Genomic DNA, 115,231 nt, shown 5'->3' with positions numbered 1-115,231 from the left:
ATTCTTTATATGTAGTTGTAGCATGAGTCACAATAGCTATACTTTATGAAGTAATCAGCACCTATGTATTTCTACAGTGCACAAATGAGGGAGTAAAGAAATCTGTTCACAGTAGTTTTATGGTGTTACAACTGTGCATCCACTGGGTGGCCCATTTTCAATAGAATATAGAAAGCTCATCTATTCCTGTATGCAAGCAAGAGGGGTGGATTGTATGGTACCATTGGCCAAAATAGCTTAACTACTTCATAAATCACACGATGATAAGATTATTGAGGAAATACCAGGTGCTTTCAACAACACTTTCACTGGATTTATTCATTAGACTCGTTATTCACATCATTTTCACTGTGGTCCATATTCAGTTATGGGCAGGGGAATTGGAGCGGAGAGGGAAACTGAAAAGAAGGGCATGAAGGGCAACACATGGGAAGAGATTTTGGATGTCTTTCAGAGCAGCCAATAGAGTAATGCCTGGTGGATGTCATCATACATAGTTCTGAAAAAAATATTTTTATTCTATGCAAGTTAGTTTTAGGGACAATACACTAATGACTCACTTAGATACCACAGTGGTGAGTACAGTAAAAAAGCCTAGAACAGCTAGATAGAGCCTATTCATTTCATATTGAAAGTTAGCCAGCCTTTGATGATACATTAAGCACTTCGAACACAGGAGATTATAACAGCTTTGTTACATACCTCAGGTCAGAAGTGAGTTTCTAGTGCCGTGACCGCTTATGGTGCTCAAGGATGGACTAAAGTTATCTGGGGTTAGGATCTGACAAAGCTGTGGGGCCCCGAGAACACATTCGCTCACCTTTTCATATTTACAGTGGGAGCTGGGAGTGAATATGACTGAGTCATGCAGCCAGGACATCAACGGATTAGTAAAATGCTGGGAGAGTGGAAATCCTCCTCTCTCCATGTTCCGATGTCCTTCTCCCAGCCCAGAAACACACCAAGAGGCAGATTCACAGCTAGCATAAATCAGTGTTACTTCATTGAGACTATTAGCTCTATTTACATTAGTTGAGAATCCAACCGCTTTTTCTTTCCACTCACATAGGCAGTCTTCATCTTTAGGTTTGTTTTGCATATGAATTTTTGTGTATGACAGAAACCACAAAACCCAAGTTATATTTAGACAAAAAGGAAACAAAGAGCTTTGTTCTTCAAACTGTTTCCCATTAGTCCATCAACAGGAAAGTCTTGATTAAATTGTAATTTAATTGCCCCACATTTTATTAGACAGTCAATTCATTTTCCTTTTGTAGTTTATGTATTTTCAGAAGGGATCAAGTGAATCAGATGTCTATGGCATACTGTTGATGATTCCCTAGTCAATGGATATGGTTTAATAATTTAACTTCTATTTAAGAAACAAACACTTGATCAAACCTTAGATGAACTTAATCAATTATTAAATATAATTCTTGACTGAGAAGTAATTGAATATTGAATGGCATTGCACAGTTAACGGTTATTGGATTTTCAGGAATTTAGTTTCATTTGGCTGGGCTACCTCTTCCAGTAGTTTTAGGAGAAACAATTAGTATTCCTATCAATATTTTAATAGACTCAATATTCTGGGAATTACAAAGTAATCGTTTTTATGATAGAGCAGCCACAGGGAGATGTGATTATATTCAAAATATTAACAATGAAGAAATTCAGATCTCCCTCGCTGCAGAGTAAGCCCTTTCCTTCTTGAATTACCTTCAGTGGACATGGAGAACAACTGATCACTGACCTCTTTAAAACAGCCCTTAACATATTCAAAGACTTATCAGGGCCCCCCCTCCGTCATCTTTCAACAAGATTAAATATGCCCAGTTTTTTTAACCTTTCCTCTTAGGTCAGATTTTCTAAACTTTTTATCATTTGTGTTGCTTCCCTCTGGACTCTCGCCAATTGATCCACATCTTTTGTAAAGTGTGGCACCCAAAACTGGACACAATAATCCAGCTGATGTCTCACCAGTGCCAAGCAGAGCAGAATAATTACCTCCCATGTCTTACATACAGCACTCCTTTTAATACATTCCAGAATGATATTAGCCCTTTTTTGCAACTGCATCACATTATTGGCTCATATTCAATTTGTGATCCGATAGATCCCCCAGGTCCTTTTCAGCAGTACTATTGATTAGCCAGCTATTTCACATTTCGTAGTTGTGCATATGATTTTTCCTTCCTAAGTGCTGTACTTTGCACTTGCCTTTATTGCATTTCATCTTACTGATTTCAGAGCAACTCTCCAATTTATCAAGATCATGTTTAATTTGAATCCTGTCCTCCAAAATGCCAACACTTCCCAGCTTGGTGTCACCAGCAAATTTTAGAAGCATATTCTCCACTCCATTATCCAAGTCATTAATGAAAATATTGAATAGAACTGGACCCAGGACAGACCCCTGCAGAACCTCAATAAATACTTCCCCCCAGTTTAACAGCAAACCATTGGTAACTCTGAGTGCACATCCAGTTTTGCATCCACTTTATACTAATTTCATCTAGACCACACTTCCCTACTTTGCTTTGAGAATGTCATGTGGAACTGTGTCAACAGCCTTACTAAAATCAAGAAATGCCACATCTACAGCTTAAACATAAGAACATAAGAAAGGCCGTACTGGGTCAGACCAAAGGTCCATCTAGCCCAGTATCTGTCTACCGACAGTGGCCAATGCCAGGTGCCCCAGAGGGAGTGAACCTAACAGGCAATGATCAAGTGATCTCTCTCCTGCCATCCATCTCCATCTTCTGACGAACAGAGGCTAGGGACACCATTCTTACCCATCCTGGCTAATAGCCATTTATGGACTTAGCCACCATGAATTTATCCAGTCCCCTTTTAAACATTGTTATAGTCCTAGCCTTCACAACCTCCTCAGGTAAGGAGTTCCACAAGTTGACTGTGCGCTGCGTGAAGAAGAACTTCCTTTTATTTGTTTTAAACCTGCTGCCTATTAATTTCTTTTGGTGACCCCTAGTTCTTGTATTATGGGAATAAGTAAATAACTTTTCCTTATCCACTTTCTCAACATCACTCATGATTTTATATACCTCTATCATGTCCCCCCTTAGTCTTCTCTTTTCCAAACTGAAGAGTCCTAGCCTCTTTAATCTTTCCTCATATGGGACCCTCTCTAAACCCTTAATCATTTTAGTTGCTCTTTTCTGAACCTTTTCTAGTGCTAGAATATCTTTTTTGAGGTGAGGAGACCACATCTGTACACAGTATTCGAGATGTGGGCGAACCATGGATTTATATAAGGGCAATAATACATTCTCAGTCTTATTCTCTATCCCCTTTTTAATGATTCCTAACATCCTGTTTGCTTTTTTGACCGCCTCTGCACACTGCGTGGACATCTTTAGAGAACTATCCACGATGACGCCAAGATCTTTTTCCTGACTCGTTGTAGCTAAATTAGCCCCCATCATGTTGTATGTATAGTTGGGGTTATTTTTTCCAATGTGCATTACTTTACATTTATCCACATTAAATTTCATTTGCCATTTTGTTGCCCAATCACTTAGTTTTGTGAGATCTTTTTGAAGTTCTTCACAATCTGCTTTGGTCTTAACTATCTTGAGTAGTTTAGTATCATCTGCAAACTTTGCCACCTCACTGTTTACCCCTTTCTCCAGATCATTTATGAATAAATTGAATAGGATAGGTCCTAGGACTGACCCTTGGGGAACACCACTAGTTACCCCTCTCCATTCTGAGAATTTACCATTAATTCCTACCCTTTGTTCCCTGTCCTTTAACCAGTTCTCAATCCATGAAAGGACCTTCCCTTTTATCCCATGACAGCTTAATTTACGTAAGAGCCTTTGGTGAGGGACCTTGTCAAAGGCTTTCTGGAAATCTAAGTACACTATGTCCACCGGATCCCCCTTGTCCACATGTTTGTTGACCCCTTCAAAGAACTCTAATACATTAGTAAGACACAATTTCCCTTTACAGAAACCATGTTGACTATTGCTCAAGAGTTTATGTTTTTCTATGTGTCTGACAATTTTGTTCTTTACTATTGTTTCAGCTTCAGAGTCCCATGATGTACTGCCTTCCCACAAGCGTTGTGCATTCTGATTTTACAGATTCCAAGTCCCTTACACCTTGACGTGCTCAGAATACAAATGCTGAGCCATGGCACTGCATTGCAATCAGATGAGTCCATTTATTTATTTCTTAACTGCTTTTGGTTTCTAAGAGTGTATTTATATATATGTTCAAAGTTGCAATTATGTAATTAGAAAATAGCCTGTAATAGCTCCAAAGGAAACAACTAGTTAAATGCATAACTAGACAATACTCCCACATCTATTTCCAGTGGCAGATTTTTAACTGATGCCCAGGCGGACTCTGTTTCAGTGGTTCGAATGGCGTCATTTTAATATAATTTTGTTTTTCATTTTTGCACTACACCTACTCATAACATTAATCTGAAATGACAGACCTGTGTAGTGCCATTAGTTTTGCCCTTCTAACTATATTTTTGTTACCCCACTCCAACCACCATTTGGTTTTAACTTGTTTAGACCACAGGCCTCATCATCCTTTTCACTAAACATCATAAACGAGAATGGGGGAATATTTAGATTTGCTCACTAAAGTTCTATTTGTGCAACAGTTCTAGTTCCAACTCCTCAATGTTTGTCAATTCATGCTGTTTTTGGATTTTGGTGAATTTTGTTGTCAGACTATATGTTAACATAATTTCAAGTCCTTTAGTGGTATTTACTGCATTCAATACAATGATGATGAGAATGGAATAAATAATTAGACAAACAAAAACATCTTTTACAGTGTTTTCAGTTTAGATTTAAAATCATATATATTTAAACCAGATTCTTTTAAATGGAAATTGCAGAGATCTCTGTGCATATCCCAAGATAAGAGTGTTATAATGAAACTATTAATCACATTCTTTTGTTTTTTATTCAGATACACATAAAAGAAGGTGATGGTGAGATTTTTTTGTGAAATCTACTTGTTAGTAAGGCTTATTGTTACTGATGCCTCCAAAGTATCCTGGGGAGTGAGGTAGACTATCATAATGATCTATCTTATGCTGTCTAGGATCTAATGTCTTCTATTTTCTTTCATTATTGCCATTTTAGGCTAATTGTTCATTGGGATTCAAGTTAAGCTTTGAATATTACAACAAATCATTTTGGGTCACTTCAAAAATAATACACAAAAATAAATACATGAAAACTATTCCAAGTATGGGCTCTGATACCAAGGGGAGGTGATCATGTGTAGCTCCCATTGTATTCAAGCTGCAAGCTCTGACATTTAAAAGATCTGGGTTACTAGGAGAATGCCTTTCTGATTCCATACCTTTGCAGTTATGTTCAGCAAAGGCTCTCAGATTGGAGACAATAGGCATTGCAAGTGATCAGAACCTCAGGAAGAGGCCCGTAAATCCAAGAACTGAATCGGGTTAATGTTTCACTGGCCTTTCATGGGAAAAAAGAAAGACTCTCCTCTGCATACACCATGATCAGTGTAGCTACTTTTGCATCATTTCCCCTGTGAGTACTAGGCCAGTAGCCCACTGACACAGAGAACAAAAGCTGGTCTGTGTCTGCTGAAGTCTCCTCTGAATCTTGACAAGAGATCAGGTCACTCCTCAGTTTAGCTGGGATGGCCTCTCAGATGTTCAATACGTACCTCTAGAAGAAAACTGTTTTTACTACTGTCACTTACTTTGGAAAAATGGGCACTGCCGTATATTCAAATTTAAAGTCAGTTGTTACTTTAGATTACACTTGCATCCTTTTTTTTTTTACATTTAATTTGCTGTATGTCAGCAACATCTAGCACAAGATCCCTGCAAAAGTAAACACCTACACACACAGTGACCTACTTAGAAATTACATGCTGGCTTGCACGTAGGCATAACGAAAGATTTTTTTTAAAAGTCACATTGAAAGGCTGTAATTTACAACTTTAGGGCTTTGTGTGGCATACTGCAAGGAGGTGATGCACGACAGCCACACACCCAAATTTTATTCCATTTGAATTTACGGAGTTTTCTTTTAAACTACAAAGGCTCAGTTGTGCCAACAGATTGAAGCAGAATGTCCTATTGATTTAAATGGGGAATCTTGCTTTAAAACTGATGGCATTGATAAGGTCCCAAATTCTCAATTCCACAGCTTAGCAACTAAAAATGCATCCCCACTAACATTTAAAACTCAGGAAATTACGACTTTGTCCAGGACTTCAGTCAACATCCCCCACATACAAAGAACCCAAAGACTTATTACATTGAATGGATTCTGTTTATTTGAGAAGGAAGATCTCAAGTGAGTGCCCATTACAGGAGGCATCTCTCATAATGTACAATAAAATCAACCATTGCTTCCAGCAGAATACAAAAATACACATCTCAGTGACTTCCATACAATAATAAATATGTAATCATGCATCCGACAATAAAAAGGCACAGAAAACTGGTCACTTAGTAGTCATAAAAATTACTAACTATATTAACAAAGCCACCCGAATTATCTGTACAAGGAAATGTAACAATATATTCCAAAGGTGAAAACACATAAACCATCTTTAAAATAGTATATGCAATAAATACCTCAATTGTTTTATATATTAAAAATAAAACTGTGCCATTGTAAACAGTATGTAAACAAACAAAACTCACTGTTCCTTACCATTATTAAAAGTAAATAAAGCCAAAAGTTACAACCCTGCTCTGTTAGATATATTTCATTGGCAAGTTTTTCAGGCAGTTTAAAGTTGTACTCTTTTCTGCAGCAAACGGAGCCCACTGTGTGTCTTACTCTTAGAAATAAGTACTACAGCATTACTATGCTTCAAAACTGACCACCTGAAATGTAGTAGGTCCTTAAATATCAATAAGATTGTCAGAACTGAAACTTAAGAAAAGCAATTTTTGCAGTGTTATGGACAAAAGTTATATGAATTATATGAAATATTATAGTGTCAGTAAAACTTAGCAACCTATATAACACCGTTCATCCACAGATCTCAGAGTGCTTTACAAAGGTGGGTAAGCATTATTATCCCCATTTTACAGAAGGAGAAACTGAGGCACAGCTTGGTTAAGTGACTTGCCCAAGGTTATACAGGAAGTCAATGGCAGAGAGCTAGAAATATAATCCAGGGCTCCCAACTCCCAGTCTGGTGCTCTATCCACTGGACTATACTTCCTCATTCCCCATATATTCTTAGTTTGAGATTTAATTTGTTATGTCCTTTAGGACAATGAGTATGGAGTCCTGCACTCACGATTCCCAAGTATAATTACAGAAAGATAAGGAAGATGTGTAGGAGAGTTATCTGCTAACTTAGACCAGAATCTGCTCCCACTGAAGGCAGTGGGAGTTTTTCTATTGACAACAGTGGGGGCACGATCAAAACTAGGCAGACTGGTGTGCCCATGCAAAGCCTTAGTAAGTCTCTGCACTAGCCCAGAGGTCAGTCCTTGCAGGCCTGATTGCAGAATCAGGGCCTTTATGTTTAGTCTTTTGGTGTCTGATCCTTCAAGCAACAAGCAGACAAAACTTCCAGGCATTCAACCAGGGCAGCAGATCAGGCTGTTTTCCAACATCATTTTTATCATGGGGGTGGAAGGGTACAAACAAAAAACCTAAAAAACTATGAACCTAAGTAATTTTCCCTTCGAAAAGAAACATTAGGGAATAGGTGACATTCAGTATAGATGCCTTTAGAACATCCCTGCCAAAGGAAAATGTTTAGCTTCTCAGTTCTTCAGCTTTTGATAACATTGGTACAGAGTCATACTTTTAAGAACCCTATTGTATCCCTGGGAGGTTCTTCACCAGTGATTATCTGTGACAAACACTGATCTGTTTCAGATGTGCATATGCCAAAGTGCATAGTGGTTCTTACTGAAATTAATATATTTAGGTCTAGATTAAGGTATTAAAAGTATAAAGGTATGTTTATTTTGATGTTTCACAATACAACATCTTTTCATGGCAAGTAGTGAGAGGCATCCACCTAAAGTATACACAGGTTCATATATCCCTTTAGAAGGAATTCAGGAAGCACTACATTATTGTATTTCTCTTCTACTAGTGCATATCAAGGGCCTGATCCTTCAGTCGTTATGTTAGTAGTTCCATTCACTTTAATTGGTTGCCGCATTTGGCCCTACCACTGCATACTTACGTAATACAGTTTTATTTATCTGAAGAGAAAAGAAAAAATTACACTCTAGGACTGAGGTCAGCACACCCCATGTCTTGATTATAATTTTAAATTAGCGTATTTTTGATCCCCAAAAGAAGTTTTTAAAGTGTCTAATTGAAAATCTACAAAAGCCAAGAAACAAAGTGAACTATATGATATCTGTCAGTGTGAAAACTAAATGAGACAAAATAATTTTTCTGTGTCCCTCACGATACAGTAGGTCATCTATATAGGGGGAAGAAGAAGAAATGTGATCTTTTAAAATGAAGATCCTACATTAATTTTTACACATTTTAGAAAAAATATATTAAAATTCGTTATTAATTTTCTTAGGTGTATCAAAGGAACAGAACAATAAAAAAATGTGAATGCTCTAAAATGCATACATTCCTACCTGTGCTGTATTTTGCAAGTTCTATAGAAAAATCCAAAAAATAACTGTAGATTTCACATTGGGAAAAATAAATATATTTCACTTATTAAAAAATCACATTAGGACAATAGCTCATAAACAATATTTTCAGAGAGGGGGTCAAATCCTGGCCTCATTCAAATCAATGGCAAAACTCCCATTAGCTTTAATAGGGCCAGGATTTCACCAAGAATCTTTAAGAATTCTTTAGATGGCAACAATCAAAAACCCTGCTATTGCATCACATACATTATAAATATTTAAAATATTAATTAGCATCTGTAAAAGTCGTGAACAAACATTAACTAGTTTCTGCAATTCATCTGATATAAAAATACTATTATGAAAAATCCATCTTTAGTATCGTATATATTTTAAGTTTTCCTGCACATGGGTTAGAATCATTACACACACACACACACAGTATGTATATAAACATACACCCTTGCTTACACACTACATATTATCCACATGTATACACATACCATGGACAATATAAATATGTATACTCGTATGTAATTTAAGTTTGCAGATTCTAATGTTCACCAATGTGATACCCATTTTTATGTGAGGAATGATTTCTATCTGCATTGAGCTGGTACACCCTGATCCTGTGAAGACCTGTGCAAATGCTTAGCTTTAAACACATGGACAGTCTCAGTTTAAAGCTAAGGACATGCATAGGTATTTGTAGAATCAAGTCTCATTTTGCATGATGTTTTCAAAGATACTTAATTTTCCTGTATATAACAAATTGTAGAGCAGTTTGGCATGTTCGCACCAATAAGATCTCTGAAAGAGCTTTGATTCAACATATATAAAAGTGTCCAGGACATGCACAATATATCTGTGGAAAAAATAGCATAAAGCAAGTTGGATTGTTCTACTTGCCAAGTCATATACTCAACTCCCTCCACCTCATTTGTAAGTCAGGTCAGACTTTCAATCTCTAATTCAACTACAAGCATTTGAACTATATGATGATTTCATAAAATTTTTTAGCAGATTTTATTAACTATGGGATTTATCCTGCAACTCTTACATATGGACTAGTAGTCTTTATTCATGCAAGTAGTTAAACACTACTACACAATAAAAACAGAATAACTGCATGATTAAAGGCTGAAGCCAACAGGAGCAGACTTCATTTGGACTGCCAGTTTTAAGGACGGTTGCAGGATTGGGCGCTACTTTCACATTTGTTTGGTGGGTGGTGGTGGTGGTTGTTTTTATTATTGTGTTTGCAGTATGGATAATAAAAGAATCTATGCTAACTGTGCAAACAACTTAAGTGAATAGATACTAAATAGCAGCTGTGGAGGGAAAGGAATACAGCAATGGTGTTAAAATGCAGTCAATCTGATTTAAATTAACATGATTACTACAATTTTAATGATTTATTCCTCAATTTTTGTCTGGCAATCACTTTTTTTGATAGCCACTGTACATATAGCTGGGAACAAGAGAAAGAAATCTGATTAAAAAACAAACATGAAATGCAGAAACTAAATTATTCCTACTACATTAGATGTCTTTAATGGGACTATAATTGTGATAAACATTTACAGCCTAGCATTAAAAAAAAGGTATCTTCTCCTCATGGCGTATTATGAAAGTTAGTTGAAGCGTTTGTGCTCTCGGTGATTTGAGAGATCATCTGGTCCTGAGTGAACTTTACTATACTGCATGGTTGTATGTGAATACAGCCAGGGCCATCCTTAGGCATACAAGGCTGCGTAGGGTACTCGAAAATTTGGGCACCCCTGGGTCTTAATGTCCACCCTCCAACCACTTCCTATCCCTGTTCTAATCTGACCCCTCCTGCAGGCTCCCACCACAGCTGGCTGCTGCAGCCTGGTGAGTCTTCCTCCAAAGGGGATCTAGTACTTGAAACTGAAAAAGCCTTCCAGACTGCCAGACCTATTAGCACAACATTGAAACTGTTAAAGAGCCATTCAAGTGGTAATGAAGCCATTTAACAGTCATTTGCCAACTCCCAGGTATATACTGTCAGTTTTTGAATTTACTGACAAAAAAAAGTGCATTACTGTAATATTTACTCAGAACATGTTAGTCTACAGGACCTTAGTTTAAAATTTGCTTTAAAAATATTCCATTAGTGTGTTGCTGAAGATTATAAAATCAATCTCTAAAAAATCCTTGCATAGGTTTTTAGATGCACAATCTGAGTATCCATCTTTAGCCTTAAATACTTGGATCTTCAGACATATAGTTTTTTTAAATAAATCCTTCAAAAGGCCACCCTTATCTAAAATACACATGTGAGCCTGGGCTGCCGTCGGGGATAGGGGAACCAGTTTTATAATACTGCATAGGGACCCATAAATCCTAGGACGGCCCTGAATATAGCAGTTAAGAATGTTAACAAGCTGTATTCTCAACTCTTCAGGAGAAGGACAATATTTTATGAACAAGTTATTTTCCTGAGGCTGACGCACATTAAGATGCCTGGGATTTTAACAGTGAGTGCTATAGGAAATAATTTAGCTAAACCTCCCTCTGCTGTTTTGGGGCCTAGTCCTACACATCCTGTACTAGCAGAACTAACTTTGGTTTCAACAGGAGGTTTGCCTGTGCTAGGACTGTGCCATCTAGTTCTATTAGTTTTAAATAAATGTCAGCAAAATGTTACGTAAAAGCACACCTTATTTAACTGATTCGTGGGCTGCCATTATGGATTAAGACATGAGTCTTCTGGTTCTAGATCAGACAGAGGCATTAAGCTGAGGTTTCTGGTGTTTCAAGGTCCAATCCTAAGATTTGCCAAGAGCGGGCATTCCTCACCTCTCAAAAGTTACTCAGTGCCTCCTAGGCTCAAATGAAGCTAAGGTTTTCATAACAGCAAATCCCATTTATTGTGACTATAATCCTCTGCCGTGAACATTATTTCTGCTGTGTGCCAGTACAAAACCCTAAGATAGCTGGATAACCAGAAGGTAAAGCCCATTGCACACACAAATGTAGAGACACGAAATTCTGTGAGTCTAGGGTAACTGGAAATAAGTGTTTTGTGTGTGCACCTGCATACCTGAACACTTCCTCACACATGCTAAATATCACTTTTTTCAAGATGTCCAAAGAAAAGTATATATTCTCACCATCACCTACTGATCACCCCCAGACCCCTGATCACCAACATGCACATCCTCTTTAATTTATGCCTTCATCTGAACCATGGCACAGTAAACAGCTTCCAAGAGTTTTCCCGAACCCCTCATTCACAGTTGCCTCTGTAACCAAAACGAAAATTAGTCCCAAGCAAACCCTACTTCCACAGATGTTGAGAGGAAAACATTAATTACCTTAAAATGTTAATAATTTGTTCCTTCTGAATTGCTATTAAAAGAATGCTGTAGAATAATTATACTAAAAAGAATTTTCCCTTAGATTATGATAACAAGGATTTTAACATTCTAATTTATTCCTTATTAGTCAGATTCATTATTTATTTTTGCATTTCTCTCAGCTTCCACAATGAAAACAGACTCATCAGTTTCACTTTTGCTTTTAGTCTATTTCATGTCAGGTTCATTTTCCTGTTCTCATGCTCTAGCCCAATGCTGCAATGTTTGGGTTGCAAACACTACTTTTGAATAAGGATTTGTTTCCACCAGAATTGAAAAAAAAAATCATGGAAACATTTCTACTGATCTTAGGTTTTGTAAAATATTGTTTTAATTTTATTTTAAAGAATATTTTTGACCCTGAGTGTGCCCATTCCAATTTCTTACAGATATTAGTTTGTTTTTAACTTCTGAAATATTTGTTCCACAAAAAGAACTAATAGACTAACCCTTACATACTTCAGCTATTAGAAATGTAAAAACGTGCCTCATTGTTTTTAGTACTTTAAAAACCACTGTAAGTGATCATAGGGGTTTCTTTCTAAAAAATATGCTGCTATCTGGATAAATGTTAGTTGCTGGTGGAACAGACATGTCTAAAGAGCAGCAGGTCAAATACTATCCCCAGTTGGGTCCGTGCAAGTATAACTAAGGGCAGAATTTGGTCCCCTATATTATTATAAGTATGAACCAACTCCTGCAGCCCTTACTCAGATGTGTAATACTTACGTGAACAGTCTCATAGAAACCCACAGGACTACTTGTGTAAGGATTGCTCACATCAATTAGGGTTACAAGATCAGGTCCAATTTTGGATCAGATTTACATTATTCCACTGTATATTGTTTTATACAGATTTTTATTATTTTAAAAAAAATTATATTTGTCACTTTGGGTTATGTGTTATTTTTAGATTTATAAAAAGTTAATGGTAAACTAATTTCAAATCAAAAATATACTCTGGGAATATGATTTGTGTACAACCATATAATACACAGCACGTTTCATTAACTCCGCTGCTGTCACATACAGGTAACACTGGTTTTAATGCACTTGTGCGATTACTTAGCTTCCCAGGCCCCTGCTCTCATTTGGACATGCAGTAGTTTTGGGGCCAGATTTTCACTAAACAGTTCCTTTTTAGGCACCTAAATAAGTGGCCAGATTTTTTAAAGTGCTCAACTTCTACTTAGACACTTAGGATGGAATCCTGGTCACAATCCCACCGGCTTCAGTGGGGCCAGGATTTCATCTCTAAGATAGCTGGATAGCTCAATGGAAGCTGACAGGCAAAAACCATCTGCTTCATTTAGGTTACTAAGCCGGGATCTACACTACAGCTGGGATCAACGTTCTGGGATCGACGCTCTGATCCACTGGTGGTCAATTTAGTGGGTCTAGTCAAGACCCGCCAAATCAACAGCAGATCACTCTCCAGTCGACCCCTGTACTCTACCCCCAACAAGAAGAGTAAGGTAAGTCAACGGGAGAGTTTCTCCCATCGACCCCCCTCGGTGTAGACCCTGTGGTAACTCGACCTAAGGTACATCCATGTAGCTGGAGTTGAGTAGCGTAAGTCGACTTACTGTGCTAGTGTAGACATAGCCTAAGTGGGAGCTCAGGTCTTTTGAAAATCTGGCCTGTTGTGTTTAACTGCCACCTGCTGGAAATGTTAAAGCACAACTGCATGCTCACTCAAGTGCACAAAACAGCATTTTTGCCAATTTAGCCAGGGACGTTAAGTATTTGAATAAAGCAACAGAGGGTCCTGTGGCACCTTTAAGACTAACAGAAGTATTGGGAGCATAAGCTTTCGTGGGTAAGAACCTCACTTCTTCAGATGCAAGTATTTGAATGTCATTGATGAGGGTGATAATGTTTTATTTTTCTGGGCTGTGAATGGATGAAATGTGTCTTTTGTTATAAAATTTAGCATAGCAATACACGTGAAAGTTTAAGACTTGGTGAAACCTGCCTGTAAGTGCTGGAAATATTAAAATCCTACATTTCTGATTGTTTTACTTCTCATTTTTTGGCTGTTTTGTCCTTTATCACATTCATTTTTGAAACAAATGAATTTGTACTTAAGTGCCTATTGTTACAGCCTTTCATTCAATAATTCAGAAGAAAAACAGGGGCCTCTTCTTATTCCTACTGAAGTTAATGAGAGTTTTACCACTGACTTCAGTGGGTTGCCGGGATGGACCTTGGGAATTCTAGAAAATCTTTTGTGAGAGTAAAGATGGGAAGCTTTCCAAATTCAATATAATTTCTGAGAAATAAACTGGGCTTCTGTATGGCAGAAATGAGCATTTCAAGTACATAAGCAAACCATTAACAGAGCTATTAAACATAACACAACAGCAGTAGAAAAGAACTAGAAAATGCATTTTTGTATAAAATATCAAATTCCACACTATATCCCATATATAGATAAATACACAGATTTATACAACTAGTGAAGACCTTCTATTGATGATTATTAAGTGATACTTTATAATATTATCAACACTGCTGATAGCAGTATCAGATTTTTGTCTATAAAAGTATACTAGCCAAATTTTAATTCCTATCCAAACTCCTCAATTATCTCAAGTCACCAAAAAAATCCAGCTAATTATTTTACTCAAGCCAACAATATAGTCATTTACAATTCCTGAAAACATTAAAATCTTTGCAGCTTGAACGAGCAGCATTTTGATATAAAAATCATACCTCAAAATTTATAACCTGTTACTAGAGAATCAGCAAAAGGAGGATCTTGTTGTATAAATGTAACACAGTATAATGCAATAGTGAGATATTTATCCTACTTGGGAGAAAGGAGAAAAACTCCATATAACTCTCTGTGGCTTTGAATTACTCACCCATGAATTATCAGCTAATTCCCTGGTTGTAAGATAAATATATTACTCCAACTCATTTATCCTCAACAATATATATATATCTCACATAACTGAAACTTTTACAAATATCAACAATTTTTACACCACTAATTACTAATTACCAGAACTGTCAAACAAATGAAGGAGCCTAATACTTAGAGGTACAGATATAGCTATGAATAAACAGTGGTAAACGTTAATAGTGCAATCATAAACATTAGGAATCAAGCAAAATAGATTCTCTGTCCTTTTTGTCTTTCATGTCCAATTGGCATTATCTATGTACAATATATTTTCTTAAATACATTTTTAAAGTAACACTACTGTACTTTCTGTTATGTCTTGGTTTATATATTAATTTACCATTCAGTGTGAAACAGGTTTTCTGTCAACCTGCCAGCAGGCAGGGCTATGATACAATAACAGAACACCGACAATCTTTACCAGGATACCTTGTGAAAAAAAGTACGTCTCATGTGGGTATTGTGCAGTTTTCATAAGGTGAATTGGCATTATTTAATCCAGTTAAAAATAATAAACTGGCAGATTACATATTTGTATAGACAAAATATCAGAGAACGCAGAGAAATCCACAAAAATGGATTACGGCATTATATTGGAAAATAGTAATTCTTGCTTGCATTAAAATGATATGTTTTAGTGCACATTAGCTATAATGTTACTCCTTCCCCAGAGCAGAAGAGGCTGAGACAGAACTATTATGTTGAAACAGACACTGTTCAGCTGGGGGTTTTTTATTATTGATTTTTTCTTCCCCTTTAAGTGTAAAATCTTTTCCTTTTAAACAGAAGTGTACTGGGGGTGGATTGGGGGGGAGGGGTAATAGGAAAAAAGTAGAAAGGGAAAAATGCACAAAAAATATAGTGAAAAGAAAAAATATAACACTTTCACATTTTTGTACATATTTCCCCCCTTACAATACCGTAAAAACTAATACCATTTGCATTTGTGGTTTGTACAGACTTTTTTAAAGAAGGCATTTTATATTATAAAGGCAGCACAAGTACCATCTGAAAAAGTGGTTGCTACAATAGTTGAATGCAAGAAAGTAGAAAACATTATACAAAAAACAAACCCTGATTTTAAGATAATATATCTGCCCGTGACAATCTACTACCATTTTAACATGCATGTCTCCCTTTCCTCCTTCTAAGAAGTATAGCCAGGTCATCTGAACAAATACCGTCACTCCCTTTTTAATAATAACTGCCCCTCTGTTTTGCCTTGCACATATTTGCAATGGGGCAGAGGTGAGTTGTCTACATACAGGAGCAGAAGAGTTATATTAAGTGTATTAAATCATGTTTTTTTCCCTCCAGTGAGGTGGTTTTTTTGTTTGGTTTTTTTTGGTTATAGTATATTACCTGCCACAAGGTTTCAACTGTCATGAGTCAGACCCCCCCACACACACCAAATCATATTGGTAAAAAAAAAAAAGAGAGATTTTAAAAAATAATAGTTTGGGGAATCTCTTCATTTGCCTTCTGCTTTCTGAGCCCTTCGAGTGCATGTTTTCAACCTTTTCTCCATAGCCATGAGGACTTGAAACTCACTTTAAAAAAAAAGGACTCCAGGAGCTGGGGCTTTAACAAAAAACACTAAATATTTCAAAAGTTGCTATCAAATCATAAGTTAGTAACACTGTGTTTAAAAAGTACTTTCTGCAGAAAATCCACATAGGTAAACAACATTATAGACTTTATGCCTTCAGTAAAAGGATTCCTTAGTTATTTTTGTTCTACTCATCAGTGCATTTGGAACTGATATGCAATACATTTTTGAGTCATAGTTTCCTATAAAATTTGCTCTCCTGGGCCTCTGTCAAATACAGTATAAATAAAGTCTGAAATACTTAGTCTACTTGTACATTAAAAAACCTCCACTTACATAACTGAAGTTAAATTCTTTGGCAGTCATTTAAAAAATCTGGACTATTGATAGAAAGACAACAGCTGAAAAGTTGTCCGATCCTGAGGTAATTTTAGGAGTGTTATAACAAAGAGGAATTATTAATAATACATTTTCCTGTCCAAAAGGAGTTCACCCTTTTCAGAGGCAGTCTCTTTAGTCCTCTTTCTCAATTTCTGTATAGTCTTAAGAAATCCTGCTGCATATGCCCAATTCTATGCATTGTTTAGTGAGACAGTGAGCATGTTAGAGAGAATTCATCCTATGACTAGGAAAGCAAAGAAAACACTTTAATGAATTAGAATCTTGAGTTTACCAGCAAGATTAATTATATATTCTATCAGAACATCCACAAATTAGAATGCTGCTGCACATTAAAATGTACACACTGTAGCTTATAGAGAAGCTGGGAGAGAAAGGAAAGATGGTTTATGGAGTCAGAACAGATGTCATCTGAACATAATTAAAGGGGTCAGTGTCAAGTACATTTTTAAAACTCTCTATTGTTTGCATACCCTTTTAGTACAACAGCTTGAAAATAATGCACTTGGCAAACAGTTTTTGTTTTGGTTTGGTTTTTGCTGAAAACCTAATGGAACACAGCTTCTTTCTTTTGTTTGTTTACCCGCATAATCAGTTATGTCAGCATAGTTCTCGGAACTGTGTCCTTCTATTTACTCTACAGCAGAAGAGCACATAGCGCTTGAGACAGGCAGACTTGAGCTATTTATTTTTTATTAAAATTTCCTGGCAACAGAGTGATGAAGGATGTTAGAAAAAAATTTAAATAAGACATTTACCTTCCAGGGGATAACCCCTACCAAATGAGAGAAGATAGGTCAAAGTTAAACCTAATACTGGACACTGTTCCCTTTAAAAATGTGGGAAACAAACTTTTTTAAACCAAATGAAAGTCTGCTCAAATATATATATTAGTAAAAGCCATGCCTCTTTTGCTGGCATGCTGCATTCTTGCAAACGGCAAGGAGGTATCCATTTTATACAAGCTCAGTTAGGGTATGTCTACACTTAAAAGGCTACAGGTGCTCTTGTAGCACTTCAGAGTAGACACTCCGTACAGTGACAGGAGTGGTTCTCCTGTTGCTATAGTTAATCCACCTCCCTGAGAGGCGATAGCTAGGTTGACAGAAGAATTCTTCCGTCAGCCTAGCACTGCCTACACTAGGGGTTAAGTCGGCATAGCTAAGTCTCTCAGGGTTGTGGATTTTTTACATCCCTGAGAGATGTAGTTATGCTGATGTAAGTTTTCAGTATAAAGAAGACCTTACTGTGTAACTATACCCAAGTTGTGAATCATCAAGATATCCTAATTATTTAAGTAGTGTTACTGTAGTTTTTACCTCCAGAGATATTTAAATTCTTTTCCCATTAGATAAATACTTGGTGAAAAATGATCTGGGAACTCAATTAATTATAAAACAATGTCTTTTTTAGATGCACCCCAACTGAATTGCATAAACCCCGTTCTAATGAAATGTTTAGTATCAGAGTAATTCTAAGTGAACCTGTTTACACTCTGTATTGTTGTTTTGCATGTGATTTACCTAAGCATCTATAGTGTACAATACTTGGGAAAGGATTACCATTGTTACTAAATATGTATGATTTACCAGTGCAGTAGTACTGATAAGAAACAGATTGAATATAGATATGTGGAGTAGATGTGTACATTGTTTTGGTATTTAATGAACCTTTAAAAAACAATATTAAAATGGTGCACATGGCTACGTTCTTGTATCAGACTGGGGAAGTTTACCTCACAAAATCAAATCAGCTATAACATTAAAACATTTTATACACATAGTAAATAACATTAAATTACTTCTGGCTTTTTAAAAATGTTTCACTAACCTTTTTAATCCTCTTTTTGCATAATAAATAAAATATAGTACAGATATTCAAGGTAACTGACTAGCTACATTAAAATGCGCCATAAGAAAACTCTCTCATAATTTTCCATTTAGGAAGCTGATTGATAATTTTGTGAAGTACCTGTCTCTCCAAAACACTCAGGAATTAATTACCTGATATACCTACTCTACATGGGTAATTTTAAAACCTAACTATAGAATGTGTCAATTATATATAATGCACATCATTTGCTAAATATGGCACAGATGCTAAGTGTTCACATCCACAAGTCCTTTGCCACATAACATGTTCAGGTAAAATACAACACTGAAGAATAGAAAAGTGCCTGTAACCAAATAAAAGACACACAAGTAGTAATAAATTAAATCTTATTAAAACTGATATAAAAATTGTTCAAGTGTTTAAAGTATCAGATATGTCATGCAACAGAAAGACAGACGATTCAGACACGTACACCATACATTATAGTTTGCATTCGTGGTGTCTGTAACCATACTCCTTGGCCAGTGAGTGCTAAGTACCTGAGGCAATGTCAGTCTTGCAAGCAAAACCAGGAACGTTCCATCTCTCAGTCTTCTGTACAAAATGTTTTAGGGAAGCTGTGCCTCAGAAAGTTAACCAGGCAAACTCAGGCTCTACAGTGATATGTTGCTTCATTGTAAGAGAGCTGTACTGGGCCATATGTAAGGAAAGCAATCATTACTTAATTACATTTTCCAGGCAGTGCAGTTCACTATATACCAACCTCGTTACCAAAATGTGCTTACTTGAACTTGCCAAGTTTGCACACTAAGAAAAGGTCTTCACAGAACATATAACCTTTTTTTTTTTTTTTTTTTTTTTTTGGCACAAAACCGTTCAGATTCTCAAGTCAAGCTCTTCACCATACAAGAATGCAGATATATTAACCTGCATAGTACACCAGTGCTTATTCAACCATATAGTAAACTACAAAGACAGCAAAGTGCCTCTACTTTGCTAACTAGCAATTCTCCCTCCTTACAAGGATAGCACCAGTATTGTTACACTTCAGACAAGGGAGCGTTCTTGCCAAGCTCTTTAATTCCCTGGAGAATTCGCTTCATATGACCCACTTTCGTTATCCCCAGGTCCTACAAAAGAAAAGGAGAGGAGGGTTTTATTTACAAAAGAGAAAAAGCCCAGTACAATTCAGCCATGCAGCAGTTACAGAATCCTTTACAGTTCATTTTAAGTGATCTACAACAGCAAACACATTTCTAAATGTGGAAATAGCAAAGTGTTATCTAACGTAGCAAAAAATATAAATTACAGACAACTTATCAGGAACCTCTTTCTATTCAGCACAGAGAAAATTACTTACCTGCAATAACTGCTGTATCTCACACAAACCCTTACTTTTGTGTTCTCCTGACTTCTTTGCACAGCCATTAGGTTTTTTTAAATTTCCAGAAATTGCTCAATCTCCCTCTCCTCTCTAACATAGCAGTTGTTGGCTTCAAGGGATGTGATAGATCATAGCTTCCATCCATCAATTTTTATTTTATCTGTGGCCCTAACATGCCTATCTTAATCAGCAAATACGCACATCCCCATGGGAAAGTAGATGTAGGTCTACAGGTATGTAGGACAACTTTCCTTCAGAGAACAATAGCTAAGGTTAGAGTGAATTTCTCAGTCCAGAAAGATAAGTATCTTAACATGGATATGCTTGGTAATTAGAGGAAAGTTTCTGACAAACATGACAATGACATCCAGAAGGAAAATGGGAAAGTAGACAAGAAACAAATCTGAATGTATTGTATAACTTTCTCTATGTACATCAATGTGGCAGTTAAGATCAGCTGAAATGTTCTCGATAGTGTTTTCTGGGACCCAACTCTTCAGGACTGGCAGTAGCAAGGACATCTTACGAAGAGGCTGCCTCCCCCCAACCACCCACACCTTTGGAACTCATTCCCTTTGGCAGTGAATTTGCAGAATTTTAAGGGCATTGTGCAAGAATTATTTATTTGTTTCAGCTTATTCATTTTCATTCACTTTATTTCAACAATTTGTCTACATTTTTTGCAATAGCCATCATACTTTTATTTAACCCAACCTCTCTGGGTTGTTTATGGAATTAGTTTTTTATTTTTTTGTAAACAGTGTGTAGTTGAAATAAAAAAGGAATCGAACCTTGTTTAATTTGTATTGGTCTAGTGGTCAGAGCAGCAGAATGGGATTCCTGACTTTGCTACTGACTATGTAACTTCAAGCAGTTTACCTAAACTTTCTGAGTCTCAGTTTCCCCATATACAAAACCCACCTTTGTTAAACACTTTGGAATTCTTGGATTAATGATGCCAGCTAAGTGCAAGGTTTAAATATTATTAAAGTAATTTGAAAAATTATGAACATATGAAATATTTCTGAAATATAAAATCTTCCACTTTAGGAGGATATATTTTCCACATCAAGGATAATAAAGAGGGAAAGGGCAGCATAAAATAATAATTCTTATTTTAATGTACTGTAAAAACTGTGGTAACAATATATATATCATGGTATGCACACTTTCCACAAAGAGTTCATATATATGTGTTCTGAAGACATCAAAAACTCTGGAAATAAGCATTGATATTTAAGTTATTATGCAATTTAATTTCCATTTACCACCAGCCTGAAACAAGGAGAGTGTGGTATAAAATTGAAAGAAATCCCTTTTGCTATATAAAATTTAAGTGGGTACAAACTGAACACATTGGCCTCTCTTCACCTTTGAAGATTTGAGTTCAAATTCAGGTTAGGTCGGAAATGGAAAGGAATTGGTCCTGTTTCCTAATGGACAATTATCTACACTACAGCTCAAGACCATCATATATGATGATTCAGCATAATTAGAAGGTCCTGCTCAGAATGGACCCCAGACTAAAACTGCAAGGGTTTTGCATATTTAGTTGGATTGACAGACTAATGTGAAGAAACTTGTAGCACATCTCTCTGTACTGCACTTTGTTCTATCCTCTGCTGTCAATCTCACTCTTTCTTGAGTATTCAACAAAAACATCTAAGAAAGAAAAATAGTTAATGTATGCAACAATTATTAAACACACATAACAATGACTGCAACTTTTTTCCTGAGAACAAACGGGCATAAGGTTATAGATTCAAAGTTGTAGAAAATTTTCTTATTTGCCTTTAAGTTAATTTTCTAATGAAGAAAATAAAAGTTCAAAGCAACTACTCAGAAACCTCCTTGCAACAATTTGTCAGAGGATCTACTGTTTCCATCTAAATTACAGTCACTTCAAAATCGAATGAAAATAGAAGATACATCTTTCACCATCACCACCAAACTTGGGCATGAATTTGATGAGGCTTTGCCAGGGTTTTCATTTGTAGGATTTTTTGGTAGTTGAGAATTGTAGCAGGATTTTGTTAGACTTCAGGGATTGAAAAGGGGACAGGATCATATTATGACACTTCCAGCATATCAACAGCTCTTCCCCAACCCTAGGCCTCAGACTCTCATTACAAATTCTCCTGGCCCCTCAGTTAAAGTTTGCCATCCTCAAGAAAAAATCCAAACAAAGGTAAAAAAAAAGCTCTGAATTTTCACTTGTGGAGATCTCCCCAAATCATTCTGTTGAGAAGACAACACATATAGCGACTTTAGATGCCATCTAGATGCCAAAAAGTTTGCAGGGATTCTTTTATTCTGACTTTTGCCCTACACAAAGGGAGGGATTTGGAACAGCAACACACTGCAAATCATTCACAAAGTGCACCTCTCCCCCCATTTCCATGTCACACTGCTAGGCTACATTGCCAGCCTACCTCACAGTTTCTAGCACCCAGTGGCGTAAGTACTCAAGAGGTCCTTGAAAAATAACTGGAGAAGAACCTGATGAAAGTTCTTACAGCAATTTTCTTCTTAAATTGTTGTCAGCTGTCAGGGAATCTTCATCTGTACTATACTCTGGAGATAAGGCTAGAGAGGGTAGGCTGCCTTTCACCCCCTACTCCCCGCCCAAAAACGGTTTGCCACTCAATCTTTGGCAAAAAGGGTTCCATTCTAATATTTCCAAACAAATAATACATATAGAATTCTGTGTTAACATCTTTAAGATCAGAGATTTCTTCTAGCTTTATTACTAATTTAACAGACATCCAGGGAGTCCAAAATCTAACAAAACTCAAAGGATTTTTTAAAAATGCTCTAAAAGAGCTTTTTTTGAAAATTGTAATTCCTATTAGAGACACAAGGTGGGTGAAGTAACAGCTTTTATTAAACCAACTTCTGTTCAGTGTAGACACTACCTATGCCGACAGGAAGGGTTCTCCTTTCAGCGCAGGTAATCCGGCTGCCCAGGAAGCAGTAGCTACGTTGATTGGGGGTCAGGCTGGCTTAACTACCCCGGGGTCTGGATTTAATTTTCTAGTGTAGAGCAGGCTGCGGAGCTCTTCTTCAGGTCTAGGAAATGTACTTAGGCCTGGTCTACTGTAGGAAATTAGGTTTGTATAATGACATTGCTCATGGGTGTGAAAAATTCGCACCATAACTCTAGCAAAGTTATGAATTGGGAGCTTAAATTCATAACTTTGCTAGACACTACAAATCACGGACTGAATAGAGATACCAGCTTTATAGCTTATTACAACAAATCTATAACCCACTAACACCTCCCCTCAAGCTGCCTTTCCCCCACCCCCTTTTTCCTTCCCCCATTAATGGAGTGTGTTAAAGGGCCACTTCATCTTGAATGGTCCATTGAAATATGTGTTAACTAATTAGGCTAAAAAATCTGTTCCATCTTGTATTTAGCTGTGACATTGAGTACGTTTCTCAGACCTGAAGAATGGCTCTGTGTAAGGTCGAAAGCTCGTCTCTCTCACCAATGGAAGTTGGTCTGATTAATTATATTATCTCACCCACTGTCTCTCTAATATCCTGGGACCAACACAGCTACAACAACACTTAATTCCTATTACTCAGTTAACAAAAACTAAAGATGAAAACAATACACAACCCTCACCATAAATTTCAGTTTGACTCTCACTATACAACCATCCAGATCCTGCATCTTCAAATATAGGACACACTTCTGTGCTGAAATCTTTCTATGGAGACATTAGAACTACAGTACCACTGTAGCCCAGTAGACACTCTTGCAGCTAGGAATATTAGCAACCAGCTCTCATGCACAGGAGCAGTTTTAAAATGCTAATAACTGTTAATATTTCTTTCTGTAAATTAGTAGAGAGGTTAATTCTCAGGGAGAAGAACTCAGCTACAATTTTCCTATTTTTGAGTAATGCATGTGCAAATAAGCATCTTAAATGCATCAACAATATAAAATTAAAGGGTCAGAATCACTGCTATCCTCTGGCTGCTTTGAGCTTGTCTGACCAGCAAAAAACAGGTTTATGGTTCCTGAGTGACACACAGAAGCTGGAGAGTACAGATGAAACCAGCATATATTACTTTCTATCCTCATAAATAAAATCCTCATAAAATGGGTGACTGGATTTTGCACAAGCATTGAAAGAAAAACAAACAAACCAACAAAAACCTCTACAATCAAAACTTCAACTGACAAGGAGATATTTCTAAAAGTTATGAGAAAGGTGAAGTGGAGGAGTTATAATAAAAGCCAGATGTAATCTTATAACAATTCAATAATCCAACCCAGCCCTCCTCCCTGCCCCCTCCACCTTCAAATTACAGGTCAAGGCAATGACAGGCCAGACTGTTTGGGCTTCCCTGGGATGCCAGGAGTTTATTGTTCCTCTCAGTGTACATGTAGCTGCACAGATTATTTGGGACTCACTTGGGGACATGCTGAGGGAGTCTGCTTGTAGAGCAGACAAAGGGAACTGAATTCATGCTCCACTCAACTATTCAGATATGCTGCTATAACACAAAAAACACAAACATTTGGCCAAAGGGTCTGCTGGGATTTAATGAGCACTTTTGCTGGAAGTTCCACAGCTATTCTGGCAAAAATATGAAACACTCCCGACATGACACTGTGGTTACTGCACACGACCTAGCCTCTATGTAGTTCATGGACAGTGGCTTCCCTGCACCACTGGCAATTAAAAATCAGTTTGATTCATCATTTGCCCTAGCTTAAAGGAGAGTCAGTTAATGGTCACATTGCAGAAAGCTACTTGGTTAAGTTTCAGTTTGAACACACAATCAAAATGATCCTTGCACAAGGCCAGAGGGACTTTCCTTGCCTGCTGTAACGCTGTTTACTACCGGTCCACTCCAACAATTTTGATCTCTTGGGTTTTTCCTTTCAAGGGTTTTTATCATTTTGAGAAAGCCACAGCCCTGGGGTGCCGAGTTTCCTGTCTAGCTTTTGAATCATCTAGTCCCTGTTCAGAATGACTGCACTGCACCTGAAAGGCAGGGTGGGGAGAAGACATTGTCCAGGCTTGCCAGAGGAAGGTAGCAGTGCTTTACAGGTAGGGGGAAAGGAAGGAGGTCAGAAGCCGATGTAAAAAGGGTGGATGGGGGTCAGCATGGCCATGCTGATTCATCCCCTGGAATGAATCAAGAATGAATGAAAAGAACAGAAGGCTTTAAAAGGGGCAGATTCAGACATTAGAAGCCCTTTCTCCATGCAGCAGGCAAGGCAGCACCCACCCTTCTTCCCTCCCCTCGAGGTGCAAACATCAGGTTGGGTTAGGACTTGCTGTGGGCATTGCACTAGTTACTCCTTTTTAGGGGGGCTGGGAAGGAATGTTTTCTCTCACACCAAATTGGCTTCGGTGGAGTGGGGTTTTTTTTGCCTTCCCCACAGCGGGTGTCAGGGAGGACCTATTACGGTGAGGAGGAAAGGGTGTTAGGCTATATGTCACAACTTATTCTGTAAGTGTGGGGCGGATGTCCAGTGCAGGTACTCCATAGAGAAGGCATCCAGTGACCAGATAAATGGGCTGGTAAAGGACTTAAAAAGGAGGTTCTAGTTAAAGGAACAGAACGGGGGGTGGCGCGGGGTTCAGGGCTCCTATGATTGGTATGGCAGAGAGCCAACACCCCCCTTTCTTATAGTCTACATTAACCCTCCCCTACAAGGTGGGGGGTGGATGCTAAGGTCTAAGCCAGGGGTTGGCTGGGGGACCTGGATAAAAAATGAAGGGGGGTTGATAGAAGCCCCAGGTAGTTATTTGAATGACATGGAGTTGCCTGCACTATACACTTTTATCTGCCAGATAGTCCCAGACATCTAATAATAAAGCTGCGGCTTCATTAAATCCATATCAAGTTTCCTTCTTTCAGTATAGCTGGACAATGGGCAATTACACCAGAGACTGGAATGTTGTCTGAGACGTATTATTTGGATAATTTTCTGTTTCTTGGTTCTTGCAGGTTTGGGCTCTGTGAGGCCTCAATGGAAGCGTTTAATGCAGTGACAAAGAGGCTCAGGGGTCTCACCGATGCAGGATAAAACAGAAGGACCAGTGACATGTATCATACAAGACTAAGTACATTACAAGAACACAACTACCTTTGCCAACAGCATTCCTCCCACGGCAGACATACAATGTCAGCACTCCCTTATCAGGAAGTATTGCAGGCTATGGGAGCAATTTTTTAAACAACTTAATGGAGCATCCTTACAGATGTCCACATGGAAACAGCCTAGACATGCAGCAGTATTCAGATGTGGCTGGGCACAATGACTTGTGTTTTAGAGGTAAATGTTAGGATACTGTATAAATTGAAACCTCTTGTTTTATGCAGTATGGGAAGTTGCACATTTTTGCATGCAGATTTCTCAAACACATTATCAAAAGGTCATTATTTCTCTTCCAGGAAAAAGTAATGTAATGAATCCCCAAAGATACTGTATCTATTACATATAATGGATGCACTTAAGTAGATCCTGAAAAAGACCAGCAATCTCAGATAACACCATTTCAAAGTGCAAAGTAACTATCATTTGCCAGGCTAATATTTTTCAACACACTAACATTTCTTCTTCCAAAACATGGTTCTTATTTATTTGAACTGAACAGGGAGGAATGATTTTTAATTTTTTAAATAAGTGATCTCAGAAAGATAGAAGCCTTGATTTTTTTCACAAAATTAAAAACTGACCAAAAACAAAACAAAAAGCTGTTCTGAAGGATATATTTGGACACCTGACAGACAAATTCATAAGCCTGCAAATGGCCAATGCAAAAGACTATAATCAAACTGTTCATCTTCCACACACTGACTACTGAAGTAATGTATTCATAATTTTCAATGAACTTTACCTACTGACCTTGCACTAGATACATTTAAAATAATTATCACTAGCCTAATAAATTTATTATGAATAATTCACCTTCCACACTGATCCTCTTTAATAAATCTAGTTAAAACCAAGGTTTTTTTAAAGTTAACAATGTAATATATTGATGTAGATAAGACAATGGGAGTGCTTTCACTGAGCCTGATGAAACATACTATCATTCTATATGAAGCATGAGAAAAGATAATCTCCAATATTGCTAATATCCTTGGCTTAAAAGTACAGGTCAACATATAAGAAATTCAGGACACAGGACAGCGTGTAGTAATTTACTGCATATTTGCACAGTATAAGCCAAGCTACAAGCACATAACAGAAGCAAGGACAGGAGAAAGGTTTTGTTTTGTTTTTGTCAAAGAAAATTCTGAAGAGCAGAAAAGTAGCACAAAGGAAATACCTTAAGATCTCGCCTTTCCAGGTGTAAAAGCTCAGAGCCTCGGATGTCATGGCTGATGAAGATTTCTTTGTACTCTCCCAAACTGAGCAGATCCAGCCAAGCAGCAACTTCATCTGTGCCCCATTTTTGAACTACCAAAGTTAAGAGCAAAACCCCCTTAATTTCTACATGCTCAAATGCATTACAAGCAAAGGTTAGGCCAAAGAGAGTGGAAAACAGAGTAGAACTGCCGTGCTAGCAAAGGGAAAGGTTAAAGGTGTCATTTCCACAAAAACTGAGTTTCTTTTTACATGCAGGTTAGAGGTTAGCAATAAACATTAGAAGGTATCTAAACAAAGATGGGGTTCTTTGCTTTGCAGCCGTGCTTTCAGCTTTACTCCAGTTTCCTCAATAAAGCCATCAAACCTCATATACTTCAACAAATTCACTTTTAATCATCTTAGGATCAGTGGTGCAAGATCCAGGTTTGTTCCACTGTATACTAATGACACTTTATTGGTTGCAGTGCAGTCAGAAAAAAAAACACACTTCAAATACTAATTAAAATGTAAAATCAACATATATACTGTACTCCTATAGCGATCACAGCATGCAAGCCCAACTTCAGAAGTTTTTCTAGTGCTCTTAATTAATGCAACAAACATTCCATTAACCACACCGGTTGCACAGGCCATTAAAAAGCTCTCTGTCAACATTGTTCTCTAAGGTTAGTTGCCCACATTAGTCTTAATAGGCCAAGTTTATTCAAAGAAACTAGTTTTATGTTACTATTATTCTTTTGTACCTTTGTTTATCTTTCATTCAATGTTGATTAGCTTCAGACTGAAGTACTCTAATATGCTTTATATTTTAACATATTAGTGAACTGAGAAGCTGAGAAGCTAAATTCATATTAACAACTGTAGAGAGCTTGTTTTGCATTTGAGGGCAGTGTAACACACTGCCTGCTGTGAAAGACCAAGGCGTTGGAGCAGTTTTAGGTCTGTTGTGACACCAGTTATTTTCAGGGCATAATGTTAAGGCAGTATGTTCACAGATAACAGTGGGGAGAGAGGAGAGTGGAGTTTGTTCAACTTCTACTAACTAATTAAGAGAGCAGGATTTTGTTTGATGTACAGAATTAACTGTAGTGAAAACTTATTTGGGACTTTAAAGGACAACTGGTTCAATTAAACAAGTGTTAATGAAAGCCATTGTGCAGCCTCTCAGACTACCCTGAAAAACTGGAATCAGTGCTTTATACAGAAACAGAACTGGTTTATGAATGACTTGTGTTGGCATGGAGTTAGTTAAATAAAACCACCCAAACAGACACATGGGACCTTCTATCCCAAAAGTAGATGGCAAAACAGTAGCTACTGAAGTATTTTTTAAAATACTTCTTCTATTCACCTAGTTGTTTGGGGATCCTATTGACACAAACCTGCTAAATGTACTGCATGAAATCCTCATCCCATTGACTCATCAATCAGCAAAACTCCCCCTGACTTCAGTGGAGCTAGGATTTTATCCTCTAGGTGTCGCACATTATTTTAGCTATTATGAAAGATATGAAATCATGTTTTCTTCCAAAAGTTATGATCTTTCTTGCAATGTCAAAACACATACCAGGCTGAGGGCTGCTCTTATGCTTTTGGACTTTTTCCTTTTTAAACTTTGGCACTATGCGAAATACTGTACTTCTGTTGTTTCTCTTAGAATAATCCAGAGGGGGATCCTGCATGGAAAAAGAGGAAAACAACCGCTAAACTTTAAAATTGCTTCACTTGATGATGGGGAATTCTAATTTACTCTTGTCTAGTGAAATACAATTATTTTCACTTAGGAGTAAGTGGCCTACCTCATCATCATTTGGTTGGAAAACATAATAAAGCCATGGAATCTCAGCAAGTTTTCTCAGTTCAGTCTCCACACTGTGTAATGCATCAGACAGCAGCTCTTCATGGGGGGGATCCAGTTGCTGTTTACGAACAAACCAGAAAAAGAATGTTAAATGGCTGCCTTATACCACATTTAATTTCCCTGCGCATGCATTTCACCAATCCAGAGACTGCATTTGGGTTGGTCCTAACTACAAGAATGACTAAAACAGCTAAAACTTTGGTGTGTGCCCACCTATCTGTTTCTGCCATCACTCATCACACTCCAGAAATATAAATGGAGATTTAAAGCACATGGGAGAGTCTCCCAAACTAATGGATGTACAAGCCCAGAGAAACCAAATTTACAGTACGAAATTCCCGTGTCTTGTGGTCTTGGACTTCCATCAATCCAGAAGCACAACTGGTAATCAGCACAGTGCCAAATGTAAAAATATTAATATTTTGTGCTTTTCCCAATTCTGCTATAAGCTCATAGTTGTATGCTCTTATTGCTGGACTATGATGTCACGCAACAAGGGAGGTAAGAATTTAATAAAGGCCAGTGGCCTGGAGAAAACTTAGATAAAAGACAGCATCAGAGAAAACAAGGGTAACTTATAGTGTCAGGAAGCCCAACGTTGCCATTCCTCAAATTTTTTCATGTGATGTACAGCTCTTCTCTGATTAGGAAGTAGAAATGGAATGGGTGGAGTAACCAGGATTCTTCCATGAAGGCCTTTCCAAGATTTCAATGTCCCTTGAATAGACTATGCAAAGAACTAGGAGCTAGGAATTCCCAAATTCTAATCCCAGCTCTGACAGTGACTCACTGTCTCTGTGGAATGAGCAGGGTGAAAAGTAGGTATGTTGGGGTCAGAAACAGTAACTAGCCCTTTGACAGCCCATTTCATCAATTGCTCTAAAAAAAAGAAAGGTAAGAATCGTTATCCCCTTTTGCAAATAAGGAAAAAAGAGTTGTGCAAGAAGGTAAAGTGAATTGCTCAGGGTCACACAGCAGGTTAATGGAAGATGTGGGAATAACACACGTCTCCTGAGACCCCATCAAGTGATCCACCCACTGTGAACTGACCATTTGGAATTGGGCCCTTAGTTGGAAGGAGAGTGGCGCACACACACCACAATAGAGTAACGGTCATTTTAATGAGTTTTGAAAATTCTAACCCATGTCACCAAGAAGGAGCTATTAAGATGTGAGCTTTGTCTGTCTTCCATGCCACTATAGATAGTAGAGCGAATGGGGGAAATACATGCGCACATGCACAGAGTCTCCTGCCCAGTGATGACAACTGTCATTCAACAAAAACAAATTATTATCTTTGTTTTGCTAAAACAAAAACAAAAAAATCCATACTGAATTCCACATTCAGGTTATTTTGAAAATGACCACCAAAATCAGTACAGTTGCGCCCCTTTGAAAATGAATTTAATATTAATTAATAATTTATTTTATACTACTTCCACATTTTCAGTCTTCAATATGCCATAGAGCAGTGTTTCCCAAACTGTGTTCCGCGGAACACTGGTGTTCCGCACGATGTGAATAGGTGTTCCATGAAAGAATCATAATTTTTAAAAAGGGTCTTTCAATTTTTTTTAATTTTAAATTTGGCATATTTAGACTCATAGACTTAGACTCATAGACTTTAAGGTCAGAAGGGACCAATATGGTCATCTAGTCTGACCTCCCACATGATGCAGGCCACAAAAGCTGACCTATTTGAAGCGTAGTTTACAACTCTTTTTGAATGACTATAATTTAACAAACTCTTTTTCCTGTTATTGATAGATCTCGTATTGAATATCATGGCGTACAGAGAACGTGGCACGCAAGTATGTTGACATCTACCCCTTCGGGCACGTTTCAGTTAGTGACGTCGTACCCCTTCCGCTCGAGGCTGCACGAACTGCAGTGGTATGCACACACCATTCTCTTTACGCCATATTGAATATAACATATTCACTCAACATGTTCAAACCTGTGGGTCTTTACCGTGTGTGCGATAAGCACAACTAAACTAGCTTCGCTCGAAACAATATAAATATTTGTGACAAACAAAATTTGACAAAAATCAGTATTTCTAAATATTGTTACTAAACCTAATCACCATGGATTTGTGGCTAAAAGAAGGAACTTTGAAACGAAAAGCAAGTTCTTCTGGTACTCCAACTGTGGCCGAAATAAACGAGCAAAATATTGTGACACTTCAAAGAGAGGATGAACAATCGCAGTCTTTTGTTGCCGAAAAATCTGTTAGTACTAGTGAGTTATCCACGGTGAAAGAATTTCCATCGAAGTATATCAAAAAACAAGAAGAAGCAGGTGTTAAAAGACCGAAACGAAAGTATGATGAAAGTTATTTGTCTTTTGGTTTTACGTGTGTTGGAAATAAAGATGTTCCTGATGCACAGTGCATCATGTGCAACAAAATACTAGCAAACAGTTCATTGGCTCCTGCTAAACTTCGTAGGCATTTGGAAACCAAGCATGCTGAATACAAAGACAAAGATATAAGTTTTTTCAAGAGGAAGCGTGACTCACTTGGAAATTCTAAACTTTCGATGATTAAAATTGCTAAAACAGACAACAAAAGTGCAACAGATGCATCTTATCAAGTAAGTTACCGTATAGCGCTTGCCGGAGAAGCTCACACTATTGGAGAAACACTTATCAAGCCTTGCGCGAAAGATATTGTAACGTGCATGTTGAGCGAGCAGTCTGGTAAAAAAAATCAATGCTGTACAGTTATCAAATAATATTGTTGCACGTGTAAGGGGACTGTTGCCCTCTTACTAACATTCAGTGGGGGTGTTTTGATTGGCTTGCTCCCAGTACTAAAAGGGGAAGGGTCGATGGCAAATCAGGAGCCTGAGACTGACAGTCCCCAGGAACAATGGGGAGAGGCCAATGCTCCAGATCAGCCTGATTGACAGGGCGGGCAGGCTAATCAGAGGGTCAGGAGGCCAGGGAGGTCCCGTCCTCCGTGTGAACTGGAATGGCCTGGAACAGACAGAGTGGGGCCGAGCTAAGGAGAGAGCAGGGGCCCGAGCTAAGTTGCTGGGAGCAGAGCTGCAGCCCCAAAGCCAGAGCACAGCCCAGAGAGAGCAGACCTGCCCTGGGAGGAGAGCTGCAGCAACCAGAGCCAGAGGGGCCAGACAAGCAGCCAGGAAGCAGGTCAGAGCTGGGAGCAGAGTCACAGAAGCAGCCTGCAGAGCAGACCTGTCCTGGGGGCAGAGCTGCAGCAACCTGAGCCAGAGAGGCCAGAGAAGCAGCCCAGGGAGCTGAAGGCAGAGCAGCAGCAGCAGCCGTGCTGAGGCAGAGTGGAGCTGGAGCTGGGGCTGGAGCAGTCCGGAGCTGGGTGCGGTGAGCAGCTGGGGAGAGTGAGGGGGACCCTGGCAGTGGGCCCAGCACAGGGAGATACCTCAGCCAAGAGGCCTTGCAGGCCAGACTTGGAGGGGGATCGTAACCCTGACAGGGCGGGGGCGACGCTGGGAAGAAGGGTCCTGCCACCTAGAGCCTGAGAGTGTGTGGCCACCGCCAGAGCAAGTGTCCAACCCGCAGCGTCTCTGCAGCACAGCCAGGGCCTGAGAAGGAGGCCCGGGACCTACAAGGAACAGACTGTGAACTGCCCTGACGTTCCAGAGACACTGCTTGTGATATTCCCTGCCTCAGAGCAGGGTGATGTGTTTCCTTTAACCTTTTCCATTTTTCCTTATTCTTTTTTAAAAGTAATTGTTAATTAAACAACTTGTATTTGCTTTAAATTGTATAAAATGATCAGTGGGTCAGGGAGGTGCCCAGTGCAGAGAGAGTACCCCGGAGTGGGGACACCCTAGCCCCTGTCCTAGGTGACCACAGCAGGGTTGGGGGTCAAGCCCCCCAGGAATCCTGGGCCCAGCCTTGTCGGGGTTTACGAGGACTCTGCCAGACAGGAGAGTGGAAGGGGAGTCCTCAAGGGCAGGGAGGCCTCTGGGTAAAGGAAGTGGGAGCGAGGACTCGGATCCTTTCGCTAGCCCACTTCACCGGGGTAGTGCAGAAGCCAGGAAAGTTCCCCACAATAGCGGGACCATTCCCCCGCTTACACACGCCGTATTAAAGATCTTGCCGATGACATAGAAAAAGAACTAGTTTGCCAACTGAAAATTTGCCATGAGTATTCATTGCAGCTAGATAAGTCCACTGACGTTTCAGGACTTGCTGTGCTACTAGTATTTGTCCGATATAGATTTAATAATATTATTGAAGAGGACCTGCTCTTATGTGAATCTCTGCAAAGCAACACAACTGGAGAAGAAATATTCAACTGCATCAACAATTTTATCAGAAAGCATGAAATTAGTTGGGGAAAATGTATTGATGTATGTACTGACGGTGCTCGGGCAATGATCGGGAATATGAAGGGAGCTGTAACGCGAATCATAAGTGTGGCACCAGAAAACACTAAGAGCCATTGTGTTCTACACAGACAATCACTTGCAGTTAAAAAAATACCAGCATATCTGAAAATTGTGCTCGATGAAGCAGTACAAATTATCAATTTTGTCAAATCTCGACCACTTCAATCCAGGTTATTTAAAATTTTGTGTGAGGAAATGGGTAGTCAGCACAAAGCACTTCTTTTACATACGGAAGTGAGGTGACTATCCAGAGGAAAATTGCTTGTGAGGCTTTTTGAGCTTTGTAGTGAACTATTGATATTCTTCACTTCAGATAATTCAGGACGAAAATTTAATGACTGTCTGACAAATTCCTCATGGCTAATGAGGCTTGCGTATCTTGCAGATATTTTTGCAAAATTAAATGAAATTAATCTGTCTCTGCAAGGAAAGAATGTGACCATTTTTACTACAATGGATAAAATTTCGTTGTTAAAAAAAACCCTGGAATTCTGGGCATCTTCTGTAGAACCAGGGCCGGCTCTAGGTTTTTTGCTGCCCCAAGCAAAAAACTTTTTGGCTGCCCCCCCGCCCCCTCCCAGCCCTGGTCTCTCTCTCTCTCTCCCCCCCCCGCCCAACTGCATCCTCCTGCCGCCCCAGCCCTGGGTCACTGGTAACTCGCTCCCAGGGCGGGTCATTCAGCAGGAATTTTGGATGTGCAGAGAACACAGACAAGATTGGTTCCCATATGGTTACAGAACTGCAGTAAAGTGGAACAATTTTCAGCTTGTGTGATTGAAGGATATCTGGATGCATATTACAAGACTGTCCTACATAAATGAGGAAAAGTTGAGGTGCTTTTATTATTCTTTTGTTCCACTCCTGAAATCCAGGACCTCTATGGTGGCATTCTCAGAAATGCTCCCAGTTCCACGCGCAGGGCCAGGTAGGCAGGCAGAGCTTCAGAGTCTCAATGCGTGGATGAGACGATGGTGTAGAGAGGAGGGGTTTACATTCATTAGGAACTGGAGAAACTTTTGGGATGGGGGGAGCCTATACAGGAGAGATTGGTTTAGGTGGAGCCCAAGTGGAACCAGACTGCTGGCACTAAACATTAAAAAGGTTGTAGAGCAGTTTTTAAACTAGGAGATGGGGGAAAGCCGACTGCTGCAGAGGAGCATGTGGATTGGACAGAGACTTCTCTTAGGGGAGAGTCTAATGATAGAGAATGTCCAGGTTATAGTCAGGAGCAGAGGCTGGAAGAGGATAATGTAAGGGCCAGATCAGATGATAAACATTCACATAAAAAAGAATCTAACACATCAGAAAAGGGCAGACAAATAGATAGTGACAAGTTTTTAAAGTGCTTGTACACAAATGCTAGAAGTCTAAATAATAAGATGGGTGAACTAGAGTGCCTCGTGTTAAAGGAGAATATTGATATAATAGGCATCACAGAAACCTGGTGGACTGAGAGCAATCAATGGGACACAATCATTCCGGGGTACAAAATATATCGGAAGGACAGAACAGGTCGTGCGGGGGAGTGGCACTATATGTGAAAGAAAATGTAGAATCAAATGAAGTAAAAATCTTAAGTGAATCCACATGTTCCATAGAATCTCTATGGATAGAAATTTCAAGCTCTAATAAGAATATAACATTAGGGATCTATTATAGACCACCTGACCAGGACAGTGATAGTGATGATGAAATGCTAAGGGAAATTAGAGAGGCTATCAAAATTAAGAACCCAATAATAGTGGGGGATTTCAATTATCCCCATACTGACTGGGAACATTTCACTTCAGGACGAAATGCAGAGATAAAATTTCTCGATACTTTAAATGACTGCTTCATGGAGCAGCTGGTACGGGAACCCACAAGGGGAGAGGCAACTCTAGATTTAGTCCTGAGTGGAGCGCAGGAGCTGGTCCAAGAGATAACTATAACAGGACCGCTTGGAAATAGTGACCATAATACAATAGCATTCAACATCCCTGTGGTGGGAAGAACACCTCAACTGCCCAACACTGTGGCCTTTAATTTCAAAAGGGGGAACTATGCAAAAATGAGGGGGTTAGTTAAACAGAAGTTAAGAAGTACAGTGACTAAAGTGAAATCCCTGCAAGCTGCATGGGCGCTTTTTAAAGACAACATAATAGAGGCCCAACTTCAATGTATACCCCAAATTAAGAAACACAGTAAAAGAACTAAAAAAGAGCCACAGTGGCTTAACAACCATGTAAAAGAAACAGTGAGAGATAAAAAGGCTTCCTTTAAAAAGTGGAAGTCAAATCCTAGTGAGGCAAATAGAAAGGAGCATAAACGCTGCCAAATTAGGTGCAAGAATGTAATAAGAAAAGACAAAGAGGAGTTTGAAGAACGGCTAGCCAAAAACTCCAAAGGTAATAACAAAACGTTTTTTAAGTATATCAGAAGCAGGAAGCCTGCTAAACAACCAGTGGGGCCCTTTGATGATCGAGATACAAAAGGAGCGCTTAAAGACGATACAGTCATTGCGGAGAAACTAAATGGATTCTTTGCTTCAGTCTTCATGGCTGAGGATGTTAGGGAGATTCCCAAACCTGAGCCAGCTTTTGTAGGTGACAAATCTGAGGAACTGTCACAGATTGAAGTGTCACTAGAGGAGGTTTTGGAATTAATTGATAAACTTAACATTAACAAGTCACCGGGACCAGATGGCATTCACCCAAGAGTTCTGAAAGTACTCAAATGTGAAGTTGCGGAACTATTAACTAAGGTTTGTAACCTGTCCTTTAAATCAGCTTCTGTACCCAATGACTGGAAGTTAGCTAATGTAATGCCAATATTTAAAAAGGGCTCTAGAGGTGATCCTGGCAAGTCTAACGGCTGTACCGGGCAAATTAGTCGAAACAATAGTTAAGAATAAAATTGTCAGACACATAGAAAAACATAAACTGTTGAGCAATAGTCAACATGGTTTCTGTAAAGGGAAATTGTGTCTTACTAATCTATTAGAGTTCTTTGAAGGGGTCAACAAACATGTGGACAAGGGGGATCCAGTGGACATAGTGTACTTAGATTTCAAGAAAGCCTTTGACAAGGTCCCTCACCAAAGGCTCTTAAGTAAAATAAGTTGTCATGGGATAAAAGAGAAGGTCCTTTCATGGATTGAGAACTGGTTAAAAGACCGGGAACAAAGGGTAGGAATTAATGGTAAATTCTCAGAATGGAGAGGGGTAACTAGTGGTGTTCCCCAAGGGTCAGCCCTCGGACTAATCCTATTCAATTTATTTATAAATGATCTGGAGAAAGGGGTAAACAGTGAGGTGGCAAAGTTTGCAGATGATACTAAACTGCTCAAGATAGTTAAGACCAAAGCAGACTGTGATGAACTTCAAAAAGATCTCACAAAACTAAGTGATTGGGCAACAAAATGGCAAATGAAATTTAATGTGGATAAATGTAAAGTAATGCACATTGGAAAAAATAACCCCAACTATACATACAATATGATGGGGGCTAATTTAGCTACAACAAGTCAGGAAAAAGATCTTGGAGTCATCGTGGATAGTTCTCTGAAGATGTCCGCGCAGTGTGCAGAGGCGGTCAAAAAAGCAAACAGGATGTTAGGGATCATTAAAAAGGGGATAGAGAATAAGACTGAGAATATATTATTGCCCTTATATAAATCGATGGTATGCCCACATCTCGAATACTGCGTACAGATGTGGTCTCCTCATCTAAAAAAAGATATACTGGCACTAGAAAAGGTTCAGAAAAGGGCAACTAAAATGATGAGGGGTTTGGAACGGGTCCCATATGAGGAGAGATTAAAGAGGCTAGGACTCTTCAGCTTGGAAAAGAGGAGACTAAGGGGGGATATGATAGAGGTATATAAAATCATGAGTGATGTGGAGAAAGTGGATAAGGAAAAGTTATTTACTTATTCCCATAATACAAGAACTAGGGGGTCACCAAATGAAATTAATAGGCAGCAGGTTTAAAACAAATACAAGGAAATTGTTCTTCACGCAGCGCACAGTCAACTTGTGGAACTCCTTACCTGAGGAGGTTGTGAAGGCTAGGACTATAACAGCGTTTAAAAGAGAACTGGATAAATTCATGGTGGTTAAGTCCATTAATGGCTATTAGCCAGGATGGGTAAGGAATGGTGTCCTAGCCTCTGTTTGTCAGAGGGTGGAGCTGGATGGCAGGAGAGAGATCACTTGATCATTGCCTGTTGGTCCACTCCCTCTGGGACACCTGGCATTGGCCACTGTCGGTAGACAGGATACTGGGCTAGATGGACCTTTGGTCTGACCCGGTACGGCCGTTCTTATGTTCTTATGTTCTTTGTTTCTATGGGGAATTTGCCAATGCAATATCACTGTCTTCCTTTTAAACAAATAAAACTAAAACTTAAAAAAAAAAAAAAAGCAATGGCTGTTGAAAATAGCAATTCCAGTCCTAATAACCACTGGGAAGCATTTCTTGCTCAATTTATTCTACTTTTTCTACAGCAAGTTACAATGGATCAGTATATTTGATTTGGGAGAAATGAAGTAACAGCTGCCCAAATTGAGCTTGAGCACTCCTGAATTTTGAGGGTGTTCAAATCTGGAAGGCAGGTGCTAGATTCCCTTTCTGAATATTAGCTAAATCTGGAAAGGAAAAGTCAATTTCTGCTTCCATGGCTCAGAAGTGGAAATCCTCCTAAGTGCCTGATACTGTATCTAAAGCTGCCCAGGTCCAGAGCCTCCCCTCCCTTACTTTTCATTTTAAATTCTAGTGGGATCCACGAACCTCCCTTGCTAGGCTTCAGATAGAGAGGGGCACTGTCCATTTAGTCCACCCAATTCTTTCTCTGGGGGAGAGCCCAGAGCTGGGGCGGCAGGAGGTGCGGGGCGGGGGGGGAAAGAGCCCAGGGCTGGGGCGGCAGGAGGTGCGGGTGCGGGGGGGAAGAGCCCAGGGCTGGGGCGGCAGGAGATGCGGATGGGGGCCAGAGCTGGGGCAGCAGGAGGTGCGGGTTGGGGGAGAGCCCAGGGCTGCAGCAGCGGGGGGGGGGCAGGTGGGGGCCAGAGCTGGGGCAGCAGGGGGTGTGGGTGGGGGAGAGTCCAGGGCTGGGGCAACACGGGGGTGCGGGGGGAGCCCAGGGCTGGGGTGGGGGGCGGCAAAAAAAACTAGAGCTGGCTCTGTCCCTACCGTTCACAGCAAGCTGCAGCATGAGGTTTCAGTTTCACACTCCTTCCCCCTCCCTTTCCTGTTAATTGCGGCCGAGGGAATGCTGGGAAATGTAGTTCTTTCCCTGCTCCAGGGCTGGCTCTATAGGCAGGGAGCTAACCAAGGAACTACAGCTCCCAGGGCCCCCTGTTGGTTCTCAGCTCCCATGCTGGATTCTTGCGCCCCTGCAAATTTGCCGCCCCAAGCAACTGCTTGCTTTGCTGGTGCCTAGAGCCGGCCCTGTGTAGAACAGAATAACTTCGACTGCTTCTCTACAGTACATGAATTTCTGACTGAAATAAATTCTACAGTCCATGAAGAAGTTTCCAGCACCATTTTACAGCACTTACGTGACTTGCAGGCCTCTTTATTAGAATATTTTCCTACAACTACTAATGATAATGCTTGGGTTCGAAATCCGTTTGTAATTACAGCCAAACCAGTTGGCTTTACTGCGCATGATTATGAAAGCCTAATTGACTTAATTTCTGACTCTGATTTGAAACAAAAGTTTAAGGATCTTCTGCTGAATAATTTTTGGAGCAGCCTAATAGAAGAGTACCCTAATGTGACTAAATGTGCAGTTCGAATGCTCCTTCCTTTTGCTACAACTTATTTGTGTGAGACGGGATTTTTGTATTATACTGCAACAAAAACCAAATATAGGAATAGACTTGATGCTGTGTCCGACATGAGGATTCAACTTTCCAGCATTATTCCTAATATTAAGCGAATTTGTGATAGAAAAATGCAGAAACACCAATCTCATTAAATCCAAATTTGTATTTCTGTTTATAAAAACAGATTTTCCTAGTAAAAATCTAATTTGTTTGGTGTTTGTGTATATATAAAAACAGTTTTTTTTAAGTAGAACACTGTTTTTAATTTTGACTCTTGCACTTGATTTTTGTACTACTTTATATGCGCTTTCCAGTTAGAAATTGTTAGTTCAAGTTATTTTAAATTTGTATTTTGCTTTGTTTTATAAAATAAAATATATTTGAGCATAAATAATGCAATTTTTTATTTGAAAACCGACTACAAAATAATATTATAAGTGTTCCGTAATAGGCTAAAAAGTGTTCCGTGGCCAAAAAAGTTTGGGAAACGCTACCATAGAGTTTTGTACTGAAATGGAGCACTGTGTAGAAGTTGTAATGGAGGAAGCTGGAAATATCAGCTGAGACTTTTGGCACCAGGAAAGATGTTGATGGCCATTTGTGATGTGGGATAAGCACAATAGCTGGATATTTCTGCTAAAAAGATCCATCATGTTGAAATTTTAAATTGCCATCATGAGGTTTCAGAGTAAACACCCCACTGAGATCGATGGGACCATTCACACTTTTCAGAGATACAGTTTGGGGTTGGGATCAGACTCAAGCAGACACATGGCATCAGTTTAAACTGCCATTACATTTTCAAAATTTCAAATTTAATTTTCATAATTAAGAGGACTTGAAGTTCATTATTTTTCTATTGAAATGAAAGCATAGATTCTAGGGCACAGTTCAGCATCGAAAGGTTGGATTCTGTGTCAAATTCTGCAGAGTTACAGAATACATGGTATCATGGATTCGATTTCAAGAGTCCATTTGTCTGTGGCCAAGATAGTCCAGACTGGTGCTCTTGCAGAGGGATCTGTAGGGACTGGACCTGCTGGATAGCAAAGATTTACATGGTTGTTGAAAGGGCCTTTGATCTCTAGTTCTGGAGGAAAAAAATGTTCTTGAGATATCTTGGTAGGTAGAATTAATTATAGGTATAGTAAAATACTTTCTTCCTTCTTGCCATTAGAGTATCTGTATGTTAACATTTTTTTGTAGCGAGAGCTCTTCTCTTGTAAAATGTTACTGTTTAGTGTAATGGGATTGGAAATCTTAGTTTTCCCTTGTTATGGGATTTTTTGAAGGGATTCTTTTTAAAGAAGTTTCTAAGATTTATGGAGAAAATACAAGAGTCACAGCAGCCTTAATTTTTTTTTTTCCCCACAGGCTGCTTGATGCTCTGAGTTGCACAGTGGTGTTTGGGGGAGGCTTGGAGTCTGGGCATAGATGACAATGAAGCCTCTCTCTTTCCTTTGAGGAGGACATCACTTTAGAATGTTTTCATTTTCTGGATTATCCTGTTTTTGATTTGTTCTTCTCAGGGGAAGATGAAAGAAGTGGACTGGTCCAAATGGAATGGGTTTCCTCAGATGGCACCTATCTAAGGTCTCACAAAGAGTCTCAGAGAATTACATTTTGGCAGTGGAAAATAAATTAATTCTGAACTTATAGTGAGAAAGTGAACTAAGGGCCTGATCCTGCTTCCACTGAAATCAATAGTGAAACTTCAGCAGAGATAAGAGAATTGACCAACTTAGTGCAAGATCTCTTCTCTGCATGTCTAACAGACCATGAAGTCTTAGAACCTTCCTGTTTCTAATGGAAAGATTAGCTCAGTGAATTAGAGTCTGACTTGTCAATTAGACCTTCTCAGTAGGGGGAGGAGAAGTTTAAGATGGAAGGAGCAACACTGGTAGAGACAACCCCAGCTGCCTCCCCCTCCCAAAAAAAGATCAACAGGCAGTACAGGCAATGATGGTATCAACTGCATGGCTGTCAGGAGCACTGGGCGCCGAAAAGGGGAGTGTGAAAGAACTGGACAGATGAAAAGAGGTAAAAATAAGAAAGGAGCAAATTAAGAGATCTGCTTCCTTGTCAGGGGAGACAGTTAAACTGGAGTATGGTGCCTGATTGGCAGTTTAAGTAACACCAAAAATTTCAGCTGTATCCATCATCTCCATGGGTCAGCCCAACCTACATGTTGTTTCAGCACTGATGGAAGTACAAGCCAACAAGACTGTCCAAGGCTAAGTTTTAGTGCTGATTCACAAATGAGAGTTATGAGCATCTCTAAAGTCAACACGCAGACTGACACAGAAAATATATTGATATCAGATAACAGCCTTGTTTAAAAAAAAATGGTTTAGCATAGATACTCGAAGAGTGAGGTTGTGCCCTCTATTGGCTGAAAAATGAGGGGTTTCAGTGTGTATGATTTCATAATTTAAACATGTCCTATCATCCCTTGATACATTATACCACTTTTAGAATAGCATCCCAATCATCACCTGAAGACTGTTCAACCAAATTCCTTTCCCCAAACATTTTAAAGCCCAAATATTGCATTCTTGCCTCCACATTAACATATAGGAATTTGAAATCTCAGCAGATTTTTTCCCCCTATATTGGATAAATTTATCTAAAGAGCATTGTTCCCTTCCTAAAGTTAAATAAAGCAGAGCATGTGCCTAACATGTTAATATTTCTAGAAGTGAACTGCTGACACAGTCTTCAGATGGCAATGATTTTAGTCACTATGGAAATAGAGTGGATTTGTACCATTTATTTAGGATGTGAAAGGGTCTTTATCTTAATACCATTCCTTTCAGACTCAAGTCCCTCTACAGGAAAATATTCCAATCGATATCCATTTGTAATTACCACACACTTAGGGTAATTAATAAAATATTAATAAATTTTCTCCTGAATCTGAAGACTAAAGGCATGAAAAAGACATAACCATTCCTACTTAGGCTTGGTCTACACTTACCCCCCAAGTCGAAGTAAGGTACGCAAATTCAGCTACGTGAATAACGTAGCTGAATTCGACATACCTTACTTCGAACTTACCGCGGTTCAGACGCGGTCCACACGCGGCAGGCAGGCTCCCCCGTCGACTCCGCGGTACTCCTCTCGTCTAGCTGGAGTACCGCAGTCGACGGCGAGCACTTCCTGGTTCGATTTATCGCGTCCACACCAGACGCGATAAATCGAACCCGGAACTTCGATCCCCAGCCGCCGAACTAGCGCGGCAGTGTAGACATACCCTAAGTGTATCAATTGATAGAAGAGCATGAGGAACCCTGTTTCTTTCCTCCTCCCCTCACCATATCAAATGTACCAATTTCTAACTGTATGTCCAGAGCACAATGTGTTATTATTGAACAACTTAACTACTTATAGATCCACAAACAAGCAACCAGGAGAAGAGATGCAATGACTTTCAATGCCAACAAAACTTTACTGGACACTCATCAATTAACAATGGTTTCGGAAGAGAAACTAATTCCTGCCATGCTGCAGGTGAATGGACTAGGAGAACAATTCATAATCCATTCCAACTCAAATAATAGGTGTAGTATAAAATCCTCTGATTCAGCCTTTTATAGGTTTCGGGGTATAGTATTTCATTGCACTATAACGCTATGGTGCTCCTTTAGAGAGGCATGACATACACAGGGACAAGTTATACAACATTTATTTTATCTTCTTACCAAAGGAACCCTTCCTACTAGTAGAGATTCAGTTTCATTATGTAGTGCCTTCACATTGACAGCAATTTCAATGGCAGTATTTCTGGTAAGACTCTGGGGAATAGAAGCAAAACAGTCAAATAAGTTAAACTGTGAGCACAAGTACATTGAGTTTACAATCCCAACCTTGGCCAGTTTTTCCAAAAGGAATCAGCTTGATCCAGCTCTGCTTGACAAGTTTATTCTACCAGACCAAAGGGAATAAGATATAGAGCAATGTACAGAGGCCAAAATCTGATCTCAGATGCATCTCTACAACTGCCACTGAAGCTTGTGGGAATTTCACCTGTTTATTTAGGGGCAGAACAGACCATATTAGTTTACATAAGAATCCAGAATGGAAGAGGGGGAAATGTACTGTATTTGCTGGTTGGTTTTCACCTGACTCTGTTTACTGAGGGCTCAGATGTGCTAGAGTATCAAGTGACTAGCCACATGTTCTTTATGGCTGGCTAAGGCCACTAAAGAAACTCTGGGCCTTTTATTAACAAGGATCATTAATGAGGATTGTTCACATCACACTTGAGGGGGTGAGCTGCCACACTTTAACAAGCAGTGGTTAGCCTGCATAGTTACTATGGTGATGAGGGCTTAAGTAGATTATGTTAGGTTAGACAAAATTGGACCGACAAACTCATGCTCATGAAATCATGTTAGTGCCCAGATCCTGCAAAAGCTCAAATTGTGGGGGTTGGGCTGGGAGATAAGGAGCTCAGTTCTGCTCCTCCTGAAATTCTCCCACTAGCACCATGTCCTCCATTAAGATGTATGTGCATCTGTGTGAGTGTGCCCACATGACTGTACCTGGGTGTAGTTCTGTGTCCATCTCCCAGCACTCTGAGTCATGCCCTTAATGCTATGCTCTGCTGTGCCCCTGTATCTTCCTTTGCCCCCCTCTATTTCCAATATGCTTAATGTCCCACTCCCACTTAGGTCCAGTTTCCACAAAAGGGAATGTTTTTCCACCCAGCAGTACCTTCCTCCTCCCCATTGAGGAGGGTGAGATGGGAGCTGTCAGGTATCCTCTGCCTCTTCCAATGTGCTCCAGGTCTGGAGGAAGGGAGTCTTTCTCCCCCTTCCTCTTCCCTCTGGTTGCCCCTGCTGGTGCTGCCTCTGCCTTTCAGACTCACTGAAGTAGAGTCTCAACAGAGCCCATCAGCTATTAAGTGGCCCTACAAGCGTAAGGAGGGGGTGCTGCGGCTGCTGCTGCAGGCGCAGGAGAAAAAGCATGGTTGGTTTCCTCCCCATCCCATTCGGTGGTTGTGCCTATGTCACACTCTTAAAGTTAAGCATGTTTGCAGGATCAGGAGCCTGGGATATCAATTACCTCAGCAGTTAACATGCTAGCCACTGGAAAATGGTGACTAGGACTACGGGACTACTCCAGTGTCTCCAGAAACACTTCTGCACACAGGGGCTACAGTTGATTTATTATTAAATAAGGCTTTGTTGTTCCTTTACCTCAGGAAACCTTGGATTGGCTTTATTTAATGCATGTGAACACGCATTGACAGCATGAGCCAGCTCCTGTTCCAACAGGCTGTGTATTTTTGCTGCTTCACAGATTCTACAAAAATATGAAAAACAGGAAAGGTACTTTGTCACCTTCTTTTACGACCAGTTAAAATGTGATTAAAAAATTAAAAAACATGGACAGAACATTTACACTAACTGTCCTAGAGTCCTATGTATATTTCTACATATCTAAAGCTTAAATATAAGTATCACCTTAGACAACAAAGCACTCTGCTCTCTTGTCTAAATGACATTCTTAATACAGAAGATCTGCTCTGCTTGAGGAACGTGTATTGTCTTAACTGGCATGTCATCCTACCAGCAATGGGTACATATAGATTATACTGATTCAACCAGAAATATTCATTCACATAATTCATACAGGAAACACATTCTGAAGAGAATTATTATGGTGGTGTCATGTGACAATCTGCATATCCTGTTAGTGATGCGTAATTATAAGAGGACAACCCGTTCAAATGCAACATAAAACTGAATTTGATCAATTGTGATCATTAAAATTCTAATGGCACTTACAATCTAAGTACATTTTTTTACAACAGTAAAGGTATTAAACCAGAGGTGGGCAAACTACGGCCCGCGGGCCACATTCGGCCCACGGGACCCTCCTGCTCAGCCCCTGAGCTCTTGGCCCAGGAGGCTACCCCTGGCCCCTCCCCCTGCTGTTCCTCCTCTCCCACAGGATGGGGCAGGAGTTCCAGGGGGGCAGTCAGGAATGGGGGGGGGTGGATGGGGCGGCGGGGAGACAGTCAGGGGCAGGGTTTCCGGGGACGGTCAGGGAGAAGGGGTGGTTGGATGGGGCAGGGGTCCCAGGGGGGCAGTCAGGAAGGAGAGGAGGGGTTGGATGGGGCAGCAGGGGGCAGTCAGGGGCGGAGGGTCCGGGGGCCGTCAGGGGACAGGGAGGGGTGGATGGGGCAGGGGTCCCTGGGGGTGGGTGGGGGCATCAGGGGACAGGGAACAGGGGGGGTTGGATGGGGCAGGAGTCCCAGAAGGGCCGTAAGGGGGCGAGAAGCAGGGGGGGACGAATAGGCGGTGGGGGCCGGGCCACGCCTGGCTGTTTGGGGATGCAGAGCCTCCCCTAACCGGCCCTCCATACAATTTTGGAAACCTGATGTGGCCCTCAGGCCAAAAACTTTGCCCGCCCCTGTATTAACTTATGACCTGGCTAAATTTCTTATTTACATTATGTCTACATAAATTCCCCCTTTCTGCCTACCTGAGTCATCCCTGCAGTTTAAACTGAATATGCTGTTCTACAATTCCTGTCCTAAACTTGTGCAGTTAAACAGTTGCTCTAGCAGTGTCTGGTTCATGACATGATTTCTGTATTATAGCAGAAAATACTGTATTGAGACAGTGAGCCCCATAATACAGTACACTGTAAACTGGTATTTTTACTTGTTCATAACAGTCTCAAAAACACTTTTTAAACTGAAAATATCTATGTGAATCTCTGTCCAAAGGTGAGCATTTTAAAAAACATATACAAAACTGGTTCGGCGATTTTTCAAGTTGAGATTGATGGGATGACAGGAGGGAAAGTAAAAATTCCACAAACATATGTTGCAACTGAAATTTTGCACTTGCACAACACAGAAGGCTCTAGTTAGAAACATCAAATGTGGTGCTATCCTAGACATTGCTGAACCAGGAAAAGCAATCCAAGTTCGAAGACAATCCCTGTTTTAAAATTATGAAGGTCTGAAAACAGTGTGTGTGTCTGCATATGTGTGATAAAACATTTTTAATCCAGAGACTCTCCACTGGATATCGAGAGAGGCCCCTCCCTAAACACATCTATCATCTCAGACATAAAATATCTCTCATTCAGCATCATCACTTAGGGTGCCTTTGTAGCAAGACTAAGGGTATTTACACTATATTCTGTTGAAAGATATCATTTGAAACAGAAAATGGGATAAAATGCAACATGAGTTTGCCGAAGACAGATCATGCTAGACTAAGCCATATGTTTCTCTGATAAGATAACTGATTTTTAAAGACAAGAGAAATGCAGTAGATCTAATCTATCTGGACTTCAGTAAAGCATTTGACACAATGGACTATTATTAGTTAAGATAGGGATTAATATCGGAATTGGAAACTGGGTAAGAAACTGGCTAAAGAGGGGACGACAACAAGTTATGCTGAAAGGAGAGCTATCAGGCTGGAGAGAGGTTACTAGTGCAGTTCCTTAAGGATTGCTCTTGGGACCAATCTTATTTAATATTTTCTTCAATGACACTGGCACAAAAAGTAGGTGTGTGCTAATGAGAAGAGCTAGTTAAACTAAAGGACAACATTTTTGCGAACAGGGGCTGCTAGTTTGGAAGGGGAGTGGGAAGGGGGCGAGGGTCCCTTGCCGGTTCTATCTGTTTTCCCATTATTCCCCTTAAAACCTATAAACCAACTACATTCAAAACTTCTTGCTTAAACAACCCTTTCAGCGGACAGGGGGCTGCAGACGGGAGTTTGACAGAGGGAGGCTTACGATGGTTAGGAAGACCCGCAACACCTGTGCCAGCACTGCTTCTGTCTCCTCCACCTGCACCTGTAGCCAGACAGAGCGCCTGAGCATGGATGCTTCTACCCAGATCCTGGTGTGGTTTTGCAGAGACTGTAACTTGTAATTTCCACTTACTGATATCCAGGCTGGGGGGACCATCCAATGTGAAAGGTGCCTGCTGGTGGAATCTCTCAGGCAGCAGGTGGGAGAGCTACAGGAGGAGGTGGCTAGGTTGAGGAGCATCCGAATCCACGAGCAATTCCTGGACAGTGTCCATGTGGAGACAGCTGAGGTAGCTGTCCCAGTACACAGGACTGCTGATACACCACTGGTGGAGGAGGAGATGGCTCAGGGTGGACACTGGCAGCTGGTTACTTTTGGCAGCAGGCAGTGCTCCACCCCTGCTCCGAACCCTCCCGCCATGGTAATAGGTAACCGTTTTGCTCTTCTTGATACAGGAAAGAAGGAATCACCCCCTACAGTAAAGGAGGAGAAGCCTCGTACCCCTAAGACTGGGAGGTCTGCTGCCACCACTGCGAATAGGAAACGTAGGGTAGTGGTGGTCGGAGACTCTCTGCTGAGGGGGACGGAGGCACCCATCTGTCGCCCTGACATTTCATCTCGGGAGGTATGCTGCCTGCCGGGAGCCCGTATCCGAAATGTTATGGAGGCATTGTCGAGGATTATCCAGCCCTCTGACTACTACCCCATGCTACTCATCCATGTGGGCACAAATGATACTGCACGGTGTGACACTGAGCGGATCAAGAGTGACTACAGGGCTCTGGGAGTACGGGTGAAGGAGTTTGGAGTGCAGGTGGTATTCTCTTCGATTCTTCCTGTCAAAGGTAGGGGCCCGGGCAGAGACAGATGCATCATGGAGGTGAATGCCTGGCTGCGAAGATGGTGTCGCCAGGAGGGCTTTGGCTTCCTAGACCACGGGATGCTATTCGAGGAAGGACTGCTAGGCAGAGATGGCATTCACCTTTCGAGGAGGGGAAGGACCCTATTTGGACACAGACTGGCTAACCTAGTGAGGAGGGCTTTAAACTAGGTTCGACGGGGACAGGTGAGCAAAGCCCACAGGTAAGTGGGGAACATAGAGACCTGGGAGATGGGTCGGAAACGAGAGGGAGTGTGGGCTATATTGGCAGAGAGAAAGGAGGGTCAGGACAAAACTGGGAGGAAAGATCAAACCAGTATCTTAGATGCCTATATACAAATGCGAGAAGTATGGGTAATAAGCAGGAAGAACTGGAAGTGCTAATAAATAAATACAACTATGACGTTGTTGGCATCACTGAAACTTGGTGGGATAATACACATGATTGGAATGTTGGTGTGGATGGGTACAGCTTGCTCAGGAAGGATAGACAGGGGAAAAAGGGAGGCGGTGTTGCCTTATATATTAAAAATGTACACACTTGGACTGAGGTAGAGATGGACATAGGAGATGGAAGTGTTGAGAGTCTCTGGGTTAGGCTAAAAGGGGTAAAAAACAAGGGTGATGTCATGCTAGGAGTCTACTACAGGCTACCTAACCAGGTGGAAGAGGTGGATGAGGCTTTTTATAAACAAGTAACAAAATCATCCAAAGCCCAAGATTTGGTGGTGATGGGGGACTTCAACTATCCGGATATATGTTGGGAAAATAACACAGCGGGGCACAGACTATCCAACAAATTCTTGGACTGCATTGCAGACAACTTTTTATTTCAGAAGGTTGAAAAAGCTACTAGGGGGGAAGCTGTTCTAGACTTGATTTTAACAAATAGGGAGGAACTCGTTGAGAATTTGAAAGTAGAAGGCAGCTTGGGTGAAAGTGATCATGAAATCATAGAGTTTGCAATTCTAAGGAAGGGTACAAGGGAGAACAGCAAAATAGAGACAATGGATTTCAGGAAGGCAGAGTTTGGTAAGCTCAGAGAACTGATAGGTAAGGTCCCATGGGAATCAAGACTGAGGGGAAAAACAACTGAGGAGAGTTGGCAGTTTTTCAAAGGGACACTATTAAGGGCCCAAAAGCAAGCTATTCCGCTGGTTAGGAAAGATAGAAAATGTGGCAAAAGACCACCTTGGCTTAACCACGAGATCTTGCATGATCTAAAAAATAAAAAGGAGTCATATAAAAAATGGAAACTAGGACAGATTACAAAAGATGAATATAGGCAAACAACACAGGAATGCAGGGGCAAGATTAGAAAGGCAAAGGCACAAAATGAGCTCAAACTAGCTACAGGAATAAAGGGAAACAAGAAGACTTTTTATCAATACATTAGAAGCAAGAGGAAGACCAAAGACAGGGTAGGCCCACTGCTTAGTGAAGAGGGAGAAACAGTACCAGGAAACTTGGAAATGGCAGAGATGCTTAATGACTTCTTTGTTTCGGTCTTCACCGAGAAGTCTGAAGGAATGCCTAACATAGTGAATGCTAATGGGAAGGGGGTAGGTTTAGCAGATAAAATAAAAAAAGAACAAGTTAAAAATCATTTAGAAAAGTTAGATGCCTGCAAGTCACCAGGGCCGGATGAAATGCATCCTAGAATACTCAAGGAGCTAATAGAGGAGGTATCTGAGCCTCTAGCTATTATCTTTGGAAAATCATGGGAGACGGGAGAGATTCCAGAAGACTGGAAAAGGGCAAATATAGTGCCCATCTATAAAAAGGGAAATAAAAACAACCCAGGAAACTACAGACCAGTTAGTTTAACTTCTGTGCCAGGGAAGATAATGGAGCAAGTAATTAAGGAAATCATCTGCAAACACTTGGAAGGTGGTAAGGTGATAGGGAACAGCCAGCATGGATTTGTAAAGAACAAATCATGTCAAACCAATCTGATAGCTTTCTTTGATAGGATAACGAGTCTTGTGGATAAGGGAGAAGCTGTGGATGTGGTATACCTAGACTTTAGTAAGGCATTTGATACGGTCTCGCATGATATTCTTATCGATAAACTAGGCAAATACAATTTAGATGGGGCTACTATAAGGTGGGTGCATAACTGGCTGGATAACCGTACTCAGAGAGTTGTTATTAATGGTTCCCAATCCTGCTGGAAAGGCATAACGAGTGGGGTTCCGCAGGGGTCTGTTTTGGGACCGGCTCTGTTCAATATCTTCATTAACGACTTAGATATTGGCATAGAAAGTACGCTTATTAAGTTTGCGGATGATACCAAACTGGGAGGGATTGCAACTGCTTTGGAGGACAGGGTCATAATTCAAAATGATCTGGACAAATTGGAGAAATGGTCTGAGTTAAACAGGATGAAGTTTAACAAAGACAAATGCAAAGTGCTCCACTTAGGAAGAAAAAATCAGTTTCACACATACAGAATGGGAAGAGACTGTCTAGGAAGGAGTATGGCAGAAAGGGATCTAGGGGTTATAGTGGACCACACGCTAAATATGAGTCAACAGTGTGATGCTGTTGCAAAAAAAGCAAACATGATTCTGGGATGTATTAACAGGTGTGTTGTGAGCAAGACACGAGAAGTCATTCTTCCGCTCTACTCTTCTCTGGTTAGGCCTCAGCTGGAGTATTGTGTCCAGTTCTGGGCACCGCATTTCAAGAAAGATGTGGAGAAATTGGAAAGGGTCCAGAGAAGAGCAACAAGAATGATTAAAGGTCTTGAGAACATGACCTATGAAGGAAGGCTGAAAGAATTGGGTTTGTTTAGTTTGGAAAAGAGAAGACTGAGAGGGGACATGATAGCAGTTTTCAGGTATCTAAAAGGGTGTCATAAGGAGGAGGGAGAAAACTTGTTCACCTTAGTCTCTAAGGATAGAACAAGAAGGAATGGGCTTAAACTGCAGCAAGGGAGGTCTAGGTTGGACATTAGAAAAAAGTTCCTAACTGTCAGGGTGGTTAAACACTGGAATAAATTGCCTAGGGAGGTTGTGGAATCTCCATCTCTGGAGATATTTAAGAGTAGGTTAGATACATGTCTATCAGGGATGGTCTAGACAGTATTTGGTCCTGCCATGCGGGCAGGGGACTGGACTCAATGACCTCTCGAGGTCCCTTCCAGTCCTAGAATCTATGAATCTATGAATAATCAGCACAAGAACAAATGGGCCATGAATAAATTTAGGCTGGAAATTAGAAGAAGGTTTCTAACCATCAAAGAAATGAAGTTCTGCAACAGTCTCCCAATAGTAGTAATGGGGGCAAACAATCTAACTAGTTTTAAGATGGAGCTTGATAAATTTATGGATGAGATTGTATGATGGCATGCCTGTGATAGTACGGGACTGGACTCGATTACCCAGGAGATCCCTACCAATCTGTGTCCTATGTTTCTCTGAAACATTCAGTAAACTGACTTAAAAATGAGTGAGTGGCTTTGCTTGCGGTACACTCAAAACAAATACTTTCTTTCTAGCTCTGAGAAATGGTACATCTATGAGTTTAAAACAGTGATATCTGAAAAAGAAGTTATATGGCTAAACCTACTTTGATTATCAGAAAATAAAATATCAAAGTGTGTATTATTATATGTATGCAACAGGGCCAACTGAACAATTTTTGGTCAGAAAATTATATGTTCAACTAAACAAGTATTTTTGTGAAAAGTGTCTGCTTTCTGCAGAAAGTGCTGAGTTTTCATCAAAAACTCTCTGGACAAACATTGAAAACATTCAGTTTTTGGCAGAAAATGTTTGATTTATCAACACAAAGTCACAAATTTTCATGGGAGAAAACAACATTTGCTGATCTGCTATAGTATATAAAATAGACTTTTAAAAATACTGATACTGTGATAACAAATCTTCAGTCAGAATATAGAAATACCCTCAGCTTTATAAATAATTTTACCTTGGGGAGTATGCTACTAACCCATTTGTTCTACTGTACCTGGTAATAAGTTCTTCTGCAGCTTGTGAACACAGCTGGATCTGTGCAACTTCTTCTTCCATAGCCAACTCAACAGCCTGTTGAGGGTACAAGTGAGATCGAAGGACAGGTTTGCAGGAATCATACTTCTGTTTGTCTTCCCAAGACTTTAGGGTATTTTCAAAAGCCTGATGAAAATGGTATGATACATTAGCTGACAGGACTTGCCGTTTTTTATTTCAGCTTATTAGGCACACAGATTGGTACATCATTTTACATAAATATTACAAATACTCCACACTATAAATGGTGTTAAGATTAGTTTTTAAAACTAAATTTAGAGAACAACAGTTTCTTCTGTGAGTAACATCTCTCCCCTGTCCTCCGTAAAATATGCTGTTAGAGACAAATTTACATGAAGACATTACTGTAGGCATTCTTTGTCAGGACAAGATGTTCTGAACCTTATGCTGAGCACAGTGGGAATCTAACAGTCATGCAGAGTCCAAACATGAAAACAAGAAAAAAAAAAAAAGGCCTAACAAACTTGCTTTAAACAACAAAGTAGCTATCATAACACAAGTCATGATGAAGGGAGAGGACTGAATTCAGCATCCACTCAGGCCAATGGACAGAGGAACTATGGGGAAGTTAGGAGCATTTACACCAGGGGAGGGCAAACTACGTCCTGCAGGCCGGATCTGGCCCCTCAGGGCTTTCAATCCGGCCTGCCCTGGCCCCATGCCGCTCCCGGAAGCAGCCGGCACCACATCCCTGCGGCCCCTAGGGGACGGGGAGGCAGAGGGCTCCGTGCATTTCCCTCACCTGCAGGCACTGCCCTTCCCCCGCCCCCCCCCCGCAGCTCCGATTGCCTGGGAACGGGAAACCGCGACCAATGGGAGCTTTGGGAATAGTACCCACAGGTGAGGGCAGCGCGCTGCGGAGCTGCCTGCCCCACCCCACCCCCAGAAGCCACTGCCGGACATGCTGGCCACTTCCAGGACAGGCGCGGGGCCAGGGTAGGCAGGGAGCCTGCCTTAGCCCTGCTGCGTGCCGCTGCCACCCCAGAGCCACTCGAGGTAAGTGGCGCCGGGCCGGAGCCCACACTCTGAACCCCCTGCACTGAGCCCCCTAACCTCCTGCTGCACCCCAACCCCCTGCCCTGAGCCCCCAACCACCTGCCCTGAGCCTCCTGCTGCACCCCACACCCCTCCTGCACCCCAACCCCCTGCCCTGAGCCCCCTCCCACACCCCGCACTCCCTCCTGCACCCCAACCCCCTGTCCCAGCCCTACATTCATGGCCCTGCATACAATTTCCTCACCCAGATGTGGCCCTTAGGCCAAAAAGTTTGCCCACCCCTGGTTTACACCCTTGATTCTAGAATGGTAGAATAGTGAACATTCCCCCAGAAGCTAATTGGTTTGAAATGGGTTCTGTTACTATTTGGCAGGGCATGCGATCTTGCTGTGGCAGTCATGAAGAAGGCACGTTATATACCTTATTACCTATGTAATTGCAGCTAAAACTTCCAATTTATGATAAAGTACAAAGCTAGTATCTGAAAGAGAAAGTATATTATAGTCACTAATACTCTTTTATGTTTATACAAAAGTATACATAGTACTACAGACAAAGACAGATAATCAGAACGTTTCCTCCTGGAAGTTTGAGGATTTCATCTCATCAAAAAAAGAAATACTGTTATGGTCAGACATTCTAGCAGGTGACAAAGATAAGAGTTAAGCTATTTGTGTACAAGAACATATCTGTACCAACCTTTTATTTATTATTTCATAAGCTATTTTCTCTTGTTATAACAGAACCAAGTTGTTATAATAATGGCACTAATGAAGTATCCCATACAAAAGATAAAATGCTTTCTATAACTTACTCTGTCTCGTGTTAGCATCTGAGCTCTGTTTTTATGTACAATTTTAATAACTCCTGGGGGCTGGATCCATGCCTCTCCATCTACTTGCACTGGTACCCCTTCATCTCCAAGTATGGTGATCTTTACTGACCGACACTGAAAGAGAGTAAACATGTTAGTTCACAGAATAATATATTAATGAAATTGACAGTCCACCTGCATTAGACTGGTTGTTAGGAGCTGTGGCTTCTATCCAGGTTTGTCTTGAGGGTAAAACACTGTTGTATTTCATTCAGCATTTATGATGACTTGTTACCCGTTAAAATTAAAACAAAGTCAATATTTTATTAACGTATAATGCAGTAGTTGTCTAGACTACCTCTTTTCTCTGCAGCCTCCCAGCATGCCAGCTATCTTGGTTGCTTTCCAACAAGACACATACCTGAGCTATTCTGTGGTGCTGCAATTTGATGACTCTTGAAACTGCCATCTGCATGCTGCCAAATACCGCAACAACTTCTAAGATTTTGTCATCAAATGATGGTGCCCCAAATATCTGAGAGGAAAAGAAAATATCAATATTAGACTCTGAGCTCTTATTGCAATCTACACAGTGCAGGGATTCTGTCTCCTTTTATGTCTGGTGCAATTCCAACCACACTTTAGGTATTTAAATAGTAGAACTAATGTATTTGAAAAATAAAATTCTAGATTCAAGTATATATAAATTATACCATCACTTGAACATAGCAAAGGACTGTCATAACAAGGGTGGTCATAATGGCAATTAAAGTACTTGAAAGCCACCGTACATTATCCATATATAAGGTTGGTGGCGGATTTAAATGCACATACTGAGAAATGTTAAGCAACTCAAGATTAATGTGGCAAACATAACTATGCTAATCTTCAATTGGTCAATATTTCTAAAGTCCAAGAGCAATTAAGAAGGACATTTATTTTAACAGAGGTCAAAAGTGCTTATCTTTCTTTGTCCAGAATTCTCTTTAGACCATCTTCAAAATCTATATTGGTAAATGAAGTGTCAATGCCACTTCATTTAATGCTGAAGAAGAATCTCAAATTTACCTGTTTTAATAATGAAAACTTTACTTGAACATTCTGTTTTTGTATCAAACTAATGCCCCAATCCAGCAAAGACTTAAGTACATGTCCGTTGATTTCAATTGGACTAATCACAGGGCATAAAAGTTAAGCACATGAGTAAGTCTTTGCAGGACCAGGACCTAACACTGAAAGCAGATTTTGTACATTAGCTTGGCAGTTCCCTAAAATAAAGTTTCTCTCTCTCTAGGATATTATATGACCCTCATCATCAAGGGCATGCAAATATCTTACATGAATATAGAACAAAAAGATTATTCTTTGCCAGGTGCTTCTCCTTCCTTTTCTATTTCAAGTAACTTTTGATATATCCAGCTTCAGTTTATTTGCCTTTAAGAAAAAAATGAAAGCATTTCTTTCATCCCTAAAATTATTCTTAAAAAAGCAGAGATGAAATTATTATGCTGTTTCAAAGCATGGCACAATTATCTATGATGGTTTAACTTTTCTGCTCTATGATACAGACCAGCCTTCCACTTTTTAAAAGAAAAATCAAGATACTAAATATGATGAATTAACTGAAGAAACATCCTTTAGAGATACTGAGTAATTTAATGTGAGACTTTGTTTATGTTTTTTAACACTTATTAATTTGGTGAATCTTTTGGATTCCTCTTTAGCTGGATGAGACTGTCTTGTTTCTGTTTTTTCTCTTTTAAATTTAAATTAATAGGTGGTGACTAGATTGACGTGTGTTAATATGTAGTGTTCTTTTTCTACTTTAGTGTACTTCAATCTCTTTGTGGTGATATTACTTTGTAATGTGCATTGTAGAATCAGTGAAAGCTGTTCTTATAAGTGTATATTAGAAATGCATTTGTAGCATACCATCTGTATAAAAACCTTTACCATACATTTTAAAAAGTGCAATTAACTTCTACAGTGAGTGCTCATGCAAGGGCCTGAACAGGGAAACAAGAGTGTCCTGGACAGAAGAGTCACGCAAGAAGGCCTCTACACCGCATGTGGTACTTGCACATGAGCAATAAACCGGCCAGTGCATCATCTCTTTTTGAAGTAAGCCTGGTCTGGCTTGGCCTCGGAATTTGGGCAGTGGCTTGTGGTGACATTTTTACTGAGACATGCAACAACTTTTTAATATGACAGATAAATTGTCCATTGCTTATCCAACTGAAGATCAATGCAAACTTGTCCAAAAGTTCCTAACTGAATACAGGCTGCTAGGTATTGCTGGCTAGTCTTGTGAGATCTGTAGGCATTATATTGGTTGTTTAAGTGGCTTTACTCCATACATTCTTTTTGTTGATGAAAAGTTGATAGGGCCAGAAGTACAGCTTGTTAAACCTCTATAGTGCAGTTAATCTAATGATCTGCCAGAAATGTACAAAGGCATGATGTCTTATTAATAATTACCGACTCATCGACTCAGGCAAAGAGAGATGTTCCCTTCTTTACTTACATAATGGCAAATTATTAAAACCTTGTGTACTGTATTCAATTCTGTGGTGGCATGCCTTTTTAGTCTCCTTCTTAGCATATGCACAACATGCCTCAGGTGGCACATTACCAGGATTCATCACTGAATGTGGTCGGCTGGTTGGATCATTAGTTTCCCAAGCTTGGGCTGGGTACTGACGGGGAGTGTGACATGAACACTGAGCCACGCCCCCGGCCTTTTTAGTGACATTCCACAAAATGGCATCCTCCATACAGTGTGAACTGAGGAGGATGCCTTTTTGGACCACATTTGAATTCTGAGGCATGCAATGCTTGCCTAGCATAACACAGATGGCATGTCCCTGCATTTGCCGCCTCAATTTGTCCTTTGCTTGTAACCAGTGGACCTGAAATTACTCCAGGATACCACGTTTCCATCTTCCCAGGAACTGGATTACAGCCTACTCACAAATTGGGATGAATTCCATTCCCCCTGCTTGTTTACAAAAGCCCATTTAGCTTGTGTTTTATCTTTAGTGCAGGGATGGGTGTTGTTATATTCTGGTTTCTCTGCATGTATAATTTACTTGCATAGAACTTCTGTAGCGTGCTTTTTTTCCAACAACAACAAAAGAAATAACAGTCTTCTAAGCATTCAAATTCAAGGATAAGCACACCCCCTTTCCCCCCGTGGGTTCTGCTTCTAATTTCCCTGTTCTTTCCAAACTAATAAACTCCCTGGGATAACTCCCCATATACAAAATTCAGTAAGTGTGTTGTGGTAAATGCAGCCAGGCTCACTGAGCAATATTTTAGGAATAGACATCGCTGTCAAGACGGCGACTTTCTTCTGTCCAGATAAGCAGAACCAGCAACCTCTCAAAGACTACCGTCAGTATTGCTCTGTTGATCAGTCACCTGAGACAGCACGAAGAGCAGTGAGTTGTGCACCTAACCTCCCACAGAATAAATGTGTCACCTTCGTGACATGTTTGATTATGAGTAGCAACAAGGTTGCTCCCAGACATACATGTGTGCTGCATACAAATATGATTGCTAGAACAGTCTTCCTCTCTTTCTTGACCCTCTGGGAAAAAAGGCAAAAATTCCTGAATGTAACCTGAATGGATGTTAGGGAAACTTCCATGCTGCAAACATGAATATGGAGGCCACCAAAATGCTAGATATCTTTACTCAAATGCAGCTTGAGCTGACTGCCATGCTCAAAAGACTTGTACTATGAATAGGAAAAAGACTCCAAAGAATATGAAATAATGTTTTTGATGAAGAAGGGGGAAAAAAGGGGTGTGAGATTGTGAACAGTAAGAAAGTTAAGCACTTCGGGGAAAATGTTAGGGATAGTCTATGTTAAAACACAATCTTACTAATAAGTCTAATTTTAAATTATAATTAAATGTACAAAACCATGTCAAAGCAATGCTGTGATTCAGATTTCACACACATTAAATCAGGAAATTCAAAATTATGGTAATCCCACAGCAATCACACTAGATCATTTGTGCATAAAGTACACTTCAACAGTAAGAATCCCATCTGGCATACCCTCAAAGCAGTGAAACAGTAGTGTGTGTAGTAAAGTGTCTGTGCAGTATAAGGTCTGTCAAGAAAAAAAAAAAGGACCATTTTGGATCAGTCCATAAGCTTACTGGCAACAATATATACAAGATATAGACACAGAAAAAGGTAATTAAAGGATTCTACAATTTTTAATCCTCTCTTCAGTTAATTTATTCTCAGTCCCTGTTTTCAGATTCACCAATCCACCTACAGCTTTTTAAAGAATAGGAGCAAAATGAAGATATAAGCTGTGGGAATGATAGTTGGCCAGCTCCCTTTTCTGTTGGATATAGTGCACATAAAGTGCGTGCACTGGGAAACCTTGATTATAGCAGATCATCAACTAGTACATAAAAGAGGAGAGGAATTGCTATTAACTTTCATCATTGTTTGTAAAGGAGTCATGTCTAAAAATTCCATCTTTATAGCCATATATTCTTTAAGTATTGAGCCCTATTTGGAAATTTTGGTGACCTTAAGGGGAGGAGAAAGGAAAGAAAAAATAAAATGAAAATCAAAGTGACATATTTCCAGTAAAAATGGAAAAACTTAATGCAAGAGTGCACACATTTCTAAACTGAAACCACCTTACAGAACAATAGCTTCCTGATAGTTATCCAGACTATATACCAGTCCTATTACAATTAAATGAGAACAACAATAGTGCAAAGTGCTTTTTGTAATTTTTGTTTCCAAAGGTTACTTTTCTTTAATGTTACTTACATCATCCTCTTTGGTTCCACCCCAGAAATTAGTCCCACCAGCATAGCTTGGAATGTTTAGCACAGCTATGCCTTGAAGACTGGGGAGGGGGATGTATTGTCCATCACACTGTAATGCATAAAAACCTATGTGAGAATGTAAGACAAATGACCTGATAAAGTAATCAACCATTTCTAATTCACAAAGCATTTCAACAGAGTCAGCAATGGAAGCTAAAGTCAATATTGCATTAGTAGCTCTATATGAGTCTATTTTTCCTATGATGTGGAGTAGCTCTGCATGAATCTATTCTTCACACACTAATCAAGATTTTTTCTTAAACTACAAAATATTTGAGCTACAAATATCTGCAACAGTGTCAAAAGGTAACTCTCTCTGTCCCTTCATAGAAATTTGCTCAAGTTCCCAGCAGTAACTTTATGCATTTATATGTCAATCTCTAACTACTAGGAATTTGGAGGTTTCTTGCACCTTCTCCTGAAGCATATGGGGCTGGCTGCTGCCAATGACAGGATACTGGGCTATCAGGACTGATCTTGGTGCATATGGTCCAGCATGTCTACTCTCTTCTAACCAGAAATACTACCAACAGCAGATAGCATCTTTTAGTTGCAATTAGAATCTCATCACTGGAAAAATAACTACACTACTGCAGTGAAAAGAGGTCAAATGAGCATACAAAATATTATAAGCATAAATATAAAATGAAAAATTATTAAATTAATATGTTTAAACAATGTATAAAATGTTGATAAAATGTAAAAAGCTATGTAAGAATATATAAAAAGAGGAATACTACTTTCTTAAATAAACTAATACACGGTAGCATTCCATTTGTCAACCACATAATGAAGAAGTGGGTTGTAGCCCACGAAAGCTTATGCTCTAATAAATTTGTTAGTCTCTAAGGTGCCACAAGTACTCCTGTTATTTTTGCGGATACAGACTAACACGGCTGCTACTCTGAAACACATAATGACAGAAGCCATTGCAGCATATCTACTTGTTAACTCTGGGATAAAGCCTAGAAAAAAATTGCTATGAAAAATGAGAAAAAGTACTTATTGTGAGATTTCACTTTAAACTTGAGATTTCATTGGATGTTGCCACCTTCATCTCTCATTATTTCAAAAAAGGCGTCATTCACCCATTGGATAATTAGAATCCCACCCTGCAGAGGTATTCATAGTCTTGCTAAACTATTATTATTTACGTAGCATCCAAAGTATGCTAGATCCTTTTCTAAATATGCAAGAAGACAGTTTCCTACCCTGAAGTGCTTACAATATAATCAGACAAACAATGAAAGGTGGAGGGAAAGGATTTAATAAACAAGCACATTGAGAAAGGTGGAGTTAAGCAAAAGTCTTGTTTGTGCTTATATGCTTGGCTTCACTTGTATATATGTCTCAGTGCCCTGAACTGTTCATGTCCAATTGCTATCCCCTGATGAAAAGATTTCTTTCACCATTTCCCTTGTACTTTGCATTGTCCACTTCTGACAATTTACAGAAAAACAGCCAGTCAGAAGATACTCATGAAATTCCAAACATGCAAACAGTCTCTGGAGCAGTCCCTCTTTCCACATCCCCTATCCCCTAAAATTCTTAAACAACTCTGTCTGCTGCTAAAAAGTAACCCTGGAGTCAGTGTGAGAACAGTTTTGGAAGTACAACATATTGAACCCACTTCTGAAAAAGTGGCCCAAAATGTATGAGAAATATGCTTAGTAGCACCTGTGATCTCTGGTTTTATATTATTCCACCTTAGCAGCAATTCAAAATATAAAAACTTAAAATATGACAGTATCCAAAGTATGGCATGAAATTAATAGATGTGACTCTTCCACTTGTGAGTTATAGTATATGATTAGTTCTAACTCTTGAAAATGACTAATTTTATATCACTCTTCAATGCTGTGTATTTTATCACAGCACATAACACATATCATTATGTAAGACAATACTAAATATGAAACTTCCACAGACTTTTCTACTTCCAAAAATATTCAGAAATAATTATGAAAAGGTCAGATTTGAATGCTAAAATATATCTTATTCAAAATAAATGTTACATTTGCAGGTTCTTAAATTAGAAATCTACCTGGAGCATACATAATGTTCTTTCCTATCATCATCTTCACTAACTACAGCACAATTTCTAGATAATTGCTAAATCCTTAGATAATGGAAACTTGCTTCTATAATACTAAACCCTTCTAAAGTGCACTCAAGAGAAAGAGAGTTACAATAAATTAAAATTACTCCCTCAGCTTAACAGGTATCTTCATATAAATAACATGAACTTTCAGATAAAATATTTAGCACAAAGAAAAGGACAATGCATGTTCTTTCCTTCCCCCATCAAACTTTGGAAGAAAACTTATGTAATCATTTCCCAGACTTGTATCACAGCTAATCTCTTGCTACATCTGAACTTGTTAGGCATTAATGTCTTTTTCAAGTTCCCAGTATTTTGGAAAAGGCTTAAATTTGGTTTTAGAACTAGAGTAGGAACTAGCCAGATTGAATTGATTTATACATGTATCTGTGTTGTGGCAAGACACAATATCTTCCTACTTCTACACAGTTCCCTCAATATTGGAATTAGGAAAGTCTCTCTAAATGCCCTGGTTCTTTATATACTAAATTCTTTATGTACTAAATTCATCTGTCATTTATGATGAAGTCGTTTTTAATCATTCTTAAGCCTTCTTTTCCAAGATGTTTATTAGGTACTTCGTATAGACATTTAGTCAGCTTCCACACAAGCTAAACCAACCTGATAGGATTAATGATTTTTTTTTTCCCGTAATGTATATTGTTGTTCTTGAGACCTACTCTCCATTCAGTGTGTCCCAAAAGCCCCCCAAAACCTCTTATTGGTGTCAGTGAGAGATGTATATTCAGAAAACAGATCCCTTACAGTCTATTGTGTCTTTAATTATATATTATAGTGACAATGATAAAAGTTATTCAGAAACATTAAATGCCATACTTTTGCACATTTCAAAATACTTATTGTGTGTCCAAGGATTCACATTGTGATTAACTTCTCATCCACCGCATTTCATAGATTACATTTATGAGGGACAGATTTTTCATAGTTTCACCTAACTTGTTAGGTTCAAAACAAGTGAGATATTTCAAGATGATCCCCATGTTCTGCACTGTAAATTTTAATGGCAAAAACTCATCAAATCTGTAAATAAAATAAATATTACCTCAAGCTGAACTTTTTGTTCTAAGTTCTTATAGGTTCTTTGTAGTAACTCTTTGGTACCAAGCACCCCATACCACATCATGTTCTTCGTCCGGCTTCTGGAAATAAGTAAATAAAAATTCATATACTGAAGCACGCAATTTGTTATGTATCAAAGCTGTAGAAAGAGTCAAAAGTTAAGGATATAAAATAAAGCAAACAGAATAACAACATTAAGAAAAATTAAATGCCTCTGCTTTATCACTAAGAACTCCATTACCGGCACTTTTCAGGGTGTTCCTCTCGTTTATTATTAAATTCTAATGAAATTTTTGCATCTAATCCAATTCCAAAGTAGTTGTTCATGACACATTTTTCTGAATATCCTTCCCTGTGAAAAGAATACATATATGTAAGTATCCACTTATGAAGTTATCTGAACAATTACTTTAGGGCTTTGAGCTAGATTGTGGCTGGCCCTAGCACAGGCACATGACCGAGGCAGGGTGCAAAGCATTTGATTGATTGATCTTAGATATTTATGTGGCCCCATTACTCAGTACCTGAACACCTCACAAACTTTAATGTATTTAAACTCACAACACCCCTGGAAGATAGGGAAGTGCTATTATCCCTATTTTACAGATGGCAAACTGAGGCACACAGGAAGTCTGTGATGGAGCAGGAAATTGAGCCCAGATCTCCCAAGTTCTAGGCTGGTGCCATAACCACTGGAGCATCCTTCCACTCTATAGCAGTCACAGGGACCATGGAGTGTAAGTCACCTCAAAAGGAACAGAAGAGACAGGGCCTTACTTCCACACCCCTACCTAGGGGAGCTTGCCCGTGGTGGAGGAGGTTGCATGCTCCTAAGTTGGACAGAGAACATGATTCATGTGTGTATCAAGAAGCTCCATTGGTCACAATGCCTTCCAGTAATCCTGCTGTAGCAATGCAACTCTGCACTGCCTTTAACTCAGGGCCTCTGCCTAAAAGACACCATCTGGCTCTTTGAATTTATTGAGCATTATTATCTATAAAAATTGTGCTTCAAGGCTTGCGTTATTCATTCTAGTAATTACAAAGTACAATTTCCTAAAGAAATGATTAAGGAAAAGAGACTGAACCCCAACACAGTCAATTTGAGCAAACAAGGAGATTTTCTTACAGTGAATCTGGATCAGGGTCAATAAATGGAGTAGCACCAAATGGATCAATGTTTGAAAGTAACATTTTGCTGATAATTGAACTCCCCGCAATAGAGGCAGCTAATCCAGCTCTTAAACCTGAAGGAGAAAACACAGAAACAAAACAATATTTGTTAATATAACGCATGCAATTCTGAGAGATAGTATTGTCTATAGCCAAGCACAGGATGGACAGGAAGTGCGCTTTCTCAGACAGCTCTGCTACTGCATCTAAGTTCTTACCTACATTACCTCTCTCTTCCAGTTTTGGCCTCTCTTGAGCAGAAAGGCAACTGAGTTGAATTCGGTGGTGGGGTTCACTGTCCACCACTGGAGAAAAATGTCACGATTTCAATCCAAGACTACGGAGGTGACAGGTTGCACAGTAATCACCTAATGCCACTGAAGGTTCCCATATTTTTCATCTCTTAGTCCAGTCACCCAGTCTCCAAACTATTTCATTACTTCGGGTTGGTTTTGGGAGGAGTTGGGGGGGGCAGGCTTCCACAGTGGGATCATTGTTCATGCAGCCTATCAGCTCATTTAGAATCTTTGAGAAATGCTTAACTCCTTAATTCGGCTTGATAAATGTACGTTCAACAGGGAGTTCTTCCCTTGCCAACCTTTTACACAAGAGAACTTCTCTGCAAAACATGTAAAGCCACCACTTTGATCTCCTAGACGGGGAGAAAGGGGTTGAAGGCAAGTGAGAGAAGGACAAAGCAGACAGAACAAACAAGTATGGGTGAAAAAATGAGGGCAAGGCGACTAGAGAACAGAAAGACAGAAGTCAGATGGGATGGGGAGGAAAGAGAGAGACAGGCAGGTGTAAGAACACAGAAATACAAGTTAAATGAAAATAAATAAGGAAGACAGAAGAGGAGAGGCTGGCAGGGAGAATTTGATTAATGAGCTAAGAAACAATTCGTGTTTCTACCATGGGAACGGTCAGAGCCTGATTAGCTTTGCCCACTGGAAAGTTGGCAACCCTGCCATGCCCATTTTGGCTAATATCAAAGTAACATGCACAACTATGTTTAATTAATGCAGATAGAAATTTGCTTTCAAAAGCTTTTAGTTAAAGTGATCTACAAACAGTACATGCTTAGTTTCAATATATATTGTTAATACTGATAATGAAAGTTCATTAAGCCAGTGTTTTAGCAATGCTTTCTGGTATACATTTTTACTTTGGGATGTGTACAGATTTCCTAACTGCTATTGTTGCAAAGTACCTTTTTACAGTTTAATTTATATTTTTACTGACAGGTATGTCCCCTTGGCATTTCATTCAGTCAAAAGATCATTTCTTAACTGACTCTGGCCCTTAGCCTCTTACTAGGCTAGCACAGCCTTCATCCACTAGGGGAGCAAGGTTCCTTTGACTCCACGATGAACACAGCCTTCCCATTTCTGCTCCTCTTTCCCCATACCAAATGCAATGCTTTTGTAATGTGTCTGGTGCTCAGGACAGTGACCAGAAGCATTTTCAATTAACATACATTCTCTATGGTACCACACAAAGAGGTTATGCATATTAATTCACTAATATTTGTAAAGTTCTTTGACATCTCTGGGTGGAAGACACTATGTAAGTGCAATGTATTATTATTTAACAACTAATTGTGGCATATAGCAAGATACTGAAAGGACTAATGGAGTTCAGAATCATCATTACCTGGGCAGATTATCCTGGTGTTAAGTACAGGGAGGTTTTCTTTACTGGCTGCCACAGCTGGGGCAGAGAAAGAGCCAGTATGAGAGGGGATGCCCCGACTTGTATGTCGATCTGGAGATTTTGGTGCAGCTTTAACTATGCCAAAAAAAGAACAAGAAGAAATAGCAAAGTTAGAACTAAATATACACCCACACACAAATTGTAGATACAATTGCATATATGCTTATCTAAGATTCAGAGCCTCAACATGTTGTACAAGCATGAACTATTAATCTAACCTATTAACCCACTTTGAGATCTCTGGAGAACCAGCAAATATCTGTATTGTTTTGTATGAATATTGTGTGTCCCTCTGTGTGTTTGCTTGTGATGGGTTACTTGCTATGGAGTTAGATCAAAAGGAGTTGTTAAAGAAACCAAGCAGGAGAGATGAAATAATGCCCTAGATAAGAAGCACACCAGCAAATGTTCAAACACAATAACCAGGAATATAGCTGTGAAGATGTAGCTGTTTTGCCAAGTCTGAGACTCTAGAGATCAAAAGACACACATCTGTTAAAAGATCTGCCCTGCAGAAAGGGAGTGGGGAGAAAAGGTTGTCAGCTGCTGCAGGCTGACACAGACTGACAGAGAGTCCGGTCCTGCTGAAAGCACAATGTAACTTGGTCCCCAAGAGAATGCAGGACCTACTGAGTCATGTCTACTGAGGGACTGAGAAGGAACGCCAAGCGTAGTTAAGACAGTCAGCATATAGGTGTGTTATTTTAAATCCACTTCTTGGAGAGCTGTGCACCTTTGGCAAATAAATTACAATTTGTTTTAAAGAAACTGCTTCTGTGTTACTGCATATTATTACTGTCCACAGGCTGCCGAAGGGAAGCTCTGATAGGTGCCATGCCCATGGAGACTGCTAGATATCCCAATTGGCAATGGGGGGGGAAGGGGTTATCCCAGAGACCCAGTCAGAGTGGTTGGATCATGGGTATCCACCCCAAAGAGAAGTGGAGGCACAGTCATGCCTTGAAAGGGTGCAATCGGGGAACTGGAAAGGGATCTCAAAAGGGACAGCCTAAGCAGGGACTGTAACCAGAAATATCCCCATTTATGTATTTACTTCACTTATTCTACTCATGGAGAAACTCAGAGGCAGGAAGTTCAAGTGATTAGCTCAAATGAAAATCCTCAGAGATACATAGAACAAGACCTCTGGAGTTCCCAACTTCCACTTCAATTCATTAGGGCACATACTAATTTAATATTACCTTAAACACTGCACTTCATTTCTGATCAATGTAATAGGATGTCCCATTGAAAAAAAATGCAGAATTAAGAAGGAAAAAAGTTTAAAAGATTTGCTGTAATAGGAATTATGTATAAGGCCACTAATCCACATCCAAAGTTCTTGGAGTGCTATATAATAATTTCATAATAAATTATAAACAAATCTAATAAAAACTGCTCTAATAAAACTAAAGAAAAATGGAGGAGAAAGGAAAACATTCTAATAGTTGGGCGGGGTAACAAGTAATCTATAATTAGGGGTAAGAGTACTTACCATTTTTAAAAAACTTTGGGAATAAAACCAAGTCTTTACTTGGTGTTTAAAGGAAGGGAGTGGAGGAGCTGTGGCAAATGTAAAGAGCAAACACCATAGAACCCACTACAGTTCAAGACAGATTACCTGTCAATATGAGGCCCTGATTCGGGAAAGAATTTAAGCAAAAATACATAAGTATATGTTTATGTCCATTAACTTCAATGGGACTGAAGCACGTGCTTAAAAGTTAAAGTGTTTTCCTGAACTGGGACCTAACACATGATCATGCCATCAGCTCTAGGTGCAGGCTCAAAGGGGAGATCAAACTTAGCTGGGCCTACAGTGTCAAAAGTATGGTCCTGCTCTGATAAGCAACTCAATAAAATGGCTTTGTGGGGGGATCTATGTTTATTGTCTCTACCTGACACCCAGGTCAAACATGATCAGCTTACAAATAAAAGAGATGGGGGAAGGTATTTTCTAATTACTAGCTTTGCAAAGTCAACATGGGATCTGAAAGCTAAACTCATCACCAGTGTAACCTCACTGTCTTCAGACTACACTTTCAGTAACACTTGTGCAACCTTCTAATGTCAATGGAATTACAAAGGTCTGACTGATTAGCCAGGTAGTTGGAATTTAGAAAACAATTTTGTTAAGATGCACAAACTGGAAACAGAATCCAGCTCAGACTCTCACAGCTGTGTGGTGTCTGCAGGAGCAACAGCAGTAAAAACGTATTATTGTCACTAAAGTGAGCTGATATACTCAATATACCATCGAGAAGGGATAAAGATAAGTAAAGAGATGCCATTTTAGAGTAGAAATTCACATTAAAGGCTCTAACAGTGACAGTTTAAAATTCATCCACAACATTGCAGGCAGTCAGTGTATAAATAAAGAATGCAGGGTGGGAGTATTACAATGATGGCTTCTTAAATCACTAAGGAAACACGCTGCAGCATTCTGTACTAGTAAGCTGTGACAAAAGTCCACTGCTGGAAATCATACCAGGATGGAATTATAATAATGGAGCCCCACAGCCGCCAGGACATGTTGCTGTTGTAACATCATAATGGGATAAATTGGGGTGCAGCATAAGAAACTGGGAAAGTAAATAAATGTCTCTTACCCATGCCCAAAACATAGTTTGTTAGAGTAAAGCTGCCATGTAGCAGTAGTGAAGTATCCAGAAAGAGTTACTTCCCCCCTCCCCACAACAAGAAACTTTTTTGATTTAACACAAATAATATTATTTCTAAAGCTACTCATTACGTGACTGTAGAATTTCAACTAGAACCTTCCTCAGTTCCCTCCTGCCTGGCTTTCTGCTACATACAATCTCTTAGGGCATGATCAAAAAAGACTACCTGTTTTAAAAACCCCAAACAAGACCCCGCTAAGTGGGAATACTAGAGAGAGGATGGTCTCACATATTGATGACCCTCCACCCCAGCAAGACTTCAAACTTCCCAGGGTTGAGAACAGAAAATACTATAATTCCAGTGCATCCAACTGGAACTGACTATTGTCAAGTAGTTCGCTAAGCCAAGACAGTGGGTCTATGGGCAAGAGATGATATTCAGTTGTGTATCATCAATATACTGGTGATGTTCTATCCCGTGTTTAGAAATAACTCCCAGGGCTCTCTAAATCGTCCTAGTGGCTGCTCTGACTCCAGAAGCAGCCAAGATTTGGAAAAGTGCAAAGATGGCTTAAAGCCACCTTAGCCCCCCACATCCCGCGAGGCTCCTTAGATGTGCAGCATGGAATCTCACTCCATTTCTTGAGGACAGGGAAAACCTCTGCATAACTGAGGATGGTCAGCATCCCTCTCTCTAAAGGCCTGTCAGCACAGGAAGTTATACTGGTATAATTGTACAGACACAGTTAAACCACTGCAACTCCCCATGAAGACACTCTTATTCCAAAATAAGAGTGGCTCTTCCCATTTTAGCTTAAACTGCTTCTAAGGCCTGGTCTACACTACGACTTTAATTCGGATTTAGCTGCCTTAATTCGAATTAACGCTTGACCCGTCCACACAACGAAGCCAGTTAATTCGAATTAAAGGGCCCTTTAATTCGATTTCTGTACTCCTCCTCGACGAGAGGAGTAGCGTCAAAATCGGTATTGTTAATCCGAATTAAGGTTAGTGTGGCCGCAATTCGATGTTATTGGCCTCCAGGAGCTATCCCACAGTGCACCATTGTGACCGCTCTGGCCAGCAATCTGAACTCGCATGCACTGGCCAGGTGGACAGGAAAAGCCCCGGGAACATTTGAATTTCATTTCCTGTTTGCACAGCGTGGAGAGCACAGGTGACCACAGAGAGCTCATCAGCACAGGTAACCATGCAGGCTGATAATCGAAAAAGAGCACCAGCATGGACCGTACAGGAGGTACTGGATTTGATCTCTATATGGGGAGAGGATTCAGTGCTAGCAGAACTGCGTTCGAAAAGACGAAATGCCAAAACTTATGAAAAAATTTCCAAGGGCATGATGGAGAGAGGCCACAATAGGGACACAGATCAGTGCCGCGTGAAAGTCAAGGAGCTCAGACAAGCCTATCAAAAAGCAAAGGAGGCAAACGGTCGCTCCGGGTCAGAGCCGCGGACATGCCGCTTCTACGCTGAGCTAAATGCATTTCTAGGGGGGGCCGCCACCACTACCCCACCTCTGACTGTGGATTCCGAGCTGGGGATAATCTCATCAGGTACACCTGATGATTCCGTGGAAGGGGAAGAGGAGGAGGAGGAGGACGAGCTGGCAGAGAGCACCCAGCTCTCCGTTCTCCCCAACAGCCAGGATCTGTTTCTCACCCTGACTGAAGTACCCTCCCAAGCCTCCCAAGCCAGCACCCAAGACCATGACCCCATGGAAGGGACCTCAGGTGAGTTTACCTTTTAAAATATAAAACATGGTTTAAAAGCAAGCATTTTTAATGATTAATTTGCCCTGAGCACTTGGGATGCATTCGCAGCCAGTACAGCTACTGGAAAAGTCTGTTAACATGTCTGGGGATGGAGCGGAAATCCTCCAGGGACATCTCCATGAAGCTCTCCTGGAGGTACTCCAAAAGCCTTGCCACAAGGTTTCTGGGCAGTGCAGCCTTATTCCGTCCTCCATGGTAGGACACTTGACCACGCCATGCTAGTAGCAAGTAATCTGGTATCATTGCCTGACAGAGCCTGGCAGCGTATGGTCCCGGTGTTTGCTGGCATTCAAGCAACATCCGTTCTTTATCTTGCTGTGTAATCCTCAGGAGAGTGATGCTTAGGGTAACCTGGTTGAAATAAGGGAATTTAATTAAGGGGACAGAGGTGGCCGTTCCTACTGGGCTGTTTGCCTGTGGCTGAAAAGAAATCCTTCCCTGCATTTAGCCAAGTGCAAAGGGGGGGGGGGGAGGATTGGCCCAGAGCTTTTCGCGTTTTGCTAGCAGGGATCTTCCCTGATACCAGCCACGTGGTGGGGGGAGGGAGAAAGCACTCATCCCAGAGAATTCATGGCGGGTGGGGGGGGGGGGTGTTAGTTTGGTTCCTGCAGGGATCTTCCCTGATACCAGCCACGCGGTGGGGGGAGGGAGAAAGCACTCATCCCAGAGAATTCATGGCGGGTGGGGGGGGGGGTGTTAGTTTGGTTCCTGCAGGGATCTTCCCTGATACCAGCCACGTGGTGGGGGGAGGGAGAAAGCACTCATCCCAGAGAATTCATGGCGGGTGGGGGGGGGGTGTTAGTTTGGTTCCTGCAGGGATCTTCCCTGATACCAGCCACGCGGTGGGGGGAGGGAGAAAGCACTCATCCCAGAGAATTCATGGCGGGTGGGGGGGGGGGGGGTGGTGTTAGTTTGGTTCCTGCAGGGATCTTCCCTGATACCAGCCACGCGGTGGGGGGAGGGAGAAAGCACTCATCCCAGAGAATTCATGGCGGGTGGGGGGGGGGGGTGTTAGTTTGGTTCCTGCAGGGATCTTCCCTGATACCAGCCACGCGGTGGGGGGAGGGAGAAAGCACTCATCCCAGAGAATTGGATGGGGGGGGGGGGTGTTAACCTTCAGCAGCAGAAAACAAGCTAACAGGAAAACTGCAGCACAACGGGCTTTGCTTGGTATGTGGGAAAGCAGGGCGCAGAAGCCTAAAGACAGTGGCTTACCATGGCAGCATGCAAGGTGAATTCTGTTGCCCGGACCTGCGTCTGTGATCTCTAGCAGCAAAGCCACAGGCACTCAATATTAAGAGGCAAAATGCGACCTTGCACAGAAATCACATGTGCTATGTAATGTGAATAGTATACACCGTGAAAGAGTATAAGCATTGTTCTGAAAAATGTATCTTTTAAAAAAATTCTCTCCTTTTTTCACTCCCTCCAGCAGGTGCAAATGTTTCAAGCCTCCCTCCTCCTTCCCGAAGGCTATCCCAGATAAGGCGTCGTAAAAAAAAGACGAGAGAAGAGATGTTTTCCGAAATCATGCAATCCACCAGGAATGAAAGAGCTCATCTGAATGAGTGGAAGGAGACGGTTTGCAAGTATAGGAAAGAAGCCAGTGACCGTGAGGACAGGAGGGACCAACGTGAGGACATGAGGGACCACGTGAGGACAGAAGGGACCAACGTGAGGAGAGGAGAGACGCTCGAGATGAGAGGTGGCGGCAGGAAGATCAGAGGAGTCGGGAAGCAACGCTGGGGCTGCTGCGTGAGCAAACAGACATGCTCCGGCGTCTGGTGGAGCTTCAGGAACGGCTGCTGGAGAACAGAGTGCCGCTACAGCCCCTGTATAACCCCCCTACCTCCTCACCATGTTCCATAGCCTCCACACCCAGACGTGTAAGAACACGGGGGGGGAGGCTCCGTACACCCTCCCATTCCACCCCAGTGGACAGCCCAAGCAAAAGGCTGCCATTTTTTTAACCTTTTTTTACTGGGCTTTTCCTTCCCGCAGATCCTCCTCCCAAACCCCACTCAGGTTCTGTGCCGCTACAGCCCCTGTATAACCCCCCTACCTCCTCACCATGTTCCATAGCCTCCTCACCCAGACGTTTAAGAACACGGGGGGGGGGGGGAGGCTCCGTACACCCTCCCATTCCACCCCAGTGGACAGCCCAAGCAAAAGGCTGCCATTTTCTTAACCTTTTTTTACTGGGCTTTTCCTTCCCGCTGATCCTCCTCCCAAACCCCACTCAGGTTCTCTCCCTCTTTTTATAATCAATTAATAAAGAATAAATGATTTTTAAACAATGGTGACTTTATTTCCTTTGAAAGCAAGCTGGGGGAAGGGGGAGGGTGGGTTCCTTACAGAGAATGAGTCAATAAAGGGGGCGGGTTTTCAGGAAGGATAAACAAACATAAATTTCACACTGTAGCCTGGCCAGTCATGAAACTGGTTTTCAAAGCTTCCCTAATGCGCAGCGCTTCATCGTGTGCTCTTCTAATCGCCCTGGTGTCTGGCTGCGAGTAATCAGCAGCCAGGCGATTTGCCTCAGCCTCCCACCCTGCCATAAAGGTCTCCCCCTTGCTCTCACAGAGATTGTGAAGCACACAGCAAGCAGTAATAACAATGGGGATATTGGTTTGGCTGAGGTCTGAGCGAGTCAATAAGGATCGCCAGCGACCTTTTAAACGGCCAAATGCACATTCTACCACCATTCTGCACTTGCTCAGCCTGTAGTTGAACAACTCCTGACTCCTGTCCAGGCTGCCTGTGTATGGCTTCATGAGCCATGGCATTAAGGGGTAGGCTGGGTCCCCAAGAATAACAATTGGCATTTCAACATCCCCCACGGTTATTTTCTGGTCCGGAAAGTAAGTCCCTTGCTGCAGCCGTTTAAACAGATTGGTGTTCCTGAAGACGCGAGCGTCATGAACCCTTCCCGGCCAGCCCACATGGATGTTGGTGAAACGTCCCTTGTGATCCACAAGTGCTTGCAGCACCATTGAGAAGTACCCCTTGCGGTTTATGTACTGGGTACCCTGGTGCTCCGGTGCCAAGATAGGAATATGGGTTCCATCTATTGCCCCACCACAGTTAGGGAATCCCATTGCAGCAAAGCCATCCACTATGACCTGCACATTTCCCAGAGTCACTACCTTTCGTAGCAGCACCTCCGTGATTGCTTTGGCTACTTGCATCACAGCAGCCCCCACAGTAGATTTGCCCACTCCAAATTGATTCCCGACTGACCGGTAGCTGTCTGGCGTTGCAAGCTTCCACAGGGCTATCGCCACTCGCTTCTCAACTGTGAGGGCTGCTCTCATCTTGGTATTCTGGCGCTTCAGGGCAGGGGAAAGCAAGTCACAAAGTTCCATGAAAGTGCCCTTACGCATGCGAAAGTTTCTCAGCCACTGGGAATCGTCCCACACCTGCAACACTATGCGGTCCCACCAGTCTGTGCTTGTTTCCCGGGCCCAGAATCGGCGTTCCAAGCCTATAACCTGGCCCATTAACATCATAATCTCCAAAGCACCGGGGCCCGCGGTCTCAGAGAATTCTGTGTCCGTGTCCATGTCCTCATCACGCTGGTCGCTGCGCTGCAATCGCCGCCTCCTCCTCCTCGCCTCTTTTTTCTGGTCCTGTGTAAGCATAAACTCCACGAGAAAGCGTGAGGTGTTTATAATGTTCAAGACTGCGTTCTGGAGCACAACGGGATCCATGCTTGATGCAGAATGGAGTCTGCAGAGTTCACTCAGGAAAAAAGGCGCGAAATGGTTGTCTGCCGTTGCTTTCAGGGAGGGAGGGGGAGGCTGTACCCAGAACTACCTGCGACAATGTTTTTTGCCCCATCATGCACTGGGGTCTCAACCCAGAATTCCAAGGGGGGTGGAGACTGCGGGAACTATGGGATAGCTATGTAAAAGCTACCCACAATGCAACGCTCTGGAAATCGATGCTACTATGGTAGCTTGGACGCACACCACCGAATTAATGGTGCATAGTGTGGCCGAATACATTCGAATTTATAAAATCGGTTTCCTAAATTCTAATTATATAAATTCGGATTAATCCTGTAGTGTAGACATACCCTAAAACAACATAAAGATAAATGAGAAAAAGGCATACTTTTATAGAATAAAAGTTTCCTCTTGGAGAGTTATACCAGTATAACTGTAACAGTTTAAACTCATACTTACTGTATACTGATACAACTTCCTGTGTAGAAAATCCCTATGCTAATAATTGACAGTGACAGCCAACAGTGGCATCAAGTAACTAAGATGTGGGAGCAACAGAGCTTGCAGGTTCTGGGTTTCTGGGAAATCAGAGAAGTACTGACCTTCCTCTTCCAAAACCAAACTGAACTCAACGGGGAGAGAAAGCCTTTTGAGGTCCTGTCTCTTGTTATCAAAAGGCTTGGTAAAGGAAACCAGTCAAGAGCTGACCCTTCGCAAAGACCACATAAACTCACAGAAGCGATCAGCAGAAGTAACTGCTAATAGAATGGAGGAGAACAGATCAATAAGACGTCACACTATGTAGTCCATCAAACTGTCAGTGTTAAAGACAGTGGATAGATCAAAGATGAAAGGATGGAAAAGAGGCACTTAGCCCTGGCCAGGAATAGGTCACTAGTGATCTTGGTAAGAGCAATTTTGTAACACCTATTGGCTTTTGGCATAGCACTTCTGTGTGCCTGCATAGACAGAAGATGATCACACTCTTGATAGCTCTTGGTCATCTCCTCCGCAGTTTACTGTACATGCCCAAACTACTTCAACTTCTGATGGCCTGAACTATACTGACCTCCACGTACACAGAAAAGAAAAAAACCCACAGAAATTCAGCTGATCTGAACATTTTCTCTCACCATTTGCACTATCATGGTTTCAAAAAGTTCACAGAAAATATATGTAAAAAGTCAACAGTTAATATAATCTTGCACGTTACAAACAGAACAGTGTGAAAATGTCCTGCATTTCATATGGGTGAATTATTATGTTGACAAACTGAAGAGAGTGCAGGAAAGAGCCACAAAAATTATTTGAGGGCTGGAGAAAATGCCTTACTGTGAGAGATGCAAAGAACTCAATCTATTTAGCTCATCAAAGACCGCGTGGTAACTTTATTAAGGAGCGTAAGTACCTTCACATGGAGAAAGCAAAGGGTATCAAATCTAGTAGAGAAAGTCATAATAAGAACCAATTGCTGGACATTAAAGCCAGACAAATTCAGATTAGAAATAAAGCACAATTTTTTAACAGTGCAGGGTGATTAAGCATTAGAACGAAATACCAATTAAGTGATGGTTCTCCAGCATCCTCAAAAATTAAGCCTAAATACATTTCCAGAAGATATACTTGAGTCAAATTCAAGTTATTGGGCCACACACAGGGGTAACTGGGTGAGGATCTACAGCCTGTGATATACAGGAAGTCAGACTAGGCCATCTAATTGTCCCTTCTGGCTTTAAATTCTAAGAATTCACAAATTAACTACAGCAATTATAAGGAGATGATATTGAGGTCATAATATCAACACAAAAACATGATTCTCATGTGTATGACAAAACACCATTCTTAAGTGTTAGGGAGCTAACAGAAATGGAAAATGATATTCAAGTTTTATCTAATTAAAATTATTATCTATTTAGACTAAGGTAATTAATGCGAGGAAAATACTACTTTCATCAAGCAACTGAGGGAGACTCTCAGAGGATTAACAAATAATACTCAGAACACAATTATCTTTCACTCTGCATAATGCTACTCAAAAATTCACAGTGCTATTCTTACAACCCGTTTTCTCGGAACTCAGGAGCAAGGTAGTAGCATTAAGAGAAAAATCAGCAGAACAGCTGCTCTTTATTTGACAGAGGAGACTCATGGGGATAAGCTGCAATAAAAATGAAGTTCTTCTGTTCATGCTCTGATAAAAACTAACACTGCCCTCATGAGTAAAATTGATGTTTCATTGCAGGTAATTGAATTAATGTTTCATGGTTTCTCCTGAAACACCCATCTCCCACTGACAATATTAACATGTACTCCACTTCACACATTAGATGTCTGAATACTGATACAACTTCCTAATAAGTATACTAGTATTACTCTAGGAAGCAATGGTTATTTGATGCACAAACAAGTTTAGTATTGTTGGCCATTCCTATCTGACAGAAATGTTTATCGGCCATGAAATCAGCAAATGCAAACTACCACAAAGTTAGGTTAAGCTTCCTCTCTCTCTTTTTGCAATGAAAACTGAAATAACGAGGATGTTCAACTCTGCACATGCCGTTTTAAATAAAGGTCTACATATTTATTTTTAAATACTGTGGTTCTGATATGCAACCCTCCATTATTTTAAGAGCAGAATTTGTGGAAGTACAAATTCAGCACAAGTCTCTGTAGATGAAGCAGAGACTTCTTAGAAAAATAAATGAAAGCATGTAATTTTCCCTAACATAACAGACTCTCTGGCTTGTCCACCCCCAAATAATTAAACTAGCCCATTTCTGTTCATGTATGGCAATGGGGAGCTCCAGCACATGGTACAACCCCATTCTAAAGGTAATTCCTAATCACAAACAATTAATTAATTAACAATACAAGTAAAACAAAATTCTAAGTTTCATTCTTTATTATAATTAAACTTTAAATGTAATGGTCATAAAAATTCCCAGCCTTAGAGTCTGAAATCCTCTCAAAAAGAGGCTCAGCACAGGCAGCAGAAACAGAAGCTTCCCACATTAGCCCTTCTTTGTGCTCTAACCCTGATTTAAAAGGAACCACCTACACAGACCAAGTTCAGTCTCCATGCCCATTCAATCCTTCAAAACCGTAGCCTCTCTGGTAAGTGTACACTTATTGCTGTTAATACCAATTTCAGTAAAGTTTTGGTTCCCTCTTTAAAATATATTAACAACAATACAGGTCTAGCACATAAAATCAGGTTTCTGTTATATAGTTATGATGTCCTAGTAAGGATATCAAAGTAGATGAATATGGCCCAGACTCCAAAGGGCACATTCTGGATTCTTAGCATGTCATCTGCCCAAATACCACATAGAGAAACAAAGGTTTGGAAAGATACCCACATAGAAAAAAATTAAGTTAGGGTTGTGAATGTTGCACCCATTAACTAGCATTAACAGAATGCTATAGTTTAAAAAAAAAAAAGCCAGAAATTCAGGATATTAACAATTAAGGTTCCAGCATCATATTAAACTCACCAGCCTCCTACCTATGAATTAAAAACTATCAGCAGTTTCCATCTGAAACTAAAATCTGTCCTGTTGAGAACAGGAATTCTAACACATGATCTTGAATTGTCTCATATAAACCTGCACTGATTTTTTTCAACCTATATCAGATCCAGGAAGGCTTCACTCTGCTGTTTCTCAGGAAGGTGTCAAAACAACAGAACAGAACCATATGATGCCTCAAAGAAGTTATAAACTTTGCAAAAACAACACTCAAAGCTTACAGCACTGAGCCCCACTTTCAGGCCTCACACCTGTTTCAAGAGTCCCTACAGTAGCAGATGAAGTTCAAGATGGCTCCTATCAAGAGATATATAGGACAGTTTACTCACAAAGAAGTCTTTCCCCCCCCCCAAAAAGTGGAGCGTGTATATGTGCATCAGAATCAGGCTAATAATGGAAACTGTCTAACCAGTTTAACTCTGAAGTCACTACTTTGGCTTCATAAAGTAATACTCTATAGAGTTTTAAAGAATTTTACTCTGGATTTACTTACTTGTCTGAGATTCGTATTCCTTTGTATCTTCCTCTTTTTCTTCTTCTTTGGATTCATCCAATTCCTTACTATATTCTATAGGGGATTGGTTCACTTGTTCTTCAGTATGAGCATTCTGTTCATCCACAACTGCATAGCAGGAGGAAAAATAGTTAAAATTTCTTCAGAGAAAATACGCATATGTAAAGCTTCTGTAGAAAATTAACATCCTACTACTGTAGCACTAATTTAGGACATACAGATATTAAGAAAAGGCCTGTTCTGCCTAATCAGTTCAAGAGCAGTTAGCAATCCTCTGCCAGTGATAATGGAATAATTAAACTGAGAGGTGATTCACCACCATATTGATAATAATACTTTAAAAATGGAGCTCTGTGACGGTTTGGCAAAGCTTCCTGCTGATAATTTTCAGTACTTTTCTTTCTGAAGGAGAAGAGTTACAAAAGTAAACAAAACATATTACATCAGAAATCCCATCTAGCCCAGTTAAATGCTATATAGTTGGATCAAATTTTCTAATATCACTGTATTTTCTGAGAATATATTTTGGGTTTAATTTTCAAAATTACATGCACTCAACTGTGTGCTTAATTTGTGCACGCAATCAGGTATAGTGTCTGAGCACGCTTAAGGCTAGTTATGTATAAGTGGTCACCTGCATTCACAAATACCACAGTAATTGTGAGACTCAGTGCAAAGCAGGTGCATAGCTACAAGTACATTTTTGTAAACCTGACTAATTTTGAAAACAAAAGTTTCTCTTTTACTTTTGAATAAATGAAACTCTGAATTACATTTCTAAAATGTAGCCTACCTATGCTATGAGGAACCTGAAGAGAACACTCGGACATTGTCACATCCTGTCCATTTTGTAGTAAACATTTGCTGATATACAACATATGAAGCTACACATTTAATCAGAAAAATAGGAACAGAAAATATATGTGCAACACAGGTAAATTAACACTACTGTTGAAAGCAAAACTTTGCACTATGGAGCCTGATTTCCCAGCCGCTGCATGCAAGCTACTCCCTCTGATACCTATGGAAGCTGCACACATGTAGCACCTGAAGAAGTGGGTTCCTGACTTCTGATGATCAACTATGCAATCTTATCGCTACTTTCACCCAATTTTGGCATTGAATTTCTTCATTTTTAAAGAAAAATATTCCTGTAAGCTAAATTACACTATAAGACTTTTCTATAAGAAAATAAATTCAGTAACTGGAAATTTAAAAAGTAGTTTTAGTGCAAGATTAAGAAAAAAAAAGGGAATGCCTATTTCTGCAAATTTAAAAAACAAAACCCAAAGCATATGTGCTTGTAATCTTCTCAGGAATTCAGACCAACATGACAAAAGGAGCAAAGAAAGTGGTACTTGGTAGGGATTTCATATATTGTTGAGTACATCTCCACTAGCTACTCTCTTTGGCAGCAAACAAATATCATGTTAAGGACTCCATCTTGTCCCTCAGATAGCACAGGAATGAATATGGTATAAAGATACAGACAGACAGATATATATATATATATGTATATAGGATAGGCAGTATTCTAACACATGGCATGTCTTGCCAGATAGCTTATAACAACCATCTACTGAATTTATGTAAGAATATGGGAATCAAGTATTAACAATGGAACTTTATGCTAGCAGAAACAGTGACACTCTATGGTTAACAAGCAAACCCTTGCTGATGTGCACCTTTTTCTGCTTGTTCAATGATTTGCCTCACTGCTTTCTTTAAACTGTTTGCCCGCAGCATTAACTGTTCTCTTGGTTTGAAGATTTTCTGAGTGGAAGACTTTGCAATGCTCTCTGTTAACTGTTCCTTGCTTTCAGACAAGGATTCTTCACTTGAAAACTCCTCAACTTCTTCCTCTACAATGGGGGGAGTGATCCGTGGTAGGATAGGAGTAGCCTGGGCTTCGGTGTGAAGAGCCTGGAGCAATAGGTCTAGCTTCTCATTTAATTCTGAACACTAACAAAGTTACACATACAAACAAAAAGAAAAAAAAATCACTTGAGTGTCAATTCAAAAGTTAACTACCAGATTGTCTAAAGTCTAAGCTGGGGTAACGATTTGTCTGGTGCAGGATATTTTTTGTATTCTTCATTAAACACTACTTTAATAGTTTTCTATTTTGTTTAAGCATACAGTGAAGAAAAAAATATCAGAGACTGAAATACAAAGGCATCATGGTACAATAACATAGTCAACAGAGCAAGTATTCTTTTTTCCTGCAATGTAATTTTTTTCTCTCAAACCAGACTCTTAATTTCCTTATCCACTCTAGATCACGCGTCTGCGATTTCAGCCTGGCCCACTATATGTACTATTGTCCCCTCTCCTCCAGCTGGGTTATTTTCTCTTCACAATCCCATTGTTTTATTGCAATTAACTGTATCCCTTTCAGAGAGAAGTCAATTCCTACAGCAGTATATTTCTGTGAATGTCTGTGGTTGTAGCTATGCATTTTACTCACTTTCCTAATATACGCCTAGGACAGCAGTTCTCAAATGGTGGGTCAGGACCCCATAGTGGGTCACAACCCCATTTTAATGGGGTCGCCAAGGCTGTCTTAGACTTGCTGGGGCCCAGGGCCAAAGCCCGAGCCCCACCGCCCAGGGCTAAAGCCGAAGCCCAAGGCTCATGTTACAGCCCCCCTGCCTGGAGCTGAAGCCCTTGGGCTTTGGCCTCCCTGCCCAGGGCAGTGGGGCTTGGGTTTGGGCTTTGCCCCCCCCCCCCCCCCCCCCATGGGGCAGCAGGACTCTGGTGGGCTCAGGCTTCAGTCCCCCATCATGGGGTCTTGTAGTAATGTTTGTTGTCAGAAGGGGGTCACGGTGCATTTAATTTGGAGAACCCCTGGGCTAGGATATATACTCTCTATTAACTGAAAAGTAATTTTCAATTGATAAGCTTTTCAATAACATCTAGTGTCCATTATTTAGCCTCACCAAAAGAAGGCTGAGGGGAGATATGATTGCTGTTTATAAATATATCAGAAGGATAAATACCAGGGAGAGAGAGGAATTATTTAAGTTAAGCGCCAATGTGGACACAAGAACAAATGGACATAAATTGGCCATCAATAAGTTTAGACTTGAAATTAGACAAAGGTTTCTAAACATCAGAGGAGTGAAGTTCTGGAACAGCATTTCAAGGGCAGCAGTGGGGGCAAAAAACCTAACCGGCTTCAAGACTGAGCTTGATAAGTTTATGGAGGGGATGGTATATTGGGACTGCCTACAATGGCATGTAGCTGATCTGCGACGGGTAGCAGCAAATATCTCTAATGGTTGGTGGTGGGACACTAGATGGGGAGATCTCTGAGTTAGCACAGAGAATTATTTCCCAGGTGTCTGGCTGGTGGGTCTTGCCCACATGCTCAGGGTCTAACTGATCGCTATATTTGGGGTCGGGAAGGAATTTTCTCCTGGGTCAGATTGGCAGAGAACATGCAGCATGGAGCATGAGTCACTTGCACGTTTAAAACAGTGCAAATGGTAGATTCTCTGTAACTTGGAGTCTTTAAATCATGATTTGAGGATTTCAGTAACTCTGCCAGAAGTTAGGGGTGTATTACATGGGAGGAGGCGTGAGATTCTGTGGCCTGCAATGTGCAGGAGGTCAAACTAGATGATCATGTCGGTCCCTTCTGACCTTAAAGTCTATGAGTCTTGTTTTTATTTTGTGGAATGGGAAAGAAAAAAGGTCATCTTTAGTAAATTTAATAGATTGTTTTCTAATCTAAAGTTGGTCCCTTTAATGGAAAGAAAAACAACTTATAGCCACTGACCTCATTGAGAATAGGGTCAGGTCTCCTGAACTACTTTTGAATTAGAATACCCAGTCCCCCTAAATTAATTTAATTTTCATTAAATTTTAAAAACCTAATAGTAGCTGGGAAAAAACATGTTAAGAAAAGTTCTTACTTTAATGGCCATGGTATCAGCTTCCTCTGCATTTTCCATTGTTTTTTCATAGGTCTTCCCTATTTTGGATACGAAGTCCTTTACGGTTTCACATAATATCCTTTGAATAAAGAAAGGGAGTCAAATAAAAAGAAATGAACTGGATATATCTATTCATATTGATTATTGGATGTATTTTTTTAATTACTAACATAGTTTTGGTTTTCTTATTACAATTCCACCAAACTCAGAGAGAACTCCCATGCTTCTTTTGCATGAGAACATTAAGAAAAAGTTATAGCCAAAGTTTTAAAATCATACACTTCACATGTGGAAGTGGATGAACCAATAAAATTATAGCCATTACTCTACAGTGTATATACAACTGTAGACCATTCTGGTTGTAAAGGGGACACCATCAAATAATTTTGAAAAGTAGATTTTATATTTTTATTTTTAAGTATCCAGTGCCTTTTGGTACACATTGGTTCCCTACCCCTTCCTTCCGTTTTCCCTTCTATTTCTAACTGAGATGACATTAACGTGGTCATTTTTATTTATTGCCTTGTTTGCATACCTTTTAGTATCAGTATCATCAACCATACCAACAGAGTTGATAACAACTTGTGCTCCCTCTACGGACTTAGGCCAATCTGCAAATCACTCCACGTGGGCAGACCCTTGCACTCATGCAGACTTCAGTGAGACTCTACATGGGTACAGGGGTCTGTACCGGGGCAGCACCCACCTCTCGAGAGTGCCTCCTTCTGGTCTGGTGCGTCTGCAGTCTTTCAGTTCTGGTGACCCCTGTCAGTGGTTCTCACGTGGTTTTCCAGTGACTCAGCCCTCCGGCTGAGTCACACACACTGTGTATGTGTATCAGAACAGACCCCTTCTGGGGTATACAGTCCACAAAGGCCTGTCTCAGCATCCCTTGGCTGGTATCTCTCTAGACCTCCCCGGTCTCAGTCTTTAAGTAATCCTGGCCCGGGTATGGGGCCATACTCCTAGAGCTTCCTTTCTGGAGACACTACCTTCCTGTGGCCCTCCCCAGGCTCAGTCCCAGCAGCCAGCCAGGAGCTCCTTTGTTGCTCCCCCGGTCCCTGCCCACATTGAGTTGTCTGTGGGTCCTGCTGCTCTTTCAGACAGACAGGAATACAGTCCTCTCTTCTCCAGCTCCAGCCAACAATTGACTGCTGCTCTCTTCTGCAGCTCCTTTTATATGGCCCTGTTGGGCCCTAATTGGCTGCTTCCCTGCAACCACTCTAGGCCGCTTGGAGGACTTCTTTTCTGCTCCTTCCTGGCCTGGGCCTAGTCCACCCCATCACAGGGTCCATTTACAGAGTTCTCAATGCAGGATCGAGACCTTTGAGACACATGCTATCCTGAGATATACCTGTCCAAATGACAGTGATGTGAGTGACCTTTCACTAGTGTAAATGAGAGCAAAATTTGGCCTTTGTTGCTTACTCTGAACATACAGAACAAATTTATGTGTTGGGTTTGCATGAACACCTAATATTGTTAATTGTGTGTAGTTTCAATTCACAATGAATAAATGATGGATCTTAAAAAGAGAGTCAACAATTAAAATCAAGAGTTCTGATCATCTGGCACAGATAAATATTAAAGGTGCAGTACGTAGACCGTCCTGATACAAACTGCATTGTAATAACCTGCTTTCTTAGATGGAAAAGAACTGTAATGACAGATGCATACAATCTTGGCTCTATTGTCAGTCAATTGGCCGCTGCCAAAATGAAAGGCCCCTTTTAATTTGAGGGAGTCAACAAGCAAGTGGACAAGGGGGATCCAGGGGATATAGTGTATTTAGATTTTCAGAAAGCCTTTGACAAGGTCCCTGACCAAAAGCTCTTAAGCAAAGTAAGCAGTCATGTGATAAGAGGGAAGGTTCTCTCATGGATTGGTAACTGGTTAAAAGATAGGAAACAAAGGGTAGGAATAAATGGTCAGTTTTCAGAATGGAGAGAGGTAAATAGTGGTGTCCCGCATGGATCTGTACTGGGTCCAGTCCTATTCAACATATTCAGAAATGATACAGAAAAAGGGGTAAACAGTGAGGTGGCAAAATTTGCAGATGATACAAAACTACTCCAGATAGTTAAGTCCCAGGCAGACTGTGAAGAGCTACAAAAGGATCTCTCAAAACTGGGTGACTGGGCAACAAAATGGCAGATGAAATTCAATGTTGATAAATGCAAAGTAATGCACATTAGAAAACATAATCCCAACTATACATATAAAATGATGGTGTCTAAATTAGCTGATACCACTCAAGAAAGAGATCTTGGAGTCATTGTGGATAGTTCTCTGAAAACATCCACTCAATGTGCAGCGGCAGTCAAAAAAGCAAACAGAATGTTGGGAATCATTAAGAAAGGGATAGATAATAAGACAGAAAATATCATAGTGCCTCTATATAAATCCATGGTACGCCCACATCCTGAATACTGCATGCAGATGTGGTTGCCCCATCTCAAAAAAGATATATTGGAATTGGAAAAGGTTCAGAAAAGGGCAACAAAAATGATTAGGGGTATGGAACAGCTTCCATATGAGGAGAAATTAATAAGACTGGGACTTTTCATCTTAGAAAAGAGATGACTAAGGGGGGATATGATAGAGGTCTATAAAATCATGACTGGTGTGGAGAAAGTAAATAAGGAAGTGTTATTTACTCCTTCTCATAACACAAGAACTAGGGGACACCAAATGAAATTAATAGACAGCAGGTTTAAAACAAACAAAAGGAAGTATTTTTTTCACACAACAGTCAACCTGTGGAACTCAGCAAGGTAAAATGGAACACTATGATTTCATATGGGATTCACGATTTCTAGAGAGATGAGCCCTCATATATAGAGGAGTTCAAATTTGGGATCAAAATTCTGTGGCTTGAGCCCATATTTAATTATTCCATATAGCTGCAGACTCCTACTTCCACATTGGTTATGTGTGTGCGTCTAATAGACTGGATGTGAACAAAAAGAACCCCTTTAAGTAAACCAGATCTCTTATATGCAAAAGTAAAAATATGGCTTACATTTTAACTCAGTATACTAATGTCTTAATTAACTAAGTGATTTTTGCATTACATGATCTTTAAGATTTTTGTGTGATTGATATGTTTAAATTACATTAACACATACAATATAATTATACAATACAATATAATTATAAAAAGAAACCAGCTGTATTTTATAACATGTAAATCAGGATACTGTTAGGTCAAACTATCTGATCAAGAGTCAGAAGGAATTTGAGCTTACTGGAAAGGTTATAATATTCATATATGTAGATGGAACACTGGGATTTATCCCACACACTATATATCAAAATCATCAACTCACTTGGCAGATGATATGACAACTGAGTGTTGATCAGAATTGAGGATTTTTGTGAGATGAGCAGCAACTGAATCCTCATAAGCAGATATCTGAAAATGCAGCAAAAATGAGTCTTCATATTCCACCCGTGTTAGCATTTAACACAAAGCGGTAATTATCTTCCCAGATAAGTGGGATTACTTCCAACATATTAGATCTACACTTAGTGCAGAAAGGTCAGATGCCTCCCCTTAACTGCAATTTAATATTCAAAATCACAGTGACTGTGAGACGTTGAATTAAGAGTTCTATCTTTTCTGGGTAAAAAATGAGTAATCGTTATTTCTGTACTAAAAATCCAATTAAAGGTTTCTTTGAAGTTATCACCCTCCATAGCCAACAATATCATTCTATTTTTCCAGATGATGGTCTGAACAGATTTCAGATCTGTAATAATCAGAAACTTTTTTCCAGAAAAAAGTGAAAGATACCCTGCAACTAAATCAATGGGTTGGGAATAAATCATAGTTTTAGGGCCAGCTTCTAAAATCCTTATTAATACTGAATAGTACCTCATTCCACAAGTTGTCCCACTGAAGTGAATAGGGTGAGCAGTGGAGTATGGGCTACTAAACTGGTATAATACTATCAAAGCCTTAGGCTTTGTCTTCACTACCCGCCGATCCGGCGGGTAGCAATCGGTTTATCGGGGATCGGCTTACCGCGTCTAGTGAAGACGCGGTAAAATCGATCCCTGATCGCTCTGCCGTCGACTCCGGAAATCCACCTCGGCAGGAGGCGGCAGCGGAGTCGGCGGCAGCGCGGCAGCGGTCGACTTTCCCGCGTCCTCACCGCTAGGTAAGCCGACCTAAAATACGCAACTTCAGCTACGGTATTCACGTAGCTGAAGTTGCGTATCTTAGGTCGGACCCCCGCTGTAGTGTAGACCTAGCCTTAGTGAATAAACCATTTGTGACAAGATTCTGCTTGGCCTTTATGTAGATGCATGCAGGGAAGAGCATAGAGACGTCCCCTGCCCCCTGCTAGCACAGTCTGTGTAAGGATCACACAGAACTGCACACCCTATGCTCAGGGAGGCATCATGGACCAGGACCATGTCCATAGACCTCACCCTGCACCAGCATGTAGGAGCAGCAAGCTACACCTTAACAGCATCTGATTTTTCTCTGTGCACCAGAGAGCTATTCTGCCTCCTGACACACTCTCTAGGGTGGTGCAGCTCCACGCTGTCCCTAATGGTGGGCAGTCCATATCAGGTATGGATCTAGCCCTTAGTTTAAAATCTAAGTTCTGCTTCAAAATGACTGTGTGTTCTTGAGATTTAAAGATTAGTGACTTGGGTTTCCATTCATGACATGGAATAAGTAGAAATATAATTTCTTCTTTTCCTTTATCCACCCACCTTAGCTCCAGAGCTCTGATATGAAAGCATCTTTAATTTTAAAGAGAAAATAAATAAAATGTAGCATGGGAGAACAAACCCTGATGTCTGAGCTCCCAATGTGGCTCAAATGAAATGGTTATGATGACAATGAGAATGTGTGTCAATATCTACCATTTTAAATCAATGCTGCAGTTTGGTACAACACATAATGTAAGATTAGTCTATTAGTCTCTACTGTTTCAAATACTTAAAATTCAGTTTAACCCAAACTAAACCATACAGAAAATATTAATATGCAGAGGGGTGGGGGGCTGGAGGCAGTTCAAGGTGCCCAAAAGAAAACAATCCTTTATAATTCAAGATAATTACAGTTAGCAAAATGGCCTATGGTACCTATTCTCTAAATACTAAGATTACAAGTATTCTACAACTAGTTTCTTTAGCTTTAATTGGAACTATGTTTAACAATTTCGTAGGAAGATATAATGGAACATTCCATACATTTTCTTTTTCTTAACTGTAGAAGATGAAGATGTATTTGAAGGCACTGACCATTCTACAAAATGGTAGAAGAATACATAACCTCTGCAGTGCATTACTGACATCTATCCACTGGGGACAGAGTTGTATGGTAAAGGACCATAGGCGCGGGAAATATGTGTGCTCCGCTCCTGAACCCCGGCTGCCGTCAGCCCTGCGCCAAGGGTCCCCTGGCTGCTGCCAGCCCTGCACCCAGGGCTCTGCTCCCATCCCCAGCTATGGTCCCAGCCTTGGCCCCCTTACTCCTGTCTGTGTACTCCCCTCCAGGAGCCACGACCCTGCTCCTGGCCCCAGCTCTGGGGGGTGGGGAGACGAGGTAAAAAGTTTGAGGACCACTGGCTTTCAGCACCCCCACTGTAAAAAGTGTTCCAGCACCACTGCAAAGAACAGTAGAATTTCAGCTGTTGGGACCCCAGCCTCTCTGAATCTCAGTTATCTAATGAACTCCCAGCATTTAACAACTCCTGACTATCCAAATAGGTTTGGTAATGTTTAAATGGTTAAATTAATCAGGGACCTACTAATTAATTTCTGCTTCTCAAGTATTCTTAAGTTAAGATTGATAGCTACATGAAATCTTGCAGGAGGGTGATATTTTTCCATTTCCAGACATAACTACATTTTTATGCCACATGAATTTAATCACAACACTTCATCCCACCCCCAGATTGATGCTACAATGGGAGCGAGGTAGGCAGCTAGTTTGAAAGCTGTATTAGGATATTCCACCAGTCCAGCAATTATTTGGAGACTTCTGAATGGACAAAAAGGGGAGAGAAGAACATGAAGTCCTGTAAAACACTTTCATCGGGTCCAAAATGCCTTTATTCTTGTCAAGAAAGCAAATTCCTTCCCAAAAAAACTCTCATTTCATTTTCCCCAAAATTCAAGATATACTAGTAAATGTTTGCTTTTACAAGAAAATTTCTTGCATTGTTGGTGTGAGTTCTTTCTGATCGCTCTGATGAGGACCACCCACTCACCTCACTCTTTTTTGGAAAAATAATATGAAATATTTTAACCAAGAAATTGAAACCTTATTATATTATATACTTATGACATGAACTAGATCTGACTTAAAGAGCAACTGAAGAGACTTATTTCTCTGTACCACTTCTCAGAACTGTTTTCGTTATCTTTTCAGTGTTGTCACTCAAACAGCTAAATGTATGCAAAATAAAGCCTCACCTGACATTCCTCAGATTCCTCTTCTGGAGTAACTGGAAGAATAGACGGCTTTGATGGTAATTTCAGTTCATATGACATTATACTCCATCTGAAGAAAATAGAAGCAGCAGCTTTTGAAGTTTTCCAAATTATCAGATTCTTCTAAGAACATCCACAAAACAAACACTTCCACTTGTCAACAGAAAGAAAATTCAGTGACCAATTACTAAATAATCACACACATAAGGGGTCTTTCCTGGGGTTTTCAGCCTCAAAAAGGATTTCACCCTGAGTATGACGAACAACAAAAACTCATATTAGAAAGTTAGTGGGAGTTGTGAATTATCAGCATCTCTTGAGTCAAGCCACTGAGCTATGAGAATTCATTGTCATCTCACAACGATTCACTGTTTAATTGTTTAACATGTATTACCTACGATATCCAAATTACTTCCTGTATAAAAAGTCCCATCAACTTTCATTATGCATCAGCTACTTATAGCAGGTAGTGTGGTGCACTGGATACGACACTGGATTGGAAGTCAGGAGACCTGGCTAGTATTCCCAAATTCTGCTACTGACCTACTGTGTAACCTTGGGAAAGTCACCTCACACCTCCCTGTGCCTCAGCAGCCCCATCTGTAAAAGGGGACTAACAGTACTTACCTTCCTTTCTAAAACACTTTGAGATAAGAACATAAGAATGGCCATAGTGGGTCAGACCAATGGTCCACCTAAGCCTGTATTTTAGGGTAATTTTGTACAGTCTACAAACTTTGCAACCTCACTGTTTACCCCTTTTCCCAGACCATTTAGCAATATGTTGAGCAGCTCTGTTCCCAGTGCAAATCCTTCGGGGACCCTCCTATTTACCGCTCTCCATGTGAAAACTGACCATTTATTCTTTCCCTTTGTTTTCTATCTTTTAACCAGTTACTGATCCTTGAGAGGACCTTCCCTCTTATCCCATGACTCCTTACTTTGCTTAAGAGCCTTTGGTGAGGGACCTTGTCAAAGGCTCTCTGAAAGTCTGAGTTCATTATATCCACTGGATCACCTTTGTCCACATGCTTGTTGACTCCTCTCAAAGAATTCTAATAGACTGGTGAGGCATGATTTCTTTTTATAAAAGCCATAATGACTCTTCCCCAACATATCATGTTTATCTGTGTCTAATAATTCTGTGCTTTGCTCTGGTTTCAACTAATTTGCCTGGTACTGAAGTTAGGCTTACTGGCCTGTAACTGCAAGGATCACCTCTGAAGCCTTTTTAAAAAAAATCAGTGTCACATTAGCTATCCATCAGTCATTTGGCACAGAGGCTGATTTAAGAGATAGGTTACATACAATAGTTAGTAGTTCTGTAATTTCACATTTGAGTTCCTTCAGAACTCCTGGGTGAATACCATCTGGTCCTGGTAACTTCTTATTGTTTAGTTTATCAATTTGTTCCCAAACCTCCTCTACTGACACCTCAATCTAGAACAGTTCTGGGACAAAGTATCTTCATTAATATCAACTTCTTTCTGGCATAGAAAGTATTGCATAGCACTGACAGTATGAAGCTGCTAAAACTAACATGCCTCAAAATATGCAAAAGAAAGCAAGTAATTGCCAAAAAATGACCTTGGAAACAGTCTATGGAATTTACAGGGAGAACTGACCCCAAGTTTTTTTTAATTAAAACAGAAAAAAGTGATTTATTAATAGTCTTCTAGGCATGTTTCTGAATGCTTACCTTAAAGTTATTACTAAGGATCAATAACAAGAACTTTTTATGTTGTAAAATGATCCAGTGATCAGATGAGGAATTCACGATAAAAAGGACTCCTGATTTTGTGTGAGAGACATAGGAATGGGGGTAGTGTGTAATTATTTTGTAATATGCACATACATACACACATATGTACAAAACACATACACACACCAATAAACAATAGGGTATGATGTCTTCATTGGATTGTTAGCACAGCCAATTTGTTTTTTAAACTCAAAGATCTTCCTTTGCTACATAAATGAACACAGCTGCCATGCAGCTCTCATGCAAAACAAGGAAGAGGGAGAATAGTTGCTTTTGGACCAAAAACTGAGAAAATGAACTCAACTGGTGATGGAGTTTGTTAATGTGCTATCTTTTAAGCTGTTTAAACAACAAAAACAACAACAAATTAAACCTCTGAGAAAGAGTTTTAGGCCATTAGAAACCCGGGCAGGTATTTCTGAAATTTGTCACAAATACACATACACACATACTTATATTTTTACCTGTCCAGCATTTTAGTGCTGGCTCGTTCTAACTTTTCCAAAATCTGAGGAAGTTGTGTGTCATCATCACATGACCCTCCCCAACCAAGGACACGGGCAAGATCATTTCCAGTACCAAGGGGAAGCACTCCCAGCTGACACTGAAATACAGCAAAAGAACAAATCTTTTTTTTGCAAATAAAAGAACTGGAAGCATGAACTAACACGGGGTGGGCAAACTTTTTGGCCCGAGGGCCACATCTGGGTGGGGAAATTGCATGCAGGGCCATGAATGTATACCTGGGGCAGGGGGTTGGGGTACGATGTGCAGGAAGGGGCTCAGGGCAAGGAGTTGGGGCAGAGGAGGGGTGTGGGATGTATGAGGGGGCTCAGGGAAGGAGGTTGGGGTGCAGGGGGGGTGCACAGTGTGGGAGGGGGCTCAGGGCAGTGGTGCAGGGAGGGGTGCGTGCAGGAGGGGGCTCAGGGCAGGGGGTTGGGGTACAGGAGGAGTGCGAGGTACAACAGGGGGCTCAGGGCAGGGGGTTGAGGTGCAGGCAGGGGGCTCAGGGCAGGGAGTTGCGGTGCAGGGTTCATACTTACCTGGAGCGGCTCCGGGGTGGCAGTGGCGTGCACCAGGGCCTGCCTGCCCTGTCCCTGTCCCCGCGCCGCTCCGCTTGTATGTGGTCCCTGGGGGTAGGGGAGCAGAGGGCTCCATGCGCTGCCCTCGTGCTGCCCTCACCTGTGGGTACCTCCCCCGATGCTTCCATTGGCCACGGTTCCCACTTCCCAGAGCGGAGCAGGGCCCGCGGCACCACTGGGGTGTTAATCCCGCGGGCCGGAACGAAAGCCCTGAGGGGCCGGATCCGGCCTGCGGGCCACAGTTTTCCCACCCCTGAACTAACACAAATGTTTACCCTTTCAAGAAGCAAATGTTAATTATATAGCTGATTACTAATTCAAACCTGTAGGTCAAATCCTATGGTCCTTATTCAGTTCAAATTTCCCAGGGACTTCAGTGAGAGTGTTGATTAAGTAGGGACTACAGGATTTGGCCCTCTACCTACCTACCTATCTATCTATCTGTGGGGAAAGGTAAAAAAAAAAGTAAGTACATACACTTGCCTGTTTGTGCAAGCTGAGTTTATCAATTTCTGACAAAACCCAACCAACGCTTCCATCTCCACCACATACAAGAATCCGGAAATTGTCAAACTTCTGAAATAACCGCAAACTAAAGGGAAAATGCAACTAGTTAGAATGCATGCCCATTAATGGATATTCAATGAAAACGCTTGTGTTTACAGTACATAGGTGCCTGCTTTTGCTTTTATGATAATAGGGATGAAGATAAGTCCAACTACTACACCATATGTAACTTACACTTTTATCTGTTACAATATATTCTACCTACCCTATTTTCTGGGAAATAACATGCAGAATTTTAATGAAAAATTTCCCTTTAAGATCTCATGCACAGTTTTCAGTTTTTTTAAAAATATGAGGTTTGTCAGAATACTGAGCCAAACCATAGAGTCCATGCGCTGAGAATGCCAATCAAAGTCAGATGTTTGAGGCACCATGGCAGTCAATGGGAGTTTTGCACCAGTAAAGGTTAAGTTATGACTGCAGTGTGTGGTCCAGAATGTGGATGGGGTGGACAGTCCAGTCCCCTGCCAACTTGTGACTTTTCTAAACCAAAGGAAAATTAATCACTATACATGGCATGGTGATCATGGGAATACAAGGCAAACAGAGCGAATATATTTCATACTGGATCTTCAAACAATGTCTTGTTTCTACTCATAGACTTTACCTGCCTCCAGTTCCTTCAGTTCTCCAAATTCTGACAAGATACACAATACAATATTCTCCTTAGGTGATAAAGAAAAGGAGGACAAAGGAGACAGAGAACAAACGGAGAGGTGAGACTAAGAGGAAAGGAGGAGACATGAAGAAATAGAGATCAAAGAGGAGAGAGCAAGAATGGGAAAACTAAGAGAAAATAAGGGGAGAAATACTAAAAAAAATACTGATTCTTTACATGATAAAAATAGGGCTGTGTATTTTTATGCATATTATTTTCCAGAACATGTATCATCTTAGCATTATTTCTAAAAGAAGCACATAATGTGAATGTCAGATTTTTGAAGTGTTTATGACATTTCTAATGAAAATACTGAATCTTGTATAATAGGCAGATGTATATTCAAAACAAGACACAATATTACTTATCTCAAACAGTGTTTGGAATCACAAAGCTGATGCCAAAATGATATTTGCCACCCCAGGAACAGAAATAATCCTCTAGAAGTACACTGTACAGAGAATAAGATTTTGCCTTTCAAATAGCTGAAAACAGGAAATTATCAGCATCACCTGATAGACCAGGTGCCACAGACCCCAGTTTGGGAACCACTGCCATAGTGAATCACCTCCCAACTCTAGTACTGTGTCAAGTATTTAAACCAAGGTGCTTTTGAGATACAACTTTACAAACACTCCAGACTTTAAAAAAACTTAAGATACATTTTTCAAACTTTCATATCTCAAAAATGGCTTGTCCAATTCAATTGAAGTTTCCTCTCTTTTTCCTCTGGCAAGAGACTGCATGTGAAATATTAGGTGGAAAGGATGTTTTCTAAGTTAAGTCTGGATCTAAATTAGGGTTATGCTGGAAAGTGAGTTACAGATATAGATTTAAATATAAATATAGATACATGCATTTTTTATTTGGGGGCATTTTTAATTTTTTATCATACAAACATAGTTCTGCGCATAAGTGCTGGAACTAGGGGTGGGGGGTGCGGTAGCACCCCCTGTCTTGAAGTGGTTTCTATTATATACTGGGTTTACAGTTTCGTTCAATGGTTCTCAGCACTCCCACTACACAAACTGTTGCAGCATCCCTGGTTCTGCATCTTTAAAAATGTAAAATCAATATATTCACTTGCTGTTACCTGACATGAATAGGACATTTAATCACAAAGCAATATTTGAGTGGAATGCATTTAGGTCACAAACATTTGTATATAAATTTAGTATTTTATGAAAGCATTGAAGTAGCTTGAAGTATGGTAATCACTGTGCAAGTTTCCCTCCTATATCTCTACCAATTTACTTAAACCTTGACTTGCGTTACCTCTGCTATTTCAGTCCTGGCTTTGTCTCAAACAAAGACATGACAAATTTTGTGTAAAGCTCACAGAATAACTCATTTGCATTTGTGACCTAAACTGTAACCTGAATTTAGGCCTCCAGTGGTGAAAAGCTAATGTACTTAACCAACCACATGATTTCCTGTAGTATTTTCAAAGTGCCATTTGTGTCCAAAATTCTAAGGGCAAGTCTACACTACAGCGCTACATTGGGGCAGCTGCACTGATGCAGCAGCGCTGCTGTAGCATGTCTGGTGAAGATGCGATATGCGAATGGGAGAGCGTTCTCCTGTCAGCATAATTACTCCACTACAGCGAGAAGCGGAAACTATGTCGCGAGAGAGCATCTCCTGCTGACATACAGCTGGTGTGAACAGCGCGAAACTTGTGTTGCTCATAGGGGAGCTTTTTCACACTCCGGAGTGACGTAAATTAGAGCAACTTAACTGGTAGTGTAGACCTGCCCTAAAGCTTTGTTAGAATATTATTCTAAAGCTATTTTAAGACATTACAGAAATTTTTACACATACATATTTCTGTATATAGATATTCACAATGAGCTGCCAATCATAGCTGAACTGTATGTTGAAAATACACACACAAAAAAGAACAAATTTCTTTCAGCTGTGTATAATGCCCTGATTCAGGAAAGCACTTAAGCATGTGCTTAATTGCCTTCTTAAATCAGGGCCTTAGTAGGTATGTCTACACAGCCTGTGGCAGATCAGCCCCCTCCCTGGGCTTCAGAGCCCAAGCTCCAGCCCCAGCCCCAGCGCTGTCTACACAGATATTTTTAGAGCACTAGCACGAGCTCCACAAGCCCCAGTCTGTCACTGCTGCAGGCTGTATAGACGTAACCGTAGAGACCACAGCCTGGAGCTAGCCAAAAGTCCATGAAAAATACGAATGCATTTTTAATTTCAAGTGAATCTTTTTTTAAAATAAATAAAATCCTACACACCCTCAGAACTGATAATGAAATTATAAGTGACTGGTGTTTTAAATTTTACTTTTATCCATTACAGATGTCAATAGGAAAGCAAATATCAGAGATTTGTAAAAAAATACTATAATTAGAGGACAACTGAGTCACCTTTGTACTCAATTCCCTTTGAAAAGGCTTGCTCAAGATTGAAAAGTTCATTACCCTAAATGAGGTCCTCCATTCATTAAATCAAACACCTGAGCTGGATTTAGCGACTGTTTGAATCGACGAAGAAACTTTACTCCCTGATTGTCTCCACTCTTTGAGTTAACAAAAACTAAAAGAGGACTGGCACAGGATGGCGGGCATGTGGCTTTCCAAAATCCTGTGAACAAAGTTAGAAAGAATGAAATAAATAAGATCTTTATATATGAACACATTCAAGAGAAATCACGAGAAAGGAGAGGAAAATGGATGAAAGGACAAAAGGGATGCCATCATACGATGCATAATGCAAAAACTGAACTGAGTATTAGCCTCAAGGAGAATAGCAATGTTATATTAAAACTACTTCAAATTTACTACTCTGCTTTTTGTCTCCCGGATTTTTATCTGAAATTTTGTCTACATTTAGCAAAACACAAAAGAAAATAGCTTTATTTTCCACAGCAAAAAGGTGGGTTGATGGAACGTTTCAATTTTTTCCAGCACACATCACCATAACATCAAATACATTTTCCAGATATAAACCATATTTTTTTCTGACTTGTTGTTTTTAAAAGCTTCTATCAAGTTGCACCACACTGCAGTAGTGTCGAATTGAGCCCTCTAATCTACAAAAGTTCCCATTCCCACCAAATTTAAGAACCCCCATACATTTCCACTAAATGTTATGTTGTTAAATTACTCCCAACTGAGACTTTGCATGAAAACTTTTATTTCAGACTGAATTTATACAGCTGAGTTATAATGGAAGGACAGAACAACACACTCTTACGGTCTGATCCAAAGCTTACTGAAGTCTTTGCAAGACTTTCAATTGTCTTCAATGGGCTTTGGGTCAGGACTTTAGTAAACAGTGCTAATGGACAGTGTTGTCATGAAAATCACATTCATTGAGGGCCCAATGGGAGTTACGGATGCTCAGCACCACTTTGAATCAGGCCATATGTGACCAGGTTTCGACTCTTATTTCAGGCAAGAATAAAGTAATTATCTCTTTTTAATTGTCTAAAAACAAATCTGAAAGCTAAAAATCTTATCAGTTCTGATGAATTAGAAAAAATTGACTTTGAAAGTGTAAGAAGTTTAATATAATTCCACTTTCTATTAATGCATAATTTAAAACAATATTATTTTTGACTGGTAAGCAATCTAATTGCACTAATAATGAAAGCAATCTTCTTAGCATGAATAATAAATAGCAGCAATTTCACTGCTTCAGCCAAAGACATTAGAGAGTAAGTTCACACAGTCAGTGAACATCTCCAGTATTCACAGTCATTTATATCAATCCCATACATAAAAAAAGTGCCTAACTTAGAGGTAAGGTAGTTGGGTTGCATATGCCACCAACACAAACTATAAAAAAAATGAAATAAAACAGTTTAGTTTCTCAGCACTCCACTCAACAATTCATCTTCCCAACCTCAACTTCACCTTCTTTCCTGCACCTACAGTCAAGCTCATCTCCATCCTGAACAACCAATGAGCACATTTCAATTTTCACTATCTTTAATGGTGATCTGTTCATGTTTCAATGACTAACATAGTGTTTCTGATTAAAATAAAATTTTGATAGAAAATGGAAATGATATTTTTTTATCCTCAAAAACACCAGAAGAGAGTGCATCTGAGGAGTTCAGTAAGCTAATCTTTGCGTAACACAAAACAGTGATTTGGAGTTAAAGAAATCATTCTTTGTGTTTTTCGAAAGTGGCCCGTGTCAGAATGCATGTGTGTGAAGTTTTCAAGGACTCTTCAAGTTTTCAAGGTTGTTTAGCTGGCGGATCCCAGAGAAACATGAGGAGAACAGAAAAATGTTAAAGGGGAGCATTTAAAAATATTTCCTCTGCAAGCTATTATGTACTTTTCTAAAATATAATTACATCGAAAATTCAATTACCATCTGAAGAGTTATTGTGCTAAATTTGGAGACTAAATTTATCTGTGAAAAAGAGGGATTTTAGTCCTGCTTCAGGTAGAAATCTCAGTGAAACCATAACTATAGAATACCTACTAATGGCCCTGTTATACTACGTACCATCAGAATCTATGCTGTTGAGTGCTGTTGGAGGTATGATGGATACCTTACATTGTCCAAGCGGACATTTTCGAGGATACAGATCTTTACAGGCAGTGTGAACCTGAGGAAAAATAAGTTAAATAAATAATTGTTTCCCAACATTTAATCTGATTTTATGGTAAAATTGCAATAGATACAGTAGCTAGATATTATTCAGAGATGGGGTAATATATAACAAACTATATTGCAGTATATTCAAACATATACAAACATTAAACCATAGATTGTTTAGTTATCTATTTCTAAACAAAATATTCTGAATGCACTACGATACTTAAAAATTCTGCAGATTTCCCACTTCGAGGAAAAGCACCAAATTACAGGACGCTAACAAGAGATAAAGGCATCAAGGGAAGAAATGCAATTATATATTGATGAGAAGACAGTGATAGAATGATGGAGAATTTAAATCTATACCACATGAAGAATAGTACAGAAGATAGGAACAAGGGTAACAAAGTCTCAGCAGTTATATATTTCAGAATAGATTAGGACAATTAGATTTATATTTATTAGAAGAGACTAGGAAGCGAAAATGAAAGACATACATATAATTATAAGGGGCACAGAGTATGCCACCAATTATTCAAGCAGATGAGCTGCTCAAATCACAAGGGGCCTCTAGTACAGGATGAAGTACGAAGGGCCTGATCCAAAGCCCACTGAGGTAAAAGTCTCCCCTTGATTTCATTGAGCTTTGGATCATGGCCTCAGGGAGTTAGGAGAAATGCAAAGGATAAATGATACATAGCAAGGACTATTAAAGAAAAACCTGTATTTGTGGACCTATTAAAAACAACAGACAAGTGGGACAGACATTCTAGATTACGAATGTTACTGATCTGTCCAACTCACTCTCTATGAGCTGCCTGGTCCCCTTCCCTTCCAAAAGGTTAAGTAATGAAAAATAAGAATAATGGGTAAATAATCATCCTGGCAGAATCCAAGACATTTTTACAAGTCATATGGTACCTACCATAGCTTTACACCAAAGGCACTTCCAATCTTGGAGGCGTAAAACACTGCCACAGGTCTTGTCGCAGACAGCACATTTGGCACTGACAGGCAAATTACCCTCCAACCATTGGTGAGGCATAGCTATCTGTGAGGAAGTTGTTATAAAGTTAAATGCCATGGCACGGAAACTTGCCATTAAAACTACAAAAAGATCAGTAATTCAGTGTCCTCCTGAAACGTTCCTCCGATTTACTCTTTGCACCAATATCTAGATATGTAAATTTCTGTATGCGTGCATATTTTTGGCAATTCTAGCACTAATCTTCTAGATAAGAGTTTCATGCCAGTGGCTGTAAAATTAACTCATCTACTTTGACACAACTCAGACAAAAAGTGTTGTTACATTTTCTACTTTTAATTTTAACTCTTACATGTATCAATAGAACTACTATCTGTATGTCAATGAATTCCAAACAGATCTTCTGGGGAACTGGTGTCACTTACAAGTAGACAAAGCAGGCCGAGAAAACAGCATATCAACAAGACTAACACAAATACACCTTCTTCGCTCAAGTAGGAGAGAAAGGGGCTTCTCACAGCAATTCTCAAAGCTCAGAGGATCCATCCATACTTCCTCCAGAATTCTGTAATATGGAATTCTTCCCTCTAGAGCCCATTGATGGTAAATGTGTCTCCTGAAGAGCCCCTGAATTTTAATATAGTATCTATAGCAATACAGCCAACTACCATTCACTTTAATGGGTCATATGACAACATTTCTATACTGGCCAATTAAAAAATAAAATAAAATACCCACCAAACAATTAACTGTTGTGAAGTATTGAAACCCTGAATAATACTTACACCATCTTCATCCTCAATGATATCTTTCCCAATGGAGGCTAATGTAGTCCACTTGCAATTATTTGTTGCCCTGACTGCACACCTTTTATGTGCTTTAAATTTACACACTAGAAGAAAGACACAAATGTACTTTATATTAGCTACTCCCTGATTGCAGTCTCTGTAAAGCATTACATCAACAGTTACATTTTCAGAAATTCAGTCAAATGCAAATCCCTCTATAAAACAGAGGAGTACATGTTCACTTACTGTTTCAGACAAAACACAAACCAATTAAAATAAAGAAAATTCAGAGGTCAAACTCACTCTACCTTTTACTTGCTGAACTGTGTCTAGGGATTACATACTGCTGTTTGCTGGCTGCAAGATTATTCACTATTCTGTAAACCCTGAAATTCTTTAAGATATACAGACATTAAAGCATGGAATGGCAGTCTTGTCTCTTCTTGCTCTTGTCAATTATTCATATGTAAACTTTAGTTATTTTAATGACTTTTTAAAAAATGCAATTCTTTTATACTGTAGCTTTTAAAAATATCTTCCATTGACATGATAAAAGAGACAGCACAAATCTCTTGCTCGATATATTTTGAATGCAACCCTCATTACAGTTATCCATGGCTTTGTCACCTTGAAACTGAAATACTGCAATTGGAATACTCTGCATGGAGTATATTTGGAGACCATTTGGAAACTTTAGCAGATGCAGGATGCGATAGTCAGTTTGCTTAGTTATTCATGGAAGGAGCCTATTATAGCTGTCCTCTGAGATTCACATGGGCTCCCAATTAATTTCCAAGTGCAATTCAATGTACTTATTTTGACCTATAAAAATGTAATTGTTTGGGTCTTGGCTACCTGAGAAATTGTCTCTCTCTTTGTGTGACATAGCAGTAGCAGAAATCACCTGAGGCATTTGAGCAGCTAGAGCTCTGGTTTAAATGTGAAGGAAATGCTTGCCGGGCATTTCCAGAGAAGGAATTTTATACTGGAGCAAACTTTTCTCTTTGTCCAACGCAGCCCTTTGTGGCACAATAGAAGGCCTGTTTCCAGTTTCCGTAGACTTCTGAGAAGGAGGAGGATTAGGAGAGTATGTGTCTATTCAGTAGACTGGGAGTTATTGTTGAGTCTCATAGGTTACCTGGGTAAGGACAAACCTAATTTTTAATAGATTTATTTTAAAAATCCATAGCTGTTTTAATGTATTATACATATGCCTCATGCATGTGGTTTGATATTTTAAAAGTCTGAATAATTTTTATTTTGTTTGATATAATTCGCATACCATATAATGAAATCATATTGTACCAAACAGACTGATGGATTACAGTTGAGTCTTTACGTTAGTGGAAGTGTATGAGATCATTCCATTTATAGAACTTTATATTTGCAATAACCATAAAAGCTTTATAAGAGCACGGGCAGTAGCAGTAGTTTCTTTGTAAACAAATATAACTATCAAATGCTTTGGCCCAACATTTGTCCAAGATTCAAAGTGCTAAGATCTGGCACAAAAGGTCCCTCTGGAGTCTGGATCACACATTTATTTATATTTTTAATACCATTGTTCCATTGCCAGATTTAAAAAAAATGAACAAGGCCTTTGCTCCTGCCTTGGCAGGGACTGGGAGAACATATGGTCCACCCACAGAAGAAGAGAAGGAGCATCCCAGTTGCTCTCTAACAATCCCCATGGCTATTTCAAAAGCAACATTCATGGGCTACAGCAGTATCTATGTCTATCCCTCCACAGCCAGAGGAATAGGGCCAGATTCTCAAAAACGCTCAGCACCCACATTGGTGCCAGATTTCCAAAAGTGCTCAGCTCCCCTTAAGGCACAGAAATAAGGGATGGATTTTCAAAGTGCTCGGCACTCTGCACTTTCCACTGGAACAGCCTGGGACACACTTTCCAAAGAACTGAGTACCTCCTGTGCTCAGCTCACTTGAAAATCCACCACTTAATCTGGTATCTGAATGGGAGCTAAGCACTTCTGAAAATATAGCCTTGACAGTGGGTGCTGAATGCTTTTGAAAATCTGGTCCATGAATATGGGGTCATGAGAACAAGAGCAGCACTAGACACAGTGATTCACACTTTTGTCACCTGCAGGCTGGTCTACTGCAGGCATCCTTGTGGCACCTTAGAGACTAACAAATTTATTTGGGCATAAGCTTTTGTGGGCTAGAACCCACTTCATCAGATGCATGGAGTGGAAAACACAGTGGCAGGTATATATACACCAGGGGTCGGCAACCTTTCAGAAGTGGTGTGCCGAGTCTTCATTTATTCACTTCAATTTAAGGTTTTGCGTGCCGGTAATACATTTTAACGTTTTTCAGAAGGTCTCTCTATAAGTCTATATATTATATAACCAAACTACTGTTGTATGTAAAGTAAACATGGTTTTCAAAATGTTTAAGGAGCTTCATTTAAAATACTGATCTTAAGACACCGACCTGCTCAGCCCGCTGCCAGCCTGGGGTTCCGTTCACCTACGCCAGCAGCGGGCTGAGCAGGGCCTGCAGCCGGAACCCCGGCTGGCAAGGGGCCGGCAGCCAGAACCCCAGGTTGGCAGCGGGCTGAGCGGGGCCGGCTGCTGGGACCCCAGCTGGCAAGGGGCCAGCAGCCAGAACCCTGGGGCGGCAGCCAGAACCCCAGACCAGCAGCGGGCTGAGCGGGGCCAGGGGCCGGGACCCCAGACCGGCGGCGGGCTGAGCGGGGCCGGCACCCCAGACCGGCAGCGGGCCGAGCAGCTCAGCCCGCTGCCGGTCTGGGGTTCCGTCCACTGGCTCCTGCCAGCCAGGTCTCAGCCGCTGGCCCCGCTCAGCCCGCTGCCGGTCTGGGGTTCCGTCCACTGGCTCCTGCCAGCCAGGTCTCAGCCGCTGGCCCCACTCAGCCCGCTACCGGTCTGGGGTTCTGGCTGCCGGCCCCTTGCCAGCTGGGGTCCCAGTCGCCGGCCCCACTCAGCCCGCTGCCAACCTGGTGCTCAGGGTGGAGGGTGGGGATGTGGGGGGTACAAGAGTCAGGGCATGGGGTGCGGGGGGGCTGGATATGTGGGGGGAGTGCAGGAGTCAGGGCAGGGGGGGTGGGGGGGCTGGGTATGTGTGGGGAGTGCAGGAGTCAGGGCAGGGTGTGTGGAGGGTGCAGGAGTCAGGGCAGAGGTCTGGGGGGGATGCAGGGAGCTGGGGTGCAAAGGGGGTGCAGGGGTCAGGGCAGAGGGCTGGGGGGTGGGCTGGGATCAGGGGGGTGCTCCCTGCCCCCTGAGCGGCTCACAGCAGGGGGCTGGAGGGATACACCCCGCTCCTACCCCGCTTCCCCCTGCCTCTTCTCCGCCTCCTTACCAGTCTGAGCAGCGAGGGCACTGGGGCTGCTCTTCTCCCCTCCCTCGCAAGGGCTATCGGCGGCAGGGAGGGAGAGGAGGCAGGGCTCGACGCAGCACGCTGGGGGAAGAGGCAGGGTAGGGGAAAGCTTGGCTGCTGGCGGAGCCTGCCGTACAGCAGCAGCCAGCAGGACCAAGCTTGCTTCTGCCCCCTGCCCCCGCCAGGCAGAGCGGTAGGCGGGGGGCGGAGAAGAGCGGGCTGGGTCGGGCAGGATTTTTAATGGCACGCTGCTGCCTGCCGGGGTTCGGCTCAGCCCACTGCCAGGGTTCGGCAGCGGGCTGAGCGGGACCCCGGCAGGCAGCAGCGTGCCATTAAAAATCGGCACACGTGCCATAGGTTGCCGACCCCTGATATACATAGTACATGAAAAAAATACAGTAGCAGGTATATATACACATATATATACACATACACATACAAACATGAAAAGATGGGAGTTGCCTTACCAAGTGGGGAGTCAATCTAATGAGTCAATTCAATTAACAGTAGAATACCAAGGGAGGAAAAATCACTTTTGTAGTGGTAATGAGGGTGGCCTTGGTATTCTACTGTTTTTCCTCCCTTGATATTCTACTGCTAATTGAATTGTTAGACTGACCTCCCACTTGGTAAGGCAACTCCCATCTTTTCATGCACTATGTATATATACCTGCTACTGTATTTTTCACTCCATGCATCTGATGAAGTGGGTTCTAGCCCACGAAAGCTTATGCCCAAATAAATTTGTTAGTCTCTAAGGTGCCACAAGGACTCCTCGTTGTTTTTGCTGATACAGACTAACATGGCTACCACTCTGAAACCTGCAAAACCACTGTGGACTAGATTGTAGAGTCAACCATGAGCCCTAAGTAAGAGGCAGTGTGCAGTTGTGCTGCCTGAGAAGCAGACCAGAAATGAAACTGACTCAGTCACAATCTGGAGCCTACTTGACTCTTGCTCCAGGGGAAGCAAGCTGTGCTACTTCTAGACCTAGCAGCTTACTTCCCCCTGTATATCAGCTCAGCTGCGATGGCAAGCACATGGGTGGGGATGAGGGGCTGCAGAACCAATGCTCCCCACTTCACCAACCTTGCCTGTCCTCCTATGCAGGAGTAGGGTGACCACATGTCCCGATCTTATAGGGACAGTCCCAATTTTGTGGGCTTTTTCTTATATAGGCACCTATGACCCCCCACCCCGTCCCGATTTTTCACACTTGCTGTCTGATCACCCTCTGCAGGAGCAGCAACCCCACGGAGGCCACTCTCACTTCTACACACAGACCTACATTGTGGGTAGCCCATACAGGGGAGTAAGGGGATTCCTTGTGCCCTGCTACTCCTTTGAGAGCATGAAAAGAGAATCCCAATCAAGCCCTGATTCTAGGGCCTGAAGGTGGAATCAATGCAAAGGCTCCAGTTCAGGCAGAATGCGGCAGAAAACCTCAGGTAGACAGGCTGTTGTGAGGATATCATACTGCGGTCTGATCCCTCCACTGGCTGCCAGTCTGCTTCTCTTGCCAGTTCAAGGCTTTGGCCCTGATCTACAAAGCAATCAGCAACTGAAGACCAAGCTATATCATACACCACATCCTCGCCATGACCCACTAAGACAGCTGTACTCTGAAACAATGCAGAGTATGAAAGCCGTGACAAACACAAGAGTGGGAGGCAGAGGGAGTTCAGCTGTAGAATGACCTTCCGGAGGGGATTAGACTAATCCATAATATGATCACCTCTAAGGCATGCTGCAAGGAAAGCATTTCTCAGCATACCTGGAATGATTTTTACAAATGGTTATATGTATATATCTCAAGCAGAATTTCCTGTAACCTTGGAAGGGAAAGGAATGAAGACCTCATGATGTCCTCTAGGAACTTGCTATGCAGATCCAATCCACCTGTGAAGAATTTAGGGTACGTCTATACTTACCTCCGGGTTCGGCGGTAAGCAATCGATCTTCTGGGATCGATTTATCACGTCTTGTCTAGACGCGATAAATCGATCCCGGAAGTGCTCGCTGTCGATGCTGGTAATCCTGCTCCGCGAGAGGAGTAGGCAGAGTCGACGGGGGAGCCTGCCTGCCGTGTGTGGACCCGCGGTAAGTACCTTGTAGTTCGAACTAAGATACTTCGACTTCAGCTACGTTATTCACGTAGCTGAAGTTGCGTATCTTAGTTTGAACTGGGGGGTTAGTGTGGACCAGCCCTTAGATGCTCTAGTGATGGGAATGAGGGGTCGGAAAGAATTAGAAGTCCCCACTTCATTACAGTTCAGTGGAAGAGCTACCATCCAATCAGATAGCATGGCTCTGGGTCCAATGTCTAGTCAACCTGGATGGCTCGCTGCCTGACTGGCTAGGACTATGGGTGCTAATTAAGACCTGCAAATTCAGACTCAGGACCAACCAAAAAGTAACTCAAACCTACCTATCCCCAGCATTCCAGTAAAAAGGCAAGTGTCCAGTCAGGACCAGCAGATAATACCCTGCAAGTGCATGTGCTCTCTGAACATCCTGCCTCTTGTCCATCTTCAAATAAGGCTGCCTAAAGACAGCCACATCTATAAACCCACCCACCACCAGAAAACAATGCCTGCCACCCTGTATGTTAAACATTGTCAGAAATAAGGGCGGTGGGAACAATGACCTTTGGAAAAGAACAAATGAATAATGGGGAAGAAGTCTTGCAATTTGTGAGGAGCTTTTACAAACAGAAGTTTTTGTAAATTATGAACGTGTTCATAGTGTCCCTTTTAGCAATGCCACCATTTAAAGATAAGATTTATAAAGAAAAGTGGAATTCAACCGTAACTAACATAGAGCTTTGCAAATGTGACATTTTAAGCGCTCCTATCTCAAATGATACTGGGGCTGATTAATAAATGAGTTCTGTAGCACCCAGTTCTGTAGCATCCAGTTATATTTCTGGATGTCAGCTGACAATTTGCTGATAAAGCTTAAAAGAAAAGGAAAGGAAAAATGCAGCCAGTCAGAAACCAGGTTATTCATAAATATACAGTATAATATTAAAAAGTATAAATTGCTTGGTAAAGTTCTCTGATTAACTGTAATATACAACATTTTTCCCTGAAAAGCAATTAAGTAGACCACGTAATTAGTCAGCATTGTCACAGTTTCACCAACATCTGATACACCAGATACAATAATTAAAATTTATAGCAATTATTAGGTATAATAGAAATAAAGTTAATGAAATAGAACACTGTCATGGGACCTCTTGCTTTGAAAACAAACATCTTTGTTATAACATGGTTTTGCATAAAGATATTTCATTTTCTTGACTGATTTATTAATTATACTGCATTGAAAAAATCTGCATGTCCTGCCAAGCCTCTCTCTGTCGTCTTACAAAGTTTCTTTTTGGTGGTTTTCAAAGAACAGCTGCTTACTTGGAATGTTTTTCCTGACTTCAAAAGCTAAAGCCAAACTTTTGAAACTGACAAGGAGATCGCTGTTCTGGTACCCATAGTTTATGTTGTCAAGAAACAAACAGTTGTCCCGTGAGAGTCCCCAGAAGCTGTTATTTTGTTTCCAAGAATACTGGGCTTAAAAATCCACACTGAAAAGAGATTCAAACACTGACATGAAAACAACAAAATTCAAAGCACTCGAATTGCAGCCTGAATTAGATAAACCTGTTTAGGAAAATAATTTGGAGATCCCTTGTTAGTTTCCTCATTGTCATGTAAATTTAGTCAGCTAATAATAAAATATTTATATAGTACACACACAAAAACTATGTTAAAACATTAAGATTGAATGGTCAGGCACTCAAATGTTAGGAAATGCCACAATTAATGCTGCCTCTGCAACCTTAATTTGACTCCCCTGTTCATATGCATTATGATACAGTCTTTAACTATAAAATCACATACTATTTTTTCCCCACAGGACCCCTAGTCTCATTCGGTGCACAGGATGGACAGTGCACAAATAACAAGCAGCTATTCAGTGTTATCTTTTATCCTCAGTGTTCAATGTGTGGCCCTAGCCCTATTTAATCCATATTATTCAAACCCTGCTCTGAATACACAATTATTAATTTCCTCATGAACTCTTCTATGGCACTCATTGCTATAGAATCTGAGTGCTCCAGAAACGTTAATGAAATTTATCTTCACATCACAACAACCCTGTGAGATGAGGAGGCGGCATTACCCCCATTTTACAGATGAAGAACTGAGGTACAGAGAGAATAGGTCAAAAGCATTCACTAATTTTGGATGCCCAAACTGAGATGCCTAGGACCTGATTTTTCAGTGCACTTAGCAGCACATAGTACTATATATGTTCAAAGCTCCCATTGACTTCAGCTGAGGTTGCAAGCACTCAGTACTTCCACAAATCAGACCCTAGGGTCTCATGTTGTGTGCCCAGAAAATGAGGAACAGACAATTAGTGACCACCAAGAAAAGTTTGGTTTAAGTGACTTGCTTATAGCATCACATAGAAATTCTGTGGCAGAGGTAGAGATAGAATCCAATCCTCAAGAGCAGCATTCAATTAACGAGCTTTTCTCTTCATACAATCCACTGCCTCATTCACTTCCAATTTCTACAATAAATGAGGCAGAGGTCCTACCACTCACAGCCTCCTACACAACACAATCATGATTCGTCCTCAGAGCAGGTCCATCGTGTTCACTGAATGAGGCAGGGGTCCTGTGGAAAAAATATGTGATTATGTAACTGAAGACAGTCTCATAATGCACAGGTACCACAAGGGGGATGAATTAAGGATGCACAGACAACCTTAATTCCGGCATTTCCTAACTTTTGATTGTTTGACTTTGCAACATTACAAATGTTCTTTTAATGTAATTTGTGAGTGTAAGAAATAAGGTTGAAAGTGTCTCATTTGCACTCAAATCTTTAACTTACCAGATATGTCTGACATTGAATGTCAATGTTAGCTCTGCTATGAAAAATTTATCAACTCTCTATAATTTTATTAGAGAATGTTTAAAAATAGATGATACAGAGTGTTGAAACGTCAATTATTAGTCATCAGGGGTAGCATACAGAGTATAGGGGGATGTTAGTATTTTGATATTGGATAGCACATAACACATACAGTCTGCAATATCCCCAATGGGGGGGTATAAGGTAGATGGATCAAGGTACAGTCAGCAAGCAGTGAGTCTATAATACTATATTCAGAACTAAACCTGTGTTGAGTTTACTCTATAATTTCTATTCAGAATACACATAAGAGCAATATTCCTTAGAAAGTGATACGGACAGGAGTACAGAAGCACCAATAAATACTAAACTTATTAGTGGTGAGTGACTGAGGCTAAGGCGCGTTCTTAGGGTTCTGTGGGTTATTATGGTGCTTTGTCTGAAAACTGTCTCTCCACTTAACCAACCTCCTAAATTCAAGAGTCCTAAATAAGGCAGACTTCACAACTTTGAGGGAAAGAGAAGTTTGGAAGGGATGGGGAATGAGAATTTCACTTAATGCTATTCTGCATGGAATTCCAAAGCAAGGCACATCATGAATTTATCTGTATTACTAATGTCTATGCACAAATGCAATAGGAATCAGGATGTTATTGACACTAGCTAGATGCAAATCTTGACTTGCTGGCATCACATATTTAGTGGGATGATTCTGATAACTGTAGATAGTGTATGTAGAAGAGATAAAAAGGAAAGAAAAACGGGAGGAATAGCACTGTATTGCTGAAATAATTATGAGCTACAATTAAACAAAGAAGAAAAACACCTGTGGATATCTGCTTCAGACCAGCAGGTCTGGAGGAAATGAAATATTACTGGACCATTTCTCAAAAGTTTTTAAGCTGCAAGTTACTAACCGAGAGAATTTTGTTTACCTACAAGGTAACAAAAACAGCTAACCAGGAACCAAAGAATACAAACAATCTAAGAGCTAGTCTACACTGGCAGCGCTTTAACGTGCCTTGTGTGGTCACGGCGCAGCGCTGGGAGAGAGCTAGTCAGTTGAGATACTCCTTTTATGAAATTTCCCTTCAATAAGATTAAAAATATATATATTTGAATGATTAGAAAGGAAGGAAGACACTGTAAATATAAATTAAGAACAGGTGAAACCGGTGAAAGAATATTTGAATATACAGGTCTGTCTCATCTTACGCGGGGGTTCCGTTCCGCGGTTAGCGCGTAAAGCGAAAACCGCGTATAGCCAAAACCCCATTGAGTTCAATGGCGAGCGAAATCGCCCGCACTACAGGTATAGTATTAAAACTGTTGGTTTTGTCTTTTTTGTTTTTGTTTTTTGTTTTTGCCAACCACGTAAAGTTGAAATCACGCATGTTAAATGCGCGTAAGATGCGACAGACCTGTATACACATAAACCAGTCCAGATTATATGCACTCTAGAATCCAAAGGACATTAGGAAACAAATTACTCTACCACTAAGAATTAGATCTAAAAATCATGGAGAAATAGAGACGTAACCGAAAACTAAAATAAAATAAAAGTAATATTAATTTTCAAAAAGGGAAAAAAGAGCGATCCTGGCAATTACATTGGTGTAAATGTAACAGCCAGTCCTAGCTAACTAATAGAACATTAAGAAGCAAAAAACAAAGGTACTTAGCTAGTGGAGAATGGATTACAAGCGTTGAAATCACAGAATCATAGAGTGTAGGAGAAATACACGAGTTTACAAAAAATAATTCTTGCTAGAAAAAACTTACTCTTTTTTATTAAATACGTACAATATTCGCTCTTAAAGGGAACACAGTAGATGCAATATATTTTAATTCTGATTAAGCACTAGATACTGTGTCCCCTAAAATCGTACTTCAAAAACTTCATGAATGACTGAAAACTATCTGAATGACTAGGGAAATTAAATGGGAAATGATAAATAGCAGTGACAGTGGAGGTCAGCTACACCATCACTAACTTCTGTGACATATTAACCCCCAAGGAGATTACCTAGATTCCAGGGGCTGTGTGTGCTGGTGGCTTCCCAAGATGCCCTGGTGACCCTGCCAGGAAGGAGCAAGGGGAGTGGAGGCACTGCCAAATAAATTCATATAGGAAGAAAAAGAAGTTGCACCCTACTGAGTGGGTAGCGGGATTCAGAAGAACCCAGGCCTGTCAATCAAAACCCGCAAGGAGATTGGCACTAAAGGGGGTAACCAGGTGGATAGGGGGGTGCTACACTGGAGGTACTGTTGGGATCCCGTCTTTTAAACTCAGACCTTAAATTTACCCTTGCTGATTTCCCAGGGAAATTGAGTAAATTCCCAGTATGGATTACCAGAAGAGGCTTGTAACTTGGTATGAGCTGGAGGGAGCTGACCCTGAACACCACTTCATACTCACTAATGTACCCAAGTTAGACAAATTGAAGATGAGACTGAACCCTGCAAGCAGGCCTGGAGCTCACCAGCCCCCTTCCCCCAGCCAGTTCTACCCTTTCCCTGACTGGCCCAAACTGCTCCAAAAATGGCTTCTCCCCTCTCCTGAGCTCCCAGGGAAGGGCACCTCACTCCCTATTGGTTGCCGAGCAGACTCTGAGTCTGCCCTTGGCTCCCCTTTTCTACCAGTGACAGTGTGCCTCTCCCTGAGCTAACAGCACACAGAGCCCCAAGAATCTAGGTAATCTCCTTGGGGTTTACATATATATTCATATCAATGTCCCTGGACAGTTTCACCCTGCTGGATGCCTTCAGATGGTGAACACTAAAGGACAGGGACTTGACACTGGCTTTAGCACAGTTTACCAGCTATACAGCATTGAGTACAGATACTCGACAGTACAGATAACAGGAACAGAATTCTACAGGTAGTTAGGTAACAGACAACTTAAAATCTATATCTGAATAATATATTGTGTAATAACCGATTACCGTATTTACATTATTATACAGCAGCAAGACTTTGCTGGGCAGTTAACTATTTTGTAATTAAAGGTCTAACCATTATTATAAAGAGTATTTAGACCATATTTTTCTTCCCAGTGAAAAAGCAATACCAAAGCTTGTGTATAAATGGCATATATATTCCATAAGGACACATTTGCACTTAATTTACTGCCACATTCCAGGAAACAAGGTAGACATATCACTGCTTTTCACAGAAGTTACAGTGAAAAGCCAATAAATGATAAAATAAACTGAATATTTTCAAGGTTATTATAGAAATGTGCCTGTACTAGATAATTCCTGAACTCTAGTTTAACACTGAACCTTTAGTCCCATCCCAGTTTTTATTTATGTTGGATATTACCTCTTTAATTATCAAATTATGAAAAACATATAAATGATTTTTTATCCATTATGTGACCAGTGAAGAAGCATATTTTACCCTCCCTGCCTGCACTACAATATCAGTCAGCAGCAAGAGAGCAGCAAATCAGACAAAAACTGGGAAGAAATAAGGTCATGGACCCAACTAAGGAGTTAACTGTTGTTCCAGATTTTTGCCGATGAGAGACTAACAATATTTCTATTTTTCCTCTTTTCTTTCAAAGGAATGCTATATCAATTCCGAGAACCGAGGAAAGAAAATGTTGCACTTTTGCTCCACATCATTTTTGAAGTGCAAATCAAAGTAATCTCATCTTCTCTCAAAAACCTTACACTCAGGCAAGCACATGGGGGGGGGGGGGAGGTATTTGTAGCAGGAGGAACCTTTTATATTGAGATGAACTAGAAAATAATGTCCAGAGTGTGAATAATGTGTGTCATATTGTTAGCATTTATTCTGACCAACATAAATGTTCCTTTCTATAGCAATGAGTAGGTTTCTTCTTACTCCATAGCATTTTCAGTACTATTACCTGCCTATAGACTTTTAATTTTTTATTAGCTTATAGGACATTGTAAGGAAAAATATGTTGACTTTACCTTCACAAGACAGGCCATGAGAAGTAACTCCAGAGAGGCTCTCTCTGCACACATTACAGAAGGTAGGTCGGGCATGGGAGCAGGCGTACCAGTTATGCATCCCTGAGAAATGTTCCACATTAAACTGTGCGGTCTAGTAAAGGAGAAGTTAAGACAAATTTGCAAGTACAGAACACAGCTATAGAAACTGAAAGTACTTAGGAGTTCCATATTTATGCTGGAAAATTCAATGTGGAGAAGTAACATTGAAAGGAGACTAAAAGCTCTCTCTCTCAAAACCTCAGAACAAGAGCATAATAGCATGAATTGTACTAGTAAAATAAAGATTTAACAAAAACTGCATTTTAACCTTACAGGTTTTTCACACTCCACAAGACTGTATATCTTGGGTTCTGTGTACTGTAGAGCTTGATATATTAAATCAATATTTATCCTGAAAGAAGAACAACATGCACTGAAAGGGATATTATCTTACCTCATAATGTTCTCTAGACTGTACAGACTTCAGTGAGCTGATCCAGTCCTCCATCTCTTTTCTGTTCTCAGCACACAATATTAGCCTCCGGAATGGAGTGATTATCTGAAAGAGACTTCTCAATTTAATGATTCTGAATATTATAGATAGGAGAGATCATTACAGAATGTAACATCTGACAAGCCAATTTTTCTTCTCTCTGATGATGCAAGTGAAATGCACACCCTAAATCTATATGATAATCAAAACCTTGAATATCAATGAGTTGTGTGTTGTTGTTTTTTAATCACTGTCTTAAAATGGTAAAGTGAACTTTTCTCAATTTAAATTCCCAGGATTTATATCAGGCTTTCATATGGGCTTTAAAAAAAATTATTTATTATGTCTCTTTTTCAGCTCTTTATCCATATGTAAATGTAAAACTCCCTGCAAAGCTCTAAAATGGCTAATAAATCTTTCCATAAATTATTTTAAACAGATGTCAGTTCTGTTTCATAACAACATTATAGCAACTGCAAAGTCTATAATTACTGTAGACGAAGACAAATCATACTGATAAACAAAAGCCGGAGATTCATAAACATTCTGCGCATTTCTCATTCCTACATTGGTGATGACATTGTATTTACATAATTGTTGTAATCAAATATAAAAACTTGATTTATGAGTTAATATAGGAATACACCCACACAAGCTGTATAATCAAAAGACACAGAGCAAAAAACAAACAGCTCAAACCCTATGCAATGGTGCCTATGCAGTGCTTCAGTGCACTCTTGGAACAGGTTGATGTTGCGCGGGGTTCAGTAGTCTGGATTTAGATCTTAGACACTGTATTCATCTTGAAATCTGAAGACTGCTGAATCTTGGAGATTCAGAGTAAAGGTGTTTTTTTCTTCCCCCACTAGTAGATAAACAATTAAAAATAACTGTAAGGCACCAAAAACTATCAGCCAACTCCCACAGAAATTATTTTGAGCACCGCACTAAAATAGATATTGTAGTTGCTTTGAGAACAACGAAGGAATCTAAAATAAAAATCTAAGTAATCAAAGGAAGAGTCATTTGCTTCTTCTGCAAAAATTAAAAACTAAAACTAAAACCTTGTTCAGTCTGAACATGTATTTCATTGTCCATACTGCCTACATTTGGAAATTATCTAAGTAAAGTAACAGCATAAACCACAGGAAAACTGTTAATTTTCTCTCATGGTGTTATAAGGTTCTTGTAACATTTACAATACATACATTATTAGTAAGTAATTATTTACAACTGTTTTTACTCACCCGGTGACCACGAGATAGCCTCTGCTCCTGGTTTGTGCTATGCAGTTCTTCATTAAACTGAACTGCACTTTAATATATCTGACAAGCAACCTAACTGAAATACAGCAGACTACAAGTCACATGGAAGGGCAGCACAAACCTTTGAGCTTTTTTTTTTAAATGTACAAGCTGCACATGAAACTGAAGGACTCCACTCTGTTTTCTATTTCCTTCAGTCTTCCCCACCCTTTTTTTGATAAGACTTATTAACATCTGTCCACTTCTCTTCCTGAATAACAGTTAATGCAAAGAGCAATGCTTCTCTCATTAGTTAGGAGCCAAATGGATGCTTTATTACTTCAAAATGTTTTTCTGACAGCTCATCAAATGAAGCACAAAGAAGCCATTAAACCATAATATAACCCTGGTTCCAATAACAAGCACCAGGCTTCATCGAACTCATAGATATTATTTGTACAAATACTTCCCCCAGTCTTTATTTCCCAATATACTGTATGATATCATAATAAAGATACGCATTTATAGCTTTAAAGGAAGGACAAGGCTGCCTTAGTCACACAGCTAGGTCAGAGCATTTCATGTCAATTCCTTCCTTCTGACTACCAACAGACAGTGTAGTGAAACACATTTAATGCAAAAATACATTTAACTACCTTTGCTCCTTAAAGTTCTTCTTGAAAAACTCTTGATAATCTTTCCCAAAAAAATACAGATCAAATACATATATCACTGATGTCTTATCTTTAGTAATATCATTCACATAGAATCCCTTAAGTGAAAGAGTCAAAAAGTCTCTTTGTCAAAATAACTCATGTATAACCATACCAGATATTCCTATAGCAATACCGTTTTTATTTAATATTTGTTCATATAAGTTACAGCAGGCTGTAGCAGAGTCATTAAGTTATACAATTGATGGCTACATATGAATGTTAGATAAATTATTATTAGAGCTATTAAAATAAACACACTGGAAAGTTGGAAGAGCCCCACATATTTGTAGATACAGGACGTAAAAGGCTATGAAGACTAATCTACTTATATTCTTTCTGCTTCACACACTTCCAACAACAAGCTTCAAGGAACAGCCAGTCTGGTTATTGTAAGGGAGCCAGACATACAAAACAAAAAGACAACCTGATGTTATATGAAATAAAAATACCTATGCTGGAATAACATTAAGTTTCTGACCTCCAACCAAGAGAAGCAATGAAGCTATGAATTCAGGTTCTCTCTATCCTTAAGGGGTTTCCTGAGTTGAGAATGATCTTATGTACCATACAGTACGCCATCCTTCTCTTCTCCATTTACACTGAAGGCTATAGGCGCCAACTTCCACTGTCCCGGTGGGTGCTTTAGTCCCTAAATTCATGGCTTTCCACTTTGCACTATTAAATTTCATCCCATTTCTATTACTCCAGTTTTCAAGATTGTCCAGATCTTCCTGAATGATATTCCGGTCCTTCTCATATTGGAAATACCTCCCAACTTTGTCTCATCCACAAATTTTGTTAGCACACTACCACTTTTTGTGCCCAGGTCAGTAATGAAAATGTTAAATAAGATTGGTCCTAAAACCAATCCTTGAGAAACTCCACTAGTAATCTCCCTCCAGCCTGACAGTTCCACTTTCAGTATGACCTGTTGTAATCTCCCCTTTTACCAGTTCCTTACCCATATTTCATATTAATCCACATCATCTTCAATTTAACTAATAATTTCCAGTGTGGAACTGTATCAAAAGCCTTACTGAAATCTACTGCATTTCCTTTGTCAAAAAAAATCTTCTCAGAGAAAAAGATCAGGTTCATCTGGCATGATCCAGTTTTATAAAACCATGTTATATTTTATCCCAAATCCTGTTGACCTCTAGGTCCTTAACAACTTTCTCTTTAAAAATTTCTTTCAAGACCTCAATATGATTGAGATCAAACAGGCCTGTTGTTTCCTGGACCACTTTTTTCCCCTTTCTTAAAAATAGGTACTATATTAGCAATTCTCCAGTAATAGGGTACAACCCCCGACTTATTGTATTCATTAAAAATCCTTGCTATTGGACTTGCAATTTCATATGAGAGTTCCTTTAGTATTCTTGGATGGAGATTATCCGGATCCCCCAATTTGGTCCCATGAAGCTGTTTGAGTTTGACTTCCACCTCGGATGTGATAATTTCTACTTGCAAATCCTCATTTCCATTCGTGCCACTACCCCTAAACTCCTCATTACCCTTATTGAAAACGGAGGCAGAGTATACGTTTAGGTCAAACTCAAACTCAAATCACCACAAGGGCCACATGAGGACTAGTACATTGGCCTGAGGGCCGCATCACTGACACCTTTTCATATAAAGGTACAAAAGCCACCACCCCCACTGCCCCCAGTCCCACCCTCACTCCACCCCTTCCATGAGGCCCCACCCCTACCCCGCCCCCATTCCAACCCCTTCCCCAAAGTCCCCACCCCAACTCCGCCCCCTCCCTGCCCCTATTCCAACCCCTTCCCCAAATACCTGCTCCTGCCCCGCCTCTTCTCTGCCTCCTCCCCTAAGCATGCGGTGGTATCAAAATAGGCTCTTAAGGCAGCAGTGAAGGCACCACATGGGGCAAAGAGTGGTTGGGGATGAGGAACAGGAAAGATTAGGGACCAAGGGGGGACTGCACATGAAGGATTAAAAAACAATAAAAGGGGATGAAAAAGTAAGTGCTGTTTTCTTCAACCCTTTACTGTGACAGTCTCCATGTTTTACTTCTGAATAACAGAAGGGGATATTTGGCAGGAGAATGAGGTGAGGGTCACCTTTTTTACCCTACCTCCCTCCTTCTGCAAGGGCTGCAAGAAAAGAGGATTTTCACACAAACTGATATTGGGATTTTTGATCTATTCTCTAAAACAAACACACACAAACGCAAGCAATTTACTTTGTGTCCATTTCCCTGGAAATTGGAGAATCAGCTTTTGTTCTGCCAGTTTGATTTTTCACCTAAGAGAACTGGGATCAAATTCATCCCACATGTAAGGAGGTGAAACTTCCATTAAATTCAGTGTGAGTTGCACCTGCTTCCACCAGGGCTAAATCCGGCCATAAAATTCTGCACATTCCTCAATCCAAAGTGTTTCTACTATAAAAGATAAGCTGAGAACTGTAAAAGTAAAAAATACACAAAGATGAGCCCTACAATTTAATTTAATTTGCTTTTTTAAAATAGCATATAGCATAATTCTTCAAGGAGCTAACGTTACATCAGATTCCCGAAGGCCTCAGGTAGATGAGGACTCTCAGTTTCACAATGCCACAGTGGGGTAAGATTATCACTATAACTATATACTTTGCGCGTATATACAAAGGCAGACATT

General features: G+C 40.4%; 1 protein-coding gene across 3 annotated transcripts; it reads right to left on the bottom strand.

The window, feature by feature from the left end:
• Positions 1-19,682: 19,682 nt before the first annotated feature.
• On the bottom strand, positions 19,683-110,659 carry DGKH (diacylglycerol kinase eta). 3 transcript variants are annotated; one of them, XM_065404257.1, is made up of 27 exons: positions 110,591-110,659; positions 110,116-110,248; positions 97,886-97,992; positions 97,041-97,166; positions 96,023-96,125; positions 93,982-94,144; positions 90,802-90,910; positions 89,701-89,840; positions 87,457-87,544; positions 84,348-84,433; positions 80,998-81,097; positions 78,766-79,042; positions 77,060-77,188; positions 64,838-64,972; positions 63,141-63,258; positions 62,253-62,363; positions 61,995-62,091; positions 58,772-58,879; positions 54,390-54,503; positions 53,969-54,103; positions 52,097-52,263; positions 44,658-44,763; positions 43,158-43,250; positions 29,212-29,331; positions 28,980-29,088; positions 27,372-27,502; positions 19,683-19,813 (listed from the first exon to the last, which is right to left on the bottom strand). In XM_065404257.1, exons 1-27 carry the CDS (start codon positions 110,642-110,644, stop codon positions 19,724-19,726), a joined length of 3,249 nt encoding a protein of 1,082 aa, XP_065260329.1. In that variant the 5' UTR covers positions 110,645-110,659; the 3' UTR covers positions 19,683-19,723. The 3 variants fall into 3 exon arrangements, with proteins under 3 accessions (XP_065260329.1, XP_065260344.1, XP_065260337.1); XM_065404272.1 differs by lacking the exon at positions 27,372-27,502; XM_065404265.1 differs by lacking the exons at positions 27,372-27,502; positions 97,041-97,166; positions 97,886-97,992; positions 110,591-110,659 and having other exon boundaries at positions 110,116-110,235.
• Positions 110,660-115,231: the final 4,572 nt, after the last annotated feature.

This window comes from Emys orbicularis, chromosome 1 (genome assembly GCF_028017835.1).
Source record: "Emys orbicularis isolate rEmyOrb1 chromosome 1, rEmyOrb1.hap1, whole genome shotgun sequence".
Lineage (NCBI taxonomy): Eukaryota > Metazoa > Chordata > Testudines > Emydidae > Emys > Emys orbicularis.
Note: the sequence above shows the minus strand (reverse complement) of the source record. Positions and strands in the feature narration are given on the sequence as shown.

Coding starts and splice junctions, on each gene's coding strand:
- DGKH (XM_065404257.1), bottom strand. CDS start 110,644: ATGGAGGACTGGATCAGCTCACTGAAGTCTGTACAGTCTAGAGAACAT. Junction 89,841..90,801: donor AACTCAGCTTGCACAAACAG/GCAAGTGTATGT, acceptor GCTGTATTTCAG/TGTCAGCTGGGAGTGCTTCC. Junction 44,764..52,096: donor GCAGAAGAACTTATTACCAG/GTACAGTAGAAC, acceptor ATATTTTTGTAG/AATCTGTGAAGCAGCAAAAA.